We start from the raw sequence: 144179 nt of genomic DNA, 5'->3' as shown, positions 1-144179 counted from the left end.
TAGTCTGGCTTTTGCTAGTTTTATCAGCAAAGAACAACTTTGGGCCACAAAGCCATAACTGAAAGGCAGGAGGCAGAAAGGAAATTGAACGGATAAAGCTGAACAAGACTTACACACAGAGAGAGAGAGAGAGAGAGAGTGAGTGAGAGAGAGAGAGAGAGCAGTTTCACATAGTGTACTCTCACCACTTCTCTTCTCTCTATACACCAATGTCTGCATCTCAAATGATCCATCTGTTAAACTACTGAAGTTTGCAGCTGATACAACAGTGATCGGACTCATTTGAGACAAAGATGAAACTGCATACATATGGGAGGTTGAACAACTAGCCTCGTGGTGCGACCGTAACAATCTAGAACTGAACGCACTCAAAACCATATAAATAGTGAGACTTTAGGAGAAACCCTCCCATTCTACCATCTCTCACAATACTAGACAACACAGTATCAACAATAAAGACCTTCAAATTTCTAGGTTCTGTCATTTCTCAAGACCTAAAATGGACACCTAACATCAAAAACATCATTAAAAAATCACAACAAAGAATGTTCTTTCTCTGCCAACTCAGAAAGCTCATACTGCCGAAGGAGCTGCTGATCTACAGAGGAATAGTTGAGTCTGTCATCTGCACCTCTATAACTGTTTGATTTGGTTCTGGAACCCAACAAGACCGACACAGACTTCAGAGGATAATCAGAACTACAGGAAAAAACAATTGCTGCCAACCTGGCTTCCATTGAGGACCTGTATACTGCATGAGTCAAAAAGAGGGCTGTGTAAATATTTACTGACCCCTTGCATCCTGGGCATAAACTGTTTCAACTTCTACCCTCAAAACGTCGCTACAGAGCACTGCACACCAAGACAACTAGACACAAGAACAGTTTTTTCCCGTATGCCATCACTCTGCTAAACAAATAATTCCCTCAACACTGTCAAACTATATACTAAATCTGCACTACTATTTCTATTAGTTTTTTATCATCATTCCTATCACCCATTTCCTCCCACACATGACTGTAAGACTGTAATTTGTTGCTTGTATTCTTAAGATTTTTATTAATATTTGATTGTTTCCTCATTGCTTATTTGATCCCTGGGACGATCATTAAGTGTTATACTTCATGATTCTTGACACATGTATCTTTTTCTTTTATGTACACTGGGAGCATCTGCACCAAAGACAAATTCCTTGGCCAATAAAGAATTCTATTCTATTCTATTCTATTCTATTCTATTCTATTCCATTCCATTCTACCCTACTCTACCCTACCCTATCCTACTCTACTCTACTCTACTCTACCCTACTCTACTCTGCCCTGCCCTGCTCTACTCTACCCTACCCTACCCTACCCTACCCTACTCTACCCTACCCTACTCTACTCTACCCTATTCTACTCTACTGTACCCTACCCTACTCTACCCTACCCTACCCTATACTCTATTTTATTCTATTCTATTCTATCCTATATCACGCTGACATTGCAAATGCCAAGAGTATATGGTCTGAGCCACTCTATGCATTTTTTTCCTTCAGTGCTGAAATCCTTTCCAGAATAATAACCAGTCATAGTGTTCGATATGGGAGAAGGGAGAGGTTATTAAATATGTTAGGTTTAGAGTAACTAATGTAATTTAAATTTAATCAAAGGCCCTTTTTGTTCCTCTTTGTTCTCCCTCCAGGGACTTCTGGGAAAGCAAGCTCCAGCTCACCCGTTTTAAAGACCAAATTCAGTTCTCGGTCAAAAAAAAAAGACTTCTGAGTTTCTCAAAGAAGTGCCTTACAGAAAAAAGAAAGAAGCAAAGGAAAAGAAAAGAGGGTTTGTATGTGCGAGCAATAATTATTACAAAAGGAATTAAGTAGCCCGAGCAATAGCTGGGCAGGCAGAGCAGAATTCATGTGAGGATTTGCAGCCTGTCCTTTGAAGGACTCACCAGCCTGACGTTCAATCCATCACCAATATTTAGCCCTTCGGTGTTCTGTCTGGGTCACTGCGGAAGCCAAGACCAACCCAAAAAGAGAAGCCAGACACACCGGTAAAAGGCAAAGGCAGTTTATAAAATTCAAGAAAAACACAGGTAACAGAAAATGTCCTTACAAACAGGAAAACGCTGGAACTTCAAATATATCCACGAAGGCAAAAGTCCATGCAGCAATACAGGATTCTTGCTGCCAAGGCGAGGCTGTAGATAGCAGACCTACACCTCCCACGGGTCTTCCAAACTGCTGGGCCACAAGCCAGGAACAGAGACGCCGAGAACAAAGCAGGTCACCATAACTCCAACTGATAACACTCCACATGGCTTCAAGGGCTTGCCTGCCTTTTAAACCCTGCTAAGGAAGACCACACCCAAGCCCTGCTGTTCCTAATTCATTGCTGATAATACTTCTTTAATTGCTCCTTTCGTTGCTCTGAACGTCTCTGTCGCATGTCAATGACGGCTTGTGCTTCATCACCTAATGACTCCAAGCTACTGGCTAGGGAGAGCCCCCCCCCCGGGGCTCTCATGCTGTTCTCCTTCGTCCCATTCCTGACTTTCCTCTCCCTCGTCCGACTGCTCAGCCCCCTCCTCTTCGCTGTCATCCTCCTCCAGGCATGGAGCCAGCAGAGACACAGCTGGTCCCTGAGCAGCCTCAGGCTGAACCACAACATTCGGGGTGTTTTTTTACATTTCAATTAAATTGCAAGGAAACCCCTTTTTAGGGTGGGTCGATTTTTTTTTCATTACCCAGGCTTCATTCTGCGTCATTTCTTCCTGAAATTTAGGGAAGAATATCAAATCAGCCTAACAATAAGAGAACCTCAGTTGGATAGCTCTCATCTCTGAGTAAATCTCTTAAAATCAATCTCCTGAAATCATCCTCATTTTTTAAAAAAACCTCTACAGAAACAACCCAAATGATGCCCAGACTATATTTTCCCCAATGGCATTTTCTGATGGTGGGGGAGCACCAAAATATCAAAATGGTTTTCTCTCTGTTCTCATTTGTTCTTGGGACCCACTTTTCCTCTCCTCTCTTTGACTAATTAGTTTGTTAGTTGTTATGGCAACTATGCATTGCTCTCGGCACCCGACGTTAGAGATCAAGCTGCAAACAGAGATGTCTAAAGAATATAGATGGGTTTTCTTGGATTATTTAGATCCTGTTCTACCTCTCTCTCCACCACCACCACCCCCATGGTCCACTATTGGCAGTTTTGTATTAGCAAAAAATCTTTAGAAGAGAAAGATTTAGGGATAGTGATTTCCGACAGTCTCCAAATGGGTGAACAGAGCGGTCAGGCCATAGGGAAAGCGAGTAGAATGCTTGGATGCATAGCTAGAGGTATAACAAGAGGAAGAGGGAGATTGTGATCCCGCTGTATAGAGCGCTGGTGAAATACCATTTGGAATGCTGTGTTCAGTTCTGGAGACCTCACCTACAAAAAGATATGGATAAAATTGAACGGGTCCAAAGATGGGCTACGAAAATAGTGGAAGGTCTTAAGCATAAAACTTATCAGGAAAGACTTCATGAACTCAATCTGTATAGCCTGGAGGACAGAAGGGAAAGTGGGGATATATATGGTGTAGGGAAAGCAAGTAGAATGCTTGGCTGCATAGCTACTATAATCCACTGTATAGAGCACTGGTGAGACCACATTTGGAATACTGTGTTCAGTTCTGGAGACCTCAGCTACAAAAAGATATTGATCAAATTGAACGGGTCCAAAGAGGGGCTACAAAAATGGAAAGACTTAATGAACTCAATCTGTATAGTCTAGAGGACTATATCTTATATATTCTCTCCCTCTCATCTACTTCTCTTCTTTTTTTACTTACTATCCCTATATATACTATTTAATGTCTATTTTCTTCCATATGTATTGTATATTGGACAAAGAATAAATAAATAAATAAAAATAAAATAAGTAAGGTTCACAAGGGAAGTGTTTTTAATAGGAAAGTGAACATAAGAACAAGGGGTCACAATCTGAGGTTAGTTGGGGGAAAGATCAGAAACAATGTGAGAAAATATTATTTTACAGAAAGAGTAGTAGATGCTTGGAACAAATGTCCAGCAGACGTGGTTGGTAAATCCACAGTAACTGAATTTAAACATGCCTGGGATAAGCGTTTATCCATCCTAAGATAAAATACAGGAAATAGTATAAGAGCAGACTAGATGGACCACGAAGTCTTTTTCTGCCGTCAATCTTCTATGATTCTATGTTTCTATGCTTCAACCATCCAGGTTGTTTATTAATGCCCCAGCGTCTTCTCTGAGACACAGGCAAATGAAGGATCATCTACTCTGGGGTTTGCAAACCTTTCTTTCCAGCCCAGGGCACTGTGTGACATTCAAGGGACTGATACGTTTTAGAGTAATAACGGGCACCTCCTGTGCACTAAATGTGACTTTGGAAGAAGCCTGACAATATAATAGCAGATCTTAGTCCTATGCTTGCTTTTAACAAACAACTGGGTGCATATGGTGAATTTTCATTCTGGCTCTCTAAACAGTCACATTATTACCTCGATCTAATTCACCAACGGGTAACAGGGTTTTTATTTCCAAAGCTTTGCATTGGAAAGTTGATATAAAGGCCAAGGTTTAACATCCAGAAAGTTACGTGGTTTAATATTTTTCAGGATTTCATCACCGGTATGCAAAGTTATTTAGCGCTGGGATGTTTTCTCGTAGTTTACATGCAGCGGTATTTTATTATTTGCTAGGATTTTGACAATTAACTGTGACATATTTCATATCTGAACTTCTCCTAACAAACGAAAAGAGATGGCAACCTATCTTGAAAAAATCCTTGATTTGCTTCCGCAGTGAAAATTGCTATGCAAATGTTGATGTTTTGAAATTCAAATGGCAAAATTAAGTTGTTGGAACAGTGGGGGCATATTCCTACAGTTCATGGAAGTATGGAGAGAAGGTAAATTCCATTCTGCAGGAGAATAGAACCATAGGGGAAGAAATTACAAAGGAATATTGAATTTTGTAATGGTGCAAAAGGTTATCGTAAGAAAAGAAACCCAATCAGCCTTTCATGTTCCTATAGCTACTTGCCGCAGACATGTCACCTGGTGTCAGGCCGAGAATGTCATAGAACAATATGAGAGAACAGACTGCTTGTCAAAAGCAACAGCAATAGCATTTAGACTTATATACTACTGCACAGTGCCGTATAGCACCCTCTAAGTGGTTTACACAGTCAGCATATTGCTCTCAACAATGTGAATCCTCATTTTACCATCTTGGAAGGATGGAAGGCTCAGTCAACTTTAAGCCAGTCAGGATTGAACTCCTGGCAGTAGGCAGAGTTTGCATGCATTAGAACTTAGACATACAATATATACAACTTTGCAGTGCTTTATAGCCCCATCTAAGTAGTTTACAGAATCAGCGTAATCCTCTCAACAATGGGCACCCTCATTTTACCAATCTTGGAAGGATGGAAGGCTGAATCTTAAACCAATCGGGAGTCTTAAACCAATCAGGATCAAACTCCAGGCAGTGGGCAGAGTATAGATGCAATAGCACCTATACACCACTTTGCAGGGCTTTATATCCCTCTCTAAGTGATTTACAAAGTCAACAATGGGAGTCCTCACTTTATCAATCTCGGAAAGATAGAAGGCTGAGTCAACTTGGTGATCCCACCAGTTCTTTGCCACTGGTAAATGGTAGTTCCGGCACAAGTTCCAATAATAATAATAATAATAATAATAATAATAATAATAATAATAATAATAATAATAATAATAATAATATTTGTATGCCGCCCCTCTCCGAAGACTCAGGTCAGAAATGGAACCTTCTCCTTGAACATCCCTTCCAAAACCACTCACTGCCTGTCACAACTCTTCCCATGCCCCCTTTCTCCCACACTCCCAGTTTTCTGGGTCTACTGACAAATCAGTAAAATTGTGACCTGGCTATAATCTGACATTTGCCCTCTTTCTTGCATGCTCCGATAGATCTTGCATGGAGCCAGGAACTTTGTATACTGAAAAAGATTCATCTCCATGAATAAAAATAATGAAAGGTAATATACATATCTTCTTCTTTTTTCCTGACCTTTCCGCAGAGGATATTCAGTGAAGATTCATGCTGTCCAGAATTCTAATTGGTCTTTTCTTGTGACCTTTACAGTAATAATCTCTAGGTTTTTGCTGAACCCTGGTAGCCTTTGTTTACCACTTCCCACCGTATTATCTTAAGGTACGGCATTCTGTTCTTCCTCCCTCGCCTTTCCACTTGGGTCTCTGGCAATCTTAAACAATTGCTTGCGCACTATTGTCCATTGCTGAAGGTATTTCTCTTATTTATTCATTTATTCAAAACTCACCGTTATGATTTTGCACAAACAGCCTGAGACGGCAAACCTATCCAACACACCTTTCCTCCTCCTATTTTCACAACAACAACAACAATAACACAAGCTGCATTGGCTATTGGTTTCTGAATGCAATTTATTTGTTTGTTTGTTTGTTTGTTTGTTTGTTTGTTTGTTCGTTCGTCCGTCCATCCATCCATTCATCCATTCATCCATTCATCCATTCATCCATTCATCCATTCATCCATTCATCCATTCATCCATTCATCCATTCATCCATCCATCCATCCATCCATCCATCCATTCATTCATTCATTCATTGGACTTATATGCTGCTCCTCTCCGTGGACTCGGGGTGGCTCAAAACATTTCAAAATAAAGAAAATATTATTTTACTGAAAGAGTAGTAGATGCTTGGAACAAACTTCCAGCAGATATGGTCGGGAAATCCACAGTCACTGAATCTAAACATGCCTGGGATAAACATAGATCCATCCTAAGATAAAATACAGGAAATAGTTATAAGGACAGACTAGATGGATCATGAGGTCTTTTTTCTGCCGTCAGTCTTCTATGTTTCCATGTTTCTATAAAAAATACAATATATAAAACACTTCTAATCCAATTAATAGAAATAATTAATTTAAAAATTATCTTTCAAAAGCTAAACATTTAAAAATCAAACATTCACATGCATACTACCACATCCTACACATTCACTGGGCAGATGCTGGGATCTATTGAAACCCAGGCCTTATGGCATAAATGCGTTTTCAGATTCTTACGAAAGGCAAGGGTTTAATTTAAAGTGTTGGTCATGACCGTCTCCTGCCTCATGAATCCCAGCAACTGGTCAGGTTCCACAGAGTTGGCCCCTCTGCAGGTCCTGTCAGCTAGGCAATGCCGTCTGGCGGGACCTAGGTGTAGAGCCTTCTCTGTGGCAGCTCCGGCCCTGTGGAACCAGCTCCCTCCAGAGATTTGTACCGCCCCCACCCTCCTGGCCTTTGGTAAGCCTTTAAAAACTCACCTTTGCCAGCATGCAAGAACAGTTTTTTCCCCGAATGCCATCACTCTGCTAAACAAATACTTCCCCCAACACTGTCAAACTATTTACTAAGTCAGCACTACTATTACTACTCGTTTTTTCTCATCATTCCTATCACCCATCTCCTCCCACTTATCACTGTATGAGTGTAACTTGTTGCTTGTATCTTTAAGATTTTTATTAATATTAATTGACCCCTATGACAATCATGAAGTGTTGTACAACATGATTCTTGACAAATGTATCTTTTTCTTTTATGTACACTGAGAGCATCTGCACCAAGACAAATTCCTTGTGTGTCCAATCACACTTGGCCAATAAATGATTCTATTCTATTCTATTCTATTCTATTCTATGCTTGGGCCCATTGAGTATTGGCATTTTGCTCTGGCCATATGTATGATTTTAATGGAATGAATGTGAATGTTTTTTTTTATATAAATTGGGTTTTTTTAGATCAGATCTTATGGGTTTTAATGTTTGAGTTTCTTCATGTTCTATTGCAGTGATTTTCAACCTTTTTTGAGCCGCGGCACATTTTTTACATTTACAGAACCATGGGGCACATTGGGGGGGGGCAGCTAAAAAAAGTTTGGACAAAAAAATTATCTCTCTTCCTCCCTTTCGCTCTATTTCTCTCTCCCTCTTTCTCTCCTCCTTTTTTCTCTCTCCATCCCTCTTTCTTTCTTTCTTCCTTCTCTCCTCTTTTTTGCTCTCTTTCTCCCTCTCTACCTCCCTCTATGTCTTTCTCTCTCCCACCTTCCCTCCCTTTCTTTCTCTCTTGCTTTCTCTCTCTCTTGCTCTTTCTTTCTCTCTTTCTCTCTCTCTCTTTCTCTCTCTCTTGTTTTCTTTCTCTGAGCTTCGCAGCACACCTGACCATGTCTCGCGGCACACTAGTGTGCCACGGCACACTGGTTGAAAAACACTGTTCTATTGTATTTATCTTTGTTTTGTAAGCCGCCCTGAGTCTATGGAGAAGGGCGATCTAGAAATCCAAATACCGTAATAAATAAACAAACAAACAAACAACAACAATCCTGTGAGTGGATATAAGAAATATGATTTTGTTAAGGTTTTTGTTTTTGAAAAGGAAGTGGTAAAATCTGGGAAGGCTTGAAAAAAATAGTTGCAGTTCTAATACTTGCAGATACTTCAGTAGCTCCAAGCTCATCTTCCTGGGCAATTTAATGTACCTCCAGGCTATAGAATGACCATCATCTTGATTGAATTAGGCATTGCTTGAGGAACAATGTATTCTTGGAGAACATTGCATTTCACTTGGATTCTCCCACAGGCCGTTGTTCCTAAATCCCTCTGGTCTGCTTGTCTTATGCCCAAGTCTGACAGAGACAAATCCACAAGATTTACTGCCTGGATTCCTACTTTATCCAGAGAAATACAGAAAGCAACAGAGTAGTCATGGAGTTTATCTGCATGGGCGCACAATTCAGACCCTGGATTAGAGAGGTGGTCTACCTTTGTAGCTCAATCAATTCAATTCAATTTATTAGATTTGTATGCCGCCCCTCTCCGAAGACTCTCCAATCCCTCCTCTCTCTGTCTGTCTCTCTCTCTCTGTCTCTTTCTCTCTCTCTCTCTCTGTCTCTCTCTCTCTCTCTCTGTCTCTCTCTCTCTCTGTCTCTTTCTTTCTCTCTCTGTCTCTCTCTCTGTCTCTCTCTCTCTGTCTCTCTCTGTCTCTGTCTCTTTCTCTCTCTCTCTCTGTCTCTCTCTCTCTCTCTGTCTCTCTCTGTCTCTTTCTCTCTCTCTCTCTCTCTCTGTCTCTTTCTGCTTCTGTCTGTCTCTGTCTCTGTCTCTCTCTCTCTGTCTCTCTCTCTCTGTCTCTCTCTCTCTGTCTCTTTGTCTCTCTCTGTCTGTCTGTCTGTCTCTGTCTGTCTGTCTGTCTGTCTGTCTCTGTGTCTCTCTCTCTCTCTGTCTCTCTCTCTTTTAAACCTGTGGAAATCTTCCTGGTGTGTCACCAAAATCCAGAGCAAAATATGGAGATGGTACATGTCAGTGTTCTCAGCTTTAGAATAGAATAGAATAGAATAGAATTGAATATAATTCTTTATTGGCCAAGTGTGAGTGGACACACAAGGAATTTGTCTTGGTGTGTATGCTCCCAAGGTACATAAAAGAAAAAGATACATTTGTCAAGAATCATGTGGTACAACTCTTAATGATTGTCATAGGGGTCAAATAACCAATGAAGAAACAATCAATATTAATAAAAATCTTAGGATACAAGCAACAAGTTACAGTCATACAGTCCTAAGTGGGAGGAAAAGGATGATAGGAATGATGAGAAAAAAACAACATCTTCCAGTGGCAAGTCGTTCCACTGATTAATTGCTCTAACTGTCAGGAAACCTATCTTTAGTTTTAGGTTGGTTCTCTCCTTGACCAGTTGCTTGTCCTGCCTTCTTCTTGGTGCTTTGGAGAATAGGTAGGTCCTCAGATATTGGAACACTGCTATCATGTCACCTTAGTCCTTCTTTTCATTAAAGTAGAGATACCCAATTCCAGAAAGGAAGGAAGGAAGGAAGGAAGGAAGGAAGGAAGGAAGGAAGGAAGGAAGGAAGGAAGGAAGGAAGGAAGACCTTTGTTGTAGCTATATTTCTGAATTTTTAATCAAGGCAGATTCAGTATATCGTCTTGAACCTAGAAGCAGGGGTGGGCCTGGATGGGGGGAGGGACGCAGAGGGGTAGCGAAAATGTTGAAAGAAAATTTTGGTAGCCCTTCACTGCCTAGAAGACATAAGACTGAGTGTAACTCCTTGCAACATAGATTCTTGCTATGAGTAGAAAGACCTGGCAGTTCTAATTTAAGAATAAAAGTATGGGATTTAAACTCCGAAGCATCCAGATATTGACTGTGTTCACATTTTTTTTTTTAAAGCCACATTGCATGTTTGAAATAATTGGAGAGATAATTCAAACTAGAAGTATTGATACAATAATGTTCTTGTACAAACTTACGATGAGAGCAAGCCTTGGCATACTGTTTATAGTTTTAGTCACCGTTCCCTAAGAAATATATTACGGAGCACAAAAATTATGCCAAAAAAGAGCAATCTAATCATTAAGGAAAATAAAAATAACTATAAAACAATTGAGCTCTTTAGCTTGGGATGGAAATATGACATATAGAAAATCATGCACGGGGTAGAGTCAAAAGTGACATTTTGCTGTCCCCTCCCAAAGTTAAAAATTAAAATTATCCATTGATATTAATGCAGAGTTTCTTGGCCAAGAAAAGGAGAAAGATGACATCATTAAAACCAGGAATTCAGCCCAGTACCAGCAATTCTGATCATGAAAGTTAATTTAGATGTTCTACCCAGAGACTAGACAAATTAATGGAAAATGAGACGATCATTGCCTATTAATATTGATGAGTGGTGCAGCGGCCTAGAAGTGAAGCTCTTGCCTCGAAATTAGGAGGTTGTGAGTTCAATCTTAGGTTGACGCAGATATTTCTCTCTCTGGCCACAATGAGAATATATCTGCTGAATACAACTCCTCATTGGCGATAGGAAAGACATCCAGCCAGTAAACACTCAGGTGCCCAGATTATACCCTGCAAGGGATTATGGGGTCATTAAAAGGAAATGACGGTTGCCTACTAATATGGATGGCTGCTTACTATCTACGGAATCATAGGGAACAGTTCTTTAAATACCGCTTCTGTTGTGGTTAGCTATGGCCCAGCTCCTGCCCCAAGGACTGTGGATGTGGGGGAGACATCCACATGCTGCAGCCTGTTTTGCCCCCGGTGGAATCTGCTGATGAAGGCTCCTCTGACCAAGAAGACATGAGTGACAGGGAGGAGGAGAGTGTGGCAGACAGCTCAGAAGGAGATAAATTATCTAGCTCCTCCTTGGATTCAGAGCAAGAGTTAATGATACAGCCACGCATGCGGAGAGCGATGCATAGGCAGCAACAACTGAGAGATTATTATCAAAGAAAATGAGGCCACCTGTGGTTGGGTGGGGCTGTGGTAATTAGTGAGGCTGCTATAAATAGCAGCCTGTGGGTTTGGCCATTGTGGAGGATTATCTGATCGTTGTGTTTCGTGACTGCTTTACTGACTTTGATCTTTGTGTGCTGATTTCCCCCCGCTTTGAAACTAAACCAGAGCAAAGTGTGTTTCACTTTGTGAAAGAAGAAGGACTGTGAATTGCCTCACAGCTGCAAGCTAAGTATCTCAGAACTGATAAGGGACTTGTACAAATTACCAGTTTGTTTGGAGACCAGTGCTCTTTGCTATACAAAAAGAGTGCTCTGTTTATTTGCATTTTTGGTATAAAGAACATTGTTTTGAATTTTCAAACGTGTGTGTGTCTGAAATTGTATCTGTGCATTTTTGGGAAGATTCTACCAGAGAGCCCGACAGAACAGCTTCTGGGGAACAACACTGGAAAGTGGCTCTCTCTTTTGAGTTGAGGCCTTTCTCTTCCCAAATTATCTCAGTTGCAATTTATGAAACTGTCTCATGCCTCAGGTTATCTAAGTACATGGTTATCTAACTATGTAGTAGGGCTGTATTAATGTCATCCTTCTTATCTTTCCTCTTGCCTACTCCTATTGGTATGACTATCACTTTGTTGGTTATATCTTTTGTGACTTATGATTGCATTTTATGATTTATCACTTTGTTGCTTCTATGTACACCAAAGGCTTATGCACTGGAGACAATTCCCTTGTGTGTCCAATCACATTTAGCCAACAAAATATCTATTCTATTCTATTCTATTCTATTCTATTTATAAGTGCACTGGTATGCCTTTCGTCCCCTGTCCAATTGTCTTTCCTTTCTTTCACCTATGTTATATATTATCTTCCTTTCATATATCCTCTCCTCTAAGTTCACTTTCACTCTCTTTTATATTATCACATGTCTATCTTTCTTCCTATGTATTTGTGTATTGGACAAATGAATAAATAAATAAAATAAATAAATTCTATTCTATTCTATTCTACCCTACTCTACTCTTATTCTTCTTATACTCAAAAGTATATTACATTATACTACACTACTATTTTCTATTCTTTTCTGTTCTATTCTATTTTACTCTACTCTACTCTTATTCTTATTATACTCAACAGTACATTACATTATACTACACTACTATTTTCTATTCTGTTCTATTCTATTCTATTCTATTCTACTCTACTCTACTCTTATTCTTATTATACTCAACAGTACATTACATTATACTACACTACTATATTCTATTCTATTCTATTGATGGGATTTGAACTGATCCCTTTGGGCTCTTCAAATACTTAACCAAGTCAACTACATTCACACAACCTGGGCTTAGTTAGAGACTAGGAGTTGTAGGTCGGGGATTTTTGCACCCTGATCATTTTGCACCCAATCAATAGCTTAATTTATGGGCAACAAATGTGTGCTGTCCGAATGCAGCCTTTCAAAGATGACTGCTCCAAGACCTCTACAAAAGTGGCCATATGGCCAACATAAATATAGTTGCCATCTGCGGGGAAATAAAAACCTTAGGGAAGAAAGAATCAATGGGAATTCTTCCATAATTTCTACATCCTTCCAACGTCGCTACAGAGCACTGCACACCAAGACAACTAGACACAAGAAGAGTTTTTTTCCGAACGCCATCACTCTACTAAACAAATAATTCCCTCAACACTGTCAGACTTTCTACTAAATCTGCACTTCTATTCTACTAGTTTTTCTCACCATTCCCATATTGACTGTATGACTGTAACTTGTTGCGTATATCCTAAGATTTTTATTAATATTGCTTCTCCATTGCTTATTTGACCCCTATGAAAAATCATTAAGTGTTGTACCACATGATTTTTGACAAATGTATATTTTATTTTATGTACGCTGAGAGCATATGCACCAAGACAAATTCCTTGTGTGTCCAATCACACTTGGCCAATAAAATTCTATTCTATTATATTATATTCTAAAGACATGAAGGGAAATAGTTCCCCCACATCCAAAATTTCCATCCACAATTCAAAAGGCCATTCTCCTCCAGGTCTCCTCCATGCAGATGAACTCAAAAGTTTAACTGGCAATAGATTCCAGTCATTCAAACTTCCATTTGGTTCATTTAATGTACTTAGTCCTAGCAAATAAATAGTGCTAACACTTTATTAATAACTCTTCTGTTCTTCTTTCCTTCTTCCCTCCCTCCTTCCCTCTTTCCCTCCTCCCCTCCTTCCTCCCTCCCTCCACTCCTTCCTTCCTCCCCTGCTCCCTACCTACCTACCTACCTACCTACCTACTGTTCTGTCGAGCTCTCTGGCAGAATCCTCCCAGAATTTCAGATACAAATTTCAGACACACACACACGTTTGAAAATTCAAAACAATGTTCTTCATAACGAAAATTCACTTAAACTAAGCCCTCTTTTTGTATAGCAAAGAGCACTCGTCTCCAAACTGGTAATTTGTACAAGTCCCTTATCAGTTCTGAGATACTTAGCTTGCAGCTGTGAGGCAATTCACAGTCCTCCTTCTTTCACAAAGTGAAACACCCTTTGCTATGCTTTAGTTTCAAAGCGGGGGAAAAGCAGCACACCAAGGTCAAAGTCAGCAAGGCAGGCACGAAACACAACGATCAGATAATCCTCCACAATGGCCAAACCCACAGGCTGTTATTTATAGCAGCCTCACTAATTACCACAGCCCCACCCAACCTCAGGTGGCCTCATTTTCTTTGATAATAATCTCTCAGTTGTTGCTGCCTATGCATCGCTCTCCGCATGCGTGGCTGTATCATTAACTCTTGTTCTGAATCCAAGGAGGAGCTAGATAATTGATCTCCTTCTGAGCTGTCTGCCACACTCTCCTCCTCCCTGTCACTCATGTCTTCTTGGTCAGAGGAGCCTTCATCAGCAGATTCCACCGGGAGCAAAACAGGCCTGTGGCATGTGGATGTCTCCCCCACATCCACAGTCCTTGGGGCAGGAGCTGGGCCAGAGCTAACCACAACACCTACCTACCTACCCTTTCTCTCTTTCTCTCCTCGCTGTGACAGGTGTTCTCCCAGGAAGTAAGAATGGCTTGGAGCACAAGCTCTAAAACCTCCATGGAAAATAAGTCTGCTTCAAATCCCAGTTTTGTGCATTTTGAGCATAGTAGATCAATGAACCTGCCAGCCCCATTTATTTCTGCACGAATTGTAATTATTATTATTACTTTTCATATATGTGTTTTGTTTAAGCAGCCTGAGTAGGTAGCTATTTGCTTTGTGTGTTTGAGCTCTGGTTGAAAATCATCATCGTAATAAGGGACAGGAAAATTCCAAACAAGCGTGCAAAGTAATTTTTCACCGCAATAAAGAAAAGAAAGCAACAGAAAAGGAATCAAACCAGCTAAAGAGCCATCGCTGGAATTTGTCAAAACTGGGGGAAACAAAGCTTTGCGAAAGGAGCCGTGATCAATAAATCATCGCCGTTCGCACAACCAAACAGTGCCAGGGCACACAATTAGACAGCTAATGGTGGTGAAAATGCTCTTGTGTGCAGCTAGTGATCCTTCCCTTGGGAACGTCTTCTGCCTCCGCTCATTTATAACACAAGCTGCTGGCTTGCCGAGAGGTGTAAGAGATCAAGCCGGAGCAGTCTTGAAAAATGGAGGACTTTATTTTACCAAGGAGACACGCGGGCTGGGAAGAAATATTGGATTCTATTTATATGCATGGCTTCAAGTACCCTTCAAGCATTTCACTCGAGAGAACTAGGGGCAGACCTAAAGCTAGCTTGGAAAATCTGTGATCCAACCACTAAGCTGAACATAGTCAGGCATCACAGCCCATTCGGAGTTCAGAATACATCAGGGGCTCCCTAGGGCAGGCGTAGGCAAAGTTGGCTCTTCTATGACTTGTGGACTACAGCTCCCAGAATTCCTGAGCTAATCATGCTAGCTCAGGAATTCTGGAAGTCCACAGGTCGTAGAAGAGCCAACTTTGCCTACGCCTGCTCACAGTCACTCAGGCCCTCATCACCTCGAGGTTCGACTACTGTAACGCTCTCTACATGGGGCTACCTTTGAAAAGTGTTCGGAAACTTCAGATCGTGCAGAATGCAGCTGCGAGAACAATCATGGGCTTTCCCAAATATGCCCATGTTACACCAACACTCTGCAGTCTGCATTGGTTTCCGATCAGTTTCCGATCACAATTCAAAGTGTTGGTTATGACCTATAAAGCCCTTCATGGCACCGGACCAGATTATCTAAGGGACCGCCTTCTGCTGCACGAATCCCAGCGACCGATTAGGTCCCACAGAGTCGGCCTTCTCCGGTTCCCATCAACTAAACAATGTCGGTTGGCGGGCCCCAGGGGAAGAGCCTTCTCTGTGGCGGCCCCGACTCTCTGGAACCAGCTCCCCCCAGAGATTAGAACTGCCCCTACCCTCCTTGCCTTTCGTAAACTCCTCAAAACCCACCTTTGTCGTCAGGCATGGGGGAACTGAGACATCTCCCCCGGGCCTATATAATTTATGTATGGTATGTTTGTAGGTATGTCTGCTTAATAATGGGTTTTTTTAACTATTTTAAATTTTAAATTGTATATTATTAGATTTGTCATGAATTGTTTTATTGTGTTGTGAGCTGCCCCAAGTCCACGGAAAGGGGCGGCATACAAATCTAATAAATAAATAAATAAATAAATGAATGAATGAAGGAAGGAAGGAAGGAAGGAAGAAAGAAAGAAAGAAAGAAAGAAAGAAAGAAAGAAAGAAAAAGAACCAAGTGAGGAAGTGGTAGCTAACCTTTTTTTCCCCCAGGTGCCAAAAGTACGTGTGCACACACTATCGTGCCTGAGTGATAATTTAATGTCTGGGGAGGGTGAAAATTGCCTCCCCTGCCTCCCAGAGGCCCTCTGGATGCCAGAAACAGCCCATTTCTCAACTTCTGGTGGGCCCAGCAGGCCTGTTTTTCACCATCTCCAGGCTCTAGAGCAGTGATGGCAAACCTATGGCACTGGTGTCACAGGTGGCACGCAGAGCTATATCTGCTGGCACACAAGCTGTTTCCCTAGCTCAGCTCCAAAATGGATGTGTGTGCCAGCCAGCTGTTTTTTGGCTCACACAGAGGCTCTGGGAGGGCGTTTTTGGCTTCCAGAGAGCTTCCAGGGTGATGCGGGAGGGCATTTTTACCCTCTCCTGGCTCCAGGGAAGTCTTTAGAGCTTGGAAAGGGCAAAACACAAGCCTACTAGGCCCACCAGAAGTTGGGAAACAGGCCATTTCCAGCCTCCAGAGGATGGGGGGAGTGGATTTTGCCCTCCCAAGGCATTGAATTATGAATGCAGGCATTCGTGCATATGCACATGCCCATGCTCTTTCAGTACCCGAGGAAAAAAGTTTTCCAGCACTGCTCTAGAGGATTCCCTGGAGCCTTAGGAGGGCAAAAACACCTTCACCATCCCCCTGGAGGCCCTCCGGAAGCCAAAAATGCCTTCACCGACCCTCTGTGCAAGCCAAAAATCAGCTGGCTGGTGTACACATGCGTCCTGGAGCTGAGCTAGGGCAATGGCTCATATGCCGGCAGATATGGCCCATGCCATAGGTTCATCATCACTGCCCTAGGGCAGTGGTGGAGTGCATGTCAGAACACTAAAACCCAGAAGAGAGTGGCTGGCTGGTGCACATACATGCTGGCCAGCTGGCCTTTGCACATGTGCACAATGGAACCTGGAAGTGTAACTAGCAATGACGCACATGTGTGCATAGCCAGTCGCTCTCTTCTGGATTCTGTCATGTGCATGCACACGGGCCAGATGTGATGGCCAGCATGTGGATGAATGAACCTGGAAGAGATCAGCTGGCCGTGTGCGCTGACCAGTAATGGGCAGCCAAATTTTTACTGCCACACTGTGGGTGTGGCTTATTTTGTGGGTGTGGCTTGATGGTTATGTGACTGGGTAGGAGTGGCTTGCCGGCCATGTTATCAGGTGGGAGTGGCTTGAACGATCATCATCATTCAAATGAACTGTTAAGTCCTCGACTTACAATCTTACCAGTGTCGCTCGTTGGAGTGACAATTTGCTTCGTGTTTCCCATGCTCCCCTTCCTGGGTCACCCTCCCCTGCCTGAAGCTGGGTAGATAGGGGAGCAAGTGTGCTGCCAGAAGCATTAATGCTGCCAGTGCTGCTTCCACACATGCCTTCTGCTTGCACCACAGGTGGGAAGTGACTGTGTGAGGCTGGAGGGGAGCCAGGCAGGAGAGAGGGAAGCTCATCCGAGGCCAGGAAGGAGGAAAGAAGAAAAAAGCAAGGAGCGCAGACGCAGCAGCAGGGGAAAAAAGGAGAGCTGAGCCAAGACTGATAATCCAGGAAGTGACTGCCACCGATCAGCTGGAGTTGCACATATAGTTTCATTTCTGCCAGTAGAACTGCGTTCCACCGTGTCCTGCCTGCTGCCCACCCCTGGCGCTAATGCTAGCTGCACTTCTGGGTTCCATCGCATGCTGGCTAGCAATCATGAGCACAACGGAACCTGGATGAAATTGGATGGCCACGTATGCACATGCACCAGACCAGCTGGTCTTCATGCATGGATGCAATGGAACCAAAAAGTGTAGCTGGCAACAGTGCGCGTGCCCAAAGAGATGGCTCTGCATGCCACCTCCGGCACATGTGCCATTGGTTCGCCATCACGGCCCTACAGAATGAATACAGCTGTAGTCTACATCTTAGGAGGCAGTCCTCAATTTCAAAAGCATAGAAGGTGTTGTGGTTAGCTCTGGCCCTGCTCCTGTCCCAAGGACTGTGGATGTGGGGGAGACATCCACATGCTGTAGGCCTGTTTTGCTCCTGGTGGAATCTGCTGATGAAGGCTCCTCTGACCAAGAAGACATGAGTGACAGGGAGGAGGAGAGTGTGGCAGACAGCTCAGAAGGAGATCAATTATCTAGCTCCTCCTTGGATTCAGAACAAGAGTTAATGATACAGCCACGCATGCGGAGAGCGATGCATAGGCAACAACAACTGAGAGATTATTTTCAAAGAAAATGAGGCCACCTGTGGTTGGGTGGGGCTGTGGTAATTAGTGAGGCTGCTATAAATAACAGCCTGTGGGTTTGGCCATTGTGGAGGATTATCTGATCGTTGTGTTTCGTGACTGCTTTACTGACTTGGACTTTTGGTGTGCTGATTTTTCCCCGCTTTGAAACTAAACCAGAGCAAAGTGTGTTTCACTTTGTGAAAGAAGAAGGACTGTGAATTACCTAACAGCTGCAAGCTAAGTATCACAGAACTGATAAGGGACTTGTACCAATTACCAGTTTGTTTGGAGACAAGTGCTCTTGGCTATACCAAAAGAGGGCTTGGTTTAAGTGAATTTTCATTATAAAGAACATTGTTTTGAATTTTCAAACGTGTGTGTGTGTGAAATTTGTACCTGTGAATTCTTGGGAGGATTCTACCAGAGAGCCCGACAGAACAGAAATCATGATGATGTCCATCCATCGTGTTCAAAGAGGACCTTAACATCTAATGGGTTGTGGGCCGTAATGGGCCATATCTGGTATGAATGGAATCGGCTATACGGTAAGACTTTTTAGTGGTTTCTGGAGGCTGGCATGGGTGGACGCACACCCCTGCATGAGATTTCTTTTCTGTACGTGCACCCAAAGCAAAATCTTAGATGAGGAAGCTTCAGCAATTTTCACCTTTTTTTTTTTTGCAGAAGAGCATGATTTGGGGGTTGTCCCAACTGCACAAACTATACTGATAGTAAAGAACTTAAAATCTGTACAGTAATCGGGTCAACAGATAGTTGACACTATTTACGACATCTGATAAATTTATAGATATGAATTTTTCTCTTCTTTCTTTCTTCTTCTTTCTTTTATTTTTAATTTTTCCTCTTCTCTTTCCTTTCCCTTTTTCCTTCCTTCTCTTTCTTTCTTTAGCCTTATTTCCTTTTATATATGTTAGCGTGTATTTTGATTTATAACCGTATGCTCAAAATTCATATACATTTGTACCAATATTCACATAGTCCTTTTGCTTTATGTATCCCCTCCCCTATTTATTTTATTTTATTTTATTTATTCATTCATTTGTCCAATACACAAATACATTGGAAGAAAAATAGACATGTAGTAATATATATAAGGGTAAAGCGAACTTAGAGGAGAGGATATATGAAAGAAAGAAAATATATATGATAAGTGAGAGAAAGGAAAGACAATTGGACAGGGGACGAAAGGCACACTTATGTACGCCCCTTACTGGCCTCTTAAGAACCTGGAGAGGTCAATCATGGAGAGTCTAAGGGAGAAATGTTGGGGGTTAGGGGTTCACACAATTGAGTCCAGTAATGAGTTCCACGCTTTGATAACTCGATTGTTGAAATCATATTTTTTACAGTCAAGTTTAGAGCGGTTCATATTAAGTTTGAATCTGTTACGTGCTCTTGCGTTGTTGCGGTTGAAGCTGAAGTAGTCATTGACTACTTCAGATTATATTTTCTGTTTTAAAAAGGAGTGGGATTTGGGGGTTCTCCAAACTACACAGAATCTTAGCTAGAGGTTCTCCCAAATTTCTGCAAACCCCCAACAGTCCACCTAGATACTAATCCCAAAGTCACCTATCGGGTGGCTGAATATGTTTTATAAAATGGTGCAAAGGTTTCAATTAGATGTGCTGTTTTATTGTTATGTATCTATTTCCTTTTTCCACAATAACAAATTGTTGTGCTAAACTATTTCTCTTTTGACTGGATGCTTGTAAAGGCTGGTCAAGATACTTGATGATGGAGTTTCATTGATTAGAAAAGGACAAGGGTCAAAGCCTCCAAGGAAGTGTTGGATGACTGCAGATGCATGGAGCTATTTTAGACCCCAATGTCCGTTTGTAAAAATAGTTCCGCTGAATCTTTCAACTGAAGATTGTGTGCAAATCAAAGAGAGGGAAAATACTTTACATAATTGTGCAATTAAAAAATCCTAAATAGACACTGTCCGGTTTGCCACTGGAAAATAGCAATATCATCAAGAAAATCCAAAACTCCTGGCCAAACTAAATTCTTTGTGAAATCTACAGTTCTGTGAAAATTGAAATAAAGTAGGATGCTAAATCCAGATGACAGCCCCTGCTACATTCTCTCTAATCTCATTTTTCTAGGAAATGTTTGCCATCTTGTGGTCAATAAGGGAAATAACAAGGAACATAAACCTGGAGGCCTTTTTATTCCTTTCTATCCAGTCTTGTATGGGATTATGATCTCCTACAGGCCTGGTGGCAAACCTCTGACACATGTGCCACAAGTAGCACCCAGAACCATATCTGCTGGCACAGGAGTCTTAGCCCTAGCTCAGCTCCAATGTGCATGTGTGTGCCGGCCAGCTGATGGCATTTTCGGCCTCCGGAAGGATGTGGGAGAATGTTTTTGCCCCCCTGAAGCCTAGGGAGGATGAAAAATGGTCATACCAGGCCCACCAGAAGTCAGGAAACGGGATGGATGGTCGTGGGGGGGCTGGACAGAGCAGGGGGGTTGCACACATATTATTATTATTATTATTATTATTATTATTATTATTATTATTATTATTTAGATTTGTATGCCGCCCCTCTCCGAAAACCCGCGGCGGCTCCCAACAATAAAAACAGTACAAATCCAATAGTTAAAAGAATTTAAAACCCTTAATATAAAAGCAATCATACATCTCATGCAAACCATGCATAAAACGGAACGGCCCAGGGGAATCAATTTCCCCATGCCTGACAACAGAGATGTGTTTTAAGGAGTTTGCAAAAGGCAAGGAGGGTGGGGCCAATCCTAATCTCTTGGGGGGAGTTGATTCCAGAGGGTCGGGGCTGCCACAGAGAAGGCTCTTCCCCTGGGTCCCGCCAGACGACATTGTTTCGTCGACGGGACCGGAGAAGGCCAACTCTGTGGGACCTAACTGGTCGCTGGGACTCGTGCGGCAGAAGGCAGTCTCAGAGATATTCTGGTCCGATGCCATGAAGGGCTTTATAGGTCATAACCAACACTTTGAATTGTGCGCAGGGAGAGGGGCACACATGGCATGTGTGGAAGTGGATTATGGGTATTGGCACAGGTATGCGTGGTAGCACATACACACCCTTTTGGAACCTAAGGGGAAAAAAGGGGCCATATCCAGGTTGGGTTTGATCTTGGAGGGCAGTCGGGGGGATAGGTATGGGGGATGTGACATGGGACCGCATCTCTGCAGACATCGTTTTATAAACTTATAAAAATAGGGAGGTGTTCGTTTCTGTGATTTTTGTTTTTTTTAAATACTTACTTGATCTACTTGGTCATCTTATGAGAGAGGGACCAGATCAAGAAACTGACTCCATAGGAAGTTAGGTCCCACAGTTAGGTCCCACAGAGTGGGTCTTCTCCGGGTCCCGTCAACTAAACAATGCTGCTTGGTGGGACCCAGGGGAAGAGCCTTCTCTGTGGTGGCCCCGGCACTCTGGAACCAACTCCCCCCAGAGATTAGAATTGCCCCCACCCTCCTTGCCTTTCATAAGCTTCTTAAAACCCACCTCTGCCACCAGGCATGGGGGGATTGAGATACTCTTTCCCCCCAGGCCTTTACAATTTTATGCATGGTATGTCTGTATGTATGCTTGGTTTTTATATTAATGGGTTTTTAATCGTTTTTAGTATTAGATTATTATTGTACGCTGTTTTATTGTTGCTGTTAGCTGCCCCAAGTCTCCGGAGAGGGGCAGCATACAAATCCAATAAATCAAATCAAATCAAATCAAGACTATAGCTATAAATTGTTGAATAGGTTATAGTAGCAGAAGTCTGCAAGACTAAAAGTTACAATGTTTTACTTTTCCTCCCTTTTATAATCTTCTGAGTCAAGGACGGCCTCTTGGAGCACTCCGGAGGCCCCATTGTGGGTCTGGAAGGCCTCCTGGAGGCCAAAAACAGTTGCGAGGATGCCAGAAGTAGGTTCCTGCTGGTTCAGACTGGTTCTATGGAACCGGTAGAGGGAATTTTCCCCTACTCACCGGACTGGCAGTGATATCCAGCTGGACACCCCTGCCCCCTCTGTGCCAATCACCAGGAGACAGTGAATTGCATTCCCAGTTTAGACGATGAAGGCCAGCTCAATGACTTTAGGCCAGTCAACGGGAGACTGTGACTTCTAGTCCCATTTTAGGTGTCAAAGCCAGCTGGGTGACTTTGGGCTAATGATCAGGACATTGTGAGTTCTAGTTCTGGCATGAAAGCTAGCTGAATTATTTGGAGCTAGTCACATTCAGCCCAATCCAACTCAGAGTAGGGAGGAGGAGGAGGAGGAGGAGGAGGAGAAGGAGAAGAAGAAGAAGAAGAAGAAGAAGAAGAAGAAGAAGAAGAAGAAGAAGGAAGAAGAAGAAGGAAGAAGAAGAAGAAGGAAGAAGAGGAAGAAGAAGAACAAGAACAAGAACAACAAGAAGAAGAACAAGAAGAGGAGGAGGAGGGGGGGAGGAGGAGGAGGAGAAGGGGGAGGGGGAGGAGGAGAAGAAGGAAGAAGAGGAAGAAGAAGAACAACAACAACAAGAACAAGAAGAACAAGAAGAGGAGGAGGAGGTGAAGGAGGAAAAATTAGGTGTATTAAGTTATTTATAAAAATCATAAAGTGGGATTTAAAAAAATCTAAAATAAGTTTCCCAAAGCTAAGACAGAATAACAAAGGCTTGGGAAGAAAGTCTATTTACTTCCTTCTTAGTAACCAGGTTAGTGCATCCTTCCCATTCAATCATTGCTACCTATGATTTTTGTTTCAGCGAATGATCTGGAGAAGGGCCAGGGATTGTGATCTCTGTATAGTCATGTGTTTGTTTTATTCTTTAACGGCTGCCTCCTGTATTTCTCTCCTTGGCCCTGCATTCATCATGCATTTTGGCAGCTCATCAATAATTGTGGGGAAAAGTCTGTAAAGTTGTAAGCTGCCAATGGGAGGGAGCGAGGCATGGTGGGAGGAGGGGGAAAGTGCTGGCAAATGACAGGGCCCTTATCTTAATTACTGGCTTATTTGCATTTAAATGAAGGTTATTCTATAATTACCAGCAAATGTTTTGTGCTAGAGCTGAAATACTTCTCCATGGGCTGTCAGTTCCTTTCCATTTTCATTTTCTTTCCCAGATTCTTTGGCTTTGTAATAGATGCGGAGAAAGGCACTTCCAGGCAGCATCCTTCCCCGCCTGCATAGTTTGGTTAAATCAACTTCATTTGCAAGAACTCCTTCTGGCCCTGGCATCTCTCTCTCTCTCTCTCTCATGGGCAGAGACAAAGAAGAGCGCTGGCATAGAACACTACACCATGATGGTCCATATCTGGAACATAGAATTCTTTATTGGCCAAGTGAGCCTAAAACCTATGAAGAACATTGTAGGAACTGGGTATGTCTAGAATAGAATAGAATAGAATAGAGTAGAATAGAATAGAATTTTATTGGCCAAGTGTGATTGGACACACAAGGAATTTGTCTCGGTGCAGATGCTCTCAGAGTACATAAAAGAAAAAGATACATTTGTCAAGAATCATTTATATTAAAAAATCATTCACATTCATTCCATTACAATCATACATATGGCCAGAGCAAAATGCCAATACTCAACAGCCCCAAGCATAGAATAGAATAGAATGGAACAGAACAGAATTCTTTATTAGCCAAGTGTGATTGGACACACAAGGAATTTGTCTTGGTGCAGATGCTCTCAGCGTACATAAAAGAAAAAGATACATTTGTCAAGAATCATGTGGCACATCACTTAATGATTGTCATAGGGGTCAAGTAATGAATGAAGAAGCAATCAATATTAATAAAAATCTTAGGATACAAGCAATAAGTTACAGTCCTACAGTCCTAAGTGGGAGGAAATGGGTGATAGGAATGATGAGAAAAAACTAGTAGAAATAGAAGTGCCGACAGTAAAAACTTTGACAGTGTTGAGGGAATTAATTGTTTAGTAGAGTGATGGAGTTCTGGGAAAAACTGTTCGTGTGTCTAGTTGTCTTGGTGTGCAGTGCTCTGTAGCAACATTTTGAGGGTAGGAGTTGAAACAGTTTGTGTCCAGGATGTGAGGGGTCAGTAAATATTTTCACCGCCCTCTTTTTGACTCGTGCAGTATATAGGTCCTCTACCTTTCCATCTCGCCACACCTTAAGCTAAACTTCAGATTTTGGATCCTCAACCCTTTTTGGTGGCAGTTGAAACATCTATTTGTTTGATGTAGAAAATTAGCTTCCACTCATTTTCCTTCCTTCCTTCCTTCCTCCCTCCCTCCCTTCCCTTCTTTTTTCGTTCCTTTTTCATTCTCCTGGGGTGGGCAGCTGGGGTGGTGCAGTGGTTAGAATGAGGCACTACAGGCTACTTCAGCGAACTGCTAGTTGTAGTTCAGCAGTTCAAATCTCACCACCAGCTCAAGGTTGACTCAGCCTTCCATCCTTCCGAGGTGGGTAAAATGAGGACCCAGATTGTTGCGGCAATATGCTGTCCCCGTAAACCGCTTAGAGAGGGCTGTAAAGGCACTGTGAAGCGGTATATAAGTCTAAACGCCATTGCTATTTTTCCTTCCTCTCTTTCCTCATTTTTCCTTCCTTGCTCTCTTCCCCTCTTTTTTCTTTGTCTTTCTTTCTCTTTCTCCTTCCCTGTCCTTTCTCGCATGCTTATTTCCAGGGCCAGATCTAAGCACTCCACGGGCCCTACACTAAGGGAACAATGCAAGGGTGTTTGTGGGATGCTGCTTCCACCAATGTTCCCCAAACAAGAAAAAAAAAACCCACTGTGCAATGAAAACAAGATTAATCTTCTATCCCTGGCCAGTTGGTGATCAGAATGGTCCCTGGACAGTAAATATAGCACGGACTCAAGAGACCAACCTCGGCTCCTAACTAATTATGGCTAATTGAAGAGAGAACATGGGAAGAAGCCGGTCAGCAGGAAATGTTGGCCAAGCGCCAGTCCTCTTCTCCTGGAACAGTTGTGATGGGGAGGCGACAGCATTTAAGAGTTTTAATGAATACTGTAAGGAGGCAAGAATCAAGGAAAGCCTTGATTTTCCGTTCCCTTCCTGCTCCATCAAATGAACTTTGGAGAAGGTTGGAGAGCCACCAACTGTGTCCTCTTAATGCATTTCGACCAGATCTAAACTGACCCCTGGATGCCGAATTTCTCCAAACAGTGATGGGTTGCCAAAATTTTACTGCTACACTAGGGGCGTGGTTTATTTTGTGGGTGTGGCTTGATGGCCACGAGACCGGGTAGGAGTGGCTTGCAAGCCATGTGACCAGGTGGGAATGGCTTGACATATCATGTGACCGGGGAGGTGGCTTAAAGGTCATGTGATTGGGTGGGAGTGGCTTACCGAGCAAGGTAAGTTTTCAAATAGGTGCTTGGACTCTTTTTCAGTTGATTAAGTCACATTATTTGAACAGCCACAAAAAGGACAAATGATAAAGACAGCATTATTGGTTGCGGAGCACAGTAACTTTTTAAGGTTCTGTACTGAACCCACAAGGTTCAGTATGATAACAGATTAGGCAAGTAGCTCAATTTCCTTCAATTGCTATTAAAGTTCAGTTCTAGATAATGGTTAAAATGACTAAAGCATTTGTGGGTAGAAACACACTATTTAATTATTTTCTATTTTTAAAGTAATTAAGGATCATACTAAGGTACTAGAGAAGGAAAGAAAATAAAAAACTATTAAGTATTCAATAAATAGTGCATAAACTTACTACCCCCCACTGGTCTCCCCCCGTCCCCGTCCCCCCCCCACTTGGGGGCAGCAGCCTATTTCTGTCTCTAGGCAAGGAGAACCTATGAAAATCTCCCTTCGATCCACCTATTTAGAATTAGGGAGGTTACTTACTTTTATGATTGTTTTTATATTAAGGATTTTAAATTGTTTTAAATGTTGGATTTGTATTGTTCTTGTTGTGAGCCGCTCCGAGTCCTCGAAGAGGGGCGGCATACAAATCTAATAAATAAATAAATAAATAAATGAATGAATGAATGAATGAATCAATCAATCAATCAATCAATCAATCAATCAATCAATCAGTGAATGAATCAGTGAATGAATCAGTGAATGAATCAGTGAATGAATGAATGAATCAATCAATCAATAAAAAATAAATAAATAAATAAATACTTCATGGGCAGCAGGCAGGATGGTGTGGAATGCAGTTCCACCGGAGGAAATGAAGATGTGTGTGTAGCTCCAGCTGATCGGCGGCTGTCACTTCCTGGATTACCGGTCTGGGCTCGGTTCTCCTTTTTTCCCCTGCTGCTGCTGCTACATCTGGGCTCCTTGCTTTTTTCCTCTTTCCTCCTTCCTGGCCTCAGACGAGCTTCCCTCTCTCCCGCCCGGCTCCACTCCAGCCTCACATGGCCACCTTCTGCCTGAGGTGCAAGCAGAAGGCATGGGTGGAAGCAGCGCTGGCAGCATTTATGCTTCTGGCAGCACCCGTTCACCTAGCTACCCAGCCTGAGGTGGGAGGGCCACCCAGGAAGATCATGGGAAACGCAAAGCAAATTGTCACCCCAGCGAGCGACACTGGTAAGGTTGTAAGTCAAGGACTTAGCAGTTCACTTGAACGATGATGATCGTTCAAGCCACTCCCACCTGATCACATGGCCGGCAAGCCACTCCTACCCAGTCAAATGACCATTAAGCCACACCCACAAAATAAGCCACACCCGCAGCGTGGCAGTAAAAAATTTGGCTGCCCATTACTGGTTATCCTCAAAATCTTTCTGCATTTTGCCTGCCTGCAATCCAGAGGTCCAGATTTATTTTTGCCTCTTATCTCTTTAAGTCTGATGATTAATTATATTGGAAGTTTGAGACATATAACAGCTGAATGCTTCCGGCAATGCTTCCTTTTTCCCTTTTTTTTCCTCTACCCATAAAATTAAACTCTCTGCTGAGCTTTACTTCTTCCTTCCTTTCTTTCTTTCTTTCTTTCTTTTTTCCTCTTTCCCACCATCTGCATTTCTTTTCTTCAAATTCTTCTTGGAACATCTCTCGAATAATGTTTCTATTCAAGGGATACCATCCTTAGCTAATAAAGTCAACCTTGTAGAAACTTCCTTTATGAAAGGGTAACGCAGCATAGATTAGCAATGGGCATCAGAAGAACATCTGTTCTGCATACAGAAACACTCCAGCTGTGGTCCCCACGCACATCCCTAGACAAGGCTGGGCAAAAAAAATGAGGACTGAAATCTTGTAGAGCAGTGATGGCAAACCTTTTTTTGCCTCGGGTGCTGAAAGAGCGTGCCTGTGCACTATTGCACATGTGCAAGTGCTCATACACATAATTCAATGCCCGGGGAGGGCGAAAACAGCTTCCCCCATCCCCAAGAGGCCCCCTGGTCCTTCTTTTCATTAAACTAGCCATGCCCAATTCTTGCAACCGATCTTCATATGTTTTAGCCTCCAGTCCCCTAATCTTCTTTGTGGCTCTTCTCTGCACTTTTTCGAGAGTCTCAACATCCTTTTTGCATCGTGGTGACCAAATCTGAATGCAGTGTTCCAAGTGTGGCCTTACCAAGGCCTTATAAAGTGGTATTAACACTTCACATGATCTTGATTCTACTTATTTAACTCCACTTCCCATCTCTGCCTACTCTTCTCCTACATCTTCTCAACCTCCCCCTACTTCACACTTTTCTTTCCTCCTTTTTTCCCTTCTCCATTTCCTTACTTCCTTTATTTTCATAAGTATTTTAGATGATAAAATGTAATAAAAAATTGGGGGTGGAACAAACTCAGGGTTTGACCGCACTCTCCCCCCCAAAAAAAGCAAGCACAATTTTAAATGACACGGCCAAAAAAGAACTTCCCAAATAATGGATACTTCCACATTGGTGAGCATTATCTGCCTCAAATACTGCATCTGATTCAGCATGTTGTACTTGAAGATATTAACTAAAATGGAACACGTTCAGGGAATGGTAGAAAGAACGGGAAGCTCTTGGGAACCAACTCAATTGACAGGAAGAATCTTCTTTAACAAGATTATTGAAAGGGACTGGGATAAGGTTACAGAAATCCCAGCAACTGGATTACTAAATTAAATTTGGAATCCAATTTATCTTTCAATTTATTACAGCATTGACCTTTTCAGCTTCTTAGTAATGGCTTTTGTGTGAACCAGTGAACAGGCTGTTCTCTTCACAGATAACTTTTTTTCTGCAATCATCTGCTGATTTTTAAAATTTATTTTTTTATCAAGCATATGAACAGATGATTACAAAGAACGAGGCATGCCAGAAAGTGGGTTCTGATTTAACTTTGGGAAAGGCCTCTTAGCATTAAGAGCAGGGTGATAGAGTGGCAAATTACCTATAGTAATTCAAACCAGGAGCAGCCACCATGGGCAAGATTGCCTAACAACTAGAGGTCGATGGCCAGAGACCTCTCAGGCAGCCAAAATAGAGATGGCAAGACACCATCAACAAAAGATATGGCCTGTGTCTTGGAGATGCAACTCATTGACAGCTGCAGGAAAAGAAGAAGAAGAAGAAGAAGAAGAAGAAGAAGAAGAAGAAGAAGAAGAAGAAGAGGAAGAGGAAGAGGAAGAGGAAGAGGAAGAGGAAGAGGAAGAGGAAGAGGAGGAAGAGGAGGAAGAGGAGGAAGAGGAGGAAGAGGAGGAAGAGGAGGAAGAGGAGGAAGAGGAGGAAGAGGAGGAAGAGGAGGAAGAGGAGGAAGAGGAGGAAGAGGAGGAAGAGGAGGAAGGAAGGAAGAAGAAAGAAAGAAAAGGAAGAAAGAAGGAAGAAATAGGAAGAAGAAGGAAGAAAGAAGGAAGGAAGAAGAAGGAAGAAGAAGGAGGAAGAAGGAGGAAGAAGAAGGAGGGGAAAAGAAAAGAAAGAAGATTATGATTTCTTATCATTACACTTTTGCTTCCAGGGACTTGTGAGATGTTCAATCCCAAGCACCCAAAGTGAATGGACAGTCCTTGAATATTGTCCCTGACATTTGACGGGAAAGAGAAGGAGAAGAAGGAAAAGGAGGAGATTGGGAGGAGCAAGAGGAGGAGGAGCAGGAACAGGAGCAGGAGGAGGAGGAGGATGAGAACAAGGAGGAAGAGGAGGAATATATGTAGCTTGGGGTCCTTGGTGTTTCTCTGAGTTTGGTGGTTTTCTTGCAGATTGTTCATTACTCAATTAGGTAACATCATTAGTGCTAGAAAGGAGTGAGGTTTGAGAAGAAGAGGAAGGAGGAGGAGGAGGAGAGTAGTAGTAGTAGTAGTAGTAGTTTTGAGTTTTGAGTCTCATGGGGAAATAAACCTCTTCACATAAAGAAGCAGCTGCCTTGAGACTAACAATAATTACGTATCATTTGGAAAGCCTGCAGGTGCATAAAAAGTGGCCTAGGGATAACTAGCCCAAATATTCTTCTGTCTTGAGGTTACTTTGCTAGTTACCCATAGCTCAGCTCTAATTGCTTCCTCCATCCTTTAACAGAATCTTTTTCAAGAGACAGGCAATCAAAGACAGATGGGTTGGGACGGGAGGCAGGGTAGATCTTCATTTGCATTAATAATTTGCAAGAAACTTCAGGATGCATGTCCTCAGATCTAGGACATGCCCTCTCTGCAGGAAGGAATGTACAATGGTACCTCTACTTAAGAACATGCCTTGCAATTGCGCAAAGGGTTAAAAAAAAAGAAAATGGCAACATCTGGGTGGGTGGGTAGAGCCTTGTCCTGCTGCCGCTACCGGTTCTGGTGGCTAAACTGGTGGCATTTCACCCCCTGGGTAAAACCCAAAGTCAGAGTTTCATTCTTTTCCACATCAAGCATGAAGTTCAGAAGTAGTTTCCATGTGTGAAACAAAAGTACAGTGGTACCTCTACTTACGAACTTAATTTGTTCCGTGACCAGGTTCTTAAGCAGAAAAGTTTGTAAGTAGAAGCAATTTTTCCCATAGGAATCAATGTAAAAGCAAATTATTTATCTATCTATCTATCTATCTATCTATCTATCTATCTATCTATCTGTCTGTCTGTCTGTCTGTCTGTCTGTCTGTCTATCTATCTATCTATCTATCTATCTATCTATCTATCTATCTATTTGATTTATATGCCGCCCCTCTCCGAAGACTCGGGGCGGCAAACAACAATAAAAAAGACAATGAAAACAAATCGAATATTAAAAATAATCTAAAAAATCCCAATTTAAAGAACCACTCATACATACAAGCATACCATGTATAAATTCTATAAGCCTAGGGGGAAGTGAAATTTCAATTTGACAGAGGTTGGTTTTAAGGAGCTTGCAAAAGGCAAGGAGGGTTGGGGCAACTCTGATATCTGGGGGGAGCTGGTTCCAGAGGGTCGGGGCCGGCACAGAGAAGGCTCTTCTCCTGGTCCCACCAAACGACATTGCTTAGTCGATGGGACCCGGAGAAGGCCAACTCTGTGGGACCTAACCGGTCGCTGGGATTTGTGTGGCAGAAGGCGGTCCCGGAAATAATGCATGCAAACCCAGTAGGAAAGAAATAAAACTCGGAATTTGGGTGGGAGGAGGAGGAGGAAGAAGAGGAGGAGGAAGACAGTTGCTGCCCAGAGCGAAGGGAGTATTTCTTTTCTCTGGGCGCTGGCAGAGGTTTATTCCCTCTTCAAGTGCCCAGAGAAAGGAAAATGTTTCGTTTGCTCTGGACTGCCAAAGCCTCCTTAAGCACCACCGAAAGGCTCCTCTGGCAGCCCAGAAAAGTCCCAGATGGCCGGGATTAAAGGGGGAATGGCAGGAAACTGGCCGGGCCTTCGTGCTGCTCTCAAATTTCCTGGGAATTTTGTCCAGGCTCGGGTCCTCAAGTAGAAAATGGTTCTTAAGAAGAGGCAAAAATAATCTTGAACACGACCCAGTTCTTATCCAGAAGAGTTCTGAAGTAAGTAGAGGTGCCACTGTATTGTACTTTTCAAGGAAATAAAATAACACAGGTCCCTGACATTACTGTACACTAGAGTTGGAAAACTACTCTTGTGGTAGCATGCAACACAGTAGACCGAGCTCCTTTCCAGAGTGGGGCAGGTGGGCCCAGCCTTAGCCAAACACTTTCCAAAGTCTTGAAATGCAACAACAAACGAACTCACACATTATAAATTGTTCTGTCGGGCTCTCTGGTACACTCCTCCCAAAAATTCACAGGTACAAATTTCAGACACACACACGTTTGAAAATTCAAAACAATGTTCTTTATAATGAAAATTGACTTAAACCAAGCCCTCTTTTGGTATAGCAAAGAGCACTCATCTCCAAACAAACTAGTAGTTTGTACAAGTCCCTTATCAGTTCTATGATACTTAGCTTGCAGCTGTGAGGCAATTCACAGTCCTTCTTCTTTCACAAAGGGAAACACACTTTGCTCTGGTTTAGTTTCAAAGCGGGGAAAAAGCAGCACACAAAAGGTCAAAGTCAGTAAAGCAGTCACGAAACACAACGAACAGATAATCCTCCACAATGGCCAAACCCACAGGCTGCTATTTATAGCAGCCTCACTAATTACCACAGCTCCACCCAACCACAGGTGGCCTCATTTTCTTTGATAATAATCTCTCAGTTGTTGCTGCCTATGCATCGCTCTCCGCACACGTGGCTGTATCATTAACTCTTGTTCTGAATCCAAGGAGGGGCTAGATAATTGATCTCCTTCTGAGCTGTCTGCCCCACTCTCCTCCTCCCTGTCACTCATGTCTTCTTGGTCAGAGGAGCCTTCATCAGCAGATTCCACCGGGGGCAAAACAGGCCTGCAGCATGTGGATGTCTCCCCCACATCCACAGTCCTTGGGGCAGGAGCTGGGCCAGAGCTAACCACAACATAAATAAGCCGCTTATATTTCATCTCCCTTACTGGGAGGGAAAGCGTGGGAATTTAACAGCCGCCTTGAAGCGGAACAAAAATGCCAAGATCAGAGAGATGTGTTTCTGTGCGTGTGGTGTGTTTTTTGACATTTGAGAAAAGAAATCATTGAACATCTAAAGTAATGAGGAGAACACAGACCTCTGTGGTTGAATGTCACACTTCAGTCTTGAAAGATAGCAGCTGTTTTATCTCGGGAACACAGGTGATTTCAGCAGAAAAGGATATTTTATTAGAGTTTGATTCAGGTGCCACGGACAGTGCATAGAAAATGGTTCTCTGCTTCAGGAGTGACAATCTCCTGACATTGGGAGCAACTAATCAATGGAACAAGTTGCCTCCAGAAATTGTGGGTGCTCCAACACTGGAGGTTTTTAAAGAAGAAAGTGGACAATCCTTTGTCTGAAATGGTGTGTCTTGTTTTGGAGGGACTAGATGGCTTGCAAGGTCCTTTCCAACTACGTTATTCTGAATTTACACCACGGGGGAAATGAAAGGACCAATTCCAAGGATTTGGGGATTGCACAATAAGGAGGGTTGAAACTGTAAAATGGTTCAACAATCCATCGTGTGAAATTTATTTTTATTTTTTATTTATTTATTTATTTTGTCCAATACACAATGAGGGTTTTAGTGGGTATATATCTATATACACATAGTAAAATACATGAGGATGGTTATAGAGGAGATACTCATAGTAAAATATATCTATGAAAGAATAGAAAAGAAGGTATAGTAATAGAACATATCAATGAAAGAATAGAAGAAGTGATATAGGAATAGAAGAAAGGTATAGGAGATATAGGAGAGCAATAGGACAGGGGACGGAAGGCACTCTAGTGCACTTGTACTCGCCCCTTACTGACCTCTTAGGAATCTGGATAGGTCAACTGTAGATAATCGAATCAGGAAAGACTTCATGAACTCAATCTGTATAGTCTGGAGGACAGAAGGAAAAGAGGGGACATGATCGAAACATTTAAATATGTCAAAGGGTTAAATAAGGTCCAGGGTGAAGTGTTTTTAATAGGAAAGTGAACACAAGAACAAGGTGACACAATCTGAAGTTAGTTGGGGGAAAGATCAAAGGCAACATGAGAAAATATTATTTTACTGAAAGAGTAGTAGATCCTTGGAACAAACTTCCAGCAGACGTGATTGGTAAATCCACAGTAACTGAATTTAAACATGCCTGGGATAAACATATATCCATTGTAAGATAAAATACAGGAAATAGTATAAGGGCAGACTAGATGGACCATGAGGTCTTTTTCTGCCGTCAGTCTTTTATGTTTCTATGATGATCAATGCAATGAAAATGAATTTGGCCAAACTGCAGGGGGCATGGCGTTATAAAGAATCAGATACAACTTAACAACTGAGCAACCCCAAAGATGAATCCAGTGGAGGAGAGCTGACTAGGGCAGACTGGACTGTGGTTTTATTGGCCATCAGTTTGTGTACATGGTATAGATTAATTAACTTGAACAAGTCGTTCTAATTTGCGATCCAATCCATCAGAAGGGAAACAGGTTGGGGAAAGCAGCCATACAATCCTGATGCTTTTATATCCTGGGCTTGGCCATTATTTTACTGCATTACTTCCTCCATTATTTCAACAGCTTTGTCTAAAGTGCTGTTAGAAGTGGCTATAATTAAAAACCCAGCAATGGCATAATGATAATTTCTGCATATAAAAGGTCTTTCTGTGCTCCCCTAGAATCCATTCTAACTCAGCAATATCTTTGGATCATCATAAAGGAAGACCTGATTTGACTTTAAGGACCTTTTGGGGGGCATGCTTTATGTGTGCAATTGCGAAACTATTAAAAACCATGATGTCTAGGCATTAGGGAGGATTTTTCTTCCTCTTTTTTAATGTTAAATAATGCAGCGTGGGGACAAGGAGAGTTGTAATTATAGTGACCAAAAGCAGGCAATTCCATCGGACAACTGTCTTGAGGATTTCAAGTGGGGCATTCATTTTTCCTTTTCTGTTCTCCTTTGGGTTTCGTAACTGAACCCCACTTGTAATTGTCATTTTTATTTTAATGAAAGACCAACTAACTTAATCGATTTGTGGAAGGGCTTGCAGAACACATAAATGATGCAACTTTCTTTGCCTAAATTATTATTATTATTATTATTATTATTATTATTATTATTATTATTATTATGTCAGTACAACACAGCAAACGAGATCACTATGCTGGATTTCGTATTTCATCACCAGTCGGGCGCTTCCCAAGCACCTAGGACTGCGTGATGTAGCGGCGAATTAGGTTTGCCGATCCCAGTAAAGCGGCCTTTTGCAATTGACAGATGGAGATTTTGTCAATTCCAATGGTTTTCAAATGTCCGCTGAGATCCTTTGGCACTGCGCCCAGCGTGCCAAGTACCACTGGGACCACTTTCACGGGCTTATGCCAGAGTCGTTGCAGCTCGATTTTTAGATCTTCGTATTTCACTAATTTCTCTAGCTGCTTCTCCTCAATTCTGCTGTCCCCTGGGATTGTGATGTCGATGATCCATGCTTTCTTTTTCTCCATGATCACAATGTCTGGTGTGTTATGCTTCAGAATTTGGTCAGTCTGAAGTCGGAAGTCCCACAGTACTTTTGCTTGCTCATTTTCAACCACTTTTTCAGGCTTATGATCCCACCAGTTCTTTGCCACTGGGAAATGGTAGTTCCAGCACAAGTTCCAGTGGATCATCTGTGCCACAGCATCATGTCTATGCTTGTAGTCAGTCTGTGCGATCTTTTTGCAGCAGCTGAGTATGTGATCAATTGTTATTATTATTATATTATTATTATTATTATTATTATTATTATTATTATTTAGATTTGTATGCTGCCCCTCTCCGAAAACTCGGGGCGGCTCACAACAGTAATAAGAAAGAATGTAACAATGGGACAAATCTAATAATAAAAAATATATAAAATCCCCAACAATTAAAAAACATACAGCACATACATGCCAAACATGAAATATAAAAAGTCTGGGGGAGATGTCTTAGTTCCCCCATGCCTGGCGATACAGGTGGGTCTTGAGTAACTTGTGAAAGACAAGGAGGTTGGGGGCCGTTCTAATCTCCGGGGGGAGTTGGTTCCAGAGGGCCGGGGCCGCCACAGAGAAGGCTCTTCCCCTGGGGCCCGGGGAACGACATTGTTTGGTCGACAGGACCCGGAGAAGGCCAACTCTGTGGGACCTTATCGGCTGCTGGGATTCATGCGGTAGAAGGCGGTTCCGGAGGTATTCTGGTCCAATGCCATGTAGGGCTTTAAAGGTCATTACCAACACTTTGAATTGTGACCAGAAACTGATCAGCAGCCAGTGCAGACCACGGAGTGTTGTAGAAGTGTGGGCGAATCTGGGAAGCCCCACGATAGCTTTCACTGTTGCATTCTGCACGAATAGTGAGCAAAAGAAGGCATACGTGGAGGGCGATGTTTAGCTGCACTGAACAGCATTCAGTGGGGTGGAATGTGGTCTGGATTCCCAGGATTCCCTTTCTTGATGTTTGTTTGTTTGTTTGTTTGTTTGTTCGTTCGTTCGTTCGTTCGTTCGTTCATTCATTCATTCATTTATTTATTGGATTTGTATGCCGCCCCTCTCCGTGAACTCGGGGCGGCTAACAACAGTGGTAAAAATGACATGTGACAATCCAATACTAAAAACAGCTAAAAACCCTTGTTATAAAACCACTCATACATACAAACAAACATACCATGCATAAATTGTAGAAGCCTAGGGGGAAAGGGGATATCTCAATTCCCCCATGCCTGACAGCAGAGGTGGGTTTTAAGGAGCTTACGAAAGGCAAGGAGGGTGGGGGCTATTCTAATCTCTGGGGGGAGTTGGTTCCAGAGGGCCGGGGCCGCCACAGAGAAGGCTCTTCCCCTGGGTCCTTTTCCTTGAAAAAGAGTGGAAGGATAACGCGTTTCACTTCGGCTGAAATCCATCGTTATCCTATCCAACCTAAGAGTTTTGCCTGCTCTCCAGGTGTTCTCTGGTCTACCTGCGTTCGTCACGTCCCATTGCATTTGCTTCAAATGTCAAGTATTAGCACCAGTCTCTCTCCAGCCCGTCCTCCTTAGCACTTGCCAAATTCAATTCAAGTCTCATTTCTACAGAAGTGAAATTAGTTTTTACTCAACACCATCGGCAATGCAGACTGTCGGTGCCTTTTTGAAGGACACTGGAGGACTTGACACAAATCAGGATTGCAGCCAAGCAATATTATGTGTATGGGAGTTCCCTGAATGGCAGAATCCAGGGACTCTCAATTTTATTTTATTTTTAAAAAGAGCAAGGTCAATTTTGGCATCTTGCATAATGCCGGAGGGCTGGTTTCAATCCTATGAAATATAAATAAAGGATAAATCTGGATTGGGTGCTCTCACTGAGCTGACAGCGTCTACGTCCTAAGTATGCAGCAGAAGAGACATTAGTATGCAATTTTGCGAACTTCCTTCCTTTCCAACACACTAGAGGTGGGTTCCTGTTGGTTTTCTTCCTCCTAAGTGGCTTCTCCCCTTGTTTAGTTTCCACCCATTGCTTCTTCAGGGTGTCCAGGTGGAAAGCATTTTGAAATTCCCTGATATTTCCCTGACATTTCCCTGTAGCTTGCATTCTAGTTAAGGCACGGTCGTAGATGACCTCATACAAAACAGCTAAGCCGTGGAGAAATATCGGTAGCTGAGGAAGCAAGTTGTTGCCACAGTTATGCTCATTTTTGCTTGACTCTGCCAGGCAGCGCAATCTGATTTTTGGGGGGTTTTTCATGATTTTTCCATGACATAGAAACATAGAAGACTGACGGCAGAAAAAGACCTCATGGTCCATCTAGTCTGCCCTTATACTATTTCCTGTATTTTATCTTACAATGGATATATGTTTATCCCAAGCATGTTTAAATTCAGTTACTGTGGATTTACCAACCACGTCTGCTGGAAGTTTGTTCCAAGGATCTACTACTCTTTCAGTAAAATAATATTTTCTCATGTTGCCTTTGATCATTCCCCCAACTAACTTCAGATTGTGTCCCCTTGTTTTTGTGTTCACTTTCCTATTAAAAACACTTCCCTCCTGAACCTTATTTAACCCTTTAACATATTTAAATGTTTCGATCACGTCCCCCCTTTTCCTTCTGTCCTCCAGACTATACAGATTGAGTTCATGAAGTCTTTCCTGATACGTTTTATGCTTAAGACCTTCCACCATTCTTGTAGCCCGTCTTTGGACCTGTTCAATTTTGTCATTATCTTTTTGTAGAATAGAATAGAATAGAATAGAATTTTTATTGGCCAAGTGTGATTGGACACACAAGGAATTTGTCTTGGTGCATATGCTCTCAACGTACATAAAATAAAATATACATTTGTCAAGAATCATGTGGTACAACACTTAATGATTGTCACAGGGGTCAAATAAGTAATGAAGAAGCAATGTTAATAAAAATCTGAGGATATAAGCAACAAGTTACAGTCATACAGTCAACATGGGAGGAAATGGGTGAAAGGAATGATGAGAAAAACTAGTAGAATAGAAGTGCAGATTTAGTAGGTGAGGTCTCCAGAACTGAACACAGTATTCCAAATGTGGTCTCACCAGCGCTCTATATAAGGGGATCACAATCTCCCTCTTCCTGCTTGTTATACCTCTAGCTATGCAGCCAAGCATCTTACTTGCTTTTCCTACTGCCCGACCACACTGCTCACCCATTTTGAGAAATCACTACCCCTAAATGACTTTTCAACATTGCTTTTTCCCCTGAATTTATTCTGTTTTTTTTCATGAATTCCCTGATATTTCCCGAACTGCCGATTTCCCTGATAATTCCCTGATTTCCCTGTTTTCCAGATTTGCTGGATAACCATTTCTGGTTCTACCCTTAGGTGCTTTGGAGAATAGTTTGACTGCCACTTCTTTGTGGCAGCCTCTGAGATATTGCTATCATGTCTCTCCTAGTCCTTCTTTCCACTAGATTAAACTAAACTGCCTTCTATTGAGGACCTGTATACTGCATTAGTCAAAAAGCGGCGGGGAAAATATTTACTGACCCCTCACATCCTGGACACAAACTGTTTCAACTCCTACCCTCAAACCGTCGCTACAGAGCACTGCAGACAACTAAACACAAGAACAGTTTTTTCCCGAACGCCATCACTCTGCTAAACAAATAATTCCCTCAACACTGTCGGACTTTTTACTAAATCTGCACTTCTATTTTTACTAGTTTTTCTCATCATTCCTATCATCCTTTTCCTCCTACTTAGGACTGTATGACTGTAACTTGTTGCTTGTATCCTAAGATTTTTATATTTATTCTTTCTTCATTGCTTATTTGACCCTTATGACAATCATTAAGTGTTGTACCACATGATTCTTGACAAATGTATCTTTGTCTTTTATGTACGCTGAGAGCATATGCACCAAGACAAATTCCTTTTGTGTCCAATCACACTTGGCTAATAAAAAATTCTATTCTATTCTATTCTATTCCATTCCATTCCATTCCATTCTATTCTATTCTATTCTATTCTATTCTATTCTATTCTATTCTTTTCTAGACATACCCAGTTCCTGCAATGTTCTTCATAGGGTTTAGCCTCCAGTCCCCTAATCATCTTGGTTGCTCTTCTCTGCACTCTTTCTAGAGTCTCAACATCCTTTTTGCATCATAGTTTGATAAAACATTGAACAATATGATACTTCACAATGGAGGGCCATATGGCTTGATCTTCCCCCCAATGTAGTGCCTTTGACCCAATCCAGGATTCCATGATCAATAATATTGAAGGCCAGGAAAAGATTAAGTCGAATCATGAAGGTTATTTATTTTATTTATTTAATTAATTTGATTTTTATGCCACCCTTCTCCTTAGACTCAGGGCAGCTTACAACATGTTATCAATAGCACTTTTTAACAGAGCTGGGCTATTGCCCCCACAATCCGGGTCCTCATTTTTACCCACCTCGGAAGGATGGAAGGATGAGTCAACCTTGAGCCGGTGATGAGATTTGAACCGCTGACCTTCAGATCTACAAGTCAGCTTCAGTGGCCTGCGGTACAGCACTCTACCTGCTGCGCCACCCCGGCTCAAGGTTGTGCTTCCCTACTATACATCATGCATAACCAGTGAAGGGCTGCAAAAATATTTACGACCACACTGCGGGCATGGCTTATGCATTTTCTTTCAACATCTTTCAGTGCAATTTGGGTGCTTTGGGGTGGAGCTCCATTTTTGCTACCCCACTGCGTTCACCCTCCCATCCGGGCAGTAGCCCACCCCTGGATTGTAGTCACCCAGCTATCGGTTTTGAAAATTTCCTCCCGCAACGCACCACTTCCTAATTTCACACTGGCAGCTGGTCCTCCCCAAAGCGATGGAGAATCTGTGTGACTCAGCACACACCTGAGTGCATTTCTGCAGAGCGAGCGGTGAGGTCAGCATCTGTTCTCCAAGCTGCTCCTGCAAGCCAGGGGCTTGAGATGTCACCCTGCAAATCAAGAATGACACGAGGCTTAGCGGGAAGATCACCTGCCCAACCTTGAAAGTCCCGTTATCGAAAGATGGGCTGGAGGAAGGTGGCTTTCTTTAGTTCTCAAAATGCCATGCGGCACAAATTTTGCGTTTTCTGCACATATGGGAAGAGAATTGCTCAACCCACGTCAGGCAGGGCTGCAGCACTTCGAGCTAAGGACAGAGATTGGGGTGACTGGTCCCCGTTTTAAATCTCCAAACTTAGAGGAAATCCTCAATCTGATTAGTGAAGATTGGACTTAATCCCTGGATAGTTCAGTGGATTTCAAGCTGGCTGAAGCAGAGACATCAGAGAGTTATTGTTAATGGCGAGTATTCTGAGCAGAGTCAGGTTACAAGCGGGGTGCCACAAGGGTCTGTTCTGGGTCCTATTCTTTTTAATATGTTTGTGAGTGACATAGGGGAAGGTCTGGTAGGGAAGGTTTGCCTATTTGCCAATGACTCTAAAGTGTGCAATAGGGTTGATATTCCTGGAGGAGTCTGTAATATGGTAAATGATTTAGCTTTACTAGATAAATGGTCAAAGCAATGGAAACTACAGTTTAATGTTTCCAAATGTAAAATAATGCACTTGGGGAAAAGGAATCCTCAATCTGAGTATTGCATTGGCAGTTCTGTGTTAGCAAAAACTTCAGAAGAGAAGGATTTAGGAGTAGTGATTTCTGACAGTCTCAAAATGGGTGAGCAATGTGGTCGGGCGGTAGGAAAAGCAAGTAGGATGCTTGGCTGCATGGCTAGAGGTATAACAAGCAGGAAGAGGGAGATTGTGATCCCCTTATATAGAGCGCTGGTGAGACCACATTTGGAGTACTGTGTTCAGTTCTGGAGACCTCACCTACAAAAAGATATTGACAAAATTGAACGGGTCCAAAGACGGGCTACGAGAATGGTGGAAGGTCTTAAGCATAAAACGTATCAGGAAAGACTTCATGAACTCAATCTGTATAGTCTGGAGGACAGAAGGAAAAGGGGGGACATGATCGAAACATTTAAATATGTTAAAGGGTTAAATAAGGTCCAGGAGGGAAGTGTTTTTAATAGGAAAGTGAACACAAGAACAAGGGGACACAATCTGAAGTTAGTTGGGGGAAAGATCAAAAGCAACGTGAGGAAATATTATTTCACTGAAAGAGTAGTAGATCCTTGGAACAAACTTCCAGCAGACGTGGTTGGTAAATCCACAGTAACTGAATTTAAACATGCCTGGGATAAACATATATCCATCCTAAGATAAAATACAGAAAATAGTATAAGGGCAGACTAGATGGACTATGAGGTCTTTTTCTGCCGTCAGTCTTCTATGTTTCTATGTTTCTATGTTTCCTTCTCCTCTCTCTCCCCCTCTCTCCTGCTACTTTATCCCTCTTCCTCCCTCCTTCCCTCCCTCCCCCTCCCTCTCTCTCTCTATCCTAGGAAGGAAGCAACAGCAAAGGACTTCTGCAATCTTGCCAGGAAAACTACAGGTACTTTGCCCAGGCAGGCGTCAACACCAACTTGAAAGCACATTAAATAAAAAACCAACCATCACAAAGCCAAGAAGCCAAGCAGATATTATATATATATATATATATATATATGGAAGAGCAATCGAAACAATTGCTTCTATCTTGGGCAGTCGGGGCCAGCACAAAGACCGTGAGTGACATCCAAGGTTTTCTGAATGGCCATTGGTAATAAGGCAATTATCCCTGGATCTCCTTGCAATTCCATTCCTTTATTGCCACTGTGTTCTTCTTAGGGAGTAGTGCTAACTGTACAGTTTTATCTCTGGAATTTACACCATAATAGATACCCTCGTTTTAAAGCTGCGACAAAAGGGTTTGCTTATTTGTTGCAGCATTTCCGAGGGAATAACAGAGCGGAAGGCACACACATTTCCACTTGTTATAGTGTTCTGTCTGGGTCACTCCAGAAGTCAAGACCAACCCAAAAAGAGAATCCAGACACACTGGTAAAAAGCCAAAGGCAGTTTTATAAAATTCAAGAAAAACACAGGTAACAGAAAATGTCCTTACAAACAGGAAAATGCTGTATCTTCAGATATATCCACGAAGACAAAAGTCCATGCAGCAATACAGAATTCTTGCTGCCAAGCCGAGGCTGTAGATAGCAGACCTACACCTCCCAGGGGTCTTCCAAAGCTGCTGGGGCACAAACCAGGAACAGAGACTCCGAGAAACAAGACAGGATAGCACAACTCCAAACTGATAACACTCCACATGGCTTCAAGGGCTTGCCTGCCTTTTAAACCCTGCTAAGGAGGACTGCACCCAAACCCAGCTGTTCCTAATTCAGTGCTGATAATACTTCTTTAATTGCTCCTTTCTTTGATCTGACCATCTCTGTCGCATGTCAATGACGGCTTGTGCGTCATCACCTAATGACTCCAAGCTACTGGCCGGAGAGAGCCCCCCCCCCCCCCCCCCGGGAGCTCTCATGCTGTTCTCCTTCATCCCATTCCTGATTTTCCTCTCCCTCGTCCGACTGTTCAGCCCCCTCCTCTTCGCTGTCATCCTCCTCTGGGCATGGAGCCAGCAGAGACACAGCCGGTCCCTGAGCAGCCTCAGGCTGAACCACAACATATAGTATCCTTTTTTCTGCCTTTTTTTTCCTTGCCAGTGACAATCTGTTAAACAAAGATGAAAGAACTACACCATGCTTTTGGGTTATTCTCGCTGGAAGGTTCCTGTCTGAAAATACCCCAAATATATTCATTCTTCTTTCCGTTATCAAGGTAATGAGAACCACAACTAATCGCTCCGTTCAATCAACCCAAATAATTTCACGTGCTATTCAAAATGTTAATTTTTCCCCTAGAGGTAATTTTAATAAAATTGTTTTATTTCTATACGCTATAAATTGATTCTGATTTTTAAAAAAAAAAAAAAAAAATACCCTAATATCATTTAGAATTTATTTTCCTTTATGGAATTAGCTGATATAAAATGAATAATTTACAGCCATTATTGTAAACCTTCCTCTGGCGTCTTTTAAGCCATCAACAGAGGGAAGGGCTTTAGCTATTTGTTATATTTATAACTGCTTTTCAGCCAGTAAGGTTCTTATTTAAAGGATTATTTTTCTCTCCAGAGATGAAAAAGGCTGCAATTTGGCATCCATATCATCATTTGCTTAGAATGTCTGTAAAGCCAGGTTTATAAACTGGGATTTATGGTTTAACATGTTCCGTAAACTCAACCATGATTCCATAAGATGGGGAGCCGCCCGAGTCTGCGGAGAGGGGCAGCATACAAATCTAAATAATAAATAAATAAATAAAAAGAAATAATAAATAAACCATGACCATGGGTGAACCCTACTACAGGTTCATAGAGACTTTAGTTCTCACTATGAAGATACCAACCTATGCGATTAAACGTGATTTAGTTGTGTTCCTGGTTTTCCTATTTTGAAGTCTCAATGAGCAGAACGAGATAAATATTTTCGATAAATATTGGTTGAACATGCAGATTATTTCCCAGACATGTTTATTTTTACGTGAAAGGACCGCCCTTTGCTTACAGGGCCGCTGTGGCATCCTTTTTCATAAAAATAATAATATTTATTTTTATATGAAGACCTCCCTTTGAAGAAGCTGGAGAATCCCTCCCACAAAAAGATTCCAGGGCGGAGCTTTGACGTCACCGGCAGGTTGCTAAGGATGCCAAGGTGACCAGTTCCTGGATTCCAGGAAGTGATCACCTTGGCATCCTTAGCAACCTGCCGGTGACGTCAAAGCTCCAAACGCCAAACACGACCCTGAACTTTGCCCGAAGTTTGAAAAAAATTCGGGTTCGGGTTCGGCATACCAAACACCGCAAAATTCGGTACGGACCCGAATTGTGTGGGTTTGGTTCTCCCATCACTACTCCTGACTGGTTGGATCACCTTGCAGTCCAAGCAAACTAAGATCACACCCGCTTCCAAACTAACCTTCACAAGAACATTTCCTTCCAACCATACGAATGTGGATAGATAGCAGCGATAGCAATCTTCCTCTCTCTTTCACTACGTACACCCTTTCTGCCACCTCGTGAAGATCTTTATACTATTAGTGCATCCATTTTCAATTAGAATGCCATAAAGCAGCTCATTTTTGTCTGTTTGATGCATGGGAACATAGATTCTCCAGAGACAATGCAGCAGCTCTCTGGAGCGCTTGCAAATAAAGAGAGAGAGAGAGAGAGAGAGAGAGAGAGAGAGCATTAATTGAATATTCTGTTGAAACCACCTTCAATTAGTGCCTGGATATTTTTTGCATGCCACATCCATCACCAGTGGCTATTCCAGTTTTTTGCACATTTGGATGTTTAGGGAGCTCCTGTGCTATGAACACTTTCAATTCGCACGCGTCATTACTCCATATGCAGCACATTTATTTACTAATGAGACATTAGCAATGTTCGGAGAACAGAAATCTGCAGAGATGTGACATTGTGATGCGATGCAAAAACAGGAGACGTTGAGATTTGCTTTTTTCTACGTCCCTTGCTGAAGAGTCCCCAAATGGACATCATAGCTCAGAGAATGCGTTCTCAATTTAGAATAGAATAGAATAACAGAGTTGGAAGGGACCCTGGAGGTCTTCTAGTCCAACCCCCTGCTTAGGCAGGAAACCCTACACTACTTGGTTGTGCAACATCTTCTTAAAAACTTCCAGTGTTGGAGAATTTACAACTTCTGGAGGCAAGTGTTCCACTGATTACCATATTTTTCAGAGTATAAGACACACCGGAGTATAAAATGCACCAAGATTTTAGAAGTGGAAAACAAGGGGAAAAATATTCTGAACCAAATGGTATAGTAATATATTATTTAATAAAATACAGTGGTACTTCTACCTACAAACGCCTCTAGATAACTTTTCTCAAGAACCATTTTCCACTTACCAACCTGAGCCTCCGAAACTGTAGCTGAAAAAGTCAGGGAGAAGCCTCCATGGGGCCTCTCTAGGAATCTCCTGGGAGGAAACAGGGCGGAAAAGATGGGGAGAAGCCTCCCTGGGGCCTCTCTAGGAATCTCCTGGGAGGAAAGAGGGCCTCCACCCTCCTTGTGGTTTCCCCAATCACACACATTATTTGCTTTTACATTGATTCCTATGGGAAAAAATTGCTTCTTCTTACAAACTTTTCTACTTAAGAACCTGGTCATGGAATGAATTAAGTTCATAAGTAGAAGTACTACCAACATTTTTACTACCACACTGTGAGTGGGGCTTATGCATTTTGTTTCAACATCTTTCAGTGCAAATTGGGTGCTCTGGAGCTCCATTTTCACTATCCCACTGAGTCCGCCCCACCCCCGGTCCGGGGAGTAGCCCACCCCTGATTATCTACTATATAAAGTGTATGTACACACACGCATGCACAGCTCTTCTAAAATTATACACATTCAACCTCATTTACTGCGATAGGAAAAACATACCCAGAGCCCAAAAGGGAAAGAAAGAAAGAAAAAAATCAAAATTTTGCTACCGGTACTGCGTACCTCACTGTACCCATAGGAGCCCATCACACGAAGTACCACTGTAGCAATGTAGCAGAATACATTTTACAACCAGAATATCTCCGGGACCGCCTTCTGCCGCACGAATCCCAGCGACCGGTTAGGTTCCACAGAGTTGGCCTTCTCCTGGTCCCGTCGACTAAGCAATGTCGTTTGGCGGGACCCAGGAGAAGAGCCTTCTCTGTGGCGGCCCCGATCCTCTGGAACCAACTCCCCCCAGATATCAGAGTTGCCCCCACCCTCCTTGCCTTTCGTAAGCTCCTTAAAACCCACCTCTCTCGTCAGGCATGGGGGAGTTGAAATTTATCTTCCCCCTAGGCTTATAGAATTTATACATGGTATGCTTGTATGTATGAGTGGTTTTTTAAATTGGGGTTTTTAAGATTGTTTTTAATATTAGATTTGTTTACATTGTCTTTTTATATTGTTGTTAGCCGCCCCGAGTCTTCGGAGAGGGGCGGTATACAAATCTAATTAATAATAATAATAATAATAATAATAATAATAATAATAATAATAATAATAATAATAACCATGTACACTTTTTACAAACTTCAAACTTGACAGCTTTAAGACTTGTAGACTTCAACTCCCAGAATTCCTCCTCCAGTCATGCTGGATGGGATAATCAGAAAGCAAAAAGAGCCCAATTTTTGCCCATTTTTTCACTAGAACATTTCCTTACAACGATGCTAGATAGCAGCAATAGAAACTATGAAACTACAAGCTGCTATAATTTCTACAGAAACAAGTGGTGATGGAATATCCATGCATCACTTTCTTAAAATGATCCATGCTGAGAGTAGAGCTGCTCAGAGAGTATGGATCAGGTCTGCACACAATCTGAAACCATCATGAAGCATAGCAGCATTTCAAAAAGCAAGTTGGAGGACAAACTGTTGGTCCCCAGCACGCAGGGAGAATAGAATAGAATAGAATAGAACAGAACAGAACAGAATTCTTTATTGGCCAAGTATAATTGGACACACAAGCAATAGAATAGAGTAGAGTAGAGTAGAGTAGAGTAGAGTAGAGTAGAGTAGAGTAGAGTAGAGTAGAGTAGAGTAGAGTAGAGTAGAATAGAATAGAATAGAATAGAATAGAATTCCTTATTGGCCAAGTGTGAATTTGTCTTTGGTGCGTATGCTCTCAGTGTACATAAAAGAAAAAGATACATTCATCAAGAATCATGAGGGACAACACTTAAAGTACAAATAAGCAATGAAGAAACAATCAATATTAATAAAAATCTTAAAGATACAAGCAACAAGTTACAGTCATACAGTGATAAGTGGGAGGATATGGGTGATAGGAACGATGAGAAGACTAGTATTAATAGTAAATGCAGCCTTAGTGAATAGTTTGACAGAGGTGAAGAAATTATTTTTTGGCCGAGTGACGGCATTCGGGGGGGAAACTGTTATTGTGTCTATTTGCTCTATTGCATCACTGTGAAGGTAGGAGTTGAAACAATTTATGTCCAGGATGCCAGGGGTCTGTAAATATTTTCATGGCCCTCTTTTTGACTCCTGCAGAGAGAGGAAGAGAGAGGGAGAGAGGCTAAACTCTCAATAAAACAAAACAATCAGCAAGCATTTTCATTTCAAAACTATAAATAAATCGAACCCCAAATCTAATGAGAATTTTATTTTCCGCATTGCCGCGTTGTTGCCTCTCCACTGCTTTATAACCCAGCAAGGCTCCACTTTCCAAAGGCCGGGACGCAGTTTATTAAACCATAAACCCTCTATGAGAGGGGATTAGTCAAGGAGGATCCAATTGACAAAAACGCGGTTAGGTCCCTGCTGCTATTATGATCTGCATAATTCTCCATTCACTTGGCTAATGAATAAGAAACAGCCTCCTTAGCCGCAAAAACAGAGCTGGGAGAAGCGCTCCGGAAGCCAAGATGGCGGAGACAAAGCTGCTGTGGTCGTGCCTAGTTTTAGTTATTGATTTTATGGGAAAAGAAACAAACATTTTTTTAAGGCAAAAAAAAATTTGAAGATTAAAAAAGGAAAGAGAGAGAAGGGGGGGGGGCGCCAGAGATAATTTTCTGGATTAATAGAGCTCTTTAAAATAAAAACAGGAGACTCACCCAGCTGCCGAATGACTAGAAACGTTTGTTTGCAAATAACAACGTCCCTCCTATCTGGCAAGGATTTATCAGTAATCCTTTGCAAATAAATAAGTAAGTCGATGTAATCACGAGGAAACTCAGAACAGAAGTGAGGCTAAAACTTGGAACGTGCAATTGTAGGCTTTAAATGACAAAGGAGGTGGCACAAGTTTGTTTGTTTGTTTACTTACTTACTTACTTACTTACTTACTTACTTACTTACTTACTTGATTTATATGCCGCCCCTCTCCGAAGACTCGGGGCGGCTAACAGCAATCATAAAACAATGTACAATAATAATCCAATACAGTACTAAAAACGAATTAAAAACTCCTTCATATAAAAAACGAAACATACATACACACATACCATGCATAAAATTGTAAAGGCCTAGGGGGGAAAGGGAATCTCAATTCCCCCATGCTTGGCGGCAGAGGTGGGTTTTAAGTAGCTTACGAAAGGCAAGGAGGGTGGGGGCAATTCTAATCTCTGGGGGGAGTTGGTTCCAGAGGACCGGGGCCGCCACAGAGAAGGCTCTTCCTCTGGGTCCCGCCAAGCGGCATTGTTTAGTTGACGGGACCCGGAGAAGACCCACTCTGTGGGACCTAACTGGTCGCTGGGATTCGTGCAGCAGAAGACGGTCCCTGAGATATTCTGGTCCGGTGCCATGAAGGGCTTTATAGGTCATAACCAACACTTTGAATTGTGACCGGAAACTGATCGGCAACCAATGCAGACTGCGGGGTGTTGGTGTAACATGGGCATATTTGGGGAAGCCAATGATTGCTCTCGCAGCTGCATTCTGCACGATCTAAAGTTTCCGAACACTTTTCAAAGGTAGCCCCAAGTTGGTTCCCAACAGCCCCGATTGTCTCAAGTAGCATCCATTAATCCATCTGGACCCCCCTCAATCCATCAGACTCTTGTTGGAGTAACATTTTGTAGAAGCTAGCCCATCCCTGGTGCAAAAGGGGGCTACAAGAATGATCAGGGCAATGGAGCATTTTCCTTATGAAACCAGGTTGCAATGCCTTGGTCTCTTCAGCCTAAAAAGACAGCATTTAAGGGGTGACTTGATTGAAGTGTATAAAATCATGCAGGGGATAGAAAAAGTGGATAGAGGAAAATTCTTTTCTCTATCACACAATACTAGGACAAGTGGTCACTCCCTAAAGCTCACAGGTAAGAAAGCGAGGACAAATCAAGGGAAATATTTTTCCACCCAGAGGGTCATTGGTTTATGGAATTCACTTCCAGAAGAGGTCGTGACAGCTGTCAGCCTGAATAGCTTCAAGGCAGGATTAGACAGATTCATGGATGCCAAGTGTATCAGTGGTTATTGAAATGGATGTCCATGTGCTGCCTCTATGTTGGTTGAGGAAGACAGGATTCCCTTGGGTCCCATTTGTTGGGGGTGAAGGGAAAGGGAAGGTTTTGCCTTCTCTTTCTTCTCAAGATCTCCAAGGACAATTGGTGGGCCACTGTGTGACACAGAATGCTGGACTCGATGGGCTTTGGCCTGATTCAGCAGGGCTCTTCTTATGTTCTTATCCCAATAGCCACAGCAGCTAACCAGCCTGTCTCAGACCACGATATCAGGAACCTTTATCTTCAAGATAATTGAAGACACTTACTGCAGAGATTCTTAGGAAAATATTTACTTCTTTCATAGCAAACCTATACTGCACTGCTCAAAAAAATAAAGGGGATGCAATATAACTCCAAATAAATCAAAATTCTGTGAAATCAAACTGTCCACTTAGGAAGCAACACTGATTGACAATCAATTTCACATGCTGTTGTGCAAATGGCATAGTTGTGCAAATGAAATATTCAATGAGAATATATCTTTCATTCATATGTAGGATGTGTTACATGAGTGTTTATTTTTTTGAGCAGTATATTTACACTGTAGTTATCTCTCTAGTAGTTACTATGTAAAGTACTCACAATTCTCTGTCTGCTAATCTCAATTACAATATTTTCAAGGGTGTTAATGTCTCAGATGTGATATGGGTTCCAAACAGATGAGCTGTATTCGAGGATGGGTCTGGCAAAAGTTTTGTAAGCTCTGGTAAGTAGTGAGAGATAGACAGAGCAGAAGCTACGTAGGTTTAGGTTTACAACTCTTGAAGCCTTCTTGGCTATGTTGTTGCAGTGGGCTTTTGTTATTAATATACCGAGTGGGACTTTCAAAGATTTGAGACGTTCAAAGGAAGATTGGACAGCCATTTGTCCGAAATGGTATAGGGACTCCTGCCTGAACAGGGGGTTGGACTTGATGACCAACAAGGCCCCTTCCAAGTGTAATAAATAAATAAATTCTTCACTGAAAACAAGCATGGTTATTAAAGTTTTGCGTCCATCTGCAGCCCAGTAAACTTCCCAGAAAGTTCTTCCTTTGTTTTGTTTGCCCAATTCTGTTCCATGGCCTGACAGTTTTAGTTACACTTAACTAAGAGTATAAATATTTAAACAGCCATTAATTCTGCATCCAGAATTGATTGCCAGTTTCCATTCACATTTACTATTAACCATGCCTGGGATTTGTTGATCGGCTTTTCATCTTGAAGCAAGTTACTGTTATTTCAATCCCCCGTTCCCACTCGATCCCTTTCAGTGTTCCCCTAGCATTCTGTGAAAAGCCTTATCTTTTCATGAATACCCAAATTCACCACTTCCTCATTATTATTATTTTTAATCACCATCCTATCTCGGGCGACAGTGATTTGTCAGCCCGGAGCCTGAGGCTTTGGTGTCAGCTTGTCACCATGGTATGATGAGCCAACTTTGGAGAATCAATCGATGCTCCTGCGAGTAAGACTTTTTTGAGATAAGGACAGGTTGCAACAAGCCACTCGACCTATGAGAATTTAGGACAACACTGGGGAACCACAATTTCATTGTCTTAAATCTGTGACTTCTTTTCAGCTAATGTTTTGCCTCCGGATCCAAAAATAACCACAGTTTTTGTCTATCACGTCAACTTTTTAAGCTACAGGATACCCTCAAAAGTCATACAAATTGTGCATATAAAATGTTCTGTCGGGCTCTCTGGTAGAATCCTCCCAAAAATTCACAGGTACAAATTTCAGACACACACACACGTTTGAAAATTCAAAACAATGTTCTTTATAATGAAAATTCACTTAAAGCAAGCCCTCTTTTGGTATAGCAAAGAGCACTCGTCTCCAAACAAACTGGTAATTTGTACAAGTCCCTTATCAGTTCTGTGATACTTAGCTTGCAGCTGTGAGGCAATTCACAGTCCTTCTTCTTTCACAAAGTGAAACACACTTTGCCCTGGTTCAGTTTCAAAGCGGGAGGAAATCAGCACACAAAAGGTCAAAGTCAGTAAAGCAGTCATGAAACACAATGATCAGATAATCTTCCACAATGGCCAAACCCACAGGCTGCTATTTATAGCAGCCTCACTAATTACCACATCCCCACCCAACCACAGGTGGCCTCATTTTCTTTGATAATAATCTCTCAGGGTTTTTTGCCTATGCATCGCTCTCCGCATGCGTGGCTGTATCATTAACTCTTGTTCTGAATCCAAGGAGGAGCTAGATAATTGATCTCCTTCTGAGCTGTCTGCCCCACTCTCCTCCTCCCTGTCACTCATGTCTTCTTGGTCAGAGGAGCCTTCATCAGCAGATTCCACCGGGGGCAAAACAGGCCTGCAGCATGTGGATGTCTCCCCACCACATCCACAGTCCTTGGGGGAGGAGCTGGGCCAGAGCTAACCACAACATAAAAGAAAGTAAAAACTTACTTTATACTGTTTACAAAGGCTATAATAGTTACTGCACGTTAAATTGTATTCATACAGTTTTTTTTTTTAAATCAAATGGTAATTATACATATTAAGGTAAAAAAAATTGCTTATAGGTTTTTCTGGAGTGTTTAATCTGTGGACATTTTTGCTTGGTGCTCCAACAATAGTCAGCCATCAAATGTACATCCAATCTACCTTGATACTGTGCCTCTATGACCTTCAAATCTTGGACGAATCGCTCACCCTGTTCATCACGGACTGCATCAAGGTTTTCCGAGAAGCAAATGCAATTTGATGCTTGTGTTGCCTTATTAACTATTATATATATATATACCTTTAAAACTTCATGAACTCAATCTGTATAGTCTGGAGGACAGAAGGGAAAGGGGGGACATGATCGAAACATTTAAATATGTTAAAGAGTTAAATAAGGTCCAGGAGGGAAGTGTTTTTAATAGGAAAGTGAACACAAGAACAAGGGAACACAATCTAAGGTTAATTGGCGGGAAGATCAGAAGCAACATGAGAAAATATTATTTGACTGAAAGAGTAGTAGATGCTTGGAACAAACTTCCAGCAGACGTGGTTGGTAAATCCACAGTCACTGAATTTAAAACATGCCTGGGATAAACATAGATCCATCCTAAGATAAAATACAGAAAAGAGTACGAGGGCAGACTAGATGGACCATGAGGTCTTTTTCTGCCATCAATCTTCTATGTTTCTAGTAGTCAATCTAATCTTGCATAGCTTCTTCTTCTTCTTCTAGAAAGACTCTGAAGCCTAGGGAGAGCAAAAAGGAGACATGCCATTGCGTGCCCGGAGCGGAGAGGGTCAGCGAGACCCTCCTGCATCCCCCCCCCTTTTGGCACTTGAACCAAAAAAGGTTCACCATCACTGCACTGGACTAAACTGACTCACTCCACTGTGTTGGACTCTGGTTGATGGGCACCTGGATTTTAATCAAGAATAAAGCATCACTTTGCTCATCCTTCCTCAGTGTCGCCCATTCACCGGTCATTCCAACTTCACGCCATCCGTATAAAAGAAAAAAACAAACACTGCCCATTGCTACGTTCATAAAAGGCTTCCAAATTCACAGCTTGTAAACGTTTTCAAATTAATCTCTCTTTAATTGGTCTGCTTTCCAGGCAGCCTGCAATCAATAGCTCACAGCAGGATTCCCAATTCATCCTGGTAGGAAAATCTACACACACACACACACACAAACATACACACACACCCCGGTTTCATTACCTAAGCCTCCATCTTCTCCTCCAACAATTTTTGTCTCCCCTTGCGCTGTGCAATTTAAAACACCCATCTGTCCTCCTCGGCGGAAAATGAAGTCATTTGTCACTTCAGGTGTCAGCCTCAAAATGACATTTCAGATACCTTGTCATTTCTTTCCACATCTTACTGGAGTTTCAGGTTGAAAATCACTTTCAGCATAAGAAGTGGTTGCTCAGACATTGAGAGAGGGGGGGGAAGGAGAGAGAGGGAAGGAGAGGAAGGAGAGAGAGACAGAGAGGGAGGGGGAGAGAGAGAGGGAGAGAGAGAAGGAGGTAGATAGAAAGAGAGACAAGGGAAAGGAGATAGAGGGAAGGAGAGAGGGGAGTGAGAGGGAAAGAGAGAGGGAGGGAGGGGAGGGAGGGGAGGAGAGAGGGGGAGGGAGAAAGGAGAGAGAAAAGAGAGAGAGAGGAAAGGAGAGGGGGATGGAGGGAGAGGGAAGGAGAGAGAGAGAAGGAGAGGAGGGAGAGAGAGAAAGAGGGAAGGAGATAGGGAGGGAGAGAGAGAAAGAGACAGAGAGGGGAGAGAGAAGGAGGGAGATAGAAAGAGAGACAAGGGAAAGGAGATAGAGGAAATGAGAGAGGGAGAGGGAGAGAGAGAGGGAAGGAGAGGGAAAGAGAGAGGAAGGGAGAGGAGGGAGGGAGGGAAGGAGAGAGGGAGAGAGGGAAGGAGAGGGGGAGGGAGGGAGAGGGAAGGAGGGGAGGGAAAGAGGAAGGAGAGAGAGGGAAGGAGACAGAGGACAGTGAGAGGAGAGTGGGAGAGAGGGATAGGGAAGGAGAGAAAGGAGAGAGAGAGGGAAGGAGACAGAGGGAAGGAGACAGAGGAGAGAGAGGGGGAAGGAGACAGAGGAGAGAGGGAAGGAGGGAGAAGAGGCAGGGGGCATGCAAGAGAGAGAGAGAGATAACAGCTTACCTCTTCCCAAAAATTGTCTTTGAAGAAAACAAAGGAATGATAGCTAAGGAAATTTACCCATCCAGCATCATTGTTGAGGCTCAAATCTACACTAAGAGCTTCTAGTGGCGTCAACATTCTCCAAGATATGCCAAGATATATTTTCTTGTTTCGTAATCACTGGAGTAATTACAGAACTGTGGAATTCCAAAAAAAACCCCCCAAAAAACATTTTAAAGTATGTTCCTGATTTCACAGATTGAGTCTTGAACATCAAGATCGCTCTATTTATTGCAGTGCAGGGATGTCCCAGGAACAGCCTAAGATTGGATGGTTGGGTTTTATCCTTCTTCGATGAACGGGAAATTGCTTGGAAGCTTTATCAGAAAAACAGGCTAGCCATCATTTTAAAAGACAGCGCTAAGTACAGAATCAAATCAAGTGAAAGGCTTACTTTAAAAAAAAAAAAATGTCCCAGTCAAATAATTGTGGACCCCGCAGTAGTTACGTTAGTGACACGGCTCCTAAGAGAATCTGATTTTGCTATTTGATTTTGCCTGTCGCAAGGTCTCTGCAACCGCCATAAATATGAATTAATTGCCAAGGTGACTGCATTTTGATCGTGTGATCATACTACGACGGTTGTTAAGTGTGAAAACAGTCATCGCTCCCCTCTCTCAGCGCCCCTGTAACTTTGAGTGATCACTAAATGAACTGTTGTTAAGTCAAGGACCCCCTGTATTTTATACTTACTGAATGCAGTGTCTCCAAATGTTCCCTTCTCGGAGTGATGGGTATTGTAGTGGCTAGTTTCAGTAAGAGTAAATGCTACTGGGAGAGGAGTGAGTGGTGTTTCGCACTCCCAACACGAGTAGCATTAACCCTGACTGTGAAGAAAAACGGACTTTGACAGGCTTCTTACGATGCTGCTGTTAAAACCCAACAAAAGTTGTTGCTGTTGTTGTTGTTGTTATTATTATTATTATTATTAGTAGTAGTAGTAGTAGTAGCATTATTAGCATTATTATTAGTATTATTATTAGCATTAGCATTATTAGCATTATTATTAATCAGATTTGTATGCCGCCCCTCTCCGAAGACTCGGGGCGGCTATTGAAGAAATGCAAGAGACCATTTTTCCCCGAACGCCATCACTCTGCTAAACAAATAATTCCCTCAACACTGTCAAACCTTTTACTAAGCCTGCACTTCTATTTCTACTAGTTTGTTCTCGTCATTTCTATCACCCTTTTCCTCCCACTTAGGACTGTATGACTGTAACTTGTTGCTCGTAGCCTAAGATTTTTATTAATATTGATTGTTTCTTCATTGCTTATTTGACCCCTATGACAATCATTAAGTGTTGTACCACATGATTCTTGATAAATCTATATTTTTTTTTATGTACGCTGAGAGTGTATGCACCAAGACAAATTCTTTGTGTGTCCAATCACACTTGGCCAATAAAGGATTCTATTCTATTCTATTCTATTCTATTCTACGTAAGAGATTCATTTGGGGATAGCCATTTTGGAGTTCCTAGATAATAGTTTTTTTTTAATCTGTTGTCATGTCGATATTAATGTGTTTCTGATATGATGATTTTTAAAGTATTTTGGTATTTTATTTGGTTCTACCATTAGGAATGTGTGCCATCCTGATTGTAGGTTAAATCCTTCTAGGGAAAGCAATCTCGTGTTTTGTAGTGTAATCCAATCTTTAAGCTTAGTTAAAATAGTGGCTTGATAGTAGAGATAAAAGTTGGGGAGGCCAAAGCCTCCCCTTGATCTGTGATCTTGCAGATTTTTAAATTTTATTCTTGCCTTTTTTTTTTGTCCAAATGAATTTCCAAATTAGTTTGTGTAATTGTTCAAAGAATGACTTGTTTAATTTGATCGGAGCTATTCTATTCTATTCTATTCCATTCCATTCCATTTACAAGATATTTAACAGAATATCAGAGTTGGATGGGAACTTGGAGGTCTTCTAGCCCAGCCCCCTGCTCAAGCAGGAGATCCTACACCAGTGATGGTGAACTTATGGTATGGGTGTCACAGGTGGCACACGGAGCCATATCTGCTGGCACACGAGCCGTTGCCCTAGCTCAGCTCCAATGTGCATTTGTGTGCCGGCCACTTGATTTTTGGCTGTTGAAGAGGCTCTGGGAGGGCATTTTTGGCTTCCAGAGAGCCTCCGGGAGGATGGGGAAGGGCATTTTTAACCTCCCCTACTTCCAGGGAAGTCTTTGTAGCCTGGGGAGGGCGAAACATGAGCCTACTGGGCCCATCAGAAGTTGGGAGAGAGGCCATTTCCAGCCTCCAGAGGACCTCCGGGGGGGCGGGGAACTGTTTCTGCCCTCCCCAGGCATTGAATTATGCATGTGGGCACTTACACATGCATGATAGAGTGCACACACAATCTTTCAGCACCCGAGGGGAAAAAGGTTCGCCATCACTGTCCTACACCGTTTCACACAAGTGGCTGTCATATTTTTCTTCTTAAAACCTCCACTGATGGAGCAGTCACAAATTCTGGAGGAAAGTTCCTCCACTCGTTAACTGTTCTGTCAGGAAATTTCTTCTTAGTTCTAGGTAGGTCCTCTCTTTAATTAGAATTGATTTGCCCTTCTACTGATCAGAGGAAGGGAATGAAACGGGTCTAATTTTTCACTCTAAGACACCTAGCACCTAGGACTGAGTGATGTAGCGGCGAATTATGTTTGCCGATCCCAATAAAGTGGCCTTTTGCAATTGACAGATGGAGATTTTGTCAATTCCGATGGTTTTCAAATGTCCGCTGAGATCCTTTGGCACTGCATCCAGCATGCCAAGTACCACTGGGACCACTTTCACTGGCTTATGCCAGTCATTGCAGCTCGATTTTTAGATCTTCATATTTCACTAATTTCTTTCGCTGCTTCTCAATTCTGCTGTCTCCTGGGATTGCAATATTATTATTATTATTATTATTATTATTATTATTATTATTATTATTGTTGTTCTTACTACTATTACTATTATTACTATTACTATTATTATTATTAGTAGTAGTAGTATTATTATTATGCATAAGTGCACTAGAGTGCCTTCTGTCCCATCCTATTGCTCTCCTATATCTCCTATACTTTTCTTCTATTCCTCTATCTCTTCTTCTATTGTTTCATGTTTTATTCCTCTATCTCTTCTTCTATTCTTTCATGGATATGTTTTATTCCTATATCTTCTCTTCTATTCTTTCTTAGATATATTTTACTATGAGTATATCCCCTATAACCTTTATTATGTATTTTACTATGTGTATACCCATTAAAACCCTCATTGTGTATTGGACAAAATCAACCAACCAACCAACCAACCAACCAACCAACCAACCAACCAACCAACCAACCAACCAACCAATCACTTCTTGTTACTATCACCATCATCATCATCATCATTGGGGGAGAGGGGAAAAAAACCCAAATCCCACTTTCCTCTTGAAAAGAAAAAAGAGGGTGTGCATTTTTGTGTGTGAAACACCTTTGGGTTGAACGGGAAATCTCAATTTTGGGAACTCCGAGGCAGAAGCAGCCCAGAAGAGCGGGATCCCCACACCGTGGGATCCTCCGGCGGCGTGGAGCACTCAAGAGCGCCAGGTGGCACTGCCCTTCCCCGACGCGCCCGGCATCGCTTCCCTCTTGGGTCGAGCTCTTTTTTTGCAACCGGGGAAGGGCCCCGGCTTGGGGAGGCGGCTGCAAAGCTCCAGCAAAAACAAGCGCCCGCCAGGCTTTGCAAAAAATAATAATAAAAAAGGACCGGCCGGAGACTGCAAAGAGCTTTATTATTACTGTATTATTATTATTATTTTGCACGACCCTCCGCGCGTGCGTGGGAAGGCGGCGCATGCGCAAGACAGAGGGAAAGAGGCAGTCCCGGGCGTGTGGGAGGAGCCGGCCTCAAACGTCAGCAAAGTCTCCCCCCCCCCCCCTTCTCGCTTTGCAAACGGGAAGAGTCGGATGTTTATGTTTATTTATTTTTTGCTGCATCCTTTCCTCTCCCTTCCCCGCTCTTATTGATTTAGTCATTTATTTATATTTTTTGCATTTTATGCATTTTTGGGTGGGGGTGGGGCGCGTGGGGGGGGGGGACCGAAAACAAAACTACAAACCCGAAGGGGGATTTGCACGCGCTTGGAAGAGTGAGGTGGAGCCGCCCCGACTTTGCTTTATTTTTCCTCCCCCGGTGCATTTATTTTTTTAATATATATTTTGGGGCCTGCCGCGTTTTGCAAAGGGAAGCCTGGTTGTAAAGAGCTTAGCTTAGGGGGGAGGGGGTTTGGAACCCGGCCCGTGCAAAACTGGCGTGCAAAACTGGCGTGCAAAATTGAATAGAGTGAGAGTGTGGGTGAGAGGTGGAAGGATGGGTTTCTGAGAGTATCCCCCCAAAAACCGTGCATGTGCAAACTCCACCTCTGGGCATTGCTTTTTTAAAAAAGCAATAGAGCAATAGAGCAAAATAATTAAGGGGAAGGACTGAAGATGCTAAGGATACCAGAACAAGGTGTGGGGCTGGGCGACCTGGCCAGCAGTAGGAAGCTAATGGCCTTGGGGGCTTTAGTGGGCTGGCTGCTGATGGTCCACCTATTGGTCAACGTCTGGCTGCTCTGCATCTTATCGGGCTTGTTGGCCTTGCTGGGGGGCTGGCTGGGTTCCCAAGTGGTGGTTGGCACCAGCCACAGGATACACCTGGAGAGGTTTCTCCCCCTCGAAGGCTGCCCTCCGAACCCCGAAGCGGAAAAGGAATTGGAGGACGAGATCCGTAACATTATTCAAAAGATCGTTCGGGATTTTGTCTCTTCTTGGTACCAGGCGGTAAGCCACGAGCGGAACTTTGAGAAGGAGGTGGAGAAAGCCATGATGGACTTGGCTGCGGAGCTCCAGAAGAGGATGCGCCTGGTGGACAAGAAGGCCTTGACCAAAAAGGTCCTTCTCCTGGCTGGGTGTCACCTTCAGGCCTACCAAAAGGCCCAGGAGAGATGGAAGGAGGCGGGAAACCTCGGAGAGCTTTCGGAGAAGGGCAACATACTGTGGCAAGCCTACTGCGAATTCTGTGAGCCCCATTTGGCCGTTCAGAGCCCGACGCACCAGGTGGAGTATACCAGGCGCGTGGTGGACTTGCTACTACGGGTCTTGGTGCCCGAGCCCCATTTAGAAAGCAGGACTGGTCGCTTCATGGTGGTGGAGCTTGTCTCTTGCAACGTGTTCATGCCCCTGTTTAACAAGTTGGCGGATCCCGATTGGCTCAACCAGCTGTTGATTCACCTTTTAGCCAAGAAGGCCGACGGCAGTCTCGAGGTGGCGGAGACTTCCCCGGAAGTATTGGCCGCCTCTTCAAACCAGCCCGCGCTGACCGGTGTATTTCCCCCAAACCTTCAGCCGGAGATGACTACCGAAGGTGAGGAAGCCCCCTGGAGGGATTCCGAGCCTTTCGACCGAAACGTAGCCGACAGTTTGGAGGACTTCCTGATGGAGCGGAAGGAGCCCATTGACAGAGCGATGAGCGCGCCCATGACTGAGAAGGAAGAGATGGCTGCACCCCTGCTTCGTCGCCCTGGTAGCCTCGGGTCCTTCTTCCCCAGTGGGGACTTGGACGTTGACTCCCCTGCGACCGATGCGGGGAAAGACTGTGGCTCCTTGATCGTTGCGTCTGCCGAAGAACTCTTCGCCAGCTCCCTTCTTGATTTGGAAGGGGGTCTCGACGTGGATCCAGAAGACAGTTTTGGGGAGAGAGACAGGGGGGCGGAGGAGACGGCTGAGACCTTCCCCTCTGAACCCAACCTCCGGGCCACCTCGCTCGGCCCGTGTCCCGACATCCACATCGAGCCCGTTGCCGAAGACGCTTTCGCTTCCTTGACCGCTCTTTTGGAGGATCCAGAAAAGGCCTACTTGGCGAGGCCATCCTACTTGGGGAAAGAGCTGGACCCGCCTGGGAGCTTGGCACAAAGCCCTCAAGATCTGGCCCAGCTGCCCGGCCTGCTTTCATCCTCCCCCACGGCCCCGATGGGCACTTTCAGCTTTGAGCCGCTCAGTCCCGACGGCCCCGTCGTCATCCAGAATCTGCGGATTACGGGAACGGTCATTGCTCGAGAGCACAGCGGGACGGGATTCCATCCTTACACCTTGTACACTGTGAAGGTAATCTGTGCCTGCCTGCCTCCTTCTCATTCCCATTTCCTCCCTCCCTCCTTCTCTTTCCTTCCTTCCTTCATTACTTCCTTCCTTCCCTGCCTCCCTCCTTTTAATTCCCATCTCCTCCCTCCCTCTCTCCTTCTCTTTCCTTCCTTCCTTCATTACTTCCTTCCCTGCCTCCCTCCTTTTAATTCCCATGTCCTCCCTCCTTCTCTTTCCTTCCTTCATTACTTCCTTCCCTGCCTCCCTCCTTTTAATTCCCATCTCCTTCTCTTCCTTCTCTTCCTCCCTCCCTCTATTCCTTTTTTCATTCCTTTCTTCCTTGCCTTCCTTAACATCCCCACCTCCTCCCTCCCTCCCTCCTCATTCCCATCTCCTTTCCTTCCTTCCTTCCTTCCTTCTCACTCCCATCTCCTTCCTTCCTTCCTTCATTACTTCATTACTTCCTTCCCTGCCTCCCTCGTTTTAATTCCCATCTCCTTCTCTTCCTTCTCTTCCTCCCTCCCTCCATTCCTTTTTTCATTCCTTTCTTCCTTGCCTTCCTTAACATCCCCACCTCCTCCCTCCCTCCTCATTCCCATCTCCTTTCCTTCCATTCTTCCTTCCTTCCTTCCTTCCTTCCTTCCTTCTCACTCCCATCTCCTTCCTTCCTTCCTTCTTTCCATTCCCATCTCCTTCCTTCCTTCCTTCCTTCCTTTCTTCCTTCTTTCCATTCCCATCCCCTTCCTTCGATCCATCCATCCATTCCATTCTCATCCCCTTCCTTCCTTCCAACCAACCAACCATGTTACTTTTCATCATTACTTTTCATTGACCGTTCCAAATTGCCAACAGAGCCAGACCATCTCTTGAAGTCAGGTCCAGCTTTAGACCACATTATACATGGTTTAGTTTGGTGAACAGTAGCTTCTTCCTCGCTGACGGTGGTATTTTTCTTCTTCCCATAGTATGAGACAACATTAGACAGTGACAACACTAACAGCCTCCAGCAAATGGCATACCATACGGTGAACCGAAGATACCGCGAGTTCTTGAACCTGCAAACCAGGCTGGAAGAGAAACCAGATCTACGGAAATTCATAAAAAGTTAGTCCCGAGTTCTCTTTTCTATAGAAACTTGTTATAGGCAAAGCGGGAGTTAATTAAGTTAATGTAGAATGTCTACATTCTTGTTTTCTTTCTCTCCACTAGCAATTATGGCTGATTTTTTATTTATTCCATATGGCATAGCAAATGCATCAGGGTGCATAAAACAACACTCCGCAGTCTGCATTGGTTGCCGATCAGTTTCCGGTCACAATTCAAAGTGTTGGTTATGACCTATAAAGCCCTTCATGGCATTGGACCAGAATATCTCCGGGACCGCCTTCTGCCGCATGAAACCCAGCGACCGGTTAGGTCCCACAGAGTTGGCCTTCTCCGGGTCCGTCGACTAAACAATGTCGTTTGGTGGGACCCAGGGGAAGAGCCTTCTCTGTGGCGGCCCCGACCCTCTGGAACCAGCTCCCCCCAGATATCAGAGTTGTCCCCACCCTCCTTGCCTTTCGCAGGCTCTTTAAAACCCACCTCTGTCGTCAGGCATGGGGGAATTGAAATTTCCCTTCGCCCTAGGCTTATAGAATTTATACATGGTATGCTTGTATGTATGAGTAGTTCTTTAAATTAGGGTTTTTTAGATTATTTTTAATATTAGATTTGTTTACATTGTCTTTTTATATTGTTGTTAGCCGCCCCGAGTTTTCGGAGAGGGACGGCATACAAATCTAATAAATACAAATACAAATATAAAATGTATCTTAAAATACACCTGGTTTACATTGTAATGCACATTATGGTTAAATAGGGGACAACAGATTTAATGAACGCTGTGCAAAATCTCTGGATATATTGTCCATGGCATAGGTGGTGTCGAGGAACAAACCTTTTGCCAGAAAAAAGAAATAAAAGCAGATAAAGCATAGTTAGGTTAGCTCTACACCTAACCCATAATCTCTCTTCACATGCTCTGTTTTAGTTAGAATTACAATTCTCTGTAGCAATTAATCCAATACAGATAATCCTTCACTTACAACCACAATTAAGCCCAAAACTTTACGTCATTAAGCAAGACCATTGTTAAGTGAGTTTCCTCCCATTTTGCAAACTTACCATATTTGTTAAGTGGAATTGGTGTTGTTAAATTAGTTACATGGTGGTTAAGTGAGTCTGGCTGCCGAGTAGAGTACAGTACAGTACAGTAGAAAAAATAGAATAGAATAAAATAGAATTGAATATTGAATATAGAATAGAAATTAGAATAGAATAGAAATTAGAATAGAATAGAGAATAGAATAGAGAATAGAATAGAGAATAGAATAGAATAATAGAAATTAGAATAGAATAGAATTTTATTGGCCGTGTGATTGGACACACAAGGAATTTGTATCATTTGAATCATTTTGAATTTAAATCACTGACTTTGCTTGTCAAAAAGGTCTCAAAATGGGATGACGTGACCCTGGGACAGTTTGTCTGTCATAAATATGCCATCAATAGCCAAGCATCTGGATTTTGATCCCGTGATCTTGGAGATGCTGAAATGGTTCCAAGTATGAAAATCGGTCCTGGGTTTCTTTTTTAGAGACATTGAACCTTTAAAAGGTGAATAAATAAACTGTTGTAAGTTGAGAACTTCCTGTAATGTTGGCTTTTACTAGGCCTTGATCGCTGTTTCTGACATTAGGCCTCATTGGCCCTATTAGGCCAATTATAACCCTCTGGACATGATTTACAACTCACATGGGTCAGATGAATAGAACATAAGACAGCAGAAACCACCGATCAAACAACAAATCATATTACGGCCTAGTGCAAGATTTCTAACCTTAATAACTTAAAGACGTTCGACTTCAGCTCCCAGAATTCCCTGGTTGGCTGGGGAATTCTGGGAGTGGAAGTCCACACGTTTTCAAGTCGCCAAAGTTGGCCTAGTGTGAGGCAAAAACTGACCGAAAGTTGCTGGGTTGTATTGCAAGCCATTTGAAAAAAAATATATCTTTCAGTATTTGAATCACACACAGTGAGTTAGTGTGATTAGTCCTTCGGGATTGGACGGTAAGTAAGGAAGTAAGTGTTGTGATTGGCTCTGGCCCAGCTCCTGCCCCAAGGAATGTGGAGGTGGATGCAGGGGAAACATCAACATGTCATAGGCCTGTTTTATTGCCGACAGAGGCAGGTAGTGCGGTTTCCTCGGACGAAGAAGAAGGTGGGGGTGACTTGGAAGAGGGGGGCTTGGCACACAGCCCAGGAAGCCAATCTCCATTATCTTCGGTCGATTCGGATGCGGAAGTCTTGGACCCACGCAGGCGCAGAGTTATGCATAGAAGAGACCAATTGAGGACATATTAACAGGAGATAAGAGAGGCCACCTGTGTTTGGGTGGGGCTCCAGTAATTAGAACTGCTGATACAAATAGCAGCGTGTTGGTTTGGCTGTTGTGAAAGATTAACTGATCGCAGTTCTTCAGGACCGTGCTTTGCTGTTTTCCGAACTTTGTTTGTTGATTTTTCACGCCTTTGAAACCAAAGCAGAGCAAAGTGTGTGTGTCTCACTTCTTTGGAGGAAGGAGGGCTGTGACGTACTTAAGGACTGATTAAGCCTACAAGGTTGTTTTGGGACCAGTGCTCTTTGCAATACAAAAAGGGTGCTTTGTTTCTTTTGAATTTTGTGATAAAGAACATTGTTTTGAATTTTCAAACGTGTGTGTGTCTGAAATTTGTACCTTTGAATTTTCGGGAGGCTCATACCAGAGAGCCCAGCAGAACAGTAAGTAAGTAAGTAAGTAAGTAAGTAAGTAAGTAAGTAAGTAAGTAAGTAAGTAAGTAAATAAGTAAATAACATTGCAGTAAAATTACTCCTTTTTGTTTGTTCTTGTAAAACAACCATGTCAGACATAAAAGGTCCCAAAAAGCTGTTTCCGGATCTTCCGTTTGGTAATATGGACACAGAGAAAGTTGAAGCCAGAAAAAGTCTCTTGGAATCGTTCTTGAAGGTAAGGAATTCTTCCTGCTACTCATTTAAATCTGGCCCACTGGATTGAGAAGACATTGAAAAGGACTATTGAATTAAAACCAGAGATATTTTTGTTGGGAATTCTACCCGAAAATTTTATTAGAGAAGAAATTTATTTAATTATCCCTATAGCGACTGCAGCTAGAATTGTCTATGCACATAATTGGAAATTGAATAGGATACCAGCAGAAAGAGAAAGATTAAGAAAGATTATGGAATGTGTTGAAATGGGACTTAAAGATAAAGAAAGATCAAGAAGACTCGGAATGTTATAATATCTGGGGAAATTTATGAATGGGTGGAAGTTAAAAATAGTTAAAGTTTATGGATTATTTTGAAGTGAAGAAAAAGAATGAGAAAATAGATGGTAGATACCCAGATGACAAAAAAAGAAATGGTGGCAGCACTACATATTAACGTAACACAAATCGTAAAATAGTTTATGATCTACATTATTTAACATATGGAAAAATTATTCTTATTATGTAATTAGCTAAATTGCTGGAGTGCCGGAACTCTTTTTTTCTTTTTAATGATTGAGAACATGGGATATATAGAATGTTAGACACTGAAGATGCATTTGTTCTTTTTTGCTGGTTTAAATATTTCTACTTGTCAATTAGATTAAACATTGGAGGGATGAGATTATGGGAGTTGAAATGAAAATAGAAAGCAAAGAAGCTCCATTAAGTATATAAATGATGTGAAAATTTCGGTATATGTATATGGTTAGGCATTGATATTGTGTTTTTATTCACATATGTTTTAACTTAAGGTGGAGAAAAAATAATAATAAAAAAAATATCCCCTGCCCCCCAAAATGTCTCCCTGTCAGACAAAGACTTTGACATCTGTGCCCCCCCCCCCCCCCAATACAGGATTGGTATAAATAAATAACTGGGCAATGCTAGGTTATCAGCTAGAAATTCATAAGAATAAAATGAATAACCCCCTATGCAGGTGGGGCCTGTATTACTTTATCTCGTCTGCTTCAGCAATCCCCTCGCCTCTTATTTATGACCCCACCTGTCCAGTCTGAAGTCTCTGGTGTGAATGATTCTCATCTTTGCTGCTTGTCTATTGTAGCAACTGTGCGCAATTCCTGAGATCGCCAATAGCGAAGAAATGCAAGAATTCCTCGCCTTGAACACGGACGCGAGGATTGCCTTCGTCAAAAAACCATTTGTGGTCTCCAGGATTGATAAGGTAATGCATTTCTTTCTTTCTTTCTTTCTTTCTTTCTTTCTTTCTTTCTTTCTTTCTTTCTTTCTTTCTTTCTTTCTTTCTTTCTTTCTTTCTTCTCTCTCTCTCTCTCTCTCTCTCTCTCCTCCTCCTCCCCCCTTCCTTCCCCCCTTCCTTCCCTCCCTCCCTCCCTCCCTCCCTCCCGTCCTTCCTTTGCTTGCCACCCCTCTCTGTCGACTTTGATGTTGTCAACAACGTACCTATACACCGGGGGTGTCAATCCAAGGCCTGCGGGCCGGATTTGACCCATGGGGTCATTTGATCTGGCCTGTGAGGGCTGCCCTGGAAAAAATGAAGGACCTGCTCATTGCAGTTCTGCCAGCGAAAATTGAACTCGGGAAGGCTGCGCACAGCCCTCCCAGGCACGTTTTTCACCCGCGATGGCCTACTGCACCATTCTGCCAGTGAAAACGCAGCTCATGGACTACAGGAAAACGTCGTGGCCGAAAATGGAACCTCGGCTAGCTGCGTACAGTGTCCCCGAGGTCTGTTTTCCCTGGCAGAGATCTGCAGGAGGCCACTGCGGCCAAAAACGGACGTCGAGCTAGGCTATGTCCCCCCCCCCCCCCGCGGCCCCCAAGGTCAAAAACAACCCTGATGGAGCCCCACCACAAAATCAAGTTTGACACCTCTGCCGTACATGATTAAACCAACACTATAATCTAGTTTCGAGCCACTTCCTCCAACAGCTCTTAATGTCAGGTGGATACTTGAGGATTGTCCATTCCATCTCATTCTGTGCTGGACAGCAGCTTGCCTATCCATAATGACTCCTTTAACATGCTCAGGCTACCGATAGGTGTCCAGATGCAATTTAAAGTGTTTTTTTAAAATTACCTATAAAGCCCCTACATGGCTTAGGACTTATGGGACAGTCTCCCAGTGGCCGGTCAGATCCCACAGGGTCGGCCTTCTCCAGGTCCCATCAGCCAAACAGTATTGACTGACGAGGCCAAGGGGAAGGGCCTTCTCTGTGGTGGCTCCGGTCCTCTGGAATCAGCTCCCCTTAACCACTGGCAATAAAAGTCCTAAAATGTTATGTGAATTTTGAACAACTCTCTCGATGAGCAACAGAAATTTTGGACTCAATCATGGCCATAAATCGATGAATACCAGTGCTGCCTTTATATTAATGGATATAAGTCCCAGAAGAAAAGCAGCATAGAAATCTAATAAATAAATAAATAAGATAAATAAATGTTTCCTTGGATTGCAGATTGTGATGAATGCCATTGTGGATACCTTAAAAACGGCATTTCCCAGGCCTGAGACGCAGAGTCCTACGGAAGAACTGAGTGAGAGCGAAGTGGATGGGAAACAGCCGACGGATGGAAAGAAATCCAATAAGTAAGAGTCTTCCCGTTGAGCTCCAATGGGCAAATCTATAGTAGCAACTCCTTTCTGCAGCCTGAAGTCATCCTGCCATGAGTATTTTTATTGGTTCACTCGGGGCAATGATGGCGAACCTTTTTCTCATCGTGTGCCGAAAGCACGCAAGACAGCACACAAGCGTGCTGACACCCATGATGGTTTGCGCACGTGACATAACCTGCATGCCCCACGCATGTCTGTGGGCCTAGCAGGCCTCCCTGCAGCCTCCTGGGATCAAAAATGGGCTGCGGGGGTGGGGGGTGCTGCGACCCCTGCCCTGTTTTGGCCTAACAGGCCTCCCCTCAGCTTCCTGGAACCAAAAATGGCTCCGAGGGGCGCTTCCCCTTCTTTGTTTTGGGCCTAGCAAGCCTCCTTGCAGCCTTCTGGGACCAAAAATGGGCTACAGGGGGAGGGTAGTGTAGCCCACCACCCTCCCCGCAGTCTCCTGGGATCAAAATGGGCTGGGGGGGGCGCTTCCCCTTCTCTATTTTGGGCCTAGCAGACCTCCCTGCAGCCTCCTGGGACCCAAAATGGGCTGTGCAGGGTGAGTGTACTGTAATCCCCGCCCTGTTTTGGGCCTAGCAGGCCTCCCCGCAGCCTCCTAGGTCCACAAATGGACTGCGGGGGGTGGGGTGTACTGTAATCCCCACCCTGTTTTGGGCCTAGCAGGCCTCCCTGCAGCCTCCTGGGATCAAAAACAGGCCACGGTGGGAGCGCCGTCTCTCCCCTCACCATTTTGGGCCTAGCAGGCCAATCTGCAAACCCCGGGATCAAAAATGGGCCGCAAGGGTGTGTGCTGCAGTGGTTTTCAACCTTTCCAATGTCGTGACCCCTTAATACAGTTTCTCATGTTGTGGTGACCCCAACCATAAGTCTAGCGCCAGTTCTCCCAACAGAGCTTTAAGCTGATTGGCAGGAAAGTCAAAGGGACACCCCTCTGTAAATGCCTGATTGGTCGGATTGTAGAAATATGTTCCAACGCACCAGAATAGAAGCTTTGGTTCCTAACACCATGGGAAATTTGTCTTTTCCCATGGTCTTAGGTGACCCCTGTGTAACAGTCATTCGACCTCCAAAGGGGTCCCAACCCCCATGCACCCCACCCTCCACAAATGCGTGGCAGATGCCCCAAAATCTGCTGGAGGGTGGTGCACGCGCATGTGCAGTGGAGCTGAGGTGGGCGACGGCTCGCATGCCTGCAGAGAAGGCTCTACATACCACTTGTGTCACACGTGCCATCGGTTCTCCATCGCCAAGTTAGGGAATAAACTCTCCCTGACCGCAAAATTTATGCCTTGAACAAGGGCCTAGTCCTGCTGGAATTCTTTCAGAAATGATCATGTGTCCTTGTAGGAATAGCTGATTAATTATTCTGGGTCTTGAGCGGTAGTTATTGGTAATGTTGTCGGAATCATTGAGTTGACTAATGAACTTTTGCTGCACCTGAGAGGTTTGCAATGCTCGGATTCTTATCTGTGTTTCTCCCAACTCCCCTCCAGGAAGGAGATCTGATTTCGACAAAAGGATTCAATAGCCGGGGTGGTGGGGTTGGAGAGGGCAGAATATGGTTGTGTTTTCAAAATCTTGGCTGGATATGACATTCCTAAAAGGTGAACAGACTTTTTGCTTTGTCTAAGAAATCCCACTGAATATTAGAGAAAAGATTTGTTTGCAAATCGTGTTTCGTGTTTGGTTTCTGTGAACATGGATTCGAGTCCCGGTGGACTCACTTCGGTTTCCTTCCTGCTCTGGATATTGTCCAGTTTTACTTTAGTTTTTTTAAAAAATATTGAGTTTTAAAAACAAAAACACAACACAAAGCCAACAGACACTGAACTTTAAATAAATTCACACAGACATAATAAAGACAAACAAAATGAAAAACAAAAATAAAGCCCTACATGGCATCGGACCAGAATACCTTTGGGACCGCCTTCTGCCGCACGAATCCCAACGGCCGATCAGCTCCCACAGAGTTGACCTTCTCCAGGTCCTGTCGACTAAACAATGACGTCTGGCAGGACCCAGGGGAAGAGCCTTCTCTGTGGCAGCCCCGACCCTCTGGAATCAACTCCCCCCCAGAGATTAGAACTGCCCCCACCCTCCTCGCATTTTGTAAATTGCTGAAAACGCACCTATGTCGCCAGGCATGGGGTAACTTCTGCTGCACTAATCCCAGCGACCAGTTAGGTCCCACAGAGTGGGTCTTCTCCGGGTCCCGTCAACTAAACTGCCGCTTGGTGGGACCCAGGGGAAGAGCCTTCTCTCTGGCGGCCCCGGCCCTCTGGAACCAACTCCCCCCAGAGATTAGAATTGCCCCCACCCTCCTTGCCTTTCGAAAGCTACTTAAAACCCACCTCTGCCATCAGGCATGGGGGAATTGAGATACTCTTTCCCCCTAGGCCCTTACAATTTTATGCATGGTATGTCTGTATGTCTGTTTGGTTTTTATTATAATGGGTTTTTACTTGTTTTTAGTATTGGATTATTATTGTATGCTGTCTTGTTATTGCTGTTAGCCGCCCCGAGTCTTTGGAGAGGGGTGGCATACAAATCCAATAGATAGATAGATAGGTAGGTAGGTAGGTAGGTAGGTAGGTAGGTAGGTAGATAAACGGATACATCCCCCTGCTAATAAGATTTATGTATGGTATGATTGGGTTGTGTGGTTATTTTAATGATAGTGTTTTTAGATAGCGTTTTTAAGTATTGGATCTGTTCATATTGTTCACTATTGTTGCGAGCCGCTCCGAGTCTTCGAAGAGGGGCGGCATACAAATCTAATAAATGATTACTAAATTATTATTATTTTTAAAAATCGTAAATAAAACATACATTTGGGAAATTTACATCCCCTTCTCATTCAGAATTTCGATTGGAGATAATGTACATTTTTCCCTTGCTTTCTTAACATGTTGCTTTGCATATTTACATACTTGCATGCTTTTCTGTAAGTTTGGATTATAATCTTTTGGGCTGACTTCCAATAGAGTTTCTTTTCTTTTATCCTTTCTTTCTTTTAACCAATTATTCTTGTCCAGATTTACTTTTAAAAAGGTCCCCGGGAAGGGTGCCTTGCTTGACCCAAATAATCAGGTATGAAATAAACCAGTAAATTTCTTTCAATGGTTGGAAAGTGAATTAGCTGTTGAAATCCCTTTGCTCGTAGTAACTACACAACTTTTCAAAAATACAAATAAACCAGATGCTAGGACAGTGAGGGCGAACCTGTGGCACAGACGGGGTCATATCTGGGGACACATGAGGCATTGCCCTATGTCGGCTCCAGTGCACATGCACGCGCTGGGCAGCTGATTTTCAGCCTGATTTGGGGCCATTTTTTTCTTTCCCCGGGCTTCAGGAAAGCCTCCTGAAGCCTTGGGATGGTGAAAAACGGCCCAACCAGAGGTTCACATGTGTGCGTCACCCCTGCAGGTCTTCAGGAGCTTCTTCGGCTTTGGAGAGTTGTAGCCAGCCCTCCCAAACCTTGGCCCATTTTCTTCTTGAGCTGGCAAGGCTGATAACAGAGCTCCAGATCAATCTAGAGCACTGTTATCAGCTAGAAAGCACTTCAGGAAAGGCCTCTGCAGCCGATAACAGAGCCGGATTAAATGAATGAATAAATACTGTGTTTCCTGCCTCTCTTTTCACAGGTCGAAGATGAAATTCACATCTGGCAAAATGCTAAACGTGGCTGGAACACCGGACAAGATTTTATATTCTTTCAGGGACAGCATGAATGTAAGTCTGTCTTCAATCTGAGAAATTTCCTGACAGTTAAAACAGTTAACCCGTGGAACAGCTTGCCTCCAGAAGTTGTGAATGCTCCAACACTGGAAGTTTTAAAGAAGATGTTAGATAACCATTTGTCTGAAGTAGTGTTGGGTTTTCTGCCTAAGCAGGGGGTTGGATTAGAAGACCTCCAAGGTCCCCTCCAACTCTGTTGTTGTTGTTATTATCAACAATACAACAGAGCAAACGAGATCACTGCTGGATTTCGTATTTCATCAGTAATTGGAAGCTAGGACTGCGTGATGTAGCGGCGAATTATGTATGCTGACCCCAGTAAAGTGGCCTTTTGCAAGTGGAGATCTTGTATTATTATTATTATTAATATTATTAATATTATTAATATTATTAATATTATTAATATTATTAATATTATTAATATTATTAATATTACTATTACTATTATTACTATTGTTGTTGTCATTATATTATTATTATCGTTATTATTATTATTATTATTATTATTATTATTATTATTAAATGTTGAAGGAATACTTCCAATAGTCAGCAGAAAGAAACCTTTTTCCCATTTTCTTCCAACCCGCCTTTTCTTCTAAGGCCTCCGAAGTCCTTTCCCTCTCAAAAGTGGAGTCCTTTATTCAAAACCAGGAGAGGTTGATGGAAGCCATGACCGGTGAAGGCCCAAAGAGAGAGGGTGATGAAGAACCTGCCTCATATTTGAACCCCAAGCCTGTAGTAGAGGTGCCGCAGCAAACATCAGACGAAGACGCTAACTCTGGTATGTTCTCTCCAGCTCCAAAATTTGCTTCTGTCTGCTCCTGTTTGCTTTATATACTGTTTTTCGGTAGGGTATGTAGGTGTTCTCCAACTTTGCTCAACCCTGAATAGAAATTGCAAACATCAGCTCTACCATTAACATCCTACGTCAGTGATGGCAAACCTTTAATTCCTCGGGTGCCGAAAAAGCTTGGGCACACGCTATCGCACATGCGCAAGAGCCCACACCCTTAATTCAATGCCTGCAGAGGGCGAAAATAGCTTCCCCTGCCCCCCGGAGGCCTACCGGAGGCTGGAAACGGCCTGTTTCCCAACTTCTGGTGGACCAAGTAGGCTTGTGTTTTACCCTCCTCAGGCTCCAAATAATAATAATAATGATAATAATGATAATTAATAATAATGATAATAATAATAATAATAAAATTATTATTATTATTGTTATGTCAGTACAACACAGCAAACGAGATCACTATGCTGGATTTCGTATTTCATCACCAGTCGGGCGCTTCCTTCAGCACATTGGTGACAGCAGCCAGCTCGCCTCTGATTGGCTCAGATCAACCTGGCTGCTGGGCGGGAGTTTCCAACTGTCTCATTGGCTGCTGCTCCCAACAGCCGCATATAAATAAGCTGTCAATGGCGGCTGAGGCAATTCTGCTGCTGTTATTGTTCCCTTTCAGTTGGTGCTATTCTAGTTGTGTAGTCAATAAATCTTTTTTTTTTTAAATTTATTTATTTATTTGGTTGGTTGGTTGGTTGGTTGGCTGGCTGGCTGGCTGGTCCAAAACATAATGAAGGTTACAGAGGATATACTTATAGTAAGTTATATCAATGAAAGAATAGGAGAAAAGATACAGGAATAAAATCACCGTTTCTTCACGCCTGTGTGGCCTCAGTTTGTCGATGCTCGTACATAACGAGTCCAAAACCCCCATACCATTGGCCTTCTCTGACATGGACAGCACAGATTGATTTACAGCTCCTTAAAAGACACCCTTTTGCCTATTCTGTCAATTACAATAGCAATAATAGAGCTTTTGAAATAGAAATGGTCTCCCATTGTCAAATCTTAAATCAACCACAAGGTGGCAGCAGAACAGCATGAATTTGAAATGATTCCTTGTGAAACTACTGAGGATTTTTAAAGCAATATTGAATTAAAAGGCCGGCTTGCGATAATTTATGAAAGGGTTTTCCATTCCCACCAAATGCTTCTTGGGATGCAGTTCTGCGATGCAAACGATTGCCTGCGATGCGTAATTCAAAACGCACAGGTACAATATATCTGGTACCTTGCTCAACAGTAGTAACTATGAGAGGGATCTTGCAGTCCTAGTGGACAACCATTTAAATATGAGCCAGCCGTGTGCAGCAGCTGCCAGAAAAGCCAACACAGTTCCAGGCTGCATTAACAGAGGGATAGAAACCAGATCACTTTATAAGGCCTTGGTAAGGGCACACTTGGAATAATGCATCCAGTTTTGGTCGCCGCGATGCAAAAAGGATGTTGAGACTCTAGAAAAAGTGCAGAGAAGAGCAACAAAGATGATTAGGGGATTGGAGGCTAAAACACATGAAGAACAATTGCAGGAACTGGGCAAGGCTAGTTTAATAAAAAGAAGGACCAGGGGAGACGTGATAGCTGTGTCCCAATATCTCAGGGGCTGCCACAAAGAAGGAGTCAACCTATTCTCCAAAACACCTGAGGATAGAACAAGAAACAATGGATGGAAACTAAACAAGGAGACACTCTAGTATAAAGTGCAGAGAAGATCAACAAAGATGATTAGGGGATTGGAGGCTAAAACACATGAAGAACGATTGCAGGAACTGGGCATGGCTAGTTTAATAAAAAGAAGGACCAGGGGAGACGTGATAGCAGTGTCCCAATATCTCAGGGGCTGCCACAAAGAAGGAGTCAACCTATTCTCCAAAGCACCTGAGGATAGAACAAGAAGCAATGGGTGGAAACTAAACAAGGAGAGAAGCAACTTAGAACTAAGGAGAAATTTCTTGACAGTCAGAACAGTTGTTCAGTGGAACAGCTTGCCTCCAGAAGTTGTGAATGCTCCAACACTGGAAGTTTTTAAGCAGATGTTGGAAAACCATCTGTCTGAAGTAGTGTAGGGTTTCCTGCCTAAGCAGGGGGTTGGACTAGAAGACCTCCAAGGTCCTTTCCCACTCTGTTGTTATAATTATTAAATATCGGCTGGGAAAAGGCAAAGAGGTCCGAAAGCTGAGGTGGGCTCTATGGGTTGTGTTAAGGATTAGCTCCGGACGTCATCCGCAAAGATGAGAAAGCATCTCTTTATAGCAAGGCCTGGGAATCAAAGCAGGCACTTCCTGATCTTTCGAATGCCTGCGGCTTCTCACATTGCAGCGCGTCGCAGTTCTTAAATGGTTCCCACATCGAAGTAATGATTAAAACCGAAGCTGCTCGGTTCTGAGATCAGCCCGTGTTGGCGACAGGTAATCCTCAAGTTACAACTGTAATGCAGCCTGCCTGTTGCGGTCACAAATTCCAATGATAGTTACGTGAGACGCTCATGTGACCCCTTTGCTTAATGACCTCTATCCCAGCTTTTTCCTGATACGGTCATTAAGCAATGACAGTGGCGGCTACAATACTAGCACAATGAGAGGAAAAAAGTAATGTTTGTTCGTTGAATGAAGCCTCTTGCCTGGATTCGCCTTACTTTTTTGTTTTTGTTCTGGAAATAACTGCTGGATTAAAGAAACATAGAAACATAGAAGATTGACAGCAGAAAAAGACCACATGGTCCATCTAGCCTGCCCTTATACTATTTCCTGTATTTTATCTTAGGGTGGATATATTGCCCTCGGAGAGGGGAGGCATACAAATCTAATATATTACTGTATTATTATTATTATTATTATTATTATTATTATTATTATTATCATTATTATCATTATCATCATCATTATCATTATTATTATATTATCCCAGGCATGTGCATTTACCAACCACGTCTGCTGGAAGTTTGCTCCAAGGATCTACTTCTCTTTCAGTAAAATAATATTTTCTCACGTTGCTTCTGATCTTTCCCCCAACTAGCCTCAGATTGTGCCCCCTTGTTCTTGGGTTCATTTTCCTATTAAAAACTCTTCCCTCCTGAACCTCATTTAACCCTTTGACATATTTAAATGTTTCGATCATGTCCCCCTTTTACCTTCTGTCCTCCAGACTATACAGATTGAGTTAGTTAAGTCTTTCTTGATAAGTTTTATGCTTAAGACCTTCCAACATTTTTGTCACCCATCTTTGGACCTGTTCTGTTTTATCAATATCTTTTTGTAGGTAAGGTTCATCCGTTTCTCCCTTAGAAACATAGAAACATAGAAGTCTGACGGCAGAAAAAAACCTCATGGTCCATCTAGTCTGCCCTTATACTATTTTCTGTATTTTATCTTAGGATGGATATATGTTTATCCCAGGCATGTTTAAATTCAGTTACTGTGGATTTATCTACCATGTCTGCTGGAAGTTTGTTCCAAGCATCTACTACTCTTTCAGTAAAATAATATTTTCTCATGTTGCTTTTGATCTTTCCCCCAACTAACTTCAGATTGTGTCCCCTTGTTCTTGTGTTCACCTTCCTATTAAAAACACTTCCCTCCTGGACCTTATTTAACCCTTTGACATATTTAAATGTTTCGATCATGTCCCCCCTTTTCCTTCTGTCCTCCAGACTATACAGATTGAGTTAGTTAAGTCTTTCTTGATAGGTTTTATGCTTAAGACCTTCCAACATTTTTGTCACCCGTCTTTGGACCCGTTCAGTTTTATCAATATCTTTTTGTAGGTAAGGTTCATCCGTTTCTCCATTGCTGAACTGATTTGTTTCACTGCCTGTAAGAAGGAACAGTAATCCTATGGTAATTTGGTGACTTAATCTGGAATAATCCCAAGAAGAGTTGACGTGTCTTTTACTTTAAGGAGGGATTAAAGCTATTTTTAGACTTTTAAAATCCCAACTTTATGATTTATATAAACAACGCAAGGTGGGGAATACGCCTAACACTCTTTCCTCCTTCTACCTTCGCCACAACAACAACCTTGCAAGGTGGTTTGGGCCGAGAAGTAGGGACTGGCTCAAAGTCAACCAATGTGCTTTTGCGCTCAAGGTAGAACTAGAATTTAAATATGTCAAAGGGTTAAATAAGGTCCAGGAGGGAAGTGTTTTTAATAGGAAAAGTGAACACAAGAACAAGGGGACACAATCTGAAGTTAGTTGGGGGAAAGATCAAAAGCAACACGAGAAAATATTATTTTACTGAAAGAGTAGTAGATCCTTGGAACAAACTTCCAGCAGACGTGGTAGATAAATCCACAGTAACTGAATTTAAACATGCCTGGGATAAACATATATCCATCCTAAGATAAAATATAGGAAATAGTATAAGGGCAGTCTAGATGGACCATGAGGTCTTTTTCTGCCGTCAGTCTTCTATGTTTCTATGTTTCTATTCACCATCTCTGGGTGATTTGGTCCAAAGTCACCCATGCAGTTTTCATTCCTAAGGCAGAACTAGAATTCACACTCTCCTGGTGATTGGTCCAAAGTCATCAGTCCGATTTCATACCTTAAACCAGAACTGAGAACCTAAACTAGAACTTTCATACCTTAAACTAGAATGAGTTCACTGTGATTGACTGAGTTATCTAGACTGCAACAGATTCAGACAGTGAGGAGGTTGGGGAGGAACATGGGCCAGTCCTGGTTTCTGGGGAAGGCTCTTTGTCCGAGGCAGAGATGGAGCCAGGGCACTCTGACAGTTATCAGCTGCCTTTGGAGTCAGGCAGCAGTGAGGCAGATGAACAGCTGGAGCCTGTTCCCAGCCTTCACATACACAGAGCTGCCAGATGAAGGGAACCACTAAAGAATAAGGGTCAACTTGGGAGTAAGGCCACAGGTGGACAATGAATGGCCCATCCCAGAGGGAATAAAAAAGGAGGGGGAGGGGAGGGGAGTTTGCAGGAGCCCATTAGTTCATTTCTGCATTGTTGCAAAAGTATTGCGGTTTCTGAAATATATCAGCCTGAGAAACATAGAAACATAGAAGACTGACGGCAGAAAAAGACCTCATGGTCCATCTAGTCTGCCCTTATACTATTTCCTGTATTTTATCTTACAATGGATATTTATTTATTTATTTATTATTTAGATTTGTATGCCGCCCCTCTCCGAAGACTCGGGGCGGCTCACAACAGAATAGAACAAATCATAAATAATCAGAAAACTTTAAAATTTATACAAGCTTTAAAAGAACCCCATAAACTAACAGACGCACACGCAAACATACCATGCATAAATTAAACATGCCCGGGGGAGGTGTTTCAGTTCCCCCATGCCTGACGGCAGAGGTGGGTTTTAAGGAGTTTACGGAAGGCAGGGAGAGTAGGGGCAGTTCTAATCTCTGGGGGGAGTTGGTTCCAGAGAGTCGGTGCCGCCACAGAGAAGGCTCTTCCCCTGGGGCCCGCCAACCGACATTGTTTAGTTGACGGGACCCGGAGAAGGCCCACTCTGTGGGACCTAATTGGTCGCTGGGATTCGTGCGGCAGTAGGCGGTCTCGGAGATATTCTGGTCCAGTGCCATGAAGGGCTTTAAAGGTCATAACCAACACTTTGAATTGTGACCGGAAATTGATCGGCAGCCAATGCAGACTGCGGAGTGATGGTGAAACATGGGCATACCTGGGGAAGCCCATGACTGCTCTCGCAGCTGCATTCTGCACGATCTGAAGTTTCCGAACACTTTTCAAAGGTAGCCCCATGTAGAGAGTGTTACAGTAGTCGAACCTCGAGGTGATGAGGGCATAAGTGACTGTGAGCAATGAGTCCCGGTCCAGATAGGGCCGCAGCTGGTGCACCAGGCGAACCTGGGCAAACGCCCCCCTCGCCACAGCTGAGAGATGGTTTTCTAATGTGAGCTGTTTATCCCAGGCATGTTTAAATTTAGTTACTGTTGATTTACCAACCACGTCTGCTGGAAGTTTGTTCCAAGGATCTACTACTCTTTCAGTAAAATAATATTTTCTCATGTTGCCTTTGATCTTCCCCCCAACTAACTTCAGATTGTGCCCCCTTGTTCTTGTGTTCACTTTCCTATTAAAAACACTTCCCTCCTGAACCTTATTTAACCCTTTAACATATTTAAATGTTTCCATCATGTCCCCCCTTTTCCTTCTGTCCTCCAGACTATAAAAGTCAGTAATTATAGCATTTAGACTTATATACCGCTTCACGGTGTTTTTATCAACAACATCTGCTGGACGTTTGCTCCAAGCATCTACTTCTCTTTCAGTAAAATAATATTTTCTCACGTTGCTTCTGATCTTTCCCCCGACTAGCTGTAAAAGCTGTAAAAACGGTGTTTTTACAGCCCTCTCTAAGCTGTTTACAGAATCAGCCTCTTGTCTCCAACAATCTGGGTCCTCATTTGACCCAACTTGGAAGGATGGAAGGCTGAGTCAACCTTGAGCCAGTGGTGAGATTTGAACTGCTGAACTACAGCTAACAGCTGAAGAAGCCTGCAGTGGTTGCATGAACTTCTTGAAAGACTGTGGGAGAGGAAAGACTCTGCTGGAGAGGAACTCAATGTAAATTAAAATAAAATGGTTTTTATTTAAGAGGTGAGGACTTGGCTTCATGTTGCTGGGGAAGCCTAGGTCGGAACAGCTTTTGTGCCTAAATTGAGACTAGAATTCAGTCTCCTAATTTCTAGCTTAGTACCTTCTCTAGTACACCAAGCATAATGGTTCAAGTGCTTATACTTTTCATGGTGATGTGATGTCTAGTATCTCAATTAGAGTTAGGAAAAACAGGAATGGACTTTTCTATGATTGGACAACAATGAAGTTGTAGACCTGGTGTTAAATCTTATGTTTCCAGAGACTTTGCTGTCTGACGTCGTTCTGGACCTTCTTTGCCTGATCATGGTGGACCAGTGGAGTTGGCTGTGGTCAGAGAACATGCAGAAGATCCTACACCTGCTCTTTGGGACATTGATCCAAAGGTAAGGTTTTTAGTGCGCAGCCAGAATTAAACCACTAGAACCTGGCTCTTGGTATGAGTATCAAGCGAACCGTGATTTTGAGTTGATTCTAAAAATTGAAGGGCTTAACTGGAAACGTCATTTTTTTAAAATTATCACCTGCCTTCCCCATTAGTTAATAAGTGTTTGGAGGTTCTTCAGATCTTTCAAGAATCTTTGGATTCTTTCTCGCTTCTAAAAAAAACCACCATTGCATATTAGTTGCAAGATTAGAGAGAAGGAGGAAGGTTAATACCACTTTATAAGGTCTTGGTAAGGCCACATTTGGAATACTGCATTCAGTTTTGGTCACCACGATGCAAAAAGGATATTGAGACTCTAGAAAAAGTGCAGAGAAGAGTGACAAATTATGATTAGGGGACTGGAGGCTAAAACATACGAAGAACGATTGCAGGAAATGGGCATGACTATTTTAATGAAAAGAAGGACCAGGGGAGACATGATAACAGTGTTCCAATATCTCAGGGGTTGCCACAAAGAAGAAGGAGTCAACCTATTCTCCAAAGCACCTGAGGATAGAACAAGAAGCAATGGATGGAAACTAAACAAAGAGAGAAGTAACTTAGAACTAAAGAGAAATTTCCTGACAGTTAGAACAATTAATCAGTGGAACAGCTTGCCTCCAGAAGTTGTGAATGCTCCAACACTGGAAGTTTTTAAGATGACGTTAGATAACCATCTGTCTGAAGTAGTGTAGGGTTTCCTGACTAAGCAGGGGTTGGACTAGAAGACCTCCAAGCTCCCTTCCAACTCTGTTGTTATTATTATTAGGAGAAGGGAGGGGTAGTATTAGGTGGAGAGAAAAGGATTAAGAGGTTGTAGAGGCGGAATAGCCGCCTGAGATAGAAGGAGGGAAGTTAAGAGAAGAAAGTTGGATACAGATGAAATACACTGCTCAAAAAAATAAAGGGAACACTCAAAGAACACATCCTAGATCTGAATGAATGAAATATTCTCACTGAATACTTTGTTCTGTACAAAGTTGAATGTGCTGACAGCATGTGAAATTGATTGTCAATCAGTGTTGCTTCCTAAGTAGACAGTTTGATTTCACAGAAGTTTTGATTTACTTGGAGTCATATTGCGTTGTTTAAGTGTTCCCTTTATTTTTTTTTAACAGTATAATACAAAGCTAACCTGGAATGTAATCTAGTTTATTGCATTGCATTTGAATAATTATATATGTGTAATAAGATGTAATGAAGGTACATGAAGTTATATGTTGAAAGTGGAGAAACATGTAATTTTTTAAAATAAAAATTAAAATTAAAAGTTGCAAACAAGGGCCCAAAACACTGTCTAGAAGGAACATCACCTACTGTTTTTTAGACTTTTTAAATGTATTATTGTTATTTTAGATTCTGACTATTAGATTTGTCATTATATATTGTTTTTATCATTGCTGTAAGCCGCCCCGAGTCTACGGAGAGGGGCGGCATACAAATCTAATAAATAATAATGATAATAATACTGAAATGTACTTAAATATACCAACAGAAGTTTGTGTTTATTAACTGACCAGCTCAGCGGCGATGTGAATGTTGAATTTTTGCTGATGGTTTCTTCATCTGCCCCCCTTCCCCTTGTACCCTGCAGTCCCAAAGGACAGCTGTCTGGTGTTTGAAGGACATCATATTCAGTCTAGCTTATTTGAGCTATTTGAAGGAAAGGTTGCCAAAAAATGTTGAGGTCAAGGGAATGCTAATAGGTACAAGCCTGCTGATTTTCTTTTTAAAGATCACCGGGTCAGGAAGAATGAGCGCGCTTCCGAAAATGAGCTTTTAAAAATGGAGCGAACAAGTGGGAAGCCAATACGCTTGGAGGGGAGATGCTTAGAGGCACGAGGACGTTCAGGCAGCGAATGTCATACCTCGCTCAAATGCTGGACTGTCACCAGCGCTGATAAAGATGTATGCTCCTTCGAAGAGAAGGGGGATGATGACGTGGAGGCGAGCCCCCAAACGAGCTTGCTTGCAAACTTTCCCTGGACAGCGTTGCAGCTTAAGACAAAAAAATTTGTACAGTCATACCTCGTCTTACGAACCTAATTGGTTCCAGGGGGAGGTTCGTAAGATGAAAAGTTCGTAAGACGAAACATTGTTTCCCATAGGAAACAATGTAAAATCAATTAATCCGTGCAACGGGGAAAAACCCGCAAAAAACCGCCGCCCGGCTGTCACCTTTTGAAACAGCCGGGGGGCTTCCCAGCGTCGTCCTGAACCCGAACGCCAAACCCGAACTTTCGGGTTCAGCGTTCGGGAGGCCGCCGAGAAGCCCCGCCGCCCAGCTGTCGTCTTTTGAAACAGCCGGGGGGCTTCTCGGCAGCCTCCCGAATGCCGAATTCGGAAGTTCGGGTTTGGCGTTCGGGTTCAGGAGGACGCTTAGAAGCCCCCCAGCTGTTTCAAAAGATGACAGCTGGGCGGCGGGGGTTCGCGGCGGCAGCGAGTTCGTAAGACGGAAAAAGTTCGTAAGAAGAGGCAAAAAATTTCTGAAGCCCGGGTTGGTATCTCGGGTTGTTCGTAAGACGAGGGGTTCATATCATGAGATACCACTGTAGTTTGGGGACCTGATTTTGATCTGGGTTCCGCTGTTGCAGATCACAAGACCAGGAGAAATAGCATGCAAAAATGGAAGGGCTTAATGTCCCGTCCTAATATAGACACTGCTCAAATAAATAAATAAAGGGAACACTTAAGGGAACACTCCGAGTCTGCGGAGAGGGGCGGCATACAAATCTAAATAATAAATAAATAAATAAATAAATAAATTAAACAACACAATATAACTCCAAGTAAATCAAACTTCTGTGAAATCAAACTGTCCACTTAGGAAGCAACCCTGATTAACAATCAATTTCACATGCTGTTGTGCACATTAAACTTTGTACAGAACAAAGTATTCAATGAGAATATTTCATTCATTCAGATCTAGGATGTGTTATTTGAGTGTTCCCTTGATTTTTTTGAGCAGTATAGAGCAGGAAGCTGGAAGGGACCTTGGAGGTCTTCTAGTCCAACCTCCTCCTCAAACAGGAGAACTTATCCCATTTCAGATAAGTGACTGTCTAGTCTCTTCTTAACAACCTCCAGTGACAAAGTACCCAAAACTACTTTTTAAAAAATTTTTTTTTAAAAAAATCAAATATTTATACATAAACATGCAAACACAAAACATTTTAAAAACATGGGACGTTGTGCAACATACCTGTTTTACATTTCTTATTTTGCTCAATCTCTTATTACGTGAATATTATTATACATAGTTTGTTTTTGTTCTGGAAATAACTGCTCAATTATAGAAACATAGAAGATTGACGGCAGAAAAAGACCTCATAGTCCATCTAGTCTGCCCTTATACTATTGCCTGTATTTTATCTTAGGATGGATATATTGTCCTCGGAGAGGGGAGGCATACAAATCTATTTTTTTATTATTATTATTATTATTATTATTATTATTATTATTATTATTATTATTATTATTATTATTATTATATGTTTATCCAAGGCATGTTTAAATTCAGTTACTGTGCATTTACCAACCACGTCTGCTGGAAGTTTGCTCCAAGCATCTACTGCTCTTTCAGTAAAATAATATTTTCTCACGTTGCTTCTGATCTTTTCCCCAACTAGCCCCAGATTGTGCCCCCTTGTTCTTGGGTTCACTTTCCTATTAAAAACTCTTCCCTCCTGAAGCTTATTTAACCCTTTGACATATTTAAATGTTTCGATCATGTCCCCCCTTTTCCTTCTGTCCTCCAGACTATACAGATTGAGTTAGTTAAGTCTTTCTTGATAGGTTTTATGCTTAAGACCTTCCAACATTTTTGTCACCCGTCTTTGGACCCGTTCAGTTTTATCAATATCTTTTTGTACTCTTACTCTAGTACCTCTACTTTCTTTTCCCTTTCTCACCGATCCTCTTACTCTCAATTCACAGTTTTTATTTGACTATGTATTTTATGGTTTCCTTTCTCCAGCCAACAATAAAACCTGTCCCAAAGTCAGAATATCCTGAATCATCCTTATTTTTAAATTCCATTGTTAATTCATCCATTTCTGCACATAGTGTTATTTTTAGGAGACTGGAGGCTAAAACATATGAAGAACGATTGCAAGAACTGGGCATGGCTAGTTTAGTGAAGAGAAGGACCAGGGGAGACATGATAGCAGTGTTCCAATATCTCAGGGGTTGCCACAAAGAAGGAGTCAACCTATTCTCCAAAGCACCTGAGGGTAGAACAAGAAGCAACGAATGGAAACTAAACAAGGAGAGAAGCAATTTAGAACTAAGGAGAAATTTCCTGACAGTTCGAACAATTAATCTGTGGAACAATTAATCAGTGGAACAGCTTGCCTCCAGAAGTTGTGAATGCTCCAACACTGGAAGTTTTTAAGAAGATGCTAGATAACCATCTGTCTGAAGTAGTGTACGGTTTACTGCCTAAATAAGGGGTTGGACTAGAAGACCTCCAGGGCCCCTTCCAACTTCTTGTTATTGTTGTTGTTGTGGTTGTTGTTATTATTATTATTATTAATAATAATAATATTAGTAGTAGTAGTAATAGTAGTAGTAGTAGTATTTAATATCAGAGATCCAGAGCTGTTCTGGGCCTTCTCACTTAAAAGACTGCCAAAGAATAGGAAAACAGATTTATAGCTAAATTGCAGGCAGCTTGCATTCCAGGTAGATTGAGAGTTGGAGCAGCTACTTGCAAAAAACTCCTAGACAGAAGGGAATAGTAAAGAGGCAATTCTATATATCTTGAGTATTAAAACTCCCATTGGCATAAAAGAAAGTCCGCCCTAGAAGTGAACCCTTGCTCTGCACCCGGTCCGTCCAACGTCTCTCAAACAAAGGGTGCCCTTCACCTTAAAACCACCCCGCCGGTGACATGGCGGCCTTAAGCCGTGGCTGAGAAGACCAACTGGATGATTGAAGCCCTGTTCTAAATCTCTCCCAATGATCTGATACTGTGGCAACGTCCCGGGGAGGAAAAAACAGATGACCGAAAAAGGCTTTGCATGGGGAAGGGAAGGCGTGTGTGTGAGTGTCCCCACCCTTTCTCCGAAAAGGCAGGCCTGTCCCCTTACGTAACACGCCAGCGATCCTTTCTTTGGTGGCTAATGATGGTAAAGGGATGGTTGGAAGAGCTAGCCAAGAAATGAGATCATCGGCAGCTAAGAAAAGATTCCCAGCCTGGGTGGGCTCTCTCGGTCTGTAAACAATCCCTTTTGGACCATTCGGCTGCCCTTGCTAGCAAAAATGCTTTTGTTTTCGGAAGAGAAGGGGGCAGAGCGGGTCCCCAGCCCTTCCTTCCCCACCCAACCCCTGGAATTTTTACCGTACCCTTTTGCCTTTTTGCCGTGACGAGGACAACTGTAGTAGGGGACACTCCGGAGATATGCGCTAAATCGGTGGGAGATGGCAGCTATTAAAAAACCCAATAACTCGGGGGTAATCTCATCTCTTTGCATCTTAACGCAGCTTGGTCCTGGCTACTGTTTCTGGGTCACAGTGAGGTTTGATGGAATGCAAGGAACGAATGCCTGTCTGGGGATAGATTAAGATCTTTGCTGTCATTGGTGAAAAATCCAGGCCCTTTGGGGCAGGTGTTTCGGGGGTCTTTTGATACTCGCTTGCTAAGGGCGAGCCAAAGCAATTCCTGGCTATTAAAGGCATTCGGAGCCCATCAGGTGAGCGAGCTGTAAGCATCTCAACCATCCCAGCCGCTCGTGGTAAGCCTCGGAGTCAGCTGGGAGATAAAAATATAGATCCCAGCAGCCCCAAAACACAAGGGTGTCTGCCATTCTTCCGCTCTGCCCTAAAATCCTCCCCTTTGGCACATAAGGTGGGGTTTCAGTTCTTGGAGGGTTTTTTGAGAAGAGGGCTGAGCCGCCGCCTTTCTAAGAAAGCTTAATTGGTATTTCTGAGCAGGACGAGAGGACCCTGGTGGGTCTTCCAACTCCTTTATTCTAGGAAATGGGACAGCACCATAGAAGGAAGAAGAGCGATGCATCCGTTGATGCCTGCACAAGGAGAAAATAATAGACCTCAATACAGGAAGCGGTGGCTCAAAGGCTAAGACACCGAGCTTGTCAATGGAAAGGTTAATTATTTAATTTATTTGACTTTTATGTCACCCAATCCCATGGGACTCAGGGAAACAGTTGGCGGTTCGGTGGAGCAGCTTTTGGAGCCTGGGAAGGGCAAAACATGAGCCTACTGGGCCCACCAGAAGTTGGGAAGCTGTTTTCGCCCACACGAGGCATTGAATTATGGATGTGGGCACTCATGCGTGATAACACATGCGCACATTCTTTCGGCACCTGAGGAATAAAAGGTTTGCCATCACTGCTATAAAAGGTTTTGTCTGATCAAATGGTGAGATCTGTTGTAGAAGGGAAGAGGCACAGGTTTAAGAGAATGTGCAAACCTGTGAGAAACCAAACACTGATGACAGGAAGTAGAGTTGGGAGCTCAGAATCACAGCCTTTGACTTCTTCTACAAGAGGGAAGGCATTTCCATTTATCCATCCATCCATCCATCCATCCATCCATCTATCTATCTAGTTAGTTGATTTTTTTGATGCCTCCCTTCTCCTTAGACTCAGGGCGGCTTACAACATATTAGCAATAGCACTTTTTAACAGAGCTAGGCTATTGCCCCCACAATCCGGGTCCTCATTTTACCCACCTCGGAAGGATGGAAGGCTGAGTCAACCTTAAGCCGGTGGTGAGCTTTGAACCGCTGACCTACAGATCTACAGTCAGCTTCAGTGGCCTGCAGTACCGCACTCTACCCACTGCGCCACCACGGCTCATTGCTTAGCCAGGAACTTCTCAGTCTTAGGGAGCAACTGCCTGCTGAGATCTCATTCCTTAAAACAGGGGTCTCCAATCTTGACAACTTTAAGCCTGGCGGACTTCAATGCCTAGAATTCTGGGAGTTGAAGTTCACCAGGCTCAAAGTTGCCAAGGTTGGAGACCCCTGCCTTAAAGTAGACTTCTTGGAAGCAATTGTTTTTTTTTTAAAAAAATAAAAATCCAGACCAGCTAGAAATAATCCCATTTTTGAAAACTTTGCTCAGAGTCTCATTGATGATGAAGAATTGGGCAAGAAAGAGAGAGAATATGAAAATAAATAGCTTGAAAACCATTGATGTAGATCAATGGCCTCCCCCCCCCTTTTTTTTTTACCTTAATCTTTTCTCTGTAGCCCTGAGAACAACAGAAAGGATTTCCTATTGCCAGTTCCAAATTGGAAAAAGACAGGTAGATGCAACTTATGGCCAGAGAGGTCTTGAGAACTTATCATTTTGCAGAAGGCAGTGTCTTCAATGTGTAGACCTCTAGGAATATACAAAAGGTGTTGGTTTGGAGAGAGAGAACTTGGATAGAAGTCCAGAATTATTTCTCCTTCTTTGTAGTGTCAGGGTTCCAAGTAATACCCCCAACAAAAGAAATCTCCGAGGTTTGAGTTTCCTCTAAGTTCCATTTTATTAGAGATATCATAAGAGCCTCGGTGGCGCAGTGGTTAGAATAGAATAGAATAGGAATAGAATAGAATAGAATAGAATTCTTTATTGGCCAAGTGTGATTGGACACACAAGGAATTTTTCTTGGTGCATATGCTCTCAGCATACATAAAATAAAATATAGATTTGTCAAGAATCATGTGGTACAACACTTAATGATTGTCATAGGGGTCAAATAAGCAATGAAGAAACAATCAATATTAATAAAAATCTTAAGGATACAAGCAATAAGTCACAGTCATACAGTCCTAAGTGGAAGGAAATGGGTGATAGGAATGATGAGAAGAAACTAGTAGAAATAGAAGTGCAGATTTAGTAGAAAGTCTGACAGTGTTGAGGGAATTATTTGTTTAGCAGAGTGATGGTGTTCAGGAAAAAAACTGTTTTTGTGTTTAGTTGTCTTGGTGTGCAGTGCTCTGTAGCGACGTTTTGAGGGTAGGAGTTGAAACAGTTTGTGTCCAGGATGCGAGGGATCCGTAAATATTTTCCCCACCCTCTTTTTGACTCGTGCAATATACAGGTCCTCAATGAAAGGCAGGTTGGCAGCAATTGTTTTTTCTGCAGTTCTGATTCTCCTCTGAAGTCTGTGTCGGTCCTGTTGGGTTGCAGAATCAAACCAGACAGTTAGTACTTCAAGCTACTTCTGCTGATCACCGTCTGCCAGCAGTTTGGCAGAATCTCAGTAGGCTCAAGGTTGACTCAGACTTCCATCCTTGCAAGGTCGGTAAAATGAGGACCCAGATTGTTAGGGGCAATATGCTCACTCTCTCTCGGCTGTAAAGCACTGTGAAAGCGGTATATAAGTCTAAATGCTATTGCTATATTGGCACATCTGGGAAAACCCGAATTTGAAAACCTCAGTGTTTTCCCAACCCGAAAGAAAGTCCAAGCCCTGCCCCAGCACCCACATTCCATCGCATGGTCCAAATCAAAGCTGGAGATGCCTCCTCGATACACCCCTCGGGTGCAGGGTAGAGTGACCTTGACTCTCAGAGAAAGGAATGTTATTTTGACTATAGTTCCCCACTCATGCAATCTCCCCTCCCAGCACTAAATATGGCAAGCATGAAGATCTAAGATGGTTTCCAGGCCTGATATCTAGGGCATCACATTCCCAGAGATGTTTTGATGGCTTCCAAAATTTTTTTCTTCCTCCTTGTAGATGCTTCGGACTTCATATTGACCTTCAAATTTTGCCAATTTTCTTTGGTTTCTTCTTGCAAACAAAGAAGAAATGGGCATACCTTTGCATACTCATAGCTGTCAGAAACAAAGTCAGATAAATAAGTTAATTAAATAAAACAAAGGGGAACACACACCCTGCTTTCTTTTTCTTTAAAAAAAATAAATGTTTATTGTTTTTAAAAAGGCATATGCAATATATTTACAAATGTAACTTGCAATATACAAACTAAGATGTACAGAATAGCAACAAAAAAATAAGAAAAGAAAAAGAAAATATTTTTTTTAAATAAAACACCCCAGAAAACATAGTTTAAAAAGAGAGAAATATCCTATTTCTCTCTTAACTCTCTTGTTCTTACTTATATCTTTCCATATCTTATGCAATCATTCATATCGTTTAACATATTTACATTCTCATATTTGGTGTTTTGTAGGGTTTTTTTAATCATTAACTGATTAATATTAAATAATTTATCATTAACTGGTCAATATTAAATAATTTATCATTAACTGATCAATATTAAATAATTTAGTCCTCGGAAAGGGGCGGCATATAAATTATTTTAAAAATAAAATAAAATGAAAACGGAAAAAAAAACAAATTTAAATTTTTTTTAAAAAGAATTGTAAATAAAAATAAAATAAAATAAATACTATAGTTAATTCACTTCACCTTTATATAATAAACAGTCTTCAGTTCTAAACTTTTCTGTCTGTCTTTCCTAAGCAGGCTGCATCAGTCTCTCCCAGTCTAGAGCTCCCTATGTTGGACTACACTCCCCATCGTTCTGGGTCAACATGACTAAGCACGATGGGGACTGATAGTCCAGCATATCTGAGTGGTGCCAGTGGGGTGGGGGGAGGGAAGACTCTTGGATCCAGTTCTGAGCTATTCCAGTTTGGGCTCCGCTTTTTAATACGCGACACCCATTCGCCTTGGTCTTCCCAAGCGATATCTGAGATCCTGGAACTATGCAAACTGTTAATCCAGAGATAAAGAGAATATGTCTGGACACATCCTAGCTGTCTGCACTTAGAAATCCGAGCAGGGTTCAAGCAGAGAAGCCTCTTCGACAGGGGGGGTGGGGGGAGGAATGGGACCTTGGAAGGGTGTGTTTTAAAGGGTCTGTATCCCATTTCCAAACAGGATTTGAAATAAACCAGAAACATCCTTAATTTGAGATAGAAAACTGAGCACCGTTTAATCCAGGAGCCGAATCGGGTTCTTGCTTTCTTTCTCCCAAGACCATTTGATGTGACACGGATGTGTAGTTTTGCAGACAAAATTTGACATTTTTGTCTCCCTCCTCCTCCTCACTTCTCTCTCCCCCCAGCAATAAAACAGCACTTCTGGGTATTACATAGCCTGTTCCCTCTGTACAATCATGCGTGACCACATCTTCCCTTCATAGACCTGCTTGTAAAAATTATCATCTTTTTCCCCTTTATGATGTGGGAAAAATGATAATAATTTGCAATTGAGCTGGTTTAGAAACATAGAAGACTGACGGCAGAAAAAGACCTCATGGTCCATCTAGTTTGCCCTTATACTATTTTCTGTATTTTATCTTAGGGTGGATCTATGTTTATCCCCGGCATGTTTAAATTCACTTACTGTGGATTTATCAACCATGTTTGCTGGAAGTTTGTTCCAAGGATCTACTACTCTTTCAGTAAAATAATATTTTCTCATGTTGCTTTTGATCTATTCCCCAACTAACTTCAGATTGTGTCCCCTTGTTCTTGTGTTCATTTTCCTATTAAAAACACTTCCCTCCTGAACCTTATTGAACCCTTTGACATATTTAAATGTTTCGCTCATGTCCCCCCTTTCCCTTCTGTCCTTCAGACTATACAGATTGAGTTCATTAAGTCTTTCCTGATACGTTTTATGCTTAAGACCTTCCACCATTCTTGTAGCCCGTCTTTGGACCCGTTCAATTTTGTCAATATCTTTTTGTAGGTGAGGTCTCCAGAACTGAACACAGTATTCCAAATGTGGTCTCACCAGCGCTCTATATAGCGGGATCATAATCTCCCTCTTCCTGCTTCTTATACCTCTAGCAAGATACAGTAAGTTTAGAACATAACCCTCCCGCCCAGAAATTTCTACTTCAGGTTTTAATTAATTATAAATACTTTATTGTCATTGTATGTCTATACACAGTATACCCATACCGTGAAATTCAATGACGCCCAAAGGCCAGTCCCAACACACATAACAGTCCAAAAAAATATGCCCCACCAAAAATTCCTCACCCTGAACCATCTAAACATCTTCACAACAGAACAAGTAATATTGTCCAAGAGCTCACTGATGGTGACCCCCTAGTATATTGTTAAGTGAAATTATAGCTCTTGGATAAAACCTATCGGAAAATGTGTGGGCCAAGTTTTAATTGTTCTGTATCTTCTGCCAGAAAGATAATAGGTTGCCAATCTCAAAGCTCTCTCTCTCAGGTCACAGGACTAATGTACCAGGGAGAGCAATATAATAATAATAATAATAATAATAATAATAATAATAATAATAATAATAATAATAACAACAACAATAATGATAATAATTGTCGAGCTGCAACGACTGGCATAACAGAGTTGGAAGGGACCTTGGAGGTCTTCTAGTCCAACCCCCTGCTTAGGCAGGAAACCCTACACTATTTCAGACAGATGGTTATCTAACGTCATCTTAAAAACTTCCAGTGTTGGAGCATTCACAACTTCTGGAGGCAAGCTGTTGCACTGATTAATTGTTCTAACTGTCAGGAAATTTCTCTTTAGTTCTAAGTTACTTCTCTCTTTGTTTAGTTTCCATCCATTGCTTCTTGTTCTATCCTCAGGTGCTTTGGAGAATAGGTTGACTCCTTCTTCTTTGTGGCAACCCCTGAGATATTGGAACACTGTTATCATGTCTCCCCTGGTCCTTCTTTTCATTAAAATAGTCATGCCCATTTCCTGCAATCGTTCTTCGTATGTTTTAGCCTCCAGTCCCCTAATCATAATTTGTCACTCTTCTCTGCACTTTTTCTAGAGTCTCAATATCCTTTTTGCATCGTGGTGACCAAAATTGAATGCAGTACAGTGATCCCCCGCTCGTTGCGAGGGTTCCGTTCCAGGACCCCCCGCAACGAGCGGGTTTTCGCGAAGTAGCGCTGCGGAAGTAAAAACACCATCTGCGCATGTGCAGATGGTGTTTTTACTCCCACAGCGCTAGCGAGGAGCCGAAGATTGGGGGCGGCGCGGCTGTTTGCCGCCGGCATGGAGGGCTTCCTAGCAGCCCCCCAAACCCGGGTTGGGGGTCCGGGGGGCGCTGGCTCTCGGCGCTTTCGAGCTGAGCCCGGGAGCGAATTCGCTCCCGGACTCAGCTCAAAAGCGCCGATAGTAAGCGGCAAGGAACGGCTTGTCTCGGCGCTTTTGAGCTGAGTCCGGGAGCGAATTCGCTCCCGGACTCAGCTCAAAAGCGCCGATAGCAAGCGGCAAGGAACGGCTTGTCTCGGCGCTTTCGAGCTGAGTCCGGGAGCGAATTCGCTCCCGGACTCAGCTCAAAAGCGCCGATAGCAAGCGGCAAGGAACGGCTTGTCTCGGCGCTTTCGAGCTGAGTCCGGGAGCGAATTCGCTCCCGGACCCAGCTCAAAAGCGCCGATAGCAAGCGGCAAGGAACGGCTTGTCTCGGCGCTTTCGAGCTGAGTCCGGGAGCGAATTCGCTCCCGGACCCAGCTCAAAAGCGCCGATAGCAAGCGGCAAGGAACGGCTTGTCTCGGCGCTTTCGAGCTGAGTCCGGGAGCGAATTCGCTCCCGGACCCAGCTCAAAAGCGCCGATAGCAAGCGGCAAGGAACGGCTTGTCTCGGCGCTTTCGAGCTGAGTCCGGGAGCGAATTCGCTCCCGGACCCAGCTCAAAAGCGCCAATAGCAAGCGGCAAGGAACGGCTTGTCTCGGCGCTTTCGAGCTGACTCCCGGACCCAGCTCAAAAGCGCCGATAGCAAGCGGCAAGGAACGGCTTGTCTCGGCGCTTTCGAGCTGAGTCCGGGAGCGAATTCGCTCCCGGACTCAGCTCAAAAGCGCCGATAGCAAGCGGCAAGGAACGGCTTGTCTCGGCGCTTTCGAGCTGAGTCCGGGAGCGAATTCGCTCCCGGACTCAGCTCAAAAGCGCCGATAGCAAGCGGCAAGGAACGGCTTGTCTCGGCGCTTTCGAGCTGAGTCCGGGAGCGAATTCGCTCCCGGACCCAGCTCAAAAGCGCCGATAGCAAGCGGCAAGGAACGGCTTGTCTCGGCGCTTTCGAGCTGAGTCCGGGAGCGAATTCGCTCCCGGACTCAGCTCAAAAGCGCCGATAGCAAGCGGCAAGGAACGGCTTGTCTCGGCGCTTTCGAGCTGAGTCCGGGAGCGAATTCGCTTCCGGACTCAGCTCAAAAGCGGCGAGAATGAACGGCGTGGGCGGGCGAAGGGCGGGCGGCAGCGAGGAGTTTGCGTGGGCGGTGGGGAAACTCCTCGCTGACGCCAGCAAGAGGGGGAAGACTCAGGGAAGCCGCCCAGCAGCTGATCTCCCGGTTGCCATCTACGCATGCGTGCCCCGGGCACGCATGCGTAGATGGTATTTTGACTTCTGGGTTGAAAAATAGCGAAGTACCCTGTTCGCAATGGTTGGGGACGCAATAAACGGGGGATCACTGTATTCCAAGTGTGGCCTTACCAAGACCTTATAAAGTGGTATTAACCTTCCTCCTTCTCTCTAATCTTGCAACTAATATGCAATGTTTGGAGGCAAGGTGTTCCACTGATCAACCGTTCTGACTGCCAGGAAATTTCTCCTTAGTTCTAAGTTACTTCTTATTTAGTTCCCACCCATTGCTTCTTGTTCTCAGGTGCTTTGGAGAATAGGTTGACTCCTTCTTTGTGGCAGCCCCTGAGATATTGGAACACTGCTATCATGTCTCTCCTAGTCCTTCTTTTTATTAAACTAGACATACACAGTTCCTGCAACTGTTCTTCATATGTTTTAGCCTCCAGTCCCTTAATCATCTTTGTTGCTCTTCTCTACACTTTTACTAGAGTCTCAATATCCTTTTTGCATCCTGGCGACCAAAACTGGTCGACCCAAAATTTTAAGCAACTCTTCCCCAATCTTTTATTTCATGTAGCCGTTATCTCATCTCTGGCATCTTTGTAAAGAGCAGCATCTGAGCTGGGATCCATAAAAAATAGAATAGAATAGAATAGAATTTTTATTGGCCAAGTGTGATTGGACACACAAGGAATTTGTCTTGGTGCATATGCTCTCAACGTACATAAAATAAAATATACATTTGTCAAGAATCATGTGGTACAACACTTAATGATTGTCATAGGGGTCAAATACGGTGCCGTAGGCCACCGAGAAAATGTGACCGCCTCCCCAAATAGAATTAAGGCTACCGAGTTCAGTTACTGAAATTTAACTGCTCTTGCCATTTGGGGCCGTTAGGAAAGGGTTATGTCCAAATCGGACGACGGTATTTGCCATTTTAAAACCTTTATGCTTTCAGAGGTGGAATTTGCCAGTTTTGGATCTCCACAGTTTCTAAAAGAAATCAAGACAATTTCTTTAGGGGGGAGAAAGGTAGGAAGAAGTAAAAAAATGAATTTAGCAGCCTGTGGTTTTGCAGTGATGTAGCAATTTGTGCTTGTAGACGCCGGAGGGCGCCACTTGTCTTGTTGTAAATCAGAATTAAGCTGGTGTAAGAGCGGTGCAATTCAAGGAGAAATGTAAGCACAGATGTAGCCCTCAGATGAGCTGATAGCATGTTCCATCAGCTACATTTTTCCAGGAAAAAGAAGGGGGGAAATGCTTGTGTCTTTTCTAGTGTTGTCCAAACTTGTTTTCAACATAAGGAACTTCTTATACGAGGGTCGCCCAGAAAGTAATGCACCACATTTTTTTCTTCAACAATTATTTATTGAACACAATGAAACTTACACACAAGAAAGAATGATGTTTCTTCTACACTCCTTAATTTTCCATGTAAACTCCGTCCCGTTCTATGGCCTTCCTCCAGCGAGACACAGGGGCGTGTATGCCCTGTCGGTACCACTCCTTGTTCTGGTCACGAAGCCATTTCTGCACTGTGCGAATCACCTCTTCGTCATCCTCGCGACTAACCGTACTTCTGTCGACTGCAGATTCTCCATAAACTGTACAAAAACATTTGTGAATGTTCCCAACAGTTTCTTTCTCTGCAGTGAGAAATTCAATGACGACACACTGCTTGTACATCAATTAGAGACGCCATTTCGAAACACTTCGGCAGCTACGCTATCGGTCTGAAGAAACGGAAAATTTACACACGTACTCCTGACAATTCAAACAATGTATATCTAAAGTTTCGCATTTGTACCATTACTGTAGGCTGAGGAAAAAAATGTGGTGCATTACCTTCTGGGCGACCCTCGTAGAATATGTAAGGAAGATGGGTTATTCTTTTCAAGTGGACCAGGTGGAATTGAAGCCTTATTTGAAAAGAAACCATCACAAAAACAGCATATATGATAGAAAAAATCATGCTTATTCTAATAAAATAAAAATGAAGATGATTGAAGGTGAGAAAACAGCAATGGGAAAAAAAACCTTGCTCTTTCTAATGAAGATGATTGAAGTGATGAAACAGAGCTCTCTGTTTTCTCACCTTCAATCGTCTTCATTTTTATTTCATTAGAAAGAGCACGTTTTTCCGTATCATATATGTTGCTTTTGTGATGGTTTCTTTTCAAATAAGGCTACAAAAATTAGTCAAGTGGACACCTGGACAGTTGTGGAGGCGCGAAATGTTTACTTCTTCCTGGTGGGGGGCGTAACAGAAAATAATTGAGAAGCACTGTGTTGTTGTTGTTGTTGTTGTTGTTGTTATTATTATTATTATTATTATTATTATTATTATTATTAATTAGATTTGTATGCCGCCCCTCTCCGTAAACTCGGGGCGGCATACAAATATGTTATAGCAATGATGCTTGAGTAAATCCAGGATCCATGGGTCCCAGTGACCAGTTAAGTCCCACAGAGTCGGCCTTCTCCAGGCCCCGTCAACTAGACAATATGGTTTGACAGGACCTAGGGGAAGAGCCTTCTCTGTGGCGGCCCCAGCCTTCTGGAATCAGCTCCCTCCAGAGATTTGCGCTGTCCCCACCTTCCTCGCCTTCCGTTAAAGTTTAAAGACCTATCTGTGCCGCCAGGCTTAAGGCCATTAGACCCTAGCCCCCTAGCCAACAAGTGTAGTAAGTCTTGCTGTGTGAATGGGAATGAATGATTTTAATTGTTACTAGCGTTTTTAAAGTTTTTTAGCTGTATTAATTGGATTTTTCAGATATGTACATATGGGCTTCCCTAAATATGCCCATATCACACCAACACTCCGCAGTCTGCATTGGTTGCCGATCAGTTTCCGGTCACAATTCAAAGTGTTGGTTATGACCTATAAAGCCCTTCATGGCACCGGACCAGATTATCTCAGGGACCGCCTTCTGCTGCACGAATCCCAGTGACCAGTTAGGTCCCACAGAGTGGGTCTTCTCCGGGTCCTGTCAACTAAACAATGTCAGTTGGCGGGGCCCAGGGGAAGAGCCTTCTCTGTGGCGGCCCCGACCCTCTGGAACCAACTCCCCCCAGAGATTAGAATAGCCCCCACCCTCCTTGCCTTTCGTAAGCTCCTCAAAACCCACCTCTGCCGTCAGGCATGGGGGAATTGAGATGCTCTTTCTTCCTAGGCTTCTACAATTTATGCATGGTATGTCTGTATGTATGATTGGTTTTATAACAAGGGTTTTTAGCTGTTGTAGTATTGGATTTTTACATTCTGTTTTTTGTCACTGTTGTGAGCCGCCCCGAGTCCTCGGAGAGGGGCGGCATACAAATCCAATAAATAAATAAATGTTCTAGATCTGGTTCTATGTATGTAGAACTGTCCTAGGTAGACGTGTTTCAGCTTCTTCAAAGAGCACTGGGCTGGGAAAAAAGTGCCGTCAGCAACACAAGGATTGCTTCTCGATATGATCATTGGAGCAGGAAAAATAATAGTTTCGGGATTGGACGTCTGCAAGGCAAAACGTGAAGAGGAACATGATATCTGACACAGAAACCCAGACTGTGAGCCAGAACGGATGATTCCTAAGGATATTTCGCTACTTTCAAGGAGAAACTTCACAGTTCCAGGAGTTGGCTCAAATATGTCTTGCAGGTGGAAATTGTTAGGCCAACTGAGCCAGACCATATGATAGCCTTCAGATCGAACGCTGCCTTAATAAATCAGTCCAAATATACTTGCTCCTAATAATTAAGTGGATTGCTAGAAGGGGAAGTGGGTCAAGTTACGTTGTAATATTGTAGGGTAATTTTTATTAGATTATAGGCACAAATTCTGCAGATAATTGGCAGGAAACTGAGAACCATTTGTTCAAGACTGTTGCTTGATGCTAAGGCAGATATTCTAAAACACAATAGCACAGAGCTGGGACTTTCCGGAAGGAAGGAAGGAAAGAAGAGGCTTAGAAACAATTGAAGGCTGCTGATCCAGTTCTACAGAGGAATCATTAAGTCTGTCATCTGCACCTCTATAACTGTCTGGTTTGGTGCTGCAACCCAACAGGACCGACACAGACTTCAGAGGAGAATCAGAACTGCAGAAAAAACAATTGCTGCCAACCTGCCTTCCATTGAGGACCTGTATACTGCACGAGTCAAAAAGAGGGCGGGGAAAATATTTACTGACCCCTCACATCCTGGACACAAATTGTTTCAACTCCTACCCTCAAAACGTCGCTACAGAGCACTGCACACCAAGACAACTAGACACAAGAACAGTTTTTTTCCGAACGCCATCACTCTGCTAAACAAATAATTCCCTCAACACTGTCAGACTTTATACTAAATCTGCACTTCTATTCTACTAGTTTTTCTCATCATTCCTTTCACCCATTTCCTCCCATGTTGACTGTAGGACTGTAACTTGTGGCTTATATCCTAAGATTTTTATTAATATTGCTTCTTCATTGCTTATTTGACCCCTATGACAATCATTAAGTGTTGTACCACATGATTCTTGACAAATGTATATTTTATTTTATGTACGCTGAGAGCATATGCACAAAGACAAATTCCTTGTGTGTCCAATCACACTTGACCAATAAAAATTATATTCTATTCTATTTAGGCAGGGTGATAAGGAAGGGAGAACAGCTCTCTGGGCTTGGGGCCGCTTGTGGTCCTTGGGTAGCCTGCCAGAGGTGCACTCCAGAAGGCCAAGTCTATAGCCAAGTTTAAGTTGAATTCAACTTAAAAAAATACTTGCAGAATAGTAATGTCTGTAATATCTACTTCTTTTACATGTTTTAATTTCTGGAATTGATTGGGAGCGCATTGCAACATTAGTTGGCTGATGCACATGAACCCAAGTTCTCAAATGGTGCCTAGTTACCTGTTTTGGTTTTAACGTAGGTGATGCTGTAGCCTCTCCTATAATTCCAACTACAGTGGTACCCCTACCTAAGAACGCCTCTACTTACAAACGTTTCTAAATAAGAACTGGGTGTTCAAGATTTTTTTGCCTCTTCTCAAGAACCATTTTCCATTTATAAACCTGAGCCTCCGAAACTAACCGGAAAAGGCAGGGAGAAGCCTCCATGGGGCCTCTTTAGGAATCTCCTGGGAGGAAACAGGGCCGGAAAAGGCAGGGAGAAACCTCCATGGGGCCTCTCTAGGAATCTCCTGGGAGGAAACAGGGCCTGAAAAGGCAGGGGAGAAACCTCCATGGGGCCTCTCTAGGAATCTCCTGGGAGGAAAAAGGGCCGGAAAAGGCAGGGGAGAAACCTCCATGGGGCCTCTCTAGGAATCTCCTGGGAGGAAACAGGGCCGGAAAAGGCAGGGGAGAAACCTCCATGGGGCCTCTCTAGGAATCTCCTGGGAGGAAACAGGGTCTCCACCCTCCCTGTGGTTCCCCCAATCGCACATATTATTTGCTTTTATATTGATTCCTATGGGAAAAATTGCGAAATGGACCTGTTTTATTTTTAACTTAGGTGATGCTGTAGCCTCTCCTGTATATTCCAACTACATTCCAAAAATGTAGCAAAGGGGAACTAAATAACTGCTTTCCAAGATGGTTAGCAAAAGCCAAACATCTACCTGGTTTTTCCAGCAGGCCTGGAATTAAGATTGATTGTTAGTATGTATGGAGGGTTTTTTTATTTATATACGTGATTTTAGTGATGTTTTTATTGTTTTTTTACTTTATTGTATTTATAACTGTCGTTAGCCGCTCAGAGTCTGTTTTGGAGTGAGTGGCATATAAATGGAAGGAAAGAAGAGAAAGAAAGAAAGAAAGAAAGAAAGAAAGAAAGAAAGAAAGAAAGAAAAAGAAAGAAATGTTTTGGAAGGAAGGAAGGGAGATAGAGAAAGAAAGAAAGAAAGAAAGAAAGAAAGAAAGAAAGAAAGAAATGTTTTGGAAGGAAGGAAGGGAGATAGAGAGAGAAAGAAAGAAAGAAAGAAAGAAAGAAAGAAAGAAATGTTTTGGAAGGAAGGAAGAAAGGAAGGAAGGGAGATAGAGAAAGAAAGAAAGAAAGAAAGAAAGAAATGTTTTGGAAGGAAGGAAGGGAGATAGAGAGAGCGAGAGAAAGAAAGAAAGAAAGAAAGAAATGTTTTGGAAGGAAGAAAGCAAGGAAGGAAGGGAGATAGAGAAATAAATAAATAAATAAATAAATAAATAAATAAATAAATGTTTTGGAAGGAAGGAAGGGAGATAGAGAAAGAAAGAAAGAAAAAAATGTTTAGGAAGGAAGGTTGGTTTTCAAAGAAAGAAAACCAATGGTCCAGTTGCCTTGTGGAAAAACACTTTGGACCAAAACCATGCACTGGATGATTAAGAACCTCCGTAGACATTCAGGCATTTTCATCAGTTGTTAGACGTTGGGTTGGATACTGCACCCCTCCAAGTTCCACCTCTCCCCAGCTTCTTCAAGCTCTTTCCTTTGCAGCTGTTCATTCCCAGCACCTCCGTAATCCGTTCTTTGCCCCTTGCCTACAATGGAGGTCACTTCCCACCGAGGCGAAGTCACTGAGGACAATTGAGCTCCCAGTTGCCACGGCAACTCCTGCATCGCCATGGCTTCTGCTCCACCCTGACAAATTGCAACCCCTTGTCAACTCCTTGCCGGGTCTCAGATTGCTTGGGCATAGAGATGGGGGATCGGGTAGGGGGGGGGGCAAGGCCGGTGAGGCTAGTTAAAGCCAAGTTGGGTGGCTGGTTTAATTAGCTCTCAACCCAGGAACCCTCTGCTGAGGAAGGCAGGGTCGGTATCCTGCTGCTACTTGTTGAATGAGAATATGTGTGGGAAGATTTCGCTCCGAAGCCAGAGGGGAAACGAGATGGCGTCTCCATGTTGAACGGCCTGACCTCCTGCGTGTTGGGCTTTGAAAATCTCCCCTTTCAAGAAAAGTTAAAAGTTAGGTCTTAAGCATAAAACGTATCAGGAAAGACTTCATGGAACTCAATCTGTATAGTCTGCAGGACAGAAGGAAAAGGGGGGACATGATCAAAACATTTAAATATGTTAAAGGGTTAAATAAGTGTTCTGTCTGGGTCACTCCAGAAGCCAATACCAACCCAAAAAGAGAATCCAGACACACTGGTAAAAGACAAAGGCAGTTTTTTTAAAATTCAAGAAAAACACAGGTAACAGAAAATGTCCTTACAAACAGGAAAATGCTGTATCTTCAGATATATCCACGAAGGCAAAAGTCCATGCAGCAATACAGAATTCTTGCTGCCAAGCCGAGGCTGTAGATAGCAGACCTACACCTCCCACGGGTCTTCCAAAGCTGCTGGGCCACAAGCCAGGAACAGAGAAACAAGACAGGATAACGCAACTCCAAACTGATAACACTCCACATGGCTTCAAGGGCTTGCCTGCCTTTTAAACCCTGCTAAGGAGGACCGCACCCAAACCCAGCTGTTCCTAATTCAGTGCTGATAATACTTCTTTAATTGCTCCTTTCTTTGATCTGACCGTCTCTGTCGCTTGAGCTTCATCACCTACTGACTCCAAACTACTGGCTGGGTAGAGCCCCCCCCCCCAGGGGGGCTCTCATGCTGTTCTCCTTCATCCCATTCCTGATTTTCCTCTACCCCGTCCGGCTGTTCAGCCCCCTCCTCTTCGCTGTCATCCTCCTCCGGGCATGGAGCCAGCAGAGACACAGCCGGTCCCTGAGCAGCCTCAGGCTGAACCACAACAAATAAGGTTCAGGAGGGAAGTGTTTTTAATTGGAAAGTGAACACAAGAACAAGGGGACACAATCTAAAGTTAGTTGGGGGAAAAACCAAAAGCAACATGAGAAAATATTATTTTACTGAAAGAGTAGTAGATTCTTGGAACAAACTTCTAGCAGACGTGGTTGGTAAATCCACAGTCAATGAATTTAAACATGCCTGGGATAAACATATATCCATTGTAAGATAAAATACAGGAAATAGTATAAGGGCAGACTAGATGGACCATGAGGTCTTTTTCTGCCGTCAGTCTTCTTCTATGTTTCTATGTTAACCTCCATTTAAGGGTTGAAGGGTGTGAAGCAAAAAAACCCGAACAATTTATTTATTTATTGGGTTTGTACACCGCCCCTCTCCGATGACTTGGGGGGGCTCACAAAATGGCTCTCAGGACTGTAGAAAAACAAACAGACCTAGGGAGATACAGATTTCTGACGCTGACATAAATTTATTTATTCAATTTTTATTTTTTTATTCAATTTTTATTTTTTTATTCAATTTTTATTTACGTATTCAATTTTTATGCCGCCCTTCTCCTTAGACTCAGGGCGCTTACAACATGTTAGCAATATCACTTTTTAACAGAGCTAGGCTATTGCCCCCACAATCCAGGTCCTCATTTAACCCACCTCAGAAGGATGGAAGGTTGAGTCAACCTTGAGCCGGTGATGAGATTTGAACCGCTGACCTGCAGATCTACAGACAGCTTCAGTGGCATGCAGTACAGCACTCTACCTGCTGCGCCACCCCGGCTAAATGAAATACGAAGATTCAACACTTTTCATTATTTAAGGTAGAGGTCCTCAAACATGGCCACTTGAAGGCTTGTGGACTTCAACTCCCAGAATTCTCCAACCAGTATAGCTGGTTGGAGAATTCTGGGAGTTGAAGTCCACAAGCCTTCAAGTGGCCAAGTTTGGGGAGCCGATTTAAGGCATGTCTTTTGTCATCCACGTTCTCAGTGGAATGGCTTTTTTCATGTTTAGGCGAAATGACTGTTGACCATCAAATCTAAACGTTGTCGTTTGAGGAATCTCCATAAACTACGTCGGCTGATCCTTGTTTACAATTTTGATTTGAACTGGAGCTTTCATAGAATGTCTTCTCCGAAGCCAAGATTGCATGGATCGGGACCATCGTTCTATTCTCCTGAGCACCGGAAGATTAAGGGGAACGGAGGTCAAACATCTGAACTTTGGACACCTTTGTGTTCAAATTCTTCCGCTGTTGGCTGTATCTCCAGTCACATCTCCCAGGGACCATCAGCCAAGGACGTCAGTTTGAAGGTCCTCCGGGTCAGCCTGGCCCCTACGCAATGCCAGATGTAAACCTGTCCATTGTCCTGGCCAAAACTTTCAGCCTTCATTCCAGAAGTTCTCATGTTCCAGGCAAGGAGGCCTTCTCTGCTCTGTGTACAAGAACATCTGCCTTGGCTTCCTTTTCTTCAGGTTACGTGGTATTACGGATAGCCTGCGTCATGTTGGCAGGTGCGCAAGCAAGCGATAGCCAGAGGTGTTTCTCCCACAAATGGGATGGGTTGTGAAACCCTAGTAAAATGGAAGAGCTTTATTCAAGACAGATGAGTAGCCCCCTCATGTAAACAGTTGTTGAGGTTTATCTGCTGGCCTCCCCTTAAATCATTTCTGGAAGGAGCTTGGCAGCAGGCCGTTCCAAGACCAAAGATCTCTCCTTTCCAAAACAGGCCTGTTGGCTCTTCCCTTGTTTAGCCCAGATGTGAGAGACCAGGATTATGAGTGGGCTGTCTGTAATCCTGGGGTAGGGGTGGGGGAAATCCTTCAAGCCAGCTGACCCGCTATTTGCGTGATGCTGCTTTTCGAAACAGATAAATCAATTAGATGTAGAATAAACACCACCAGAATAGTATGAGTACAATGCTTGTTAAACTTTGGTTGCAGGCTTTTGGTTAGACTGTTATTTTAAAGGCATTGTTTAAATTTTGAACAGGGCTAAAACATGACAAATTGGGTATGTCTAAAGGAACAAAGAGAAAGACCAGGAATGACATGATAGCGGTCTTCCAATATTTGATGGGCTGTCCCAAGGAGATGGGGTCAACCTATTCTCCAAAGCAACTGAAGGTATAACAAGAAGCAATGGATGAAAACTAATCAGGGAGAGAACCAACCTAGAAATGAGGAGAAATTACCTGACAGCAAGAACAATTAATCAGTGGAATTACTTGCCTCCAGAAGTTGTGAACACTGGCAATGAGCCAGGGTGGCGCAGCAGGTAGAGTGCTGTACTGCAGGCCACTGAAGCTGACTTGTAGATCTGAAGGTCAGTGGTTCAAATCTCATCACCGGCTCAAGGTTGACTCAGCCTTCCATCCTTCCGAGGTGGGTCAAATGAGGACCCGGATTGTGGGGGCAATGTGCTGGCTCTGTTAAAAAGTGCTATTGCTAACATGTTGTAAGCCGCCCTGAGTCTAAGGAGAAGGGCGGCATAAAAATTGAATAAATAAATAATAAATAAATAATAAATTTTTCAAAAAGAAACTGACCAGCCATTTGTCCAGAAGGGTATAGGGCTGTGATGGCGAACCTATGGGAGCATATCTGAGGGCACGCAAGATGTTGCCCCGTGTCAGCTTCAGCATGCTGGCCAGCTGATTTTCGGCCTTCCAGAGGGCATGGGAAAGCCATTTTCACCCACCCTCCCAGAAAAGCCTCCGGGGCCTGTGGATGGAGAAAAACAGACCCAGCGGGCCTACCGGAAGTTTGGAAATGAACTTCCGGTAGGCCCGTTGGGCTGTGTTTTGCCCTCCACAGACTTCAGGAAAGCCTCTAGAATCTGTGGGTGGCGAAAAACAGCCCAATGGGCCTACCAGTAGTCTGGAGGCTTAGTAGTTCAGTGAGGCCCGAGTGCATGTGCAGGAGTAGCAGCAGAGCACATTCGTAAGGGGATGGCATTGCATTGTGAATGTGGGCACATTATTGCATACGCAAAAGAAGATTTGCCATCACTGGTGTAAGGGTCTTCTGCTCAAGCAGGGGTTTGGACTACAAGACCTCTAAAGTCTCTTTCACAACTCCGTTACTCTGTATTCTAATCAAAATCCCTGGGTTTTCAATACCAAAGATTTTTCAAAAGTAGTGGCCTCTTTGTATTAGTGTACGATTGTGTAGTAATGATCGTTTTTTCAATATTTATGGGTTTTAAATTGCTTTTAACTTATATTGGATTTGTCCTTTGTATATTGTATTGCTGTTGTTGTGAGACGCCCCGAGTCTTCGGAGAGGGGCGGCATACAAATCTAATAAAACTTAAACTAAGTCCCCAAAACATTTGATATCCTATTGCATCATTTAACAAGTCATCTCTGCTGATTTGCAATAGAATAGAATAGAATTTTTATTGGCCAAGTGTGATTGGACACACAAGGAATTTGTCTTTGTGCAGATGCTCTCAGCGTACATAAAATAAAATATACATTTGTCAGGAATCATGTGGTACAACACTTAATGATTGTCATAGGGGTCAAATAAGCAATGAAGAAGCAATATTAATAAAAATCTTAGGATATAAGCAACAAGTTACAGTCATACAGTCAACATGGGAGGAAATGGGTGATAGGAATGATGACAAAAACTAGTAGAATAGAAGTGCAGATTTAGTAGAAAGTCTGACAGTGTTGAGGGAATTATTTGTTTAGCAGAGCGATGGCGTTCGGGGAAAAACTGTTCTTGTGTCTAGTTGTCTTGGTGTGCAGTGCTCTGTAGCGACGTTTTGAGGGTAGGAGTTGAAACAATTTGTGTCCAGGATGTAGTAGTAGTAGTAATAGTAATAATAATAATGAGGAGGAGGAGGAGAAGGAAGAGGAGGAGGAGGAGGAAGAAGAAGAAGAAGAAGAAGAAGAAGAAGAAGAAGAAGAAGAAGAAGAAGAAGAACAACAACCCTGCATTACTTCAGACAGATGTTTATCCAACATCATTTTAAAAACTTTCAACTTCATCCGCTCAATATTCTTCAGCTCAATTCTTCAAGAGCTGAAGAAGGTTCTTGGACGAGAAGCGAAACGTCTTCAAAGTAAAACCAGAAAACCCAATTGCCTCTAAAGTCAGTTGCTTGTTGGCTCTGGATTCCCTTTAACCGAAGGGGGAAATAGATTTCAGGGGTAAGGCGTGTGTCCTTTCTTCCATCTAAACTGGCAAAGCCATCCCTGAACCTTTCGCCCTCCACTTTTGGGATCACAAAACATTGGAGATCTTCTAAACACACGCTCCGATGCCCTGTCTTCCCGCCAGGGCACAGGACACAATGTTCAATGGTTTATACCGTTGTAAACGTCGACAGGGCAAACAAAAGACAGGAGCAATTCACGTAAAAATATTGGGCAGTTCTCTGCAAATCCTGGCTGGTTCTCTTGAAAGGCCCTTCATATATACTGATTTATAGGCTGTTTAATTTGGGGAGTGCTTGTATTTTTCTCCCTTGAAAAACACTTAGCAACTCGTTCGGCTGCTGCGTTTTATGACTCTGGCCAGGGCTGCTAGCTCCCAGTTTTTTTCCAGCCGGAGTCAAAAGACAGGAATTAGACCAGAATGGCATTGGACCAGAATACCTCCAGAACCGCCTGCTACCGCACGAATCCCAGGGGCCGATAAGGTCCCACAGAGTTGGCCTTCTCCAGGTCCCATCGACTAAACAATGTTGTCTGGCGGGCCCCAGGGGAAGAGCCTTCTCTGTGGCGGCCCCGGCCCTCTGGAATCAACTCCCCCCGGAGATTAGAACTGCTCCCACCCTCCTTGTCTTCCGTAAACTACTTAAGACCCACCTATACCGCCAGGCATGGGGGATTTGAGACACCTTTCCCCCAGGCTTATTATAATTTATGTTTGGTATGTATGTGCTGTTTGGTTTTTAATTATGAGAGGGTTTTTAGTTTTTTTTAATATTAGGTTTGTGCCATTATAATATTGTTTTTATCGTTGTTGTGAGCCGCCCCGAGTCTTCGGAGAGGGGCGGCATACAAATCTAATAAATTATTATTATTATTATTATTATTATTAATTAATTAATATTGTGGAAATTAGCGTGGAGGGATGCTGTACGGTAGTGATGGTGGATCTATGGCACGTGTACCACAAGTGGTACATGGAGCCATATCAGTTGGCATGCGAGCTCAGTTCAGGTGCGCATGCGTGCGCTAGCCAATTGATTTTCGGGCCTTCTGGACCCACTGGGAGTTGGGAAACAGACTGTTTCCAGCCTCCGGAAGGGGTGTGGAATTTTAACTCTCCCCAGGCTCCATAGCCTTTCTAGGAGCCTGGGCAGGGCGAAAATGGCCTTCCCCATCCCCCTGGAGGTCCCTCAGAGGCCAGAAACCTTCCGTTTGCCGACTTCCTTTTTTTTTTCCAATAAATTTTATTAATTTTCTTAAAATGGACAAAATCGACAAACATACATTTAACATAAAAGTGGGGTTGTATCTTCCCCGCTTATTCTAGAAGTAAAATTTCAATACAGAAAAAAGAATACATTTAAAAAAGCTTAAAATTGACTTATTACTAAATGAAAAGAAGAAATTTGTTTAACGTTTTATAATAAATCTTCATACATAAACTAATTCTAACATAACTCTTAAATCATATCCCTACTCATTCTAACATGACACTTAAATCATATCTCTACTAATACAATTTTCTTATTTATTTGTTTGTTTATTTTTACTTTTAGTATTTCTTCTTGTTTATCCATATGTACACTTTGTTCCATATCTCATAGAATTCTGTTTCTTCTTGATCTTTTAACCGTCTTGTCATCATATCCATTTCAGCGCAATCTAATATTTTCTTAATAACTTCCTCTTTTGGGGGGATATTTTCGCCTCGTTTGCCGACTTCCTGTTGGACCGGAAGTCCCTTTTTTTTTTTTGCTCTCCCCAGGCTTCAGAACCGTTCTAGGATTCTGAATGGGGGCCAAAGGATCTGGAAGGGGGCCAACAAGCTCAAGCTCAACCCAGACAAGACCGAGTGGCTGTGGCCATTTCCTCCTAAGGACTCCTCGATCTGTCTGTCCATTGTTCTGGGGGGCGGGGGGACACTGTCCCCCTCAGATAGGGTCCGCAATTTGGGCATCCTCCTGGACCCACAGCTGAGTCTTGACTAAACAATGTAGGCCGGCGGGTCCGCGGGGAAAGGCCTTTTCTGTGGTTGCCCCGGCTCTATGGAACCAACTACCCCCCCCCCCCCGATGTCCGTACTGCTCCCACCCTACTGGCCTTCTGCAAGACCACAAAGACCTGGCTTTGCCGGCAGGCCTGGGGCCATGAATTGTCCCTCTTTCATGGCCAAATTTTATTTTATGAATGGTGTGCATACATTAGATTTGACTGGCTTTTATATAAATGGGTTTTATTGGGGTTAGTTTTTAGAGATTATATTGACTTCTTTCTATTGCTAGGTAGGTAGGTAGGTAGGTAGGTAGGTAGATAGATAGATAGATGACAGATAGATAGATAGATAGATAGATAGATAGATAGAAAGAAAGATGATAGATAGATAGATAGATAGATAGATAGATAGATGATAGATAGATAGATGATAGATAGATGATAGATAGATAGATAGATAGATAGATAGATAGATAGAAAGATAGATGATAGATAGATAGATGATAGATAGATGATAGATAGATAGATAGATGATAGATAGATAGATAGATAGATGATAGATAGATAGATAGATAGATAGATGATAGATAGATAGATGATAGATAGATAGATAGATAGATAGATAGATAGATAGATAGATAGATAGATAGATAGATAGATAGATAGATGATAGATAGATAGATAGATAGATAGATGATAGATAGATGATAGATAGATAGATAGATAGATAGATAGATGATAGATAGATAGATAGATAGATAGATGATAGATAGATAGATGATAGATAGATAGATAGATAGATGATAGATAGATAGATGATAGATAGATAGATAGATGATAGATAGATAGATAGATGATAGATAGATAGATAGATAGATGATAGATAGATAGATGATAGATAGATAGATGATAGATAGATAGATAGATAGATAGATAGATAGATAGATAGATAGATAGATAGATGGCATTAGCACTTAGACCTATATTCTGATTTACAATGCTTTACAGCCTTCTCTAAGTGGCTTACAGAGTTAACATCTTTCCCCCAACAAATTTGGCTCCTCGTTTTACCCATTAACTGCTGGCCACCCTTGTTATTTCATTGTTTTGGCTTGTCTCCCTTAGCTTCGTTATACTTAGGATTCATGATTTTGTTTATTTATACCCCATGCTTTCACTATTTTTGCATTATAAATACTTTTCGTGAAGCATTGTCAAAAGGTCATCAAGTTTGGGTAGATCAAAATTGATTGATAGATTGATTGACGGCATGCCACTAGAAGTTTAAAATACTGCTTTGCTACCCTTTGTTTTTTTTATCTCAGGGCCGTCTGGTTCAAAATTGCTCAAATCCAGTGTGGCCATCAAAAAGAGAACGAGGCATGACTGAAGGGAGGATGGGGGCTGACTTCTCTTTTTATAGACACAATCTTTTTTTTGCTTGTCAGGTTTCTCCAAAAATACTTTCTCACGCACCTCCAAAGTCAGTCCTCCTATGGACTCATGTACAGTGATACCTCATCTTACAAACGCCTCGTCATACAAACTTTTCGAGATACAAACCCGAGGTTTAAGATTTTTTTGCCTCTTCTTACAAACTATTTTCACCTTACAAACCCACCACCGCTGTTGGGATGCCCCGTCTCCGGACTTCCATTGCCAGCAAAGCACCCATTTTTGCGCTCCTGGGATTCCCCTGAGGCTCCCCTCCATGGGAAACCCCACCTCCAGACTTCCGTGTTTTTGTGATGCTGCAGGGGAATCCCTGCAGCGTGAAAAACGGGCGCTTCGCTGGCAACGGAAGTCCGGAGGTGGGGTTTCCCAGCGAGGGGAGCCTCAGTGAAATCGCAGCATCGCAAAAACACAGAGGTCCGGAGGTGGGAGGGGAGCCTCAGGGTAATCCCAGCAGCGCAAAAACGGGTGCTTCGGCTGGCAAAAGAGGTGAATTTTGGGCTTGCACACATTAATCGCTTTTCCATTGATTCCTATGGGAAACATTGTTTCATCTTACAAACTTTTCACCTTAAGAACCTTGTCCCGGAACCAATTAAGGTTGTAAGACAAGGTATCACTGTACTTATTTGTATTTTCTTTCCTCCTGCAGGTGGGTGGAAATCGAAGTAGACAACTTGACCTGCATCCAATACTGGGTGCAATACCTTCGGCTGCTCCAGGAGTCCATTTGGCCTGGCGGAGTCTTGCCCAGGTTGCCCAAACCAGTCAGGACGGAAGAGCAGAAGACTCAGGCTAAGGAACAGGCCCTGCAGATTCTCATGACAATACTGCCTGGTGGGTGAAGCCCAAACCCGAATCCTAACCCAAACCCCTACAAGGTTTTTCTCCTTGTCGATAGCCGTGGGAATGTCCTGGAGGGACAATGCTAAAGCCATTCCCTGATCCCTGTGAAAGGTGGTAGTTTGAGGAAGACTGTGTTCAGTTCTGGAGACCTCGCCTACAAAAAGATATTGACAAAATTGAACGGGTCCAAAGACGGGCTACAAGAATGGTGGAAGGTCTTAAGCATAAAACGTATCAGGAAATACTTAATAAACTCAATCTGTATAGTCTGGAGGACAGAAGGAAAAGGGGGGACATGATCGAAACATTTAAATATATTAAAGGGTTAAATAAGGTCCAGGAGGGAAGTGTTTTTAATAGGAAAGTGAACACAAGAACAAGGGGACACAATCTGAAGTTAGTTGGGGGTAAGATCAAAAGCAACATGAGAAAATATTATTTTACTGAAAGAGTAGTAGATCCTTGGAACAAACTTCCAACAGACGTGGTTGGTAAATCCACAGTAACTGAATTTTAAACATGCCTGGGATAAACACAGATCCATCCTAAGATAAAATACAGAAAATAGTATAAGGGCAGACTAGATGGACCATGAGGTCTTTTTCTGCTGTCAGACTTCTATATTTCTATGTTTCTAAGAGACACGATCTGGCTTTTCCCCAAGTTTGTGGGGAGTGGGAGAAAAATACACTGCTCAAAAAAATAAAGGGAACCCTTAAACAACACAATATAACTCCCAGTAAATCAAACTCCTGTGAAATCAAAGTGTCCACTTAGGAAGCCACACTGATGGACAATCCATTTCACATGCTGTTGTGCACATTCTGTACTTTGTACAGAACAAAGTATTCAATGAGAATATTTCATTCATTCAGATCTAGGATGTGTTCTTTGAGTGTTCCCTTGATTTTGTATTTTTTTTTTTGAACAGTCTATAGTCAGACTTGCAAGCTAAAATAAACAATTATAGAACTACCGTATGTGTCTATGGAGATTCTCAACCATACAGGTAGGAGGAGAGGAAGTGGAGGAGAAGAAAATGTGTAGCTTGGGGTCCTTGGTGCTCTCTTCAGTTTGGTAGTTTTCTTACAAATGCAGTGATACCTCGTCTTACAAACGCCTCGTCATACAAACTTTTCGAGATACAAACCCGGGGTTTAAGATTTTTTTTGCCTCTTCTTATAAACTATTTTCACCTTACAAACCCACCACCGCCGCTGGGATGCCCCACCTCTGGACTTCCGTTGCCAGCAAAGCACCAGTTTTTGCACTGCTGGGATTCCCCTGAGGCTCCCCTCCATGGGAAACCCCACCTCCGGACTTCCGTGTTTTTGTGATGCTGCAGGGGAATCCCAGCAGGGGAATCCAGCAGCGCAAAAACGGGCGCTTCGCTGGTAACGGAAGTCCGGAGGTGGGGTTCCCCAGCAAGGGGAGCCTCAGTGAAATCACAGCATCACAAAAACACAGAGGTCCGGAGGTGGGGTTTCGAGGACTTTGGTGTTTTTGCGATGCTGCAATTTCACTGATACTCCTTTTGCTGGGAAACCCCACCTCCAGACTTCCGTTGCCACGAAGCGCCTGTTTTTGCAATGCTGGGATTCCCCTGCAGCATCGCAAAAACGCAGAAGTCCGGAGGTGGGGTTTCCCATGGAGGGGAGCCTCAGGGGAATCCCAGCAGCGCAAAAATGGGTGCTACGGCTGGCAAAAGGAGTGAATAATAATAATTATTATTGGACAAGAAGTAAAATGTATTCAAAGAAAAACCAGAAAGTCCAATTGCCTCTTGAAAAATCACCTTAATAGAGCATTGATGACGTTACCTAGTAGGGGTCACGAAACTTCTGCAAAAACCCCACCAAGCTCAGAGAGCACCAAATATTATCTTCTGCGGGAGAGTATCTCAATACAGCTTATTATCTCAATACAGAATTATCTATTCTTCTAGAGCAGGGGTCCTCAAACATGGCAACTTTAAGACTTGTGGACTTCAGTTTCCAGAATCCTCCAGCCAGCTTTGCTGGCTAAGGAATTCTGGGAATTGAAGTCCGCAAGACTTAAAGTTACCAAGTTTGAAGACCTCTGTTCTAGAGACTCTTTCGTCATCTAGGCAATCTCCCAAAAACTAACCCACCTTAACTTAGAAGACAAACAGAACTGAACCAACTCCCCCCCAGAGATTAGAACTGCCCCCACCCACCCTGTCTTTCGTAAACTACTTAAGACTCACTACTCAAGACTCACTCCGAGTCTGCGGAGAGGGGCGGCATACAAATCTAATTAATAATAATAATAATAATAATAATAATAATAATAAGCCGCCAGGCAGGGGGAATTAAGATATTCCTTCCCCCAAGGCCATTACAAGTTATGTACGGTATGTTTGTGTGTATGTTTGGTTTTATAATAAGGGTTTTTTAGTTGTTTTATTAATTGGATTGTTACATGTTGTTTTTTATCATTGTTGTTAGCCGTCCCTAGTCTACAGAGAGGGGCGGCATACAAATCCAACAAATAAATAAATAAAATAAATAGAAAACCTATCATCCATTATAACAATGTCATTTGGCGGGGCCCAGGGGAAGAGCCTTCTCTGTGGCGGCCCTGGCCCTCTGGAACCAACTCCCCCCAGAGATTAGAACGGCCCCCACCCTCCTTGTCTTTCGCAAATTACTTAAGACCCACCTTTGTCGCCAGGCATGGGGGAGTTAGGTTATCCTTTCCCCCTAGGCTACTACAAGTTATGCATGGTATGTTTGTGTGTATGTTTGGGGTTTTTTTTATAATAAGGGTTTTTAGTTGTTTTTATTAATTGGATTGTTCGTGTTGTTTTACCACTGTTGTTAGCCGCCCCGAGTCTGCAGAGAGGGGCGGCATACAAGTCCAATAAATAATAATAATAATAATAATAATAATAATAATAATAATAATAATAATAATAACAACAACAACAACAACAACAACAACATGCGAAATTGCTCCCAAATGGGCTTCTTTCTTGGCTATGTTTCATCCCTATAATTTTTTTTAAAACCAGCATGCTAATAATAATAATAATAATAATAATAATAATAATAATAATAATAATAAACCATAATCATGCCCATCAAAGGAAGCGCTTGATTTGAAAACTGCATACTCTGATACAGGAGGTGTCCTGTCAGTTTCTGCATCTCTAAACATTTTTTTAAAAGTTTTTATTTGCTTTTATGTTGAAAAGACATACTGTACACCAGTGTTTTTCAACCAGTGTGCCACGGCACACTAGTGTGCCGTGAGACATGGTCAGGTGTTCCGCGAAGCTCAGAGAGAGAAAGAAAGCAAGAGAGAAAGAAAGCAAGAGAGAGCGAGAGAAAGAAAGCAAGAAAGAGTGTGAGAGAGAAAGAGAACAAGAGAGAGAAAGCAAGAGAGAGAGAGAGAGAACAAGAGAAAGTAAGCAAGAGAGAGAGAAAGAGAGGGAGGGAAGGAGAGAGAGAGAAAGACAGATGGAGGTAGGGAGGGAGAGAGAAAGTGAGCAAAAAAAGAGAGGAAGGAAGGAAGAGAAAGAAGGAGGGATGGAGAGAGAAAGAAGGAAGGAGAGAGAAATAGAGCAAAAGGGAGGAAGAGAGAGAGATAATTTTTTTGTCCAAACTTTTTTTAGCCCCCACCCTCCCCCCGTTCAATGTGCCCCAGGGTTTCGTAAATGTAAAAAATGTGCCGCGGCTCAAAAAAGGTTGAAAATCACTGCTGTACACGACACACTTTTGGAAAGAAAAAACATGAAAAGAAAAATCACAAAAAGAAACAAACATAAAACCTCGACGTTCCAAAACATTAAAAGGCCTGGTTAAAAATTGTGCTTTGAATCTCTTCCTAAAACCCTAAATAAGCAAAGAACGGCTTGTTCCATAACATAGGCTCTGTTCTGGAGAAAGCAGAATTAATCATTGATGTCAAAACAGGGATATTTTCCCTAAATATGTGTTTGTCTGTGGGATTCTCAGCTGCTCAGATCTTGGTTGTCCCAAAGGTGCTTTTTTTTTTTTATGAGGCAACTGGACTTTGTGGTTTTTCTTTGAAGACGTTTCGCTTTTCATCTGTTGCAACCTTAGCAACAGCCGGGGTTGCTCCTGATTGGCCAGTTCTGGGAGCGGGAGTTTCTGGAGCCCGGATTGGCTGCCGTGCCTGACAGACAATATAAAAAGATGCCAGGCGTGGCTGAGGTGTTTTTATTCAGTTTCTGCTTTGCTGTTCAGTTCTAGTTCGTGCCTGCTCATTAATTCCTTGTTAAGTCAATAGAGAGTTATTTCAGAGTTCCGATTGTGATATATAACATCATCCAAGACGTTTCTTCAGCTCTGACTGGATGGTGGGGGAATGGAAGACAGCTGGTCATTTGCTTTCTTTTGAGAGAGTCATTGAGGCCACCTGGAGGTTTATCTGTGTCCTCAGGGGAAGAGCCTTCTCTGTGGCGGCCCCGACTCTCTGGAACCAGCTCCCCCCAGAGATTAGAACTGCCCCTACCCTCCTTGCCTTTCGCAAACTCCTTAAAACCCACCTTTGTCGTCAGGCATGGGGGGACTGAGATATCTCCCCCGGGCCTATATAATTTATGTATGGTATGTTTGTAGGTTTGTCTGCTTAAAAATGGGTTTTTTTAACTATTTTAAATTTTAAATTGTAAATTATTAGATTTGTCAGGAACTGTTTTTATTGTGCTGTGAGCCGCCATGAGTCTACGGAGAGGGGCGGCATACAAATCTAATAGATAGACATGCTAGACAATTCAAAGTGCTGGGACATAACAGAGATGAACAGGCGGGGGTTGCTACTTAACGCCACTACTACCATGATGCATGCGCAGCTTTGGGTCACCGATGTGCACAGGTGCACCTTTTTTGCAATTTTTTTGCTTCCGCGTATGCACAGAAGCAAAAAAAATATTTTGTTTATTTTATTAATTGGATTTATATACCACCCCTCTCCAGGGACTCAGGGCGGCTTAGAACAATAGGTTACAATAAGTTAAATCCAATTAATTAAAATCACATAAAATCCCGAGTTATATTAAAATCAGTCACACCCATTCGCACAACAACCATACAATCATTAGTTGGCCGAGGGGCTAAGGTCTAATCCCCCCCAAGACTGGCGGCATAAATGAATCTTCGGATTCTTGTGGAAGGCAAGGATGGGGGCAATGCAAATCTCTGTGGGGAGCTGATTTCAGAGGCCGGGGCCCCCACAGAGAAGGCTCTTCCTCTGGGCCCCGCCAAGTGACATTGTCTAGTTGACGGGACCTGGAGAAGGCCAACTTTGTGGGACCTAACTGGTCGCTGGAACTCATATGGCAGAAATTGCTGTAATCTAACACGCACATGTGCTCCTCGCAAGATTTTGCTTCCTGTGCATGCGCAGAAGCTAAATCTCACTGGGACATGTGCGCATGCAGGCGACACAGAGCTATGCACACAGTTCCATTTTTATTACCAATAACGCAGTATTGCCCGTTCCGGGTAGCAACCAAATACTGACTGTATCCCTCCCCCTCTGTTGAGAGTTGGCTGTTCAATTTTGACCTAGTTGGCCTCTTTGACCCCTCTTTCAAACCAGTGTTCCTCTCTGTCCAAAATGTGGACTTTTCTGTCTTCAAAAGAGTGGGCTTTGTCATTCATTCATTCATTCATTCATTCATTCATTTGATTTGTATGCTGCCCCTCTCCGTAGACTCGGGGCGGCTCACAACAACAATAAAACAATTCAAGACAAATCTAATAATTTAAAAACTTTTTTAAAAAACCCGTTATTAAAGCAGACATACACACAAACATACCATACATGAATTGTATAGGCCCGGGGGAGATATCTCAATTCCCCCATGCCTGACGGCAGAGGTGGGTTTTAAGGAGTTTACGAAAGGCAAGGAGGGTGGGGGCAGTTCTAATCTCAGGGGGGAGCTGGTTCCAGAGGGTCGGGGCCGCCACAGAGAAGGGACCCGCCAAACGACATTGTTTAGTAGACGGGACCTGGAGAAGGCCAACTCTGTGGGACCTAATCGGTCACTGGGATTCGTGCGGCAGAAGGCGGTCCCGGAGATATTCTGGTCCAATGCCATGAAGGGATTTTTAGGTCATAACTAACACTTTGAATTGTGACCGGAAATTGATCGGCAACCAATGCAGACTGTGGAGTGTTGGTGTAACATGGGCATATTTAGGTATGCCCATGATAGCTCTCGCAGCTGCATTCTGCACGATCTGAAGTTTTAGATGCAGATGGACCGCTGAATCTTGTCCTGATGGGTTTGTTCTCTTGTTCTCAAAGATAAACAAGAAGTCCAGTTGTCTCTTTAAAAAGCAACTTTGGGATGCCCTGTGTTGCATTACACTGCTACCCTGTTTTTCTTGTAAATTCATGCTAGTCTCTCGATTCCCACAGACCCGCTCCAAGAATTCTTAGGTGTCAATAAATGTCAGCAAAGCTGGAGTCTCGTCTTAGAATCCGTGCAGCATCCAAGCATCAACAGGTAACTTTCTCCGTATGATACCAAGATTGGAAAACGAATCAATATTTACACCAGGCAGAGCCATCGAATAAAATAGAAAGGGAGTCCTCAACTTAAGACCAAAATTGGGGCTGGAAAGTGCCATCAATAAGCCAGGCGGTCGCTAAGTGTGTGATTTGCCACCTTTTTACTCCAGTCAAGAGTTATCCTGGAGACTATAATATACGAAAAGCGGTTGCAAGAACTGGGCATGGCCAGTTTAAAGAAGAGAAGCACCACGGGGGGACATGTATTAATTAATTTATTAATTGGATTTCTATGCCACCCCTCTCCGATGACATGATAGCAGTGTTGCAATACTTGAGGAGCTGCCACAGCAAGGAAGGGTTGAGTTATTTTCCAAAGCACTTGAAAGTCAAGGAATAATGGATGGAAACTAAACAAGGAGAGATTCAACCTGGAAATAAGGAGGAACTTTCTGACAGTGAGAGCGATCAACCAGTGGAACGGCTTGTCTGCAGAGGTGGTGAATGCTCCAACACTGGAGACTTTCAAGAGGGGATTTGTCTAAAATGGAATAAGGGACTCCTGCTTGAGTGGGGGTGGGGTGGACGGGTGGACAAGATGACCTACAAGGTCCCTCTCAATTCTAGGAATAGAATTAGAATAGAATAGAATAACATAAAAGACCTAAAGAGGAAGGGATTCCTGTTTAAGCCATTCCATATTTTTCTCTCGACAGTAAGTTCTTTTCCCGTAATGATTCTGCTCGGTCTAAATAAAGTGACACTATAAAATAACACTCCCCAGCTTGACGCTGGCTGTTAATATGATGTGTTAAAATCCTAACATCTCATTGCGCATGAGATTAGCGAGGGCTCATATAAACAGTTGGCAGGATCTAGCAGGCTTTGGCCGATCTTGAAAAAGCAAAGCGCTTTGAGATCTATTTATTCCTTGGATTTAGTCCTCGGATAAAGGAACCAAAACCATTGTGGAAGATGACAGAGGCAATGTCCTCCATATTGTTGCCAAGAAAACTTACATGGGTTTAACCTCATGATGTCTTGACCTTATTATTCAACAAAACCACATCGCTAAGCCATTGCTAATATTACAGCGGTGATAGCTAATCTTTTTCTTCTTGCGCGCCCAAAATGGGAGTGTGCACGTGTGCTGATACACAATCCCCCATGCGCGCCACATTGCACATGCTCACATCCTCCTTGGGCTGTTTTTCACCCTCAGGCTTCCCTGAAGCGAAACACAGCCCAACAGGCAAATCAGAAGTTTGGAAAAACAGACTTATGATTTGCCGGTTTGACCATTTTTCGTACTCCAGACACTTCAGGGAAGCCTCCTGAAGCCTGGGGAGGATGAAAATGGCCTTCTGCAAGGCCGAAAATCAGCTGGCCAGCGCATGCAGGCGCACTGGAGCTGACATAGGGCAATGTAATATCGGTAAGCTAGACAGAGGGCACCCATGAGTCACTTGACTTTCATTGCTTAGTTTTTGTTGAAGATGGTCAGTTCATTGGTCAGTTTGAATTGCTTTACTATATACAAGAGCTTTGCCCAGGTTCGCCTGGTGCACCAGTTGCGGCCCTATTTGGACAGGGGGATCATTGCTCACAGTCGCTCATGCCCTTATCACTTCGAGGTTCGATTACTGCAACGCTCTCTACATGGGGCTACCTTTGAAAAGTGTTCGGAAACTTCGGATCGTGCAGAACGCGGCCGCGAGAGCTATCGTGGGGCTTCCTAGATTTGCCCACGTTTCTACAACACTTTGTGGCCTGCACTGGCTGCCGATCAGTTTCCGGTCACAATTCAAAGTGTTGGTAATGACCTTTAAAGCCCTACATGGCACTGGACCAGAATACCTCCGGAACCGCCTTCTACCGCACGAATCCCAGCGGCCAATAAGGTTTAGGTTAGGTTTAGGTTTATTGGATTTATATGCCGCCCCTCTCCGCAAACTCGGTCCCATGGAGGTCCATGGAGTTGGCCTTCTCCTGGTCCCATCGACTAAACAATGTCGTTTGGCAGGCCCCAGGGGAAGAGCCTTCTCTGTGGCGGCCCCGGCCCTCTGGAATCAACTTCCCCCGGAGATTAGAACGGCCCCCACCCTCCTTGTCTTTCGCAAGCTACTTAAGACCCACCTAAATCGCCAGGCATGGGGGAACTAAGACATCTCCCCCAGGCTTATTATATTTCATGTTTGATGTGTATGTTCTGTATGGTTTTTAATTGTTGAGGTTTTTATATATTAGATTTGTTCCATTGTTATACTGTTTTTATTACTGTTGTGAGCCACCCCGAGTCTTCGGAGAGGGTCGGCATACAAATCTAATAAATTGAATTGAATTCTACAGCAGTTGGTTGTTCAGTTAGTTACTGGTTGAAATAAAAACAAGTTTTATCTCAGCCGTGAATGTCTGCCTGATCTCTCCGTTATTTCAGGCTACGCCTCGCGGAGTCCTCGGATATGGCTCCACACGCCATCTGAGGCACGTGTGCCATAGGTTCGCCATCACCTCTAGATACGAGCTGCTCCACATGCGAGTATTCCAAGTTACGAGCCACGACGGGAGCGAAATTTCTTTTCGACACCCGAGCTCAAATTTGGGATACAAACCGAGCTTCCACTAGGTGGCGCAAGAATCCTTGCTTCTGGTTATCTCGGAGGGGAAAAACAAAGTCTAAAGCCATTTGTTCCAGATACGAGTTGTTCGACATACGAGCTCCGTTCTGGAACGAATTAAACTCGTATCTAGAGGTACTACTGTACTAGAGTGTTCACCACTTTGAATATTGGAATCTGCTGCCACGTTGGATTCAAAATCCTGCCTTTCTTTTCAGGCACGTCGTTTACTCCCTCATGGACATCCTGATGGAGTTTTTGATCCCCGATTCCCCGATGGAGGCACCCCAAACAACGCCGATAATGACTTCAGTCTGTGGATCTGCTGAGAGAGCTACTACTTCAACACGTTAATTCACACTGTGAGGCAGGCATTAATTCACGTGATACATTAGTGTTGGTCTGATCCAGAACCAATAGATAGATTTATGGTAGAGACCCAGTGGCTCCTATAAAAAATGTTCCAGAGCTGCATAATAAATTCACATTGCTTCAAGAGCCTGGAATAATTGCAAGAGAGTTCAAATGAGAAGAAATAACCTCTTAAATGTGAATAATATGGAGAATTGGATCAGACTTTAGCTACATTCCTGGATAGGTGTAATTTTACTTTCTGCATGTTTTGTTTTAATTTACAGGAAGTTTTGATGCTCCCAAAAGTACTTACATGGGCATTCCATGATACAACCTCTCTGGGTTTTTTCTCCTTCCCAACAAAACCATTCCAATGAGCAGCAAGCAACAATTTAATCTCTGTTTTGTTTTGTTTTTGTATTCTGTACATCATGTATTTGTCCTTGGAACTTAGCAGTATTCCTGGAATTTTAGAACCACCAAGTGAAGAAGGTTTGATTGCGTTCCAAAATTGATGTAATTGGCTCAAGTCACTTGTGTCTGAAGAGGTGACAGAACCAAACTCAGTCATTTTGCTGTTCATCAGCTGGCTTTGAAGAAGTTTATTGCTATATTTGTTTAACCATCTAGGATGCTGTTACTCATTTAGATCATTGGGATGGGTTGCATTTTTTACGATGGACTTGCTACAAAGGCCAAAGCACATTGGATGAATCGAGTTCAGCCATATATAAATGTCTCCAATCAAGAGTTTATGGAGGTATTTCATGGGTTCTTAAGAATGGAGAGAGATATTCCTTTGTTTGTCAGCCTAGATTTAAGTATGTTTGCAAGTGAGGGAGTCCCTGCATTGAATACATGTCAAAATTAAAGTTGTTGTTTGGCTACCTCTTGGGTGATTTTTCTGTTGACATGTTTGGAAAGATACAAAAATCACCAGACTTGATGTCTGTCGAGATTCTCAGTCATCCCAGGTCAGAGGTCTCCCATCCTGGGTCGCAGCCTTCTCTGTGGCAGCCCCAGCCCTTTGGAACCAACTCCCTCCAGAGATTTGCACTGCCCTCACACTCCCACCTTCCGCAAGAGTCTAAAGACCTATCTTTGCCAACAGGCTTGGGGCTGCTCAGACCAACATCTAGCCTTGGCCGATGAATAAATTCATGTCTGACTGCTTGAATACGAGTGGTTGGTTTTTTTAAAGAAATTGGGGTTTTACTATATTTTTTATTTTATATTTCTACATGTTATGTGTCACTTTGTGGCGAGCCTCCATGAGTCCGAGGAACAGGGCAGCATAGAAAACTAATAAATAAATAATAAATAAGTAATTAATTTTAAAAATACACTAGTACCTCTAGATACGAGCTGCTCCACATGCGAGTATTCCAAGTTACGAGCTGCGACGCGAGCGAAATTTCTGTTCGACACGCGAGCTCAAATTCGGGATACGAGCCGAGCTTCCACTAGGTGGCGCAAGAATCTCCTTGCTTCCAGTTAGTCTAAAGGCATTCGTTCGAGATGCGAGTTGATCGACTTACGAGCTCGGGTCTGGAACCAATTAAACTCGTATGTCGAGGTACCACTGTACCTGTTTCTACAAACAAATCGAGCAGAGGATAATTCCAAACGTTCACTCCTTGTGTTGAGTTTGTTCACACATCTTACGAAACTAAAATATAGATCCTTTGATTTTTGAATTAACGTATGAACCTAAATTTTGATGTTTTTAAAACTACAAATACCGATTTAGCATTAATAGGTGAATCCAGCCATCGTGGTTTAAAACAAATTAAGGTTTCTCGTAATATCCAACCTTGAGTTCTGACCTTCTGGTACTTCTACAGCTGAAGTTGAGAATTACTGGAGCAAAATTATCCTCCGAGAAGTTCCTTTATTTCTCTCTTCTTTTCAAAGCCGAGTATTTTTGTTTTAAAGTTCAATATCACTTGACCAAACGGGTTTTTTCCTTCCTGTTCCCAAGATACTTGTGGATCAAATGGTCAAGAGGTGTACTCGGTGAATAATTTTGAAGAATTCGGAAGCAAGGCGAGAGATCAAAGTCCTTCAAAGTTTAAGATGTTTAAGACCCTTTGCAAAGCAAAGAAAAGACTTAGTGAAGTATACACCTTTATTTTTTCAAGTGCTGAAAGTACCTCCTGGACCTTTAGAGAGCTCAGGAAGTATATTTTATCTTAAACAAAGGTCACAGAAATGTGTTTGTGGGGTAAAAAAGAAACATTGCTTTCTGAATACGGACCCCCCCCCCCCCCCCCCGTAATATCATCTTCAATGCAAGTGAACATGTAGTTCTCACAATTCAATATTCCTTTATTTTGGAACATTTAAAAATTCTCTTATTCCCGCTATCCCCGATTAATTATTTTATGTAGTTTAAATCTGGGGGAAAGGCTTATTTCATCTAACTTTTTTCATGAGACTGTAGAAGGAATTATTATTATTATTATTATTATTATTATTATTATTATTATTATTTATTAGATTTGTATGCCGCCCCTCTCCGTAGACTCGGGGCGGCTCACAACAGTGATAAAAACAATACATAATGACAAATCTAATAATTAGAATCTAAAATAACAATAGTACATTTAAAAAGTCTAAAAAGGAAGGAACCCCAATATAAAAACATACATACAGTCATATCATGCACAAAAACTACATAGGCAGGGGGAGATGTCTCAGTTCCCCCACGCTTGACGACAGAGGTGGGTTTTAAGAAGTTTACGAAAGGCAAGGAGGGTGGAGGCAGTTCTACTCTCTGGAGGGATCTGATTCCAGAGGGTTGGAGCCACCACAGAGAAGGCTCTTCCCCTGGGTCCCGCCAGATGACATTGTTTAGTCGACGGGACCCGAAGTTCAGATATCTTCAAGTTGCCAAGGCTGGGAAACACTGGATTAGGGGACTGGAGACTAAAGCATACCACTTCACAATGCTTTTACAACCCTCTCTAAGAGTTTTACAGAGTCAGCCTCTTGCCCCACAACAATTTAGGTCCTCGTTTTACCCACCTCGGAAAGGTGGAAGGCAGAGTCAACCTTGAGCTGGTCAGAATTGAACTGGCTGTGGGCAGAGTTTGCCTGCAATACTACATTCTAACCACTGTAAAGGGAAGGCAGGCGGGTGGGCGGGCAGGAAGGAAGGTAACAATAGCACTTAGACTTATATCCCACTTCACAGTGCTTCACAGCCCTTTCTAAGCAGTTTACAAGGTATAACAAGCAGGAAGAGGGAGATTGTGATCCCCTTATATAGAGCGCTGGTGAGACCACATTTGGAATACTGTGTTCAGTTCTGGAGACCTCACCTACAAAAAGATATTGACAAAATTGAACGGGTCCAAAGACGGGCTACAAGAATGGTGGAAGGTCTCAAGCATAAAGCGTATCAGGAAAGACTTAATGAACTCAATCTGTATAGTCTGGAGGACAGAAGGAAAAGGGGGGACATGGTCGAAACATTTAAATATATGAAAGGGTTAAATAAGGTTCAGGAGGGAAGTGTTTTTAATAGGAAGGTGAACACAAGAACAAGGGGACACAATCTGAAGTTAGTTGGGGGAAAGATCAAAAGCAACGTGAGAAAATATTATTTCACTGAAAGTAGTAGATCCTTGGAACAAACTTCCAGCAGACGTGGTTGGTAAATCCACAGTAACTGAATTTAAACATGCCTGGGATAAACATATATCCATTGTAAGATAAAATACAGGAAATAGTATAAGGGCAGACTAGATGGACCATGAGGTCTTTTTCTGCCGTCAGTCTTCTATGTTTCTATGTTTCTACAGAGTCAGCCTCTTGCCCCCAACAATCTGGATCATCATTTTATCCACCTTGGAAGGATGGAAGGTTGAGTCAACGTTGAGCCTGGTGGGATTTGAACTGCCAAATTGCAGGCAGCTGGCAGGCAGCAGAAGTAGGGCTGAAGTACTGCACACTAACCACTGCACCACCCTGGCTCATACTGTGGTACCTATTTATCTATTCACATTTGCAACTTTTTAAACTGCTAAGCGGCCAAGAGCTAAAACAAGGAACAAGAACTCATCCTGTTGCACAGTCTTAAGCGGGTCTCAAACCTTTCAGCTGATAAGCTCAGCATCTCTAACCACTGAGCCATTGTGTCCCCTGATTCTTACTTAACAGTTGATGAAATTAAGAAGGATTATCTTTTAGGAAGACTCAGCTTTCTGTTTTCTGGAAAAAGCCTAGAGTTCTTCCGTCAGAGTTGTGTCTCTCTGTCGCTTTAGAAGACTCTATATATGTCCTGTCCATAAAGTGGCACCTCTACCTACAAACGCCTCTACTTACGAATTTTGCTAGATAAGAACCGGATGTTCAAGACTTTTTTGCCTCTTCTCAAGAACCATTTTCCACTTACAAACCCGAGCCTCTGAAACTGTAACCAGAAAAGGCACGGAGAAGCCTCCGTGGGGCCTCTCCAAGAATCTCCTGGGAGGAAACAGGGCTGGAAAAGGCAGGGAGAAGCCTCCATGGGGCCTCTGTAAGAATCTCCTGGGAGGAAACGGATGGAAAAGGCAGGGAGAAGCCTCCATGGGACCGCTCTAGGAATCTCCTGGGAGGAAACAGGGCCAGAAAAGGCAGGGAGAAGCCTCCATGGGGCCTCTGTAAGAATCTCCTGGGAGGAAACGGATGGAAAAGGCAGGGAGAAGCCTCCGTGGGGCCTCTCTAAGAATCTCCTGGGAGGAAACGGCCAGAAAAGGCAGGGAGAAGCCTCCATGGGACCTCTCTAGGAATCTCCTGGGAGGAAACAGGGCCAGAAAAGGCAGGGAGAAGCCTCCATGGGGCCTCTGTAAGAATCTCCTGGGAGGAAACGGATGGAAAAGGCAGGGAGAAGCCTCCATGGGGCCTCAATCACCTGGGAGGAAACGGCCTCCACCCTCCCTGTGGTTTCTCCAATCACACACATTATTTGCTTTTACATTGATTCCTATGGGAAAAATTGCTTCTTCTTACAAACTTTTCTACTTAAGAACCTGGTCATGGAATGAATTAAGTTTGTAAGTAGAGATACCACGGTATATATGTCCTGTCCATTTTTGTATCTTCTCTTCAGTATTTCTAGATGCACACAATGCCTTGATACTTCATCATTGTCCCATCTGGTGCTACCAGTTTGAGGGAAGCTACTACAGTATTATTGGATCAAGGTTAAGAGCGGTCAGTACTAAAGGTGTGTCTTTTCTTGGCTATTCTCTATCTCATTGCTTAGCGCAGTGTTTCCCAACCTTTGCAACTTGAAGATATTTGGACTTCAACTCCCAGTATTCCCCAGCCAGCATTCGCTGGCTGGAGAATTCTGGGAGTTGAAGTCCAAATATCTTCAAGTTGCCAAGGTTGGGAAACACTGGCTTAGCAAAATCGTATTTGGGAAAAAAATTGATTGATTCCAGCTCTGTTCACAATTTCTGGCCGGTGAACTCGCCTTCAAATTTAATATTTACAAGCCTACGTGACTCTGTTGGTACACTGGTGGTGCAGAATTTCATATTCACTTCCAGAAATGAGGACCTCTGAAGCATATTTCCCAAAACAAGAAGAAAACAGATATGTTTTCAGAATGAAAGCAGATTTTAAGCTGGGTTAGGAAACTTAAAAAAGCATTCACAACGGAAAGAATAAACTCACAGCCCACATACTCACTCATGACATAGAAATGGAAGAAGAGAAAGAAGGAGCAATGTGCTCAGCTCTGTGGCCTGTTTGCTCAGATAATGGCTGTCAGGAATAGTGGTTAAAGCTAAAGAACTTGTCCACATGGAAACTACACGTAGCTATACGTAGTCTGGTAATATTTTGTCCTTAGAATGTCAGGGGGAAATGGCTCAAATCACAATATATTTTCAAATATATATCACAATATATTTTCAAGAACAAGGGGACACAATCTGAAGTTAGTTGGGGGAATGATCAAAGGCAACATGAGAAAATATTATTTTGCTGAAAGAGTAGTAGATCCTTGGAACAAACTTCCAGCAGACGTGGTTGGTAAATCCACAGTAACCGAATTTAAATATGCCTGGGATAAACATAGATCCATTGTAAGATAAAATACAGGAAATAGTATAAGGGCAGACTAGATGGACCACGAGGTCTTTTTCTGCCGTCAGTCTTCTTTTTTTTTTTATTTTTTTTTATTTTTTAAATTTTTATTTATTGATTTTTAACAATTTAAATCACACAACATAAAACAGTGCATAGTGAGATGTGAATTGTGCCCATCACCCCGACATACACACATTCCCCACCACCAAATTGGGGGTATTTCTTTTTTAATCCACTTAACCCAAGAGCAATATATCTGTCTACATATTATAGAGTGATTCTAGTTTATTTCTTGTAGCTTGGTCTCGGATTCTGCTCGTCATATATCGTCTTACCTTGTCCCACCGTCCCATCAGCTGTCCCAAATCAGTTTCATTATCCAAATTTATCCTTTTTTCCATAATTTCAAATTGAATATGGTCCACCATGTACCTATACCAATTTTGCATTGTCCATTTTGTCGCATCCTTCCAACCCAAAACTATTACTGCCTGAGCACTTTCTATTGCTGCTTTTTTTATTTCTCTAAATTCTCCCATCGCATTGCTTTTTACTAGTACTGCCATTTCCTTAGTGATTGTCCATTGTATATTTAACATTCCATTAATATCCTCTTTCACTTTTTGCCAAAATTCCTGCACTATTGGGCATTCCCAAAACATATGCCCTTCTTTTATGTGTTTCTGTCAAAATCATAATATCCACCTTATATTGCTTAGCCATCCTTAATATCCTAAAACGTTTCAAATCCGATCCCAAACCATTCACATTTAAAACCATTATCTTACACTCCGTCATAATATACCAAAAACACCCTTTTCCCCTCTTGTTTTGCCCTTGGTTTATATTTTTCCCTTTTCTTTACCCCTATTACCCCCCCCCAACGTGCCTCCCCCTGTGCTCCCCCCACTGAGAGGGGAGAAGACAAGAAAAAACCTTGCCTTCTGCCGTCAGTCTTCTATGTTTCTATGTTTCTAAACCTTGTGCTGGGAAAAAATCATTTCTCTGTTCTGGTGGAAACTTTACTCAAATCTGAATTTAAAAAAATAGTTCAGCTATATTTGTAATTATTTTATAAGTAGGGGTGTGTGCTTCTTGATTTATTTGGGAGAAGCAAATAATTTTTGAATTTTTTTAATTCAATTTTTGAATCTACATAAGGGAAAACGTAATATCACAAGGGGAACTTCCAAAATTTGTGGATTCTTTCAGTAAATTATCAAGTGGGATTGATGATGTTCATGGCATAATGCAGAATTATGCCTTATTGTGATATCCAAACACTGCCAAGGAATTCTACAAGAAGTTTAAAAACCCTTTCACATTCTTTAAGCAGCCTTTGGGTTTTGCACTTTTTCTTAATATATTTGCCTAAAATTGATGACATGAAACTCCCTTCCATTTCTAAGAATACCAAGGTGAAGATCAGTAAAAGGCTGCAATTTTTTTTTACTACCACACTGTGGGCGTGGCTTATTTTGTGGGTGTGGCTTGCTGGCCATGTGACCAGGTGGGAGTGGCTTGATGGTCATGTGACTGGCTTAAAGATGGCCATCTTGACATCACTCATGTCAAGAGTTTGGGTTAGGGTTAGGGTGCCTGGCCTCTCCTCACCTCAAAGAAATACAATTTCCCTATATATTTACTAATACTGAACATCCAAAACATACTGCTTAATTCTATGTATATATGTCATATGTGTACATACATATTACAGTGTTCCCTCGATTTCCACGGGGGATGCGTTCCGAGACCGCCCGCGAAAGTCGAATTTCCGTGAAGTAGAGATGCGGAAGTAAATACACCATTTTTGGCTATGGACAGTATCACAAGCCTTCCCTTAACACTTAAAACCCCTAAATTACCATTTCCCATTCCCTTAACAACCATTTACTCACCATTATTACTGGTACTCACCATTGAATAAGACACTTAGTGATCCTGATATTTATAAACATAATTATTTATTAACAATTATTTATTTATTTTTGTTATTTATTTGCTAAAATTATTAGTTTGGCGATGACATATGACGTCATCGGGTGGGAAAAACCGTGGTATAGGGAAAAAAAACGTGAAGCATTTTTTAATTAATGTTTTTTGAAAAACCGTGGTATAGGCTATTCGCGAAGTTCAAACTGTGTACACACAGGCACACAAAAATATACTTTTTTATTCTTCTAAAATTATATATATTCAACCTCGTTTACCGCGATAGGGAAAACATACCCAGACCCCAGAAGGGGGGAAAAAGAAAAAAAAATCAGAATTTTTCTACCGCTTCTGGGTACCTGACCAAAACTTTCTACTGGTTCTGCGTACCTGATTACCTGTAGGAACCCATCACTGGTGAAGATAAAGAAGAAACATAGAAACATAGAAGTCTGACGGCAGAAAAAGACCTCATGGTCCATCTAGTCTGCCCTTATACTATTTTCTGTATTTTATCTTAGGATGGATATATGTTTATCCCAGGCATGTTTAAATTCAGTTACTGTGGATTTATCTACCACGTCTGCTGGAAGTTTGTTCCAAGGATCTACTACTCTTTCAGTAAAATAATATTTTCTCATGTTGCTTTTGGTCTTTCCCCCAACTAACTTCAGATTGTGTCCCCTTGTTCTTGTGTTCACTTTCCTATTAAAAACACTTCCCTCCTGGACCTTATTTAACCCTTTAATATATTTAAATGTTTCGATCATGTCCCCCCTTTTCCTTCTGTCCTCCAGACTATACAGATTGAGTTCATGAAGTCTTTCCTGATACGTTTTATGCTTAAGACCTTCCACCATTCTTGTAGCCCGTCTTTGGACCCGTTCAATTTTGTCAATATCTTTTTGTAGGTGAGGTCTCCAGAACTGAACACAGTATTCCAAATGTGGTCTCACCAGCGGGATCATAATCTCCCTCTTCCTGCTTGTTATACCTCTAGCTATGCAGCCAAGCATCCTACTTGCTTTCCCTACCGCCTGACTGCAAGAAGTTAGCCAAAGTGATGGCTACACTTTTTCTGTACCTCACCCACTGAAACAAAGATTTTGACTTCGTCCCCCACCCTGTGTGGGCTTCAATCTTCCTCTCACCCCCTTCTACTCATTCACATGTACACATTATGAGGAGGTGGGGCACTTATAATGAAAAATCAACCGAGCACAAAAGCCAGCTAGGAGTTCCTTCTCCAGTAGAGATAATCGAAGGGGTAGACTCTCTTGTCAGGTCCTGTGTGAGAAAACTAGGATATTATAGTGGTAGTAGGGGAGTCCACCTTAATAACCTTAATCTGAGGGGAAGAAAGAATTGACTATTAAGGCCCCACTGAGGGACTGTTTTCATAGATACAGCAGGTTGCCTTCAGCCCTGTGGCTGGATGAAGTACCCGTCGCCCTAGCAACCACCGGACTTAAGTCTTTAATGTGTTTCGAGGCTCACCGTCTAATCTGAAAACACAAAATGTCGCCGTCAGTCGCTACGGCCTACCTAGAAAACACATAACCAGCTTGCACCTTCTGGTTGCTGGGGTACAGGGGCCTCCAGATTCTCCACAGGCAGTAGTTTGAGTTGGGACAAGGGGCCCCTCTCTCTTGTTCTCGTCCCCATTGTTCCCTTCTTCTGGTTAAAAGACCTAATATGATGTCTTTAATTCTAATCCTGGAAGGGAGAGCAGAGCCTGGGGGGATTCCATTGTGGGGGAGAAAGGCCCCCACTTGGTATGGAAAGGCCTTAGTTAATGGCGTGTAAAAAGAGAAAGCAGCGGAGGGCGATTGGAAATGTCAACTTTTCTGAGGGAAAACCTTGAAGTCAAGGTTGATCCCTGATGGCTTCATGACGAAGTCCGTGAAGTTTTCTTGGCTGAGAGATGGAAGAGGTTTGTCCTGCCTTTAAACATAGAAACATAGAAGACTGACCGCAGAAAAAGACCTCATAGAAACATAGAAGACTGACCGCAGAAAAAGACCTCATGGTCCATCCAGTCTGCACTTATACTATTTCCTGTATTTTATCTTACGATGGATATACGTTTATCCCAGGCATGTTTAAATTCAGTTACTGTGGATTTACCAACCACGTCTGCTGGAAGTTTGTTCCAAGGATCTACTACTCTTTCAGTAAAATAATATTTTCTCATGCTGCTTTTGATCTTTCCCCTAACTAACTTCAGATTGTGTCCCCTTGTTCTTGTGTTCACTTTCCTATTAAAAACACTTCCCTCCTGAAGCTTATTTAACCCTTTAACATATTTAAATGTTTCGATCATGTCCCCCCTTTTCCTTCTGTCCTCCAGACTATACAGATTGAGTTCATGAAGTCTTTCCTGATACGTTTTATGCTTAAGACCTTCCACCATTCTTGTAGCCCGTCTTTGGACCCCTTCAATTTTGTCAATATCTTTCTTCTGGGACGATCAATTTCCCGGCCTAGCCTACAGCTTTGGAGTCTCTTGTTCGAGAACTAATCAGACTCCATCCTGCCTAATTTCAAGATCTTCAGCCAAGACTCCCACAATATTTAATTGTGCTCATTTATTAGCCTGAGCAGAGAGGGGGTCCTCACTTTGCTTGAGTTACTGTTCTGCCCAGGCGGAGGTTCCTGCTTACCTCCGCTACCAATGCGGAGTGAGATTTGGCTTCTGCGCATGTGCAAAAGAACAAAAGGAAGAAAATCTCACAAGGAGACACAGGACACACACGGGCCCGCAACAGCCTCGGAGGGTGCATTGGTAGTGCCAGACGGCAGTCCTTTGCTGGTGCATTCCATCACCACTCCACCTCACTGCCACAGCACCACAAGCAACCAGACAGAATGGTGCTGCCGACAAGCTGCGCAGGCTCTTAAGTAGGGCTTATTTTGTGGATAGGGCTTATGCAAAGCACACACATAAAAACATGCTGGTGCTTATTTTGGGGATTGGTATTATTTTCAGGAAAACAGTATTATTCATTTCCTCTTTTTTTGCAGGTGCTGAGTTCTGCAAGACTTTATTTTTTTTTCCCGGTTTGCTGGCAAAGTGAGATAGGAACGAGTGACCCACACGTCGGGATGGTATGACATTGCGGTTTTCATCTCAAAGGGACATCAAAAGACGGGCCTTTTGATTTAAAATCCTGTCTGAGCAATTTGTGCTCAATTATTTGGGCTTTTTTCCCCCCTTCTTCATCAGATGCCAGATGATTAATTATCTTGCTCAATTGCAAGAGAGTTTTGTACCCTCTTAAAGATGATCTGATTAACTCTGGCATACCCTTTCATGGTTGATAGCTCACCCATCAGATGAACAAAAGGATAGTGCCAGCTGGTCAGACCTTACCCACATACACAATTAATGATAAGAACACACACATACATACATACACAGTCCCAAAGGTGGGGGGGAGAGAGAGAGAGAAAGGAAAGGAGGGAAAGAGAGAGGGAGAAGAAGAGAGAGGAAGACAAAGAGAGGGGAAGGGAAAGACTGAAAGAGGGAGAGGGAGGGAGGGAGAGGAAAGGAGGGAAAGAGAGAGGGAGAAGAAGAGAGAGAAAGACAGAGAGGGGAAGGGAGAGACTGAAAGAGGGAGAGCGAGGGAGGGAGAGGAAAGGAGAGAAAGAGAGAGGGAGAAGAAGAGAGAGAAAGACAAAGAGAGGGGAAGGGAAAGACTGAAAGAGGGAGAGGGAGGGAGAGGAAAGGAGGGAAAGAGAGAGGGAAAGGGAGTAGGACAAAGAGGAAAGGGAGAAGGAGAGAGAAAGGCAAAGAGGGGAAGGGAAGGACTGAAAGAGAGAGGGAGAGAGAGAGAGAAAGGAAAGGAGGGAAAGAGAGAGGGAAAGGGAGGAGGAGGGAGGAGGACAGAGAAAGAGGAAAGGGAGAAGGAGAGGGGAAGGGAAGGACTGAAAGAGAGAGAGGGAGAGAGAGAGGGAGAGAGAGAGAGAGATCACTGTAAAGCTATTCCTAAATAATTTCACCACTTTGACCATGTTGGTTTCAGGGATTTATTTGCCAAATTCCTGGAAAACCTTTTGTAAATATTTTTCAACTGGATTAACATTTTAACAATTTCCGTGAACCAAGATGAGCAAAAAAGGAACTAGAGGGGGAAAAATCATCACATGAAAGGATGAAATAAGTTTCCAGCGAATCTAAGAGAAAGTCCTGGTTTATGAGATCGTGTGTCATACCTAATATTTAATCCACCAGGAGAGTGTTTTGATTTGGGTTTAATATGCTGTATAGAATCCTTGTGGGTTATAAACCATGTTAAAGGCTTAATGTGATGCCCAAATCCTACTAATTGTACTTATGATCAACAATGAGATAATTCCACAAGGACTGAGTGTATTTCCTGGACTTTGAAAAAGGCGAAGCGACTTTTGTTCTAAAGTATTTTAAAACAGGCAGGAGGAAGAGGGGTTTATATTTTAGAAAAATAATCAAACTTGCAAGTGAAGTAAACTGAAACCAACTATAGAGAGAAAGTTACTCGAACCTCTATCTGTTGTTCTATTGAGAAGTACCTGGTACCAAATAAACTAACCAGAAGAGGATCAAAGAGAGGGAAAAAGCCTACCTTTTATAGTAAATGATCTCTATAATGAAAAATAAACCTCTTCTTTGCTGTTTCCTCAATTCCTTGCCATAGGAACCATGCCTTTAAAAACAAAGCAGGTTCAAGTTCCATGTTAGTTGGTGTTTTGAATATTAAACCTTTCAAAACTAAATCAGGCTAGCTTCATAAAGGCATTTTCTCCTTCTTATGGGGTGGACTCAGTAGTAGGCTCAAAAACTGGGGCAAACCACCACTGGGTGGACCTCAACACCTTTGCAGGGAGTTAAATGAAAATGGATATAGGACAAATATAATTTATCTTGGGAAAAATCACCGTGAACACTTCTCAATATGTACCACTAGAGGGAGCCCTTTGACTTTGTATGTAAAAGGGGATAGGTGGGAGATATAACCACAAGGGGGCGGTGCTTCCTCATCTATTAGAACAGTCCTTAAGGGTTCAGCATCACTTAGGAATCCTCATCCATCAGTCAAGATGGCATCTTCCACATCGTTTCCTGGTGTTTAATCTATGTCTCTCTTTTTCCTATCACACCTTTCAAGCTCCCTTGATGTTGATAGTCCTCAATAGTCCTCAATTTTATCATTCCTTTTTTCTTATGTTCTGTTTATACAAGCTACTATCCTACACATGTTTGACAAACAATCAAATCAAATAAAAATATGTCTTAATCCTGGTTTATCCAAAACAGGCACAAATGTTACACAATTCCCAGTACTGTTCTTCATATTTCACATCAGTACACAAAGGTCTTTCAAGAATAGTAAACAACCAAGAAAAACACACAGCTGTTCATCGAACTGTAGCTATTACAGGAAGTCCTTGATTTACAAGTGGTCACTTAAAAAACATTCAAAGTTAGGATGGACTTGAACAAACTTTCTTAGTTTAAGCATTTACACTGCTCCTGCGGTTAAGCGATCGCATTTTGACATTTAATAAATAACCTGCTCACATTTACAGATTATGGATTAACAGAGTTGGAAAGGGCCTTGTAGGCACTGATGGGCTGTCAACATTTTTTGTGGGTTCAGTACAACACCTTAAAATGTTCCTCAACAAATAATACTGTCGATCATTTGTCCTTTTTTATGGCTATTTAAATAACATGACTTAATCCACTAAAAAAGAGTCCAAGCACCTATTTGAAAACTTATCTTGGTCGGTGTTCTGTCTGGGTCCAACACCAACCAAAAAGAGTATCCAGACACACTGGTAAAAAGCAAAGGCAGTTTATATAATTCAAAGCAAACACAGGTAACAAAAACTGTTCTTACAGACAGGAACACTATGAAGCTTCACAGAGGTTTCATGAAGGCCAGGCAATAAAACAGGATTCTTGCTGGCAAAAACAACGCTGGAGATAAGAAAACCCACGCCTCCCCCAAGTCTTCCAGACTTCTAGGCCACAAGCCAAGATCAGAGACGCCAAGAATCGAAGCAAGGTCACAGGACTCCCAGTTGATAACTCTCCACAAGACTGTAAGGGCGGGCCTGCCTTTTCAACCCTGCTGAGGAGAACCACACCCAAACCCAGCTGTTGCCAATTCAGGGATGGAAATACCTTTCTAATTGGCCCCGTCTTTGAGCTGCACGTCGCTGCCTCATGTCTATAATAGCCTGTGCATCTTCATCCAATGAATCCAGGCTACTAGCTGGGAAGAGCCCCCCCCGGGGGTCTCAGGCTGCTCTCCCTCCTCCTCTTCCTGACGTTCCTCTCCCCCGTCTGCCTGGTCCTCCCCCTCCTGTTCACTGCCCTCCTCCTCTGGGCATGGATCCGGCAGAGATCCAGCCGGTCCCTGAGGAGCCTCAGGCTGAATCACAACAGTCGGCAAGCCACTCCCACCCAGTCACATGACCTTTAAGCCACCCCCTGGTCACATGACTGGCAAGCGACTCCTACCCGGTCACATGATCATCAAGCCACACCCACAAAATAAGCTACTCCCACAGTGTGGCAGTAAAAATTTTGGCAGCCCATCACTGACACTAATATATAACTTTGCACTTGCAAGACAATTTTGGAGATGAATGGTCCCCATCAACAATATGCATTATTGATTGATTGATTGATTGATTGATTGATTGATTGATTGATTGATTGTTAGAGTTGAAAGGGGCCATGAAAGCCATCAAGTTCAACCCCCTGCCCAAGCAGGAACCCTATAGCACACCACTCAAGTGGCAGTTCAATCTTCTCTTAAAAATGTCCAGAGTGTTGGAGTTCACTACGTCCGCTGGTAGGTTGTTCCATTGGTTGATCGCTCTGACCGTCAGGAAGTTCATTCGGTAAGCTGGATTCAGACTTGGGACCTTGTGATTTTTAATGCCACGTTTTGGCTTGAGGTTCCTATTGCAGCTACAATGAGCATAGCTAGGGCTAAAGGAGCCAAACGCCTCCATAAATGCTATTGCCCAAGATTGCAGATTTCCCAAAGGCAGAATGAACTTGTGAAGCTCGCAAGCTTATGGAGCTGTTTGGGTTTATTTTTCCTTACCCTAACAGCAGTAACAGCCTGTGCATTTTGTGTATCTTTCCTGGAATACGATGCACCCATTATTCATCTCCAAAACGGTCTCGCAAGTGCAAAAATAGCACCTGCCTTCAGCTGTTGGCTGTAATTGCTGATCTCTGCTCCTTCTCATATATTTTTTTTTGTCAATTCTAGCCTCCAGGGATGGGATGTGCACGTTTGATGCCAATGTTAGACCGCCCAGGAAGAATCCATTCTATTGACTCCTTTGTACAAATCAGCCAAACACTTCTTAAAAAAAAAAAGTTGCTCTTTTCAATCTAGATGTTTTGACTGATGCTGGACATTTGGGGTTGCTCTTTCTGTTAGACTAGGATTAATTCTGCTCGGGAGTAAAATTAAGGAATTAAAAGAGATTCACACCGTTCTTTAGAACAGTGGTTCTCCACCTTTCTAATGCCACAACCCCTTAAGACAGTTCCTCGTGTTGTGGTGACCCCCAACCATAAGTCTAGCCCTGATTCTCCCAACAGAGCTTTGAGCTGATTGGCGGGAAGGCCACAGGGACACCCCCACTGTAAACGCCTGATTGGTTGGATTGTAAAGATATGTTCCAAGGTGCCAGAATAGGAGCTTTAGTTCTTTAACACCATGGGAAATTTGTCTTTTCTCATGGCCTTAGGCGACCCCTGTGAGACGGTCATTTGACCCCCAAAGGGGTCCCAATCTCCAGGTTGAGAACCACTGCTTTAGAACATCATCATCATCATCATTATTATTATTATTATTATTATTATTATTATTATTATTATTATGTCAGTACAACACAGCAAACGAGATCACTATGCTGGATTTTGTATTTCATCACCAGTCGGGCGCTTCCCAAGCACCTAGGACTGTGTGATATAGCGGCAAATTATGTTTCCCGATCCCAGTAAAGTGGCCTTTTGCAATTGACAGATGGAGATTTTGTCAATTCCGATGGTTTTCAAATGTCCGCTGAGATCCTTTGGTACTGCGCCCAGCGTGCCAAGTACCACTGGGACCACTTTCACTGGCTTATGCCAGAGTTGTTGCAGCTCAATTTTTAGATCTTCGTATTTCACTAATTTCTCTAGCTGCTTCTCCTCAATTCTGCTGTCCCCTGGGATTGCAATGTCGATGATCCATACTTTCTTTTTCTCCACGATCACAATGTCTGGTGTGCTATGCTTCAGAATTCGGTCAGTCGGAAGTCGGAAGTCCCACAGTAGTTTTGCTTGCTCATTTTCGACCACTTTTTCAGGCTTATGTTCTTTGCCACTGGTAAATGGTAGTTCCAGCACAAGTTCCAGTGGATCATCTGTGCCACAGCATCATGTCTATGCTTGTAGTCAGTCTGTGCAATCTTTTTGCAGCAGCTGAGTATGTGATCGATTGTTTCATCTGTTTCTTTACAGAGTCTGCACTTTGGATCGTCTGTTGATTATTATTATTATTATTATTATTATTATTATTATTATTATTATTATTATTATTATATATTAGATTTGCCCTTCTCCGAAGACAGAGTTGGAAAGGACCTTGAGGTCTTCTAATCCAACCCAGCAGTTTGGCAGATCGAATCTCAGTACACTCAAGGTTGACTCAGCCTTCCATCCTTCTTCCAAGGTCGGTAAAATGAGAACCCAGATTGTTGGGGACAATATGCTTACTCTCTATAAACTGCTTAGAGAATGCTGTAAAGCACTGTGAAGCAGTATATAACTCTAAATGGCTATTGCTATTGCTAACCCCTGGTTGGGCAGCTAACCCTATACCATTTCAGACAAATGGTTATCCAACATCTTCTTAAAAACTTCCAGTGTTGGAGCATTCACAGCTTCTGGTGGCAAACTGTTCCACTGATTAATTGTTCTTACCATCAGGAAATTTCTCCTTAGTTCAAAGTTGCTTCTCTCCTTGTTTAGTTTCCACCCATTGCTTCTTGTCCTACCCTCAGGTGCTTTGGAGAATAGATTGACTCCCTCTTCTTTGTGGCAGCCCCTGAGATATTGGACCACTGTTATCACGTCTCTCCTAGTCCTTCTTTTCATCAAATTGGGCATTTAAATTTAAAATACGCTGGCTATGGGATTCTCGGAGATGAAGTCCACAAGTCTTAAAACTGCCGAGGTTGGACGTCCCTGCTTTAGAGTTTTGGTTAGAGAACGGGCCAACTGCTATATATTTTTTTACTCTTTAGTCCAAGCATTTTAATTTTTTTTAAAAAAATCATTTTATTCACATACCCTGGAAGGACTATTTCTCAGATCCGGCAGTTCTGACCTCCACAATTTTTAGCTTGGATGGGTTTACGCACATGAAGCTAAGCCATTATTTGTTTAACCATTGTTAGTTGGCTTAACACCGTTGGCTGGGCTCACGCAGGGTATGAAGTCCAAACCAAGGAAACCACATTATGGCTTACCACGTTGTTTGGATTGAGACATGATAGCACAGTGGGGCATCCCAAAACACTGAATTGTCTTGACTTCCAGGATTGGTAAGATGAAAAGGAAATGCGATTCGTAATAAACTCAGAATAGAGAATAGGAAGCCCTCTTGATATTTTGGGGGACTTCATATCTCATCAGTTTTATCAGTTCTCGGCTAAACATGTTTCCCACCCATACATTAGTAGGCAAGGAATTCTGCATGCAAAGAACGTTCATTGCGAGCAGTTTTCGCTTGCAATTTCAAGTATCAGTACCCAGACTTAATTCTGCTATTTCTGGGACAGGTAATAATAATAATAATAATAATAATAATAATAATAATAATAATAATAATAATATATTAGATTTATATGCCGCCCCTCTCCGAAGACTCAGGGCGGCTCACAACAGGAATAAAAACAGTATAACAATGGAACAAATCTAATAATAAAAATTATATAAAAAACCCCATTAAAAACCATACAACACATACATACCAAACATAAAATATAAGAAAGCCTGGGGGAGATGTCTTAGTTCCCCCATGCCTGGCGATATAGGTGGGTCTTGAGTAACTTGCGAAAGACAAGGAGTGTGGGGGCTATTCTAATCTTCGGAGGGAGTTGATTCCAGAGGGCTGGGGCCGCCACAGAAAAGGCTCTTCCCCTGGGGCCTGCCAAATGACATTGTTTGGTCGATGGGACCCGGAGAAGGCCAACTCTGTGGGATCTCATCGACCGCTGGGATTCGTGTGGTAGAAGGCGGTTCCAGAGGTATTATGGTCCAATGCCATGAAGGGCTTTAAAGGTCATTACCAACACTTTGAATTGTGACTGGAAACTGATCGGTAGCCAGTGCAGGCCACGGAGTGTTGTAGAAATGTGGGCGAATCTAGGAAGCCCCACGATGGCTCTCGCGGCTGCATTCTGCACGATCTGAAGTTTCCGAACACTTTTCAAAGGTAGCCCCATGTAGAGAGCATTGCAGTAATCGAACCGCGAGGTGATGAGGGCATGAGAGACTGTGAGCAATGAGTCCCTGTCCAAATAGGGCCGCAACTGATGCACCAGGTGAACCTGGGCAAACGCCCCCCTCGCCACAGCCGAAAGATGGTGTTCCAATGTTAGCTGTGGGTCGAGGAGGACGCCCAAGTTGAGAACCCTCTATTAGGGGGTCAATAATTCCCCACCCCCAGGGTAATGGACGGACAGATGGAATTGTCCTTGGGAGGCAAGACCCACAGCCACTCCGTCTTGTCTGGGTTGAGTTTGAGTTTGTTGATTGATACCCATCCAGGCCGCAACAGCCTTCAGGCACCGGCACATCACTTCCACTGCTTCGTTGACTAGACATGGGGTGGAGATGTATAGCTAGGTATCATCGGCGGTAAATCTAAGAAAAATATAAAGGAAAAAGATGGATGGGACTCAACAAAGTTCTTGAATGAAAAGCTGGGCCTTTGCATTAAGATTCAGTCTCTACATCTGTGGGAGATCTTTGAACATTTGATTTCTCACCAGTGAAGGGCTGCAAAATTTTTTACAACATTGTGCACTGAGCTACTCCCACTGTGGGCTAGGTGAGTTTTGGCTAATACGTCTGGAAGGATGTTGGAGATTTTGGCTTGAAGGAACTCCCTGTTTTGATAATGGAAAATCTCGATAGGAATCTGATTCCTTTTCTGACCATTTCCTCAAAGCTTAAATTAAATTACCCATAGAATTGCAAGCCTGAATTTTTTTAAAAAAAGTTCCTTGGCTTAACATCTTTCCGTGCCAGAGAAGATTAGCTCAGCGATTAGTTGCACCTACCTCTCAGATCAAAATTCAGATCCTTTTCTCTCTTTTCAGTTGTGCTTTTGTAGAGTGTACACACAAACATACACATACACAAAAGGGTTGCTATATTGGAAGATCGGTGGGGAGGAGTGTGATGGAAAATAAAATGACTTCCTCATACGTCTGGTTTTGTTTTAGCTTGGGAGCGGGGCGGCACCGGCCCTCTGGAACCAACTCCCCCCGGAGATTAGAACTGCCCCTACTCTTCCTGCCTTCCGTAAACTTCTTAAAACCCACCTTTGCCGTCAGGCATGGGGGAACTGAAACATCTCCCCCTTGGGCACGTTTAACTTATGCATGGTATGTCTGTGTGTGTGTCTGTTAGCATATGGGGTTTTTAAATATTTAAATATTTTAAATTTGTCTGATTGCTTATGATTTGTTTCTACATGTTGTGAGCCGCCCCGAGTCTTCGGAGAGGGGCGGCATACAAATCTAAGTAATAAATAAATAAATAAATAAAATCAGGATTGTCACTATTAATTTTCACACTAGGAAGCACCAATCATTTCCATAGGGGTTAAATATGAAGTCTAATATTTTGCAAAATAGCTTGTTCAGGTGGCACGTTACAGGATGGGCCCAGAGGGATATAAATTAATCAGATCAAGTGAGATACTAATACCAGTCTTTCCCAACTTGATGGTATTTGGACTTCAACTCCCAGAGTCCAAATACCTTCAAGTTGCCAAGGTTGGGAAAAACTGCTAATACCACTCTATAAAACCTATAAAGCCACACCTAGAATCCTGCATCCAGTTTTGGGGTCACCACACTATAAAAAAGATGCTGAGACTGTAGGAAAAAGTGCAGAGAAGAGCAACCAAGATGATTTAGAGGACTGGAGACTAAAATATACGATGAACAGTTGCCCATGGCTAGTCTAGTAAAGAGAAGGACCAGAGAAGACATGATAGCAATGCTCCAATATTTGAGCAGCTGTCACAGAGAGGAAGGAGTCAAGCCAGTGGCAGGATTCAAAAATTTTTACTACAGGTTCTATGGTAATGGCTTACATAGACACATAGAAGATTGACGGCAGAAAAGGACCTCATGGTCCATCTAGTCTGCCCTTATACTATTTCTTTTATTTTATCTTAGGATGGATATATGTTTATCCCAGGCATGTTTAAATTCAGTGACTGTGGATTTACCAACCACGTCTGCTGGAGGTTTGTTCCAAGCATCTACTACTCTTTCAGTCAAATAATATTTTCTCATGTTACTTCTGATCTTTCCCCCAACTAACCTCAGATTGTGTCCCCTTGTTCTTGTGTTCACTTTCCTATTAAAAACGCTTCCCTCCTGAACCTTATTTAACCCTTTAACGTATTGAAATGTTTCAATCATGTCCCCCCTTGCCCATGGCTTGATGGGCGTGGCATGGCATTGCTTGGTGGGCATAGTAGGGAAGGATACTGCAAAATCCCCATTTCTTCCCTATCAGCTGGGACTCGGGAGGCAGATAATAGATGGGCTCAGGACCAGTCAGAGGTAGGATTTACCAACTCTGAACTACTCAAAGTTTCTGCTACTGCTTCTCCAAAACTGCTCAGAACCTGCTGAGTCCCATCTCTGGGATTCAAACTATTTTCCAAGGCACCTGAAGGCCTGACAAGGAACAATGGATGGAAACTGATAGAGGAGAGATTCCACCTAGAAACAGATTCGACCTAGAAACAGATGTAATCACATCGTATTTATCCACATTTTCTTTTCTTTTTTTTAAATATATTTTATTGGTTTTTGCACATACATAACACAATACAAACAACATACAACGGTGCTCTGTGCATGTGTTCCAATCACCCGACTAAACATACATTCCCCACCACCAATTGGGGGGTTTCAAATATTTACAAGTATATATTCTGTTATTTCCTTAGCTCTGATTTGCATTTATTTACAATTCAAAGAGTGATTGGAGTTTATTTTTCACCTTTTCGTCGCAAATTTTACTCAACATATAATCCCTCACCTTGTCCCATCGTTCCATCAGTTTCTCCAGTTTGTTTTCATTAAAGTTGTTTAATCTTATTTCCATGATTTCAAAGTGAATGTGATCCACCATGTACCAGTACCCGTTCTGTAATGTCCATTTTATAGACTCTTTCCAACCCAATACCACTACCGCTTGAGCGCTTTCCAGTGCTGCAGTTTTTATTTCTTTAAAATCTCTCAGTTCTCTTTGTTTAACTAGTACCACTATTTCTTTTGTAACTATCCACTGTTTAACATCTTATTTATTTCTTTTTACACTTCCTTCCAGAATTTCGAGGCTCTCATTTGCAAACCTGTAATGAAGGTGAGTGAATATCATGCCTGGGCTTCAATCACCTTAGAAATAGTTGAAGACCTGCTTTAAGTTATTTCTGGGATGTACCCAGCTCAAGATCCTATATTCAGGTTTGATTGATTGATTGATTGATTGAGTGAGTCAGTGAGTCAGTGAGTGATTGAGTGATTGGATTTGTATGCCACCCCTCTCCGTGGACTCGGGGCGGCTAACAACAGTGATAAAAACAGCATGTAACAATCCAATACTAAAACAACTAAAAAACCCTTATTTATAAAACCAAACATACATACAAACATACCATGCATAAATTGTAGAGGCCTAGGGGGAAAGAATATCTCAGTCCCCCCGTGCCTGACGGCAGAGGTGGGTTTTAAGGAGCTTACGAAAGGCGAGGAGAGTGGGGGCAATTCTAACCTCTGGGGGGAGTTGGTTCCTGAGGGCCGGGGCCGCCACAGAGAAGGCTCTTCTCCTGGGTCCCGCCAAACAACATTGTTTAGTTGACGGGACTTGGAGAATCACCACCTCAAAATTAGGAAAAACTTTGTTTGTCTTTCTGCACAATTCTGGGAGGTTCAGACAGGATCTCCGAAAGCTCCCAGACCACCTAGCCTTGGGCAAGTGTCCAGGTGCATGATGGGAATTTCTTCTCTCCAGCAACAGGTTGCATCTGTTATGAGAGAGGAAACATCTGATGAATCTTTCCACTTCATACTTGAAATGTTTGGCGGCTCCTCAAGAATTAAGGGTATTTTTAGAACCCCAAACACTGACCTTCCAGAATCTTGAAAGAAGTTCCATTTCCTTCTTTATTTGCTTTTGAAGGCCGTGCTGGTGGAGAAAAAAAAGGTTTCTTTATATTTCTCTGAGTGTTTCTTGATTAAAATTATGGCTGCTAATAAACACTTGCCAGTCTCCTCTTTTCAGGGATGCCTTAAGGGCAGCCAAAATGTTCTTTTAACTCGGAATATCTCGTTTCTCTTTTGAGATTGGGATCTTAGCCAGACTGGCACTCGCATTGCTCTGCTTCATGTTCCTCTGTTTCCAGTGGTGTTACTTGATTTATTTCACTGGGCCGCTCTTATTGAAGTCAGGATGGGAAGGAGCAGGACTCTTTCTGAAATCAGAATGCATGCAGGTAGTCCTCAATTTAAGAATCACGGTAGTTTCTATGAATCATGTGGCTGTTAAAGAGAATGCAGCTTCCCACGCATTGATTTTATACATCAGAAGCCAGCTGGGAAGGTCACAAATGGTGATTGCAGGATACTGTAACTGTCATAAATACAGAAATGGGACATCTCGCTGCAGCCAACTTACCATGGCCAAGTCATTGTGGGACACCTCAACAGGGACCACTCATTGTGGGACAACTCACCATAGCCAAGTCATTGTGGGACAACTCACCATGGCCAAGTCATTGTGGGACAACTCACCATAGCCAAGTCATTGTGGGACAACTCACCATGGCCAAGTCATTGTGGGACAACTCAACAGGGACAACTCAACATGGCCAATTTATTGTGGGATTGCTCACCAAGGCCAATTCATTGTGGGACAACTCACCATAACCAACCCATTCTGGGACAACTTGACATGGCCAACTTGACAACTCACCATGACAACTCACCATGGCCAACTTGACATGGCCAAGTCATTGTGGGACAATTCAACATGGCCAAGTCGTTGTGGGACAATTCAACATGGCCAAGTCATTGTGGGACAACTCAACGGGGACAACTTATTATGGGACAAATTGACAGGGACAACTCATTGTTGGACAACTCGACATGGCCCAATTATTGTAGGACAACTCATTGTGGGATATCTTGACTTGGTCAAGTCATCACCACCAACTTATTATAGGATAACTCACCATGGCCATCCCATTGTGGGAAAACTTGACATGGCCAACCCATTGTGGGGCAACTCGCCAGGGACAACTTATTGTGGGACAATTCACAATGGCCAAGCAGTTTATATCTATTATGTGCTCTTGTGTTGTTGTTAAAGGTGAAGTAGTCACTGACAGGGAGTACATAACGATGTATGATGCCCTCCCAGAGCCTCCAGGAGAACCAAAAATAAGCTGGTGAACACATACGTATTGGAATTGAATGAGGGTAATGGCTCATGTGCGAGCAGATATGGCCCATGTCATAGCTTGCCATGTCACTGTCTAGCGGGTTCAGGTGCTGTCCTAGAAACCAGCAGACTGTGAGTTCTAGTCCCATCTAAATATTAACCGCTCCAAACTTGACTGTCGAAGCTTGGAACTCATTACTGGACTCTGTAGTATCATCCCCTAACCCCCAACATTTTACCCTTAGACTATCCACGGTTGACCTCTCCAGATTCCTAAGAGGTCAGTAAGCGGCGTACATAAGCGCACTAGAGTGCCTTCCGTCCCCTGTCCTTTAGCCTCTCCTATATCTTGTATTTCTTCTCTACTATATCCTCTATAACAGTGGTTCTCAACCTGGAGGTCGGGACTCCTTTGGGGGCCGAACAACCGTTTCACAGGGGTCGCCTAAGTCCCTGGGAAAAGACAAATTTCCCATGGGTGTTAGGAACTAAAACTTCTATTCTGGCACCTTGGGATGTATTTTTACAATCCAACCAATCAGGCTTTTACAGTGGGGGCGTCCCTCTGACCTTCTTGCCAATCAGCTTAAAGCTCTGTTGGGCGAATTGGTGCTAGACTTATGGTTGGGGGTCACCACAACATGAGGAACTGTATTAAGGGGTCGCGGCATTCGAAAGGTTGAGAACCAATGCTCTATAACCTTCATTGTGTATAATTGTGTATTGGACAAAATAAATAAATAAAAACAAATAAATAAATAATGTTTATTTATTTATTTATTTATTATTCATTCATTCATTCATTCATTCATTCATTCATTCATTCATTCATTCATTCATTCATTTATTTATTTATTTATTTATTTATTTATTTATTTATTTATTTATTTATTTATTTATTTATTTATTTATTTATTTATTTATTTATTAGATTTGTATGCCGCTCCTCTCCGTAGACTCGGGACGGCTCACAACACAATAAAACAGTTCATGGCAAATCTAATAATTTACAATTTAAAATATTTTAAAAAACCCATTTTTAAGCAGACATACATACAAACATACCATACATAAATTGTATAGGCCCAGGGGAGATATCTCAGTTCCCCCATACCTGACGACAAAGGTGGGTTTTAAGGAGTTTACGAAAGGCAAGGAGGGTAGGGGCAGTTCTAATCTCTGGGGGGAGCTGGTTCCAGAGAGTCAGGGCCACCACAGAGAAGGCTCTTCCCCTGGGGCCTGCCAACCAACATTGTTTAGTTGACGGGACCCGGAGAAGGCCCACTCTGTGGGACCTAACCGGTCACTGGGATTCGTGCAGCAGAAGGCGGTCCCTGAGATAATCTGGTCCGGTGCCATGAAGGGCTTTATAGGTCATAACCAACACTTTGAATTGTGACCAGAAACTGATCGGCAACCAATGCAGACTGCGGAGTGTTGGTGTGACATGGGCATTTTTGGGAAAGCCCATGATTGCTCTCGCAGCTGCATTCTGCACGATCTGAAGTTTCCGAACACTCTTCAAAGGTAGCCCCATGTAGAGAGCGTTACAGTAGTCGAACCTCGAGGTGATGAGGGCATGAGTGACTGTGAGCAATGAGTCCCAGTCCAAATAGGGCCGCAACTGGGGCACCAGACGAACCTGGGCAAATAACTTTAGCCTCTCGTATTACACAGTACCAAGAAGTCACATGGAGTAGCTGTAGGAGGAAGAGGGCAATAACATCCAGTTAGCAGCAAGGTGAAATGGGCAAGGCTCAACCTCAGTCATCTCCTTAGCAGGTTGCAAGTCTTGGTGGTCCGGAATTTGCTTTGAAGGTATGCCTTGAGTAAAAGGTTTGGTGTGAACGGGCTGCGTTCCAACCTCCAACACTCTCCAAGGCTTTCATGCGATGCCAGAGACTAGCCTACCATGACATGCCCGGGCGATTTATCTCGCACGCTGCCAGGAAGGATGAGTGGGCTGCTAAGACATGGGGGGGGGGGAGAGAAAAAGGGAGAATCAAAAGACAAGATTCAGCCAGCCCAGCAGGAATCATTCCCATATCCCAAGGGCACAGCTTGTCTGGTGGGAGAAAAAAATCCTAGAAACAGCCTTGCCAGGGGTTGTAAAAATGAACAGTGCATGAATATATTCGCAAGAGCTCACGATGCGCAATAATTCCAGCTCACATCTGTATGATAAACACGGCCATGTTTTGCCACAACTGTGGAAGTGGAAAAAAACTTTCTTTGGCTTAGTGAACTCTTTGTGGTTCCACGATGAGCTTCATGGAAAACAGACACACAGCTGGTAAAATTGAACAACAACCCAGTTTTAATATTTTGTGGAGTCATTTTTCTTACATCAGTTCTTTTTCAGTGAATAGGTTACTGGCTAATCTTGAGTCGGAGGGATCAAATGCAACTAGTCACAAGATGAAATGGATAAATGGAAGCCATGAATTGACATAATGTATACCTAAATGCCATCTGGATTTTTATTGGGTTTTTAATCTGACCTGATAGGGCATAATAGGGTCAGGTCATGGGCGAAATCCAGCAGGTTCTGGAGAACCGGTAGTGGAAATTTTGAGTAGTTTGGAGAACTGGCAAATACCCGCTCTGGCTGGTCCCAGATTAGGGAGAGAATGGGGATTTTGCAGTATCTGTGGGGAGGGAATGGAGATTTTAACACAACTTCCTCCTCCTATTTAACTCATAGCAACAACTCTATGAATTGAGAGAGAGGGACTGGCTCAAAGTCATCCAGTAAGTTTTCATGCCAGTAAGTGGGACTAGAATTCACAGTCTCCTGGTGATTGGCTTAAAGTCACCCAACCGGCTTTTATGACTAAGGCAGGACTGGAACTCACAGTCTCCTGGTGATTGGTCCAAAGTCACCCAACCAACATTCATTCATTCATTCATTCATTCATTCATTCATTCATCCCAATCCCGAGGGACTTAACCTAAAGTGAGACTTGAACTCACAGTCTCCTGGTGATTGGACCAAAGTCACCATTTCAAAATCAACCTGGATGCACTCAAAATGTGCAAACTGTGAACTGTGTATCAAATCAAAGGATTCCCTATCCCGTAGAGCCACCGCTGAAAATTGGAGGGGTTGAGTCCTTACATCTGGAACCCACCCAAGTTGAAGACCTTGGTTTTCATTGATGGTTTCTTAAGAACCTCAGCTCCTTGAACATGGCTGCAATCAATTAATGCATCTCCTTTTTTTCAAAGGAGAAGATCCGTATAGAATCCCGATGCAGAGAACAGCAGGCTGCATTAATAACCATAACAATGTCCAGCCAACGAAGCAGTGGAAGTGATGTGCCGGTGCCTGGAGGATGTTGGGGCCTGGATGAGTGTCAACAAACTTAGGCTCAACCCAGACAAGACGGAGTGGCTGTGGGTCTTACCTCCCAAGGACAATTCCATCTGTCCATCCATTACCCTAGGGGGAGAATCACTGGCCCCCTCAGAGAAGGTTCGCAACTTGGGCGTCCTGCTCGACCCACAGCTCACATTAGAGAAACATCTTTCAGCTGTGGCGAGGGGGTCGTTTGCCCAGGTTCGCCTTGTGCACCAGTTGCGACCCTACTTGGACCAGGAGTCACTGCTCACAGTCACTCATGCCCTCATCACCTCGAAACTCGACTACTGTAATGCTCTCTACATGGGGCTACCTTTGAAAAATGTTCGGAAATTTCA

At 42.9% G+C, this 144179-nt stretch overlaps 1 protein-coding gene across 3 annotated transcripts; it reads left to right on the top strand.

The window, feature by feature from the left end:
* The first annotated feature begins 57327 nt into the window (after positions 1-57327).
* SNX19 (sorting nexin 19) lies at positions 57328-117597 on the top strand. 3 transcript variants are annotated; one of them, XM_070765165.1, is made up of 12 exons: positions 57328-59528; positions 60470-60608; positions 63452-63552; positions 64659-64778; positions 66031-66161; positions 69839-69926; positions 70533-70713; positions 77627-77750; positions 107038-107222; positions 113646-113733; positions 116575-116718; positions 116995-117597. In XM_070765165.1, exons 1-11 carry the CDS (start codon positions 57873-57875, stop codon positions 116708-116710), a joined length of 2949 nt encoding a protein of 982 aa, XP_070621266.1. In that variant the 5' UTR covers positions 57328-57872; the 3' UTR covers positions 116711-116718; positions 116995-117597. The 3 variants fall into 3 exon arrangements, with proteins under 3 accessions (XP_070621266.1, XP_070621265.1, XP_070621267.1); XM_070765164.1 differs by having other exon boundaries at positions 116575-117597; XM_070765166.1 differs by lacking the exon at positions 113646-113733 and having other exon boundaries at positions 116575-117597.
* Positions 117598-144179: the final 26582 nt, after the last annotated feature.

The sequence above is a fragment of the Erythrolamprus reginae genome, chromosome 12 (assembly GCF_031021105.1).
Source record: "Erythrolamprus reginae isolate rEryReg1 chromosome 12, rEryReg1.hap1, whole genome shotgun sequence".
In the NCBI taxonomy this organism is placed as follows: Eukaryota; Metazoa; Chordata; class Lepidosauria; order Squamata; family Dipsadidae; genus Erythrolamprus; species Erythrolamprus reginae.
Note: the sequence above shows the minus strand (reverse complement) of the source record. Positions and strands in the feature narration are given on the sequence as shown.

What these genes read in the sequence shown, in the direction of transcription:
- SNX19 (XM_070765165.1), top strand. Translation starts at nt 57,873, where the DNA reads ATGCTAAGGATACCAGAACAAGGTGTGGGGCTGGGCGACCTGGCCAGC. An exon ending in GATGGAAAGAAATCCAATAA is followed by an intron (nt 66,162 to 69,838) that starts GTAAGAGTCTTC and finishes CTCTTTTCACAG; the next exon opens with GTCGAAGATGAAATTCACAT. An exon ending in CAGCATCCAAGCATCAACAG is followed by an intron (nt 113,734 to 116,574) that starts GTAACTTTCTCC and finishes CTTTCTTTTCAG; the next exon opens with GCACGTCGTTTACTCCCTCA.